Source organism: Myiozetetes cayanensis, unplaced genomic scaffold (assembly GCF_022539395.1).
Source record: "Myiozetetes cayanensis isolate MyiCay16 unplaced genomic scaffold, myiCay2020 scf47, whole genome shotgun sequence".
NCBI classification, from domain to species: domain Eukaryota; kingdom Metazoa; phylum Chordata; class Aves; order Passeriformes; family Tyrannidae; genus Myiozetetes; species Myiozetetes cayanensis.
Window position 1 is genome coordinate 67,141 of NW_026087709.1, and position 134,881 is coordinate 202,021.

General features: G+C 56.1%; 8 protein-coding genes across 23 annotated transcripts; 5 read left to right on the forward strand and 3 right to left on the reverse strand.

Moving 5' to 3' along the window:
• Window positions 1-5,613: 5,613 nt before the first annotated feature.
• On the reverse strand, window positions 5,614-16,890 carry RACGAP1 (Rac GTPase activating protein 1). The gene is made up of 17 exons (XM_050330989.1): window positions 16,820-16,890; window positions 12,420-12,508; window positions 11,693-11,895; window positions 11,220-11,356; window positions 10,951-11,020; window positions 10,696-10,749; window positions 10,223-10,300; window positions 9,991-10,108; window positions 9,722-9,849; window positions 9,227-9,391; window positions 8,757-8,852; window positions 8,363-8,561; window positions 7,995-8,100; window positions 7,617-7,749; window positions 7,093-7,228; window positions 6,756-6,864; window positions 5,614-6,503 (listed from the first exon to the last, which is right to left on the reverse strand). Exons 2-17 carry the CDS (start codon window positions 12,502-12,504, stop codon window positions 6,428-6,430), a joined length of 1,893 nt encoding a protein of 630 aa, XP_050186946.1. The 5' UTR covers window positions 12,505-12,508; window positions 16,820-16,890; the 3' UTR covers window positions 5,614-6,427.
• A 10,070-nt stretch (window positions 16,891-26,960) lies between these two features.
• On the forward strand, window positions 26,961-45,550 carry ASIC1 (acid sensing ion channel subunit 1). 4 transcript variants are annotated; one of them, XM_050331004.1, is made up of 13 exons: window positions 26,961-27,259; window positions 27,390-27,487; window positions 27,893-28,287; window positions 29,146-29,341; window positions 41,571-41,721; window positions 42,137-42,264; window positions 42,442-42,592; window positions 42,678-42,734; window positions 42,814-42,967; window positions 43,053-43,144; window positions 43,378-43,457; window positions 43,576-43,680; window positions 43,919-45,550. In XM_050331004.1, the coding sequence occupies exons 3-13, from the start codon at window positions 27,923-27,925 to the stop codon at window positions 44,021-44,023; spliced, it is 1,584 nt and encodes a 527-aa protein (XP_050186961.1). In that variant the 5' UTR covers window positions 26,961-27,259; window positions 27,390-27,487; window positions 27,893-27,922; the 3' UTR covers window positions 44,024-45,550. The 4 variants fall into 4 exon arrangements, with proteins under 4 accessions (XP_050186961.1, XP_050186960.1, XP_050186962.1 ...); XM_050331003.1 differs by having other exon boundaries at window positions 26,961-27,487; XM_050331005.1 differs by lacking the exon at window positions 27,390-27,487.
• A 1,208-nt stretch (window positions 45,551-46,758) lies between these two features.
• SMARCD1 (SWI/SNF related, matrix associated, actin dependent regulator of chromatin, subfamily d, member 1) lies at window positions 46,759-53,220 on the forward strand. Its single transcript, XM_050331024.1, has 13 exons — window positions 46,759-46,923; window positions 46,999-47,186; window positions 47,745-47,787; window positions 47,877-47,999; window positions 48,248-48,370; window positions 48,871-48,987; window positions 49,319-49,420; window positions 49,665-49,826; window positions 49,922-50,019; window positions 50,479-50,614; window positions 50,950-51,072; window positions 51,304-51,405; window positions 51,566-53,220. Exons 1-13 carry the CDS (start codon window positions 46,759-46,761, stop codon window positions 51,617-51,619), a joined length of 1,536 nt encoding a protein of 511 aa, XP_050186981.1. The 3' UTR covers window positions 51,620-53,220.
• Window positions 53,221-54,361: 1,141 nt separating this feature from the next.
• GPD1 (glycerol-3-phosphate dehydrogenase 1) lies at window positions 54,362-58,841 on the forward strand. Its single transcript, XM_050331023.1, has 8 exons — window positions 54,362-54,435; window positions 54,564-54,741; window positions 55,108-55,248; window positions 55,656-55,794; window positions 56,616-56,728; window positions 57,016-57,249; window positions 57,486-57,592; window positions 57,839-58,841. Exons 1-8 carry the CDS (start codon window positions 54,395-54,397, stop codon window positions 57,933-57,935), a joined length of 1,050 nt encoding a protein of 349 aa, XP_050186980.1. The 5' UTR covers window positions 54,362-54,394; the 3' UTR covers window positions 57,936-58,841.
• Window positions 58,842-61,058: 2,217 nt separating this feature from the next.
• LOC126648243 (cytochrome c oxidase assembly protein COX14) lies at window positions 61,059-62,510 on the forward strand. Its single transcript, XM_050331013.1, has 2 exons — window positions 61,059-61,103; window positions 61,965-62,510. The coding sequence occupies exon 2, from the start codon at window positions 61,973-61,975 to the stop codon at window positions 62,132-62,134; it is 162 nt and encodes a 53-aa protein (XP_050186970.1). The 5' UTR covers window positions 61,059-61,103; window positions 61,965-61,972; the 3' UTR covers window positions 62,135-62,510.
• A 208-nt stretch (window positions 62,511-62,718) lies between these two features.
• On the reverse strand, window positions 62,719-79,585 carry CERS5 (ceramide synthase 5). 5 transcript variants are annotated; one of them, XM_050331012.1, is made up of 11 exons: window positions 79,389-79,579; window positions 75,179-75,284; window positions 73,171-73,301; window positions 72,226-72,283; window positions 71,615-71,665; window positions 70,950-71,042; window positions 69,627-69,755; window positions 68,956-69,062; window positions 66,476-66,632; window positions 65,550-65,579; window positions 62,719-63,980 (listed from the first exon to the last, which is right to left on the reverse strand). In XM_050331012.1, exons 1-11 carry the CDS (start codon window positions 79,577-79,579, stop codon window positions 63,828-63,830), a joined length of 1,206 nt encoding a protein of 401 aa, XP_050186969.1. In that variant the 3' UTR covers window positions 62,719-63,827. The 5 variants fall into 5 exon arrangements, 4 of the variants coding, with proteins under 4 accessions (XP_050186969.1, XP_050186965.1, XP_050186966.1 ...); XM_050331008.1 differs by lacking the exon at window positions 65,550-65,579 and adding an exon at window positions 72,609-72,636 and having other exon boundaries at window positions 79,389-79,408; XM_050331009.1 differs by lacking the exon at window positions 65,550-65,579 and having other exon boundaries at window positions 79,389-79,585.
• A 3,324-nt stretch (window positions 79,586-82,909) lies between these two features.
• On the reverse strand, window positions 82,910-104,463 carry LIMA1 (LIM domain and actin binding 1). Of its 5 annotated transcripts, none has more exons than XM_050331026.1 (11): window positions 104,348-104,463; window positions 100,908-101,043; window positions 98,792-98,837; window positions 96,468-96,845; window positions 92,674-92,785; window positions 92,226-92,386; window positions 90,257-90,361; window positions 88,032-88,089; window positions 87,625-87,737; window positions 84,813-84,946; window positions 82,910-84,437 (listed from the first exon to the last, which is right to left on the reverse strand). In XM_050331026.1, the coding sequence occupies exons 2-11, from the start codon at window positions 101,024-101,026 to the stop codon at window positions 83,426-83,428; spliced, it is 2,238 nt and encodes a 745-aa protein (XP_050186983.1). In that variant the 5' UTR covers window positions 101,027-101,043; window positions 104,348-104,463; the 3' UTR covers window positions 82,910-83,425. The 5 variants fall into 5 exon arrangements, with proteins under 5 accessions (XP_050186983.1, XP_050186984.1, XP_050186986.1 ...); XM_050331027.1 differs by having other exon boundaries at window positions 104,395-104,460; XM_050331029.1 differs by lacking the exon at window positions 104,348-104,463 and adding an exon at window positions 104,263-104,336 and having other exon boundaries at window positions 92,674-92,782.
• An 8,149-nt stretch (window positions 104,464-112,612) lies between these two features.
• Window positions 112,613-134,073, forward strand: LARP4 (La ribonucleoprotein 4). 5 transcript variants are annotated; one of them, XM_050330986.1, is made up of 16 exons: window positions 112,613-112,741; window positions 117,807-117,954; window positions 119,057-119,215; window positions 119,523-119,598; window positions 119,791-119,927; window positions 120,183-120,286; window positions 121,271-121,381; window positions 121,756-121,809; window positions 122,428-122,637; window positions 123,083-123,186; window positions 125,779-126,003; window positions 126,659-126,707; window positions 126,911-127,069; window positions 127,628-127,749; window positions 128,603-128,771; window positions 128,924-134,073. In XM_050330986.1, the coding sequence occupies exons 1-16, from the start codon at window positions 112,724-112,726 to the stop codon at window positions 129,260-129,262; spliced, it is 2,184 nt and encodes a 727-aa protein (XP_050186943.1). In that variant the 5' UTR covers window positions 112,613-112,723; the 3' UTR covers window positions 129,263-134,073. The 5 variants fall into 5 exon arrangements, with proteins under 5 accessions (XP_050186943.1, XP_050186944.1, XP_050186941.1 ...); XM_050330987.1 differs by having other exon boundaries at window positions 112,709-112,741; window positions 117,810-117,954; XM_050330984.1 differs by lacking the exon at window positions 112,613-112,741 and adding an exon at window positions 113,492-117,592.
• The last annotated feature ends 808 nt before the right edge of the window (window positions 134,074-134,881 follow it).

Consider the following 134,881-nt stretch of genomic DNA (forward strand, 5'->3'; position numbering starts at 1 on the left):
AAACCACCATAAATCCAACAAAACAGGAAGAATATGGCTGGGAAATGAGAAACAGCTGCGAAGAGGAGGGATGAGATGTCCTACAGGGAGGCCTTGACTTCCAAACCTGCAGGCAAAGGCACGAGAAATTCCCCGAGCCCTGCCTGGCCTGGGGGAAGGCGGCTCTGGCCACGGCAGGGAGGTGGAACGGGACGATCCCGAAGTCCCCTCCAACCCAAACCACTCCGTGGCTTGTTCCACTCTCCCAGAGGAGTCCAGAGGTGGAAAGGCCTTCCTTTCCCAGGGGAGTGTGACTTTCTCTGAGGGGCCAGGCAGAGTGGCACTGGCACTGGAGGGGACCGTGCCTGGCCTCCAATTTTGTGGCTCCTCATCGCTTTTCCCCCCTGGCCCCAACAGCAGCTGCAGATTAATGTCGGGACAGAGCTCTGGGAGGGCACTCAGCTCATCCCCCTGCCTGGGATCCACCTGCCAGGGCATCAGCTGGCCAGGTAAACCCTCGTGTTTACCTGCAAACCCTCTCTCCATGCAGGTGTGCCCTGCAGGGGGAACGTTCCTGGGGTCACCCACCCCGCTCTCGCTCTTCCCCCCTTCGCTCTCGTGGCTTCCTGTTTGCCCCGGGGAGTTTGGGGTGAGAACAGCCCTGGTTGGGTCTGTTTTGATGCTGCAGGGTGAGGGAGGGGGGGGGAGGCTGTGGTTTTGGCAGCTGCTGGCACCAGGTTCCCCCCTCTGCAGGCAGGTGCTGCTCCCGCGACCGCGCCGGGCTGAGCCGGGAGGAGGAGGAGGAGGAGGAGGAGGAGATTGGGGAGCTCAGATCTCACATCAAGGTGCTCATCTGCAGGGGAAGGAGCTCCCAACCGAAGTGCTGCTCGCCCTGTGGTCAGCCCAGCCCTCCCTGAGCCCCAAACCCTGCTCTGGGGATGCACCTGCTGCTGCTGCTGCTGCTGAACCGCCCGGCCCTGGTTCTGCTCCTCGGCAAAACACGGGGCTGGGGGGGGAAGGGGAGACTCCCCAGGCATGTCCCAGGCTCCCCATGCTCCCCACTCCTCCAGGATGACAGGGGCTGCCAGTGGGCCCCGGGGAAAGGGCACTGCAGTGGTGGAATCCCGGGATCGGTGAGGCTGGGAAAGCCCTCCGGGATCACCGAGCCCACCCTGTGCCCCAGCCCTGCCCTGTCCCCCAGCCCAGAGCGCTGAGTGCCACGGCCAGGCCTTCCTTGGACACCTCCAGGGGTTGGGGGGACTCCACCACCTGCCTGGGCAGCCCCTGAGCACCCTTTCCATGAGGAAATTGTTCCTCAGAGCCCTCAGTTCAGCCCAGGCAAAGCTCACCGAGGCTGTGCCTCCTGCCCAACCCTGTGTCCTGCTTTGGGTCTCTAAGCCCAGAGGATTTTCCTGCAGGGAAAGGAGAGCTGGGACAGTGGCACAGCCCTGGGGCAACTCTGGCTCTGGGAGAATTCATCTGAAACCCAGAACTTCTTTTCCATGCCCAATTTGCAGGAGCCAGGAGGGATTTAACCCCTTGTTTTGACGCTCCATCTCAATCCCACGTGGAGGCAGGAGAGGGAAAATGTGGGCAGAGAGTCTGAGTCCCTGTGCAAACCCCCCAGTCAGGAGAAGAAGTTTGATTTGCTGAGGCCAGGGGTAGCAAAGAGCTTGGACAGGAATCTGCACTAAACCTTTGACACACAAGACATTTCCCTTTCAGGCCAAGGCAAACAAAGGAAGGAAGTGTCTGGGACTTTTAAAGCGACCTAGTGGAGACAGGTAAGGGCAGATAAGGGCTGAAGGAAGAGTGGGTTGGGCAGGGGAAGTATCTCGTTTTGCAGATTTGGTGGAGTCCTCAGACCTCTGCGAGCCAGGGGAGGTGAAGCTGCCCCAGGGAAGGGCTTTTTGCAGAGGGAGAAACGGGCCCAGAGTGCTGAGTGAGGGGTTTCTGCTCATCCTCCGCCTTTTTTTCCACGCACTTTGCAGAGTCCTCTGTGCCTGAGGCTGGCAGGACCTCCCTGCTCACCCACTGATCACCACCAGGCTCTGGGAATCCTCCTGCCAAGCGGTGCTGGGCTCAGGTGCTCGGGCATTCCAGACTGTTCCTGGCAGATCCCACCATCCCTCAGCTTTCCTTTGGGGTGGAAGAGCCTTTGCCCCCTTCCAGCGCTCAGATCCCTCAAAAAACGAGCAGCTCGAGCTGGTCCTGCCCTGCAGAAGGGAGAAAACCCCTGTGTGATGGAGGGATTGAGGAAAATCACATCATTATGAAAAAAAGGCACTGGAAACGGGACCAGCCAGCAGTTTTTAGTGGGATATCACTTGGGATGCCAGCACATCCTGCACCATCTCAGCTGCTGAGAGACCCCGGGCATCCTCCCCCCACACAGCCTTTCCCAAAATAACATCCCTGATTCCTCATCCCTGTGAAAAAACCAAAAAGGATGGAGGGAAGATTGTCCCAGATTTAAAATGCCAGGGTTAGCCTGGCCTGGGCAGGGTTCATTTTCCTCTCAGGGTTTCTGTTCCTCCTTGGAGTTACCTGTGTGGTGACTCCACAGGTCCCCTACCCCAACATCCCTCCTGGATCATTTTGCCCTTTGACCCCAGCTCTTCCCACCCTCCCCAAAATTGCTCCAGTTTCTTTTTTAACCCTTTTTCTCCCTCAAGACTGCAGCACAGCAGGGCTCAGCCAGGGCACAGTGGAGGGGGAGGCCCTGGGTGACCCACAGGAGGGGTGGAAGGTGGTTTGTGACTCACAGATCCCCCCCTTGGCAACCTGGTCTCACTTTTTGGGGTGTTTTGAGTGCTTTTAAATAAAACCCACCCATGGACAAGGTTTCTCTGGGCAGTTCTGAGGTTCCCAAGCCCTCCTGGTGCTCCTGACCGGGGTTGTGCTGCTCTCCCTGCCCCACACCAGCCCCTTTGGGTGCTCTGGAGCTTCCCAGCCCCGCTGAGCAGCGAAAGGCTCGGGGTTTATCGTCCCATCAGAGCAGTTGGGAGACAGTTGAGTGTCTCTCTGGGCACTGATAGGGGGGGAAGGCTTTGCTCTGGCAGATAAAGGGGCCCCTCCCTGAGGAGCCAGGAGAGGCCGTTGGGTATCAGAGGGTCCCCCAGACACGCCCTGAGCACGTGTGGGGTGCTGGGGCCTCACGTAGGCACGGGGCAGTTAACTGAACCCTCGCTATCATCCGCCTCCCTCTCCCTGGGATTGCTTCTCCTGCTGATCAAGCCCTTGCAGAGACCTCCTTGGCTCACCAGGCTGTAAACAAGACAGTCAGATGCTCGTGGGGTTTTTTTTTGGAGGTGGATTTGTTCAGGGCAGGCGAGCACTTCAGGAAGGTGTTTCAGCCTAAGATTTTTTTTTTTTTTTTGAAAGGCTCAACAGTTGCTTTTTCTGCCTGAGCAGCTGCCCAGCTCTGGCTGCAGGTTATGGGAGAGCTTCACAAGCATCCCTGGGAGGTTCTGGGGAACCAGGAGTGTCTGGAGTGCAGCTCTTCCCTGCCAGCTCCAGGTAGAGCTCCCTGAGTCAGCCCAGGGCAGAAATCCCATCTGGTGGTTCAGTGTCACCCCACGCTCAGGTATCAGCAAAACAGAACGCCCAGATTACCTTTATCCAGGGGAGTCAGTGGCTCCAGTTCCCAGGAAGAATCAGGGAGCGTCTGAAAACGAGGAGGGCGAATATTTGAGGTGAGGCAGGGACTGCTTTTGCAGTTCACAGTTTCCGAGTCTATTATATAAAAACTTATTTCATTTTGAACTCCGTTTTCATTTTAAACTCCCCCGAGTTTCCTGGGCCCCTCTCAGCTCCATTCAGAGGGGGATGAATGCCCTCCCCAGGCATCTCACGCTCTCTTGAGTCCTGCCCCGTTTCCCCTCCATGTTTACACCCGCTCCTCCAAATACAGATTTTTTTTAATTTATTATCTCATCCAAATCAAGGGGGCGGGGACTGGAACACTGTTTAAAAAAAAAAAAATCCAGAAATCCAAAAAGCGGCTCAAAAGCATCACTGCCGCTTGCGGGCTGGGGAGGGAAGGGCGGTGCAAGCCCTGTGTCATCCGCGGGGATCCTCTGCCCTCTGCTGGAACCCGGCCCTGCAGCACCAACAGCCCTTTTCCCCAGGAATTATCGCAGCCTCCGGGTCTCAGGTGCAGTCGGGAGGGCCACCCTGGGCACTCCACGGGCAGCAAGAGCTTCCTTTGTTGGCACCTTTTTTTTTCCTGGGAAGGATCTTCCCCTCGTTCCCTTTTAGACCCCTGTTTGCCTCTCCTGAGCAGCTCAGTTTGGGCTCGTGAAGATGATTTATCCCTACAGACCATGTCAAGTCTCCACTCCATGGATTATCCCTGGATCATCTCAGTGGAAGGGGAGTGGATTCTTTTCCAAGGCCTGGAGGGGTTAAAAAGACCCAACCTGGTCCGAGCCCTTCCCGTTCCTTGGTGGGGACTTTACAACTCACAAGTGTTTTTTTCCCAGCTCTGGGCCAATAAAGCAGGATTTCCTTTCAATCAGCTCGTCCTTCGATCAGCTTCATTTGATGTTTTGAAGTCAAGGACTGTTTCCAAGCCATCAACAAAATATTTGTTTGGTTTGGTTTTTTTCCCCCCCCTCTCGGCCTCTCTTTCGCTTTTCCTTCCCCCCCTGGTTTTATCTCCCACAACACCAAGCCCTGCCTGCACTTCCCCTCTGGCTGCTGGTTGGCAGTTTGCTCACTTGCTGTTATTTTTGACTCCCATCCAAGCTTTGTATGATATTAATAGCTGTTTCACAGAACCGGAATCGTCCTCAAACCAGCCCTAATTTTAGCAGGAGAAGGAGCCAAGAACCTCTGCCGAGCCCTGGGGGACTGGAGCTGGGAATTTCTCCTCCCCCCAGCTCTGCCCCCAAAGCCCAGGGAGCCAAAACACCCCAACCCAACTCCCTCAGCCCCATCCCGTGAGCCAAAAGGCACAGAGAGATGCTGAAAGAAGGTGCTGACATGAGGATTCAAGAATCAGACATTGTTGGGTGCCTGATTAATGCCTCAGTGTAATCAAGGCAGAGCAATCACTCATTGTTCATCCAGCAGTGCTAACAACTAATGGCCAAATTACTCTTTTTCTATTAAAGGTTGTCAGTAATGGGAAAAAATAAACAGGGAAGATGAAAGCATCTGCCCCACTCCTCCAGTGATAAATTCTCCTCCCCCCCTTTGGCTGCTGCAGTGACTCATCAGCATCCTGAGGGGGGAAAACAGCCATGGGTTGTTTCTTCTTTGCTGGGAGGAATAGGATTTAAGGCTGATGGTTCTTCTCCTTCTCTGTTTAGAGTCCATTTGGGGCTGGTTTTTTTATTTAAACATATTTTGTACTCCAGGAAAGAGAAACACCCCAGGCCACCACACCCACCCTCCCCAGGCTATTCCAGCTCCTGGCACAAGATTGGGGACCAAACCTGCTGTTCTCCTTCCTCCTCTGGACTCAGGACCACAGGCCATGATCCTGCCCCCAGCCAAGGCTGCCAGGTCCCTCAGCCCCAGGGGCAGGAGCTCCTCAGGACACACCCCGGGCCCTGCAGCACCACAACCCCCCTTGTCTGGGGTAAAACTGCCCAGCACAAACTAAAAAACAGAGCCAGAGAACAGAGCTGTGGGTCATCAGGAATTTACTGCACTGCACAGTCAGGACAGTTTTACCAGAGCTCAATAAAAAGTCACTTTGGAAACTCCTGTGTGTTCCAGGTCTTTTCACACAGCCCTGGGCAAGGTCACAGGTCCCCAGGGGGGAAAGAAGGGACTGCCAGTCCCACTGCTCCCTCTCCTCCCCATCCCCAGCCCTAATCCATCGAGGCTGCCCAGGAATCCTTTGGGTTTGCATCTCCACACTCCTCCAAAAACTTCCCCACTTGTGAACAAAGTGTAGGAAAGGTTCCTTTGGAGAAGCCTCAGCCCCTGGGGAGCTTCACTGAGGAAGAGAGGCTTTTGCCCACCAGACCGATCCAACACTGCCATCCTCAGGATTCCAGCTGCACAACCGGCCAGGTGGGAATTGCAGACTGTGCTGATGGAAAAGCCTGGAGTCCTGACAAAGTTTGGGGCAGTGCTGTGCCAAGAACATCCCGTGGAGCCTTAAAAAAACCCCACCCAGCTCAAAATTGCTTCACACGGGGAGCAAACCAGGTGTTAGTGAAAGTGTCAGTCAGTTCCTCTAGAGCTTTAATGATTAAACACTGAACAAACCCTGCTCATTACGGCCTCCACCAGCTCTGCATTCAGCACAGCATCAGGGAATAAAAATACATTGCACAATAAAATCCCAATAAGAAGTCTCAGTTAAGCTGAAAGATAAAAGAAGGCAAAACATCTGAGTACATAAAACTGCCGGGGAGGGGCCACGGGGACAACCTGCACTTGTTGGACTTGTTGGTGTGCAAATGCCAGGACGAGACCAGCTCCCAGGTCCTCACTTCAGCATGGGAGAGGCAAAGAAGTTCCCCTGATGCCCAAGCTGGGTGGTTGACTTGCTTTTGCTCCCAAACCTGAGCCAAGAGAAACAAAGAAAAGCCAGTTTGGAAGCTGGGATAGAGGTCCACTGCTGTCCCTTTGCTAGGGGACATTCACCCAGGTTTTACCCACCCCCCAAAAACCACGTGTCCATCAACCATCACTCAGCTATTGCTGCCACAGCACTGCTTCAGGGAGGGTTCTGCTCCCACAGCTGGGCCCACAAGTCTATTTTCAGTCCTCCTTGAGCTGCCCTGCAGTCACTCCAACAACCCCCTGGCACTGACCTGGGAGTGGTTTTGCTGAAGGTGGACCGGACCCTCTGGGACAGGGAGCTGGACGATGGAGTCTTGGAGAGCTTCTGCTCCGGGGTGGTGAGGGGTCCCAGGATGCTCACTGCCAAGAGAGAGGCACCAAAGTGAGCGCTGTGGGCACAGCTGAAGCTTCCACTGCCGTGCAGGGAACGACCAGACATTCCCCAGGGTCTGTCAGAAACACCAGACAGATCTGGTGTTTGCTTTTCCCTCTTGCTCCGTAAGGCAAGCAGGAAGGGCTGGCTCTGACAGCCTCCCAGACACCTTGGATTGAGGGTTATTTTAATAACAGAGCAGAACCCAGGGCTACCTTGAACCTCAGGTGTCTGGGGGGTGGAGTAGGCATTGACATTCTCGATGACATGTGCTGGGTCGATGTTTTCCTGCTCCACCATCATCAGCTGGCTCCAGTAGTCCATGGGCAGCAGCAGAAGTCGCTCCACGACCTACAGAGACACCTGTGAGCTGCTGATCACAGAGATCACCTCGTTCCATCCCCTGCCATGGGCAGGGACACCTTCCACTGAGCCCAGCTTGCTCCAGCCTGGCCTGGGACACTTCCAGGGATGGGGCAGCCACAGCTTCTCTGCCCAGCCTGTGCCAGGGCATCCCCACCTTCACAGGGAAGATGTTTTTCCCCCATATCCCACCTAACCCTGCCCTCTGTCAGTCTGAAGCCATTCCCCCTTGCCCTGTCATCACATGCTCTTGCAGGAAGCCCCTCTGCAGTGCCAGGAGCCAGCACACAGCTCTGACAGCAGCCAAGCATCTCCTCAGCTCCCTCTGGCAACTGGAGTTCTTTAAAGGGGCTGATTTCACCCAAACTGGCCCTACCTTGGGCTGCCTCTTGGTGTCCTGCAGGAGGGTCACGGGGTCAGGATCAGGGACCGCGTGGGCGACGATTGTGGGGCCGAACACTTTGGCCAAGTTGGAGATGTCCATTTTAGTATCAGGGCTCTGGGCCACCCTGTGTGAAAAGGAAAGAAGAAAGAATGTAGCTCTCCCCCTTCACTTATCATTACAACTCCCTCATCCCACACACACTTCAGCCTCTGAATGAGGGGTTTTTTTCCCAGAGTGAAGATTTTAAATGCTCTCAAGGGCCAATTAGGGAAAGCAACATCCCCCTCTGAGAATCACAGAGTGGTTTGGGGTGGGAGGGACCTCGAAGATCACCTGGGTGATCCAACCCCCCTGCCCAGCACAACAGACCTCTGCAGGTGGACCATGAGGAAAGCCAAGGTGTCCCTGTTGGCCTGGGGAAGTTCTCCAACCGCTTGGTACATAGCAGCAACACTGTTATCCTCATCTGGGATTTCTAGGGGGGGGGGAAGAAAAAAAAAAATAAACCCAACATTTAGACCTCAGAAAGTGGTCCAAGAAGCTGCAATATTCCCCTCACAGCCACAGCTACCCCAAGAAACGAGGCAGCCAGAAAATTCCCCACACCACTGTAAGAATTTTGTACCCTGCCCACCTAAAACTCTGTGGAGGGCTCCACAGAGCACCAAGACCCGCTGGCTAAACCCACAGCCACCAAAAAGCCAGAGAGCTGGAGGTGCCCCAGGGCAGCTGCTCACCCGCAGCTTCCATGAAAACCTTGTTTAACCGGAAGGTGAGAAGGGGCTCCTTGAGGCTGCGCAGGAAGTCCTTGAGGAGGCCGCAGATGGCGTGGATATCGTCCACCTTGCTGAGCAGGGGGATGCTCTTCGCTCTGAGGAACTTCTCCTTCAGCTCCCTCACGGTCTTGTCGCAGCCAGAGACGCGGTAAAGGCCGGTCTGTGGGCACAAAGAGGCGGGAGATCCACTGATGTTCTGCCACCCCCACCTCCTCTCCACACCTGAGCGCTGCTGTTGCTCCCTCAGTCACCCGTGATCCACGCCATAAATAAGGGATTTGGGGGTTAACAACTTGCTTCCCTAACACCGCAACCCGTTCCATTAGCGCCGTTTCACACCTCATTTTCCTTTTACCTCATGCAGCCCTCGTTGCTCGATCTCATTAACACAGTGCACGATGATGGAAGGGATCATTGGAGGAGTGGAAGGGACAAAATCCATCAAGGTCCCCTAAGAGGCAGAAGGAAAAATAGGGAGAGAGACATTCAGTCATCGAGACACGGAAAATACTCTCTCAGGGATTCACGGCGAGATCTACGCTTTGGAAGCAAGAATTGTTTCTTCTTCATCAGCCCGGAGAAGAACAACACTGCATCCATCAGCACAAGGCTGCAGAGCCTGCCTGGAGCTGCCACCTTGCCCACTCAACGCCCTCCTCGCATCACACCCCTACACCCCCTCCCTGGTTATGGAACGATGCATCACCGAGCTCATCTGCACGTTACTGTGCAGCTCTGAGCAACGGGGGGAGGCAGAGCGAGCCCCAAACCCCAGCCAACATCAGCCTGCTTGGGGTGGTGCCCTCCAGACCCACCCAAACCCACCTCTCCAATCCTGACCGGAGTTCCTGCCAGGGTCGGGATGCAGGGAAGGGGGCAGCGGTCGCGGCACTCGGGGTGAGCGACCACGCGGCAGTCCCGGCACTTCAGGGAGATCTTCCCAAACTTCACCCTCTTTCCACACGGGACACACGATTCTGGCTTGATAACCTGATGGTCCAGAGCACACAGATGGCAGAGATTAGTGCGGTGTGGTAACTCAGCAGGAGTTAAACTGGGTAATGTGTTCCCTGAGCTGTGCAGGTGACTGGTACAGGTCATGTTGACCTGAGACATAATCACAAAATCAGAATAGCCTGAGTTGGAAGGGACCCACAAGGATTCAAGTGCAACCCCTGGCCCTGCACAGACACCCCAACAATCCCACCATGTCCCTGAGAGCAACCTGACCCTGCCCTGGCACAGCTCCCAGCCTCTTGTCACACACATTTCTAGATGGAGGGAGATGCTTTTTCGGGGTCCTCCTGCCTCCAGACCCACCGTTTTGGAAACAAAGTCGTGCAGCCTCACACCCCCGTGCTGGGGGGTGCTGGAGCCGTCAGTGTCCGACTTGGATTCCAGCTGCTTGCTGCCTATGCTGGACTCGCTGTTCCAGGCCTGCAAAGGACCTGGAAGACACAAAGAGGGAGAGGTTGGCTCACTGGGATCACCCTCTGCCCCCAGAAGCACGGGAATTATAAACCATAAGCAGCTTGCAAGGTCCTGGATGGCCCCCGGCGCCGGGATTGGGGCAGGGATGTGACACCTACCGCTCTTCCTCCGGCTCCTGCGAGGAAAAGGCACAGTCTGGATGGTGGAAATGGCTTCAATGGGGCCACCATCGTTGGGGACCATCAGAGTCGTCTTTGCAACGATGGATTCATTGGCCTGTGGTGACAAACACGCTGTTGGTGACGGGAATAGAGACGGGACACGGGAGTTTCCAGTGGCCCTGCAAAGAGGGAGGCTGAGAACACCCAAACCCAGCTGGGACCACCATACCTGGTCTGCTGTGTTGCTGATGGACCTGGATTTCTTCTGAGGACCTGGTGGGCCTTCAGTGAACTGCCTGGAGGAGCGCTGAAAAGAGACAGTTCCTTCTGGTTTAGGAAGCAGCAATGCTGTTAACTTGGTGTTATACTGGCCCCGGATAATTAGAAGGACTGAACACTTAATGAACCTGTGGTGTGTGCAGACAAGCCCTTCAGCGGCACCCTGTCTTTCATGGCAACCTTGAGGCTGCCATGAGGAATCAGGAGGCCTCAAAAACGCTGCTTTTTTAAAGTGATTTTCCTAGCCAGCTTTATAATTGAGCTCAGAAAAAAAGAAGAAACCCAACCTAAGAAAGGAGAAGCAATAAAATAAGACAACAAACTACACACACACAAAAGAGAGCAACTGAGGTGACAGATGGTGGCATTGTGGCTGCCAGGGCGAACAATGGGAACTATTTGACGGGGAACAATTGAACTTACCCGCTTCTCCCTCCTCTTCAGCCTGACAGCTTTCACCACGGAGGAGTCCCAGTCCTGGGGGAAATACACAGCACTGGGTGAAGGTAAACACCACACAGATACCACTGGCCAGGGGTTTTTAGCCAACAGCACACTGGGGAAAGGCAAACCAGCTGAACACCCTGGTAATCTAAACACAAAGGGGCCTCTGGAGATCAACCCCCTCCCCTCAGGCTCTCCAGGGGAGGAGAACTTCAGAACGTGGAGTGACATTACCAGTGAGTCATCGGTCTTGTCGAAGCTGATGTCTGACAGAATTGAGCCAGATTCGTCTATTGTAGACAGCCTGAAAACCAAAAATTAGAAGGAAATTTGTATCGCTTTGGCTTTCAGTCAGCCGTGGTTCCAGAACAATCTCGGTGACTCAGAAGAGTCGTATTTCAAACCGGAACGAAAAGCAAAGCTGTTGACAAGGGCGCTGGATGTGGCACAGAGGTTGGATTGACACCTGACACTGCAGACAAAACGCTGGGTTTTTTTCCTACCTTTTGCTTCCTGAGCCCCCCACAGAAACCTTTGGCCTGTTGAGGAAGGCGAGGACAGACTTCTGCTCCTCGCTGAGCTGGATGCTGCCCGAAGCATCGCACATGAGCAGCTCCCTGATCAGCTGGATCTGCCGCTCCTGTAAGCACAGATACCATCAGCAGCTGGATCAACTGTGTCTAATTACTGCGAGACCCCATCTGATGCATTTCAGATAGTGGAGATAAGCTCTCAGAGCTCCTGTCAATAGATTGCAAATGGCTCAGACAGGTAATGGCAGCTCAGACAGGTAATGGCAGCTCAGCTCCAGGAGCAGCCACTCTCCTTTCCCAGATCAAAGCTGATTCCTTGCTGGTTTGTTTTTTTTTTTTCCCCTCCCCCTGATTGCCAGCCCTTATTTCCTGTTGATCAGTGCAGTTTAACCACCCTGTCCCCACACTCTCAGAGCCGAGGGGGTAACAGGGGAACTACTCACCAGCTTCTCGCAGTCCATCTCAGCTCTTTGCCTCCGTTTGATCTCCACATCCACTTGGTTGCGGGCGTGTTTGAGCTTCACGTCCAGGGCGCTGCGCTCGGCCTCCGTTTTCATCAGCAGGTCTTTGTACCTGCCCAGCTCGTGCTCCGTTTTCTGCCATTTCCTCCGATACTCCTCGAAGTTCTTGGCCAGCTGAATGAACTCTGAGGGGGAGAACAGGCCCAGCTTTAGGGGGCACAGCAGCTCCTCTGTTCACACAGAATCCCAGGATCCCTGAGGCTGGAAAAGCCCTCCAAGATAGAGAACAGCCTGTCCCCACCTTGTCACCCAGCCCAGAGCGCCACATCCAGTCATTTCTCGGACACCTGCAGGGACAGGGACTCCACCACCTCCCTCCCAGTGCCTGACCACCCTTTCCATGAGGAAATTCCTCCTGATGTCCTGGACCTCCACAACCCGCTCCTGACCGAGGAGAGGAGAACCCCCCAGCCCTTGGGCAAACCCACCCACACCAGAGACGTCCGTGGGCAATTCCATTTTGCAGACCCAGCCCTTCCTGGCAGCAGAGGAGCTGGAACACGAGACCCCTGCACAAACCCAGGGTGCTACAAGCAGAACACGGCCCAGACAAAAGTTCCACCCAGGGCTTTGCTCTCCTCAGCAACGAAAAGACCCAAATCTGACCGGTTTGAGCATCCCCAGCGGGTTCCTCGGGGACACAACTCACGGTATTCGCTTCCCTCGCTCAGGACCTCGGCCTGGCGCATCAGCTGCTCGTACAGACCCCGCAGGTTCACCATGGCAGTCTCCATCCCCCTGCCAAAAAAAACCACGGCTAAACAAACAGCCCTCCCAACACAAAACGCATCCCCAGCCCAAGGGAGAGCCTCAGAACCGCTGATTTTAATGTTTTTGGCGAGTTTTGGAAGCTGCACAAACAGAAAGAGTCGTTAAAAGCTATGTTTTGTGGAGATATATGCATTTAATTTTTTTTTTTCATAGGGAATGAAGATGCACAGCCCTCCATGATTTATGGATAACAGAGCCAGAGAGAGGCAGATCTGCCCACCTCAATGCTTCCAAAATCCACCAGTACAGCCCAGAGGCTCAGAACCCAAGGGATGAGGGATCCCAAACCCTTTCCCCTCTGGGAGGTTGCAGAACACAACCCATGCCCTGTCTACAAATAACTTGGCACTATTTAGGCCACACAAAACGCTGAAAACTTGCAGGTTTTTTAAAAGACAAAAATAGGAGCAGCATTCTGGGGAATTTTAATACAGTTTTAAATTTAGCTGCATTTTAAGTTACAGCTCCTCCCGCAAATAGCTGTTAAAATTCAGCCAGTCAGCACATTTCCCCTCGAAAAACAGCAGCAACAACGGCACAAACAGAGGCAGCGAAGGGGAAAGTTTCCAGCTCAGCAAGACAGAAATGACTTCCCTAATGCAAGAGATGGCTGGGGCACTCAGGGCAGCCCGAGATGGGAAACGAGCACCGGGAGCCGGTGCTGGAAAAGGTTGGGAGAGGAGCCAGGAGGGAACGCCACACACCAGGCCAGCACAGAAGGCTCCGAGGTGCCTGATTTCGCAGGCACAGACACCTCGGCGCTTTCTGTGTGAAGTGTGGGCTGCGAGGTGTGGGAAAGCTCTGCCCTTGTGGGCCCTGAGAGCACCGGGAGGGGGATCCTGGGCGGGGTCCGGGATTGGGGACCCGCCGGGTCCCCTCAGTCCTTCCGCACACTCACCTGAGCCACTGGTTCCTCTCAGCCCCTCCCGGTTCCCCTCAGCCCCCTCAGGATCCTCTCGGTTCTCCTCAGCCCCTCCCGGTTCCCCTCAGACCCTCCCGGTTCCCTTCAGATCCCGCCTGTTCCCCTCAGACCCTCCCGGTTCCCTTCACATCCCGCCTGTTCCCTTCAGACCCTCCCGGTTCCCTTCAGATCCTCCCGGTTCCCTTCAGATCCCGCCTGTTCCCTTCAGACCCTCCCGGTTCCCTTCAGACCCTCCCGGTTCCCTTCAGATCCCGCTTGTTCCCCTCAGACCCTCCCGGTTCCCTTCAGATCCAGCCTGTTCCCTTCAGACCCTCCCGGTTCCCTTCAGATCCCGCCTGTTCCCCTCAGACCCTCCCGGTTCCCCTCAGCTCCTCCCGGTTCCCTTCAGATCCAGCCTGTTCCCTTCAGACCCTCCCGGTTCCCTTCAGATCCCGCCTGTTCCCTTCAGACCCTCCCGGTTCCCCTCAGCCCCTCCCGGTTCCCCTCAGCCCCTCCCGGTTCCCCTCAGCCCCCCCGGTCCCCTCAGCCCCGTCCCCGCCGCCTCACCCGGGCCGCGGCTCCGCCGCTCCCGCTCCGGCCCGGGCCGCGCGCGCCGCCCCAACCGCCCGCCCCGCGCTCCGGTTTGAATCCCCCGCCGCCAGCCAATCCCCGCGGGCCCCGGCGCCATCCCGGCCTCTCACTGGCCGCGCTCGCTGCGCTGCTGAAGCCAAGCGGCCGCCATGTCTGCTGAGGGCGCGGCGGAGGGGAACGCTGGGCCCCGAGGCGTCCCCGGGATGAAGCCGGCAGGGCGCCATCTTTGCTGCTGGTGGCCGGAGCACCCACGCGTTGCTCGGCAACAGCGCGGGCCGGGGACGCCAAGAGGGCCCAGGGCCCCCAAAACCCTCCTGGGCTCCTTCTGGGGGTCCCTCCGCAAACACTGGGGCTCTTTTGGGCTGTTTGGGGGGTTAAACACTGTCCTCAGGCCGAGCCCTGTTGTTATTTTAAGCAAAGCCTGGTTCTGTGCAGGGCTGGATGCAGCCCAGGACTGTTGAACATCCCCCTGAGGCTGTTTGTTAAGTGTTGTCACTTGGAGAAATTCGACGGAACTTTTGTCCTTAAACATTGATTTGAGTACCAGCCGGTCCCCACGCCAAGGGCAAAACCCACTTCAAACCACACAAGTCCCCCCCCTACACAGGCTCTTAATATGCAAAGGGATCAACCCCAAACCCAACAGCTACACAAAGGGAATTCACATAATCACGAAATAACAACCCGCCATAATCTTTTAAATCTGAAACAAAACAGCGGGTAATTGAAGAATGGATATTAGCAATTAGAAAGCGGAACTAAATGCTCAAAACTGCGAGGTGGAGAAGGGAGTTCATAAAGCAGATTGCTCTCATCATCCAGCTGCTTTGTTGGAACTGCTTTATTTGGGGTGTATATGGTTTGTTTTAACTTAATCAATAATAATTAATTCATAGTAGATTGTAAAAAGCCTCGAGATCTTTGGGAGAATAAACATTAATGAGGCTTCCTTGAGGAAGAGGGATAAAATTATCTACATTTTATGGGGGAACAGAGGCCCTGAAGAGACACAGCTCATCCTCCAAGTCAATGGCCAAGCAAGGGAAAGGGCGTTGACCTTGATATTTGACCTCATGGCACTGAAAATCCCCCAAAAGCCTCGTTTGCTACAGAAGTTGGAGGCTGATAGTGATACCTGGCTTTGCCACGAGCCTCTTGTGCATTCCCAGCCCTTCCTGCACCCCCATTTCTGCTGAGGTTCAGCTGTTTCGGTGTCAGCCCGGGGCCTCCTGCAGCTCCTGCCTGTAATTAAATCTTCGCAGCTGAGATGTCTCCATTGGCAGATCGTATTTATAGGCAGGCGAGTTGTTTTAGTGCCGTTCCGAAGAGCTGAGGAGGCTTCTGCTCGTGAGCAAACCCTGTTCTCTTTCAAATTGTCATCTGCAATCTCGTGCCGATAAAAGAGGCACATTATTTTAGAGACGATTGCCCCCGCGGTGACTGCAGTGAGCTGCTGCGTTAGGTGCTGGGGTTGTGCTACACAAATTAGATTTTCTTCCACATGTGTGTCCTCCCAAGCCCTCCCCCTGAGTCGTGGTGGGAAGCATCAAGGGCAGCACCCCAAAAAAAAGCTTCTGAGAACCCTCCTCAAACCCATCCCTAAAACCTTGGCGGGGTTTTCCTTCCACGGGAAATCAGGTGGTGGGAGCAGAGAGGTCAGGAGCACCTTCCAGACAGAGCTTTGTTCCGAGGCAGAAGAAAGGCAGGAGGGCTGAGGGGCCTTTTTCAGGAGCTGCTTTATTGCAAAGTAATTATATTCCCTTTTGTTTGTGTCAGGAAGGGAGGGAGAAGCCTTGAAATGTCTCATCTGGGAAGCCGTTAATAGAATTTATGCTAATTTGATGATTCCGGCGATTGCTGGCGGAAGCACTTCACATTTTCAGGCAGCAGAAATTCTCCTCCAGCTCCTCCTGCAGCCTCACTTGGTTGGTCTTCTCGGCCTGCTCTCCTCCTCCAGCCACCACACCCCCTTTGCTGGGCAGCACTGGGGACACCCCAGTTGGATTTTTGCCGTTCCCATTCCGATGGGCAACACTGGTGACCCCAGGCCTGGATTTTTTTGGGGGGAGGATGGAGAGAACCCTACCCTGTGTGAGCAAAAAGCCCTGCAAAACCAAACCTCTCCCTGCCAACCCCATCCTCTGGTGAAGCTCCTCGAGCAGCAATCGCTGTGCCCAGCTCCCGTAATTAACTCTGGAATTGGAAACCCATTTGTGCAGCTTTGTGCTCAGGGGAAACCTTTATTAAGTTCCTTTTAATCCAAAACCAGTTAGAGCACGATGGTCTTCATAAACAGTCATTCAAAAAAGACAAAAAAAAAAAAAGAAAAAAAAAAGAGGGAAAAAGCAAGTGGAACTAGAAACTGTAAGACAACAACCTTTCTCCAGGGGGAAAAAAAAATCGAGAAAAAATTATCTGAGGTACATTTCTCTTGATGCATTAATACAGCACGGGTGTTAAAAAGGAATTATTCAGCAGTGTGAGGAAAAAAATCCATCAGGCTGAGCAGGGAGGGCAGCCGAGGTTTAGCCTGAGGAAGATGGACATTTTAGGGGAATTAATTTCCAATTTCTCAGGGCTGGCCCGAGCCAGAGGCATCAGGATCATCTGCTGGGTGGGAGCTGTGGGGACTCAGCCACCGCTCAGCGGGGCAAAGGATGGCCAGAGCACCGTCCTTGGGGTCTGTGAGGAGGGAAATGAGGAGCCTGTGGGGTCTGTGGGGGCTGAAGGGGTTGTGTCGGTGCCACCGGGCCAGCGACAAACCAGGCTGATCCGCGATCTCCCACCTGTGCGAACCCAGGACAATTCCTCCTTGGAGAAAGGTCCGTCCCCTCTGCTCCTCGCAGTGAAACGGTGCGCTCATGTCAGCAGAGAAGCCACGGCCTTACCCTGAACTCCTTAAAAAACAAAGGGAGTCTCTATTGCCTTCATCTGGCTTTTAATGAATGACCTCTTGTCGCCGGGAGCTGCGTGCGGTGACAAAGGACCTTTGTGGGCTGATATTTATGATTTCATTTAAGGCAGGGAGTTAGCCGAGGGAGAGGGCCGGAAAATGAGAGCTGGGCTGATGGTTCTCGCTTCAAACTCGAGGGATCTTTATCTAGTTTTTGTATTAATACAGTTGTCATCTCTTAAATATTTGAGCGACTTCGCAGCCGGCAACGCTCCCACACCGGAGGGACGCGCGGGGAACGAGCCCACATCGTCCTCCTCTGGACCCGAACACGGGATTAGGGGGAAGGGTTTGCACATTCCCAGAGTTCCCCCCCAAAATTGCCCACACACCCAGCGTGCTGTGAAAGCCCCCAGCCCCCTCACGGGGGGTCCCCGACGCCCCTCTCGACTCGCCAGCACTGATAAATTTGTGCCTTTTCCCTCGGCGGGCCTCGGTGGCGGATTAAGCAGCTGGGAGTCGGGAGTGAGAGCGTGTCCCCTCTCCTTTGCCATGCAAACAGAGAAAATTAATCTTCCAGCTTCCTCTGATATTTGGGCTGAATTACAAGCTGGGAGCGGAGATAAAGCGCGGGCGGAGGAAGGCGCAGGTACAGCGGCGAGAGGGCTGCTGGCACAGGCCTTTGTCCGTGCAGATAACGCTCTCTCCTCCTGGAGTCATGCATAATTCACCAGCGCTGCCTCCCTCGTTCTGGTCAGCCCTCCCTCTGCTTCCCCTGCTCTTCCCCTCCAGCAGCTGGAGGTGCTTGTCCAACAAACACGCTCGGCACACGCGAGCGCCCACAGACGTGGCAGCAACAAGAGAACCTCAGGCCTTGTGGGGGTGTGGGTAAGGGGGAGTTGTCCCCTCTGCCTGAAGGCTGAGGGAGCTTGGGGACAACGCTCTGGCGGGCAACAACCGGCACTGGGATGGGCCACCCGCTCACAACTCGGCGATTCCCGATTCCCGACACCCGCCCGGCCGCTTCCCCTCCTGCAAAGGGCCTGAGGGAAGGGTGATTTGATATGCCCATCACATCCCAGCCCTGCCAACCACGCTATCTCCCTAAATCCCTCCTCGTTATACTCGGGTAGGGGTTACATCCTGCGGGATCCCAGCCCCGGCATTAACAGGCACCGGCTGCGCTTGATGTGGCCGCTCATCCTGTGCCACACAGGGAGGGAGAGCCAGGGAGGTTTTCCACAGCCACCAAGGGCTTCTTTCCCAGAGCAAAGCAGGAATAATCCCCCCCGGTCACCCTCAGCCAAGCAGTGAACACAGACACCTGCTTAATGATTTTTGCTTTGTAAACGAAAGCAGTGCCATGAGTTTAATAACCACTGCTCGGGAGTAATTGGGGCGATTATTGTATGGCCCTGGGGGGAAAATTGCAGCTTGTTATCTCCAGGGAGTAGAATTAGGATCCAGCAGATAATCAGGCCGTTATTTGTTGCACTTTAGATGACATTTCTTATGGATTTAGAAGCGATAGTGATCAAACTGTGTTGTCAGAGCCACTGCCAAACTGGGGAGTCCAGAGACCTGGAAGCCAAGCAGCACCTGAGTCTGCCTGGGCCAGTTGCTCTTCCAGCAGGAATAACAGACTTATGTGCCACATGGAGCTCAGAGGAGTCCAGATCTGAGCATCACCCACCCTCCCTGCTTTAATTTGATCTTCTCCTGAGGGAGAGACGCCACTCAGGATGCCGCATGAGAGGATGCAGAGGGGGGGTATCAGCCCTCAACACGCCACCAGCCAGATCTATACTCAGTGATTAGGTTTCTTGAGATCTTCCCTCCTCTGTTTCTCCCTCCCCAGCCCAATCGATGGCCTCTGCCTGTCCCCCAGCCTCCAGCAGCCCTGAATTTGAAGGTTTGGGCAGGAGCTGCAGCAGCAGGACTGTTGTCTGCTTGGTCCCACGGGCACCAGCAGCTCCCTGTGCCACGATTGCTCCCCGTGCCCATCCCACACCTGAGCTCCCATCAGCTCCATGAGACATTTGTGCACCCTCAATAAACAGCAGCTTTCAGCCCCTCCAGGGTTTTTTTTGGGGGGGGGGCCAAACCCAGCAAACCTGGGTGTGGTGGGTGGGCAAGACACAGCACGGCCCCCCAGCCCCAGCCCTTCTGCTGACACGCCAGGCTGTGCTCACCCAGCCGGGCCACAGGGGTGCAAAGAGGGGTTTTTGGCAAGGCTGAGCCCAGCCAGAGCCTCTGGCACCGTCTCTTCTGCAGGTTGGCTGCACAGGAGTGTCCCCAAATCCTGCTCTGGGCTCTGGTCCCGGGGCTGGGCTCACGGATGGCACGGCAGAGCCGAGGATCCTGCCAGGCCCCAGGGAGGGCCGAGCCAAGGCAGCTCCACGATCGATCCCGGATCGATGACAGCTCAAGGCCTGGAAATGACGGCGCCTTCTGCGAGTCCTCAGTTCCCCCCCAGGGCTGGAGGCTCGGGCAGAGCTTTAGCAATAATCCCAGGCAGGAGCAGGGACGGGAAGGGCCTCCTGCAGCAGGTGGGTTGTTTAACAAATTGGACACATAACGAGACAAAAGGCACAGGGGAAGGAGATCTGGCTGGACTGGACCTTTATCTGTGGCACGTTGGCAGCCAAATCTTTGTGCAATATTTATCAAGGGTGAGCGGACAGGAGAATTGGCAGTCGATGCATAAGTGAGGAATTAAAGCCGCTGCCATCCTTATCTCCCTGGCAGAGAGAGGAGGGGAGGGGTGGGAGGGAGCTTCGAGCCAGCCCAGGGCTATCGAGTTTGAAACCGTTTGTGGATTTAACGAGTCCAAACTTTATTAGCTCAGCTGATGGGGAGCAGAGCAGAAGCACCAAGAGGGCAAAGCAGCACATCCACATCCTCCGGCTGCCAGAGCCAAGCACGCTGCCTTCCAGGCAGGAATTTCCATTGGAAATGTCCCTGATCAGGCACTGCGTGGCTGGGGGACGCAGCAGAGCCGGCCCAGAGGCACCAGGTAAGGGGCCAGTGGCCTTTCAAGCTCAGTTAAAATTCACTTTTAAACCGAGGTGTTCAGGAGCTGCTGCACTTTCTCAGCAGTGAGACAAAGGCAGGAGATTCTTTGCCCTCGGGATATTCACATTTTCCACGGTCGGAGCCGCAGCTCCTGTGGAGAGCAGACACTGCTCGGCACTTCCAGCCGCCCTGTGAATGTGGCCCGTGAGACACGGCAGGAAAACCCCGGGGGAAGGGCTGGATACAACCTCCAGAGCTGCAGAGCTCCATCAGTCCACCCAGGGGCTTTTGAGCCGCCCCCAGGGAGGGCAGCTCAGCTCCCACAGGGGCCAGAGGAGTCCCCGGGCCCCTCCAGCTCCCACAGCTGGGGATGGAGAGAGAAGGGCTGCTCCATCCTCACTACCCCCTGGGGATCCCCGGCGCTCACACAGCGCTGTAATTAACTCCATTATTAGCTTTGCTTTTGCTGAGGCTGCACCTTCGAGATGGGCTCCATCTGCTCCTTGCACGGGCCTGGCTGCAGAGGGAGGGGACAAACCCCTCCTCTGCGAGAAATGAGATGCTTTTGCCACCGGGGGACAACGGCAGGGCCGTGCTGGGGGGGCAGCACCAGCCCCCCGACAAGGGCTGCGAACCCAGGCTGCCCAAATCCCCCCACAGCCCTTCCACCACACCCCAAACTCTGCCAACCAACCTCCCCCCCCACCAGCCCCCCCAGCCCTGGCTCGGCTTCACGACGCCGTTTTTGGGGGATTTGCATCTCTCTGTTTAATTTCTCTTCAAGGCAAACAGGAGCGCGGGGAGCCAAGCGGGAGATGCTGGCCCCGCTGCGTGTCAGGAGGCTGCCGGGAAGGGGACGTGATGCTCCCGGTGCCCGGAGCGCCACATCCCTCCCTGCACCGCGCAATCCCTGCCGAAGAAACGGGACGCGAGCACCGGGGAGCCACGGCAGCGCAGCAATTCCCAGCCACGGCCCCTTTCCAGGCAGGCTCCCCCCACTCCCCCTCTCCTGGCCCTGCTGTGGTTGCCATAAATCCTCCCCAGGTTATTCCAGCGGCTGTCACGGAGCCGCGGCAGCAAATCTGAGCTTTGGAGAGCCGAGCACACGCGGCGCTCGCGGGTCCCCCAGCACCCATCTGCACCGCCTTTGTCTCCGCAGCCTTGCCGAGCTCTGCCTCTCCTCCTCCTCCTCCTCCTCCTCCTCCTCCTCCCTGCTGCAAAGACGCGCATTTAGTTGCAACATCGCTTTAATTTGTTTGCCAGCTTTCGGGGATGGAGAGGCTCCTGCTCCCACCGGTGCCGTTTGGAGCATCTCGGCTGCCTTAACCCTTCGGCTCCCGCACCCTCCGGAGCGGCTTTGCGGGCCCGGGACACTCGGGCTGCCTCCTCCAGCCCGGCCCCCGCAGCGCCCGGGGCCGGGGGCTGCCCTGACCTGGTGCTTCCCGACCGGGGGGATCCATTTCCCCTCCCAGTCTTCCCGTAATGAGATGAGTTTTGTTGTGTCCACAGCCGGTGTCAGAGGGAATAAAGGGAGATGTGAGCCAGACGTGGCAGTGACAAGGACACGGGGACAGGCGGCTGCCAGCAGAGCCGGGGCACAGGAACGGTGTGGGATGGGCTGGGAGAAGGGCTGGATCCGCACTCAGGGTGTTCCTGGTGTCCTGTGCCACACTGGGCACATCCCTGAGCACACACACATGCAGTGCTGGCTCCTGCTCGTGGCCTGGGGCTGCTGCAAAGGGCCCTTTGGACACGGCTGTGGGAACACCAGCACGACCCAGCCAGGCATCTCCACTCAGGAAGCTCCAGAGCAGCTTCCAAGGTGGATGTCAGAGCGGGAAGGGAGCACAGAGCCAGGAGGGATGGCCTTGGGCAGCGCTGCAGCCACAGAGATCCCTGCTTGGCCCTGCATCCTGTGGGATGAGTTGGTTTGCTCTCTGCCCCACACTTCCAGCTCCAGGCCCCATCCACCCTGGGCATCTTCAGCCCCTCCACTCCAGGGCAGCATTCCCAGGGCTGTGTGTCCCAGGAGAGGCTTTTTCTGGGCACTGGGTGGAACAAGTTGGGGGTGGCAGGAGCCAGCGTGGGGGAAGCGATCCGAGGAGCCACTGGTTTTGCGCTGCCTCCTGCTAATTGCTCCAGCTAATGAACCCACACGCCCATCTTGGTGATTTTCCACAGGGTTTCCATCCACCCTCGGCTGCCGTCCACAACTCTGGAAAGACGCGGCCGATCGATCACGAGATTCCGGGGTGGAAAAGGAGGGGAAACAGCCCTGAAGGGGCTGTAAGAAACCCCTCAGCCCCAGAGCAGGAGAAGGGGACCCAGATCCGAGGGTGACAAGCAGCCAGGAGGAGGAATTCCCAGCTATCCAGACCCGGGCGCGCAGTGTTGGTTCAACACAGACGCAGCTGGAGAGGAGCTGTACCTGCCCTCCCACGGGATCCAGTCCCCAGGGAGTTTGTCTCCTGGCTCTCAGGGATGGTTCCTCCTGCTAAAACGCCCCAGGAGAGCCCGAGCCACCTCTCCCATCCCGTCTCCAGGTCCCCCACACCAGCGCCACAAGGTGCCAGGTTGTTAAGCAGTTCAACCTCCCCTTTCATCCCCAGCGCGGTTCTGGAAGGTTTAAATAGAAAGATATCAAAATAAAAGATAATTGTTGAGAAAGATGAATAGGGGGGAGGAGAAAAAAAAACATCAGCACGGAGGAACTCTTGTCTAATTTCTCACCCACGCAGAGCACAACGATATTAGTGCCTTCAACTCTGGTTTGTAAAAGCTTTCATGGCTTTATTACCAGCTCCCCGAACAGCTTGTCCTTTTAATAAGCCAAGGCCTCCAGATAGCAGATCTGCCCATGGGAGATCCCATCAGGACGTGGTTAATCCAGGCAGAAATAGCACAGAGCATCCTCACACTCACCTGACGAAGGAAGCCCCCGTCTGAGGCAGGAAAAGGTTAAAAAACACCCCAAAAGGCGGGTGGAGGGGGGGAGGGAGGGAGAGGGGAACCTCCTCGGTGGCGCTGCTGGGTGTCCCGGCCTTCCCCCGGCAGCCCCGCTCTCCACAGCCGCCGGCTCTGGCCACGGAGGCCTTTAATTATCCAAACTGCTGCCCCTCACGAAATTAAATGCTGCCGAGGATGACTCAGTGTTTAATGGACTGGCTGCTCCTCGCGCCGGGAGAGCCAAGCGGGAGCGCGGCACAACACGGCATCAATCAGGCGGAGACGCCGCGCTCGGGGGGGAGAAGGGACCCAGGCAGCAAACTGCTGGGCTCAGGCCGTGGTGTTTGCACTCAGGACAGGCCCCCACGGGTGAATCCTGCCGGCAGCAGCTCCGGGTGCTGCGGCCAGACCCTCCAGCCAGGCTGGCCGAGAGCCTCGGCCGCTCAGGGTGAGGGGGTTGCGCCGGATCTCGAAACCCCAGGGGCTCCCCGAGCTGCCTGCGCTGCGCTCTCGGGGTTTGGACAGGGTGGTTTCCTCTGGAAGGGTGTCAGCAGTGATCAGGTGTGATTTGAAAGGCAGGCAGGTGCAGGAAGATGCGATGCAAAGCTTGTCTCTGCCTTCTCTCGCCCACCCTGGGAAGGAAACGCTCTCCGGGCCGGCCCAAGCCAGCATGGCAAGCAGCAGCTCTGCTAATGGCCTCGTTAGTCTCACCAAGATGCTGAGGCTTTGCCTTCCAGCGGATAATTAACGCTGTGCTGGCGAATCAGGAAGCCCTGGACCTCTACCAGGATCCGTGTGGGGCTGCTCTTGGTTCAGGGCTGGAGCAAAGCAGCTCCTGGAGGAGCAGCACCTCGATAACAGCAAGTTATCCACTGGCCCTGTTTTCTCCTTGGAAAGTGTTGTCCAGCCCTGGCACAGGGGAGCCACCATCCCTGGAGGGATTTAATAGACATGCAGATGTGACACCTGGGGACGTGGTGGCCTTGGCAGAGCACTTGGACTTGATGATCTTGGAGGTCTTTTCCGACCTGAAGGGTTCTATGGGGATGCAACAGTCCCTAAGGCTGGAGCTGCCCCACCAGCACTTGTAAAAAAGTTCAAATAAAGCCCCAGGGTGCCTCATTTGAATACAATTTACTGTTGCTAATGATGCTAATGGTTATTTCCCCAAGCTAGGAAATATTTGGCCCCAAAACGGGCTCCTGGATGCAATTTCAGCCGAGCAATCTGTAATGCCGGAGCTGATGGAAGCAATTTGCAACCCATTAGCAGAGATCGGCTGTGAAGATATTTCACACATCACTCAGCCCAGGTTGGGGATGGAATTTTTTCCCCCTTCCTCAGAATTTTTTGGCGTGGATAGGGTGGCAGAGGGGGCTGTGGGGCCAGACACCACTCCAGCCTTGAAAACCCTCAACATTAAGGGTGAGAGCTGGGCCAGGTTCCCAGCACGGGGTGAGCACAGCCCGGGCCTCCACATGAGCAGTGAACACCCTGTGGCCACAGCAGCTTTGCCACGTGCCACACTGGTGACCTCTTCATTAAATATCACACCCTAAATGCACAAATAAAGCCTTGGGTGGCAGGGCCAGTCACCCCCTGGTGCTCCAGGACAGGACACAGCGGTGCCCAAGCATCTCCAGCACCCTCAGGACTTGATAGACCCTTCTGAATTAAATTGCCTTCTGGACAGCGGTGGGTGCAGATAAAGAAGCAATTTGCAGGCCAGGGCTGCCTCCACGGAGGGAGCAACAGCAGGGCACAGTCCCAAAAAAGCAGGGAAAATCATCTCTTCCCCAGTCCTTGCAAACCCAGCCTTGCCCTGGGGATGCTCTTCCAAGAAGCAGGACGGGAGCTGGTTTCGGTAACTGGGGTGTGGTGGAGCGGGGACAAAACGCTGCTGGGAAGGTGAGAAAGGAGCCCCAGGGCTTGAGTTTTCCCTTGGCCCAAGCTCCCGAGGCTCCCTGGTGCCTGCCTGTCTGCTGGAGCCCGCCGGGAGCCTCAGCTCTGCAGCACCTTCCCTTAATTACTTTTTTCACGCTAATTGGATCTGAGGGGAGCCCTGAGTGCTGAATCCGTGCTTGTGAGCACCCGTTCTGTACAGCAGGATTCACCCACGGCCACACACCCCACACCCACCACAGGGGTCCCAGCCCACTCCCCCTTCAGTGTCCTGCTGCTCCCAGTTCTCACCTGGAGCCAACTGTTACCTCCTCACCCATCCCACGGCCCTCAGCTGGTTCCGCTGCCTCTCCCGGCAGGAATTAACACAACCCTCACGTGGTTTCCCCAAAAAATAACGCGGAAATGCTCCCAGTCCCCACGCTCCACTCGACTCCAAGGATGCAGCTGCTTTCTCCCTGGCCGGGGGCCAGAGGCAGGGAAGTTTCCTCCGGCCTCTCGCCTCCTCCCCGGCGCCTGCAGGAAAGAATCCTGGCGTTTCGGGGCCCCAGCAGCTCCCTGAGACCCCCAGGAAACACGTCCTCCCTCCAAGGTGGCTCAGGGATGCAGAAGAGCCTCTTCCCTGGGGTTTCCTGTGCGCTGGAAATCAAGGACTCACAAGAACATCCACGTGCATCCATCCGCTCGGGCCTGAAACCCCATCCCTCCCTGTGCCCAGCCTGCGCTGCCGGTGGATTTACTGTCAATAAAACCGCTGCAGAGAGTGACTCCTCATCTGGAAGAAGAGAAGGAGGGGGGAACAACCCCTTTCTAAATGTCCTTATCCCTTATCCCGGCAGCACATCCCTCTCCAGGCTCCGTCGGGAGCGCTGATGGAGGGACAGCTCTGGGCAGGCCGGGCAAGGAGCGGTGCTGGAGCGACTGCAGAGCGGGGTGGGAAGGCAAAGGCAGAGCTGGTGCCAACTGGAAAGGCTCACTCCACTCTCCCGACCTCGCAGCCACGTCCCCGAGCACTGGCAGGGTCGTCCCTGTGTCCAGCGAGGGGGGGGTTGTCCCTGTTTTCCATCTCTATCCCCCCTGGATATCCCTGAGCAGGTCCCACTGCAAAACCCTGGGTTCCTGCTCAGGCAAGGGAGAGAGGATGCTCCAGAAAAGGACCCAACCGAGCGTGTCCAAGCCCTGAGTGGGGACAGGGTGCGTGTGCCTGACCCTGCCGTGTCCCAGACTGCCAGCGCTCCTGCTCGCCGCGGTTCAGGCGGGGACAGCGCGCTGGGAAGGCACCTCTGGGCAGGGACACAGCTTGCCATGACAACCCTGGGGTCTGGCTGTCCCTTCCCAACATCACTCTGGTGAAGGACGTCGAAACATCCTTTTCCATCTGACTGCAGCCACCTCACTGGGAGCGGTGGGCGGGCGCCTCTGCCACTGCTGGGGGCTGTGACGGGGTCTGGGCTCGGGTGAGGAGGGCACCCCGCTCCCCGGGGCAGTCACGGGGTGCAGCTGGAGGGGGGAGAAGGGTGGGAGATGTGCTGGCACCGGGGGGAAGCTGGGCAGGGCTGTGCAACCTCTGCCCCGGGGAGGAGCAGAGCACCCTGCACCCAGCGCCTCCCGCCCCGGGAGCGCCCCAGGGAACATGGAATGAGGATGCTGGGAGAGGGGAGGCACATCCTGAGTGGGGCAGGAGCCCAGAGCCCCCGGGAGGGTCTGTCCCTGTCGTGACAGGCATCGTGACAGAGACCACACCAGCAGAGCAGGGCTGAGCACAGCGAGGCACCCCGAGCAGGTGGCCAGAAAGGGCTGGAAGGTGCCCGCCATCCACCCCCTCCCAAAAAGGACCAACCCGAGGGTGTCCAGGGACCTGCCCCAGGGCTGGGGTCACCACGGGTGAAGCCTGGAGGGCAGGAGAGGCCGTGGCCTGGGAGAGACGGGTCAGGGCCGCATGGGGGGGCCGGGAGGGGCTCCGGCAGAGCGAGGAGCCGGAGCATCACTGGCAGGCGCTGGGGGATGGGATCGGCACACGCACACACACACATTACCCACATGCACACGGCAGCAGCACCAACAGCCCCTGCCAGAGCCTGCAATCGCTGGAGCGCCCCGCTCCTGCGCCTCTCCCTCCTCCTCCTCCTCCTTCTCCTCCTCCTCCTCCTCCACCTCCTCCTTCTCCTCCTCCTCCTCCTCGCTGCCCACCGGCCTGCGGCACCTCTCCGCGGCCTCCGGCCCCACCAGCGCACAGACAATGACTTCATGCGGATTATGCATCTGAAGAAATCACCAGCTCCCAGATAGCCACAGGGGGAGGTATCCATGTGTTTGGCAGGGAAGCAGCCTCCTGCTCGCCTCCCTTCTCCTCCTCTCCTCTCCTCGCACCCGGCAGCTGCCTCCTCTCCGGCGATGGTCGCCCGCGGTCCCCCCGCGCGGTGCTGAGCGAGGGCCCCGGCGCATCCCCCGCTCCCACGCTTGCACCAAGGTACCGCCGAGGCTATTTTTATTCCCCACCACCACCCCCCGGGCTTCTTTTCCGGTTCACCCGCCGCTGCCGGGCTCGGTGCCTCGGCACCCTCCGTGCCCGCACGTCTCCCGCTCCCCGTTTTTCCCAGCCGGCGGCGAGAGGCTCATCCCAAATCCCGGCCCCCCCCCATCGCAGCGGCAGCGCAGCCAGCCCAGCTCCGGCCACGGCCGCCGGCCCCGCTCCCAGGTTTGCAGCCCCCGATTCCTTCATCGTGTTTGTCGATGCGACGGTGCCATTTGGGGGAGGCGGAGGGGGAGCGGGGAGAGGGGCGCTGTGGGGGGGTTGGGTGAGGGTGGGAGATGAGGTGGGGGCTGGAGGGCTGCCCGGTCCTGCCGTGGGATGGGGAGGGCAGAGAGGAGGTGGGATGGGAGGGGGGAGTGCAAGAGGCTGCATGCAAATAAATACATATACACGTATGTGTGTGTGTGTTTCTCTGTGTCTGCGTGGGCTGGGGGGGCAGAGCAGGGCACGGCAAAGCGTTGCCCCACGCGGGGGTTGCCCCCCTGCCCCGGGGAGGGGGAGGGTGCCGTGGGCTGGGGACGAGGCCGCCGCGACCCCACCGAGCACCCACGGGGCTCCCTTTCCCGGCAGAGTGGCCACCCCGGGGCGCTGGCACGGACCATGATGGACCTGAAAGTGGACGAGGAGGAGGTGGACAGCGGGCAACCGGTGAGCATCCAGGCCTTCGCCAGCAGCTCCACCCTGCACGGGCTCTCGCACATCTTCTCGTACGAGCGGCTCTCGCTGAAGCGCGTGGTGTGGGCGCTCTGCTTCCTGGGCTCCCTGGCCCTGCTCGCCCTGGTCTGCACCAACCGCATCCAGTACTATTTCCTGTACCCCCACGTCACCAAGCTGGACGAGGTGGCGGCCACCAGGCTCACCTTCCCCGCCGTCACCTTCTGCAACCTCAACGAGTTCCGCTTCAGCCGCGTGACCAAGAACGACCTGTACCACGCCGGGGAGCTGCTGGCCCTGCTCAACAACAGGTGGGTGCCGCTGCTGGGAGGTGACAGGGCAGGCAGGTCACACCACACGTGGCCCCAGCCACCACCACACCGGGCCAGTCCCACTCTGTCCCCAGGGTGCAGCACGTGCAGCAGGGCCAGGGCCATCCTGGGATGCCTCTGGGGGATGATCCATCACACCCGGCTGCAGCACCACGGCCTGGGTGCCATCACACCTGGCTCCAGCGCCATGCCTGGGTGTCTGGCACGTGCAGCGAGGCTGGGGATGGCAGCTGGTGAAGCCACCGAGCATCACCCACGCCCTGGGAGGGGAGACTGGTGCCATTCCCCGGGGTTCTGTGGGGGAAGAGTTCAGGAGAGCCCCTCACCCACCCTCCCCAGCCTGTCCCCATGGCTGTAGTGGCTGCCAAGCCGCTGCCACGAGCCTGGTGCCCACAGCAAGGTGCACTCCTTGCCTGTGCTGATGCCAAGGGGCTTCACTGCTGCCCCCACTCGTGCCCCAGGGAGGGGTTTGCAGCCATCACACCAGGGATGAGACCCTGCACACTCAGCACGTGTCACGCCTCCCCAGGATGCCACCAAAGGGCAGGTGGCTGCGTGGCCTCAGCCAGGGCTGGTGCTGCAGGACCAGCTCTGGGGCAGGTGGGATGGGTTTGGAACGTGGTCACTGCCCAGCTTCTCCTCCTGTCACCTCTCACGTGCCCCCCGGGCCACTTTGTGCTGCTGAGTGCTCCGGGAATGCCACGTACAAAGTGGGACTGTGCCGAGTCCACGCCGGAGTCGGGGCAGACGCAGCTCCGGCGAATCCCAGACGGCTTTTGCCAGCGGGAGCCGCCGCCCCAGCCAGGCCTGAGCCTCCCCCCCGCTCTCTCCCCCAAGATACGAGATCCCAGACATCCAGACGGCCGACGAGAAGCAGCTGGAAATCCTGCAGGACAAGGCGAACTTCCGCAACTTCAAGCCCAAACCTTTCAACATGCTGGAGTTTTACGACCGGGCCGGCCACGACATCCGGGAGATGCTGCTGTCCTGCTTCTTCCGCGGGGAGCAGTGCACCCCCGAAGACTTCAAAGTGGTGAGTGCCCCCCCGTGGGCCTTTCCCCCCACGCCAGGAGGGTGTTTGTCCACCTGTAGCCGCTCCTGCCTCCTCCCGGCTGGGAAAGGACCGGCAGCGTCTTCCCTCGCCGGGGTTTGGAGGTCTGGGTTGTCCCCAGCGGCACGTGCTGCTCCGTGTGGCCTCACGGGGTGTTCCCACGTGGGCAGAGCCGCCCGGGATCGCCTGGGCTCCGCAGAGCAGGGCTGTGGGAAGTGCCGTGGGGAGGTTGGAAAAGCGGGGAGAGCGTGGATGGATGGGTGGCTGGCAGGGAGCCGAGGGAGCCCCGCGATCCCTCGGGAACGCAGGTCCCTGGTGGCACAGGCTGTGCCCTGACACAGAGGTTGGTCTGGCCCGGGTGCAGAGCACAATGACGCCTTTATCCCCCTGGCTGCCTCTCCCTGTCCAGCTGGGAACGAGACAGTGCCGGACTCTTTGGGGGCTGCCGTGCCCGCTCCTCTGTGGGTCGTGGTTCGTGGTGTGTCTGCACTGCTCGGGGTCCCCGTCCTCATCACCAGCCCGGGGGTGTCCCACTCGTGTCCCCCGCGCCGAGCACGGCCGGGTGTCCGCGGAGCCGCCGCCGGGTCCCGGCACAATTCGGGTGGTTTGAGCGCCCTGCGTGGAATTCCGCGGTTTTCCCCCCAGGAGCAGGTCCCTCCTGTCGGCCATCAGGCGGTGGATTTGTTAAATGGAGGCAATTCACAGCCCAGAGGGGGCTGGACCCCCTCCAGCAGGGCCAGGGAGCGGGGCCAGCTCCTGCCCGTGCGTGGCCACCGCCTGCTCCCCACCCCGGGCTCTTCCCGAGGCACAGTCGTGTTCCCTGCACTGAAACCCCCCCAGGGACCCTCATCCCAGCTCCCCACCTTCCCCTGCCGGGCTCCAAACCCCTGCCTGGCTCCCAAACCCCTGCCTGGCTCCAAACCCCTTCCTGGCTCCAAACCCCTGCCTCCCGCCTCCCCTCCAGCCGGCAGAAGCCGAACAGGCTCACAGCTGGTTTGTTATTCCTGCCTGGATTATTCCTTGCGAGCAGGTTGGGATGATTTAATGGATTTGATTAGAGAAAGCTGGCTCTGTGCTGCATCTCTGTTGCTCTCTGGATTCCCCTGGCAGCCTGGCACGGGCAGGGCTGGGCCTGGTGGGGCTGGGGTGGTGCTGCCCGTGCACGGGGTCCGCTGCCCCAGAGGCTTTTAGGGGGGTTGTTTGTGAATTCCTGCGGCCTCCCTGCTCCCTCCTCCCAGCTGGGACTGGGCTGAGCCAGGCTTGGGGTTGCCCTGGGCCTGGTGGCACCCCCAGGGTGCCCTCCAAAGCACCCACCCTGGGGGGCTCTGGGCTGGTCTCAGCACCACTGGGCAGCCAGGGAAGGGTCTCCAGCAAGCAGGGCTCATGCTGGGTGTCCTGGGGAAGCCCATCCTGGGATGATCCGGGCTTTTCCAACCCCTCCTCTCATCCTGTGCCGTCACCAGCCATGTCGGGGGGTCCCAGCACTGCTCATCCCCCTCATCTCCAGCCAGGGCTCCCCAACACCCCTGTGCAGGGTGCAGGGATGCTCCACTGGAGCTGACCAGGCTCAGACTCATCCCTCACGGGGGATTGGACCCTCTAAGAAGCCCCAGGGGAAATATGTGCCCACCCCAGCTCTGTCCTGACCCTTCACAGCCCCTCCAGCACCGAGGAGGTGTCTGGTGTCCCCCCAAGCTCCCCTCCTGCAGCCAGGAGGACGCACAGGGGGGTGCAGCGATCTCCACTCCCCAGCCCCAAAATCCCTGCACGGCCTTAGAGCCTGGAGAGGCAAACACGAGGCCGAGGGGCAAGTCCTGACCCCCCTCAGGACACGGCCTGAGATGTCCCTGTGACCAGGACTGTGGCCAGAGCCTCACACCTGCAGGGATGGGGCGGGCAGGGGACAGACACCCAGTTCCCTTCTGTGGGGTGGGACAGGCAGGGACAGGCAGTTCCCCTTCGCAGGGAAGGGGACTCGCCCTCGCCGTCTCCTCCGTGTCGGGGCTGCGCTCCCTGGCCCTCATTAGCAGCACAGATCAGTGTTTCACACTTGCTGCTTCATTATTTATGAGCTGGAGGCCTCTCTCCACTGCGGGCTCCCAGCTTGAGCTTCCCCTCCCTCCTCGCGCCGGGAAGTTCCCCTGGAGCTCATCCCCGTGGATCTGCACCTCACCCAGTGAGGGAAAGGCCCCAGAGCCCCGGCTCTGGACTCCAAACCCCAGGAGTTTTCTCTTCACCCCAGGGAAAGAGGAGAAACCCAGAGGATGAGCTTCCTCTCCCTGCCCTGCTGAGGGGCATTGTGTGAAAAAAGGCTCAGGGAGGTGCCCTGTGCTGGTGAAGCCCCTTTTAGGGGGTCAGTCAGCCAGGTGGGACACGAGCAGCTGTGCCTGGCGTGGCACAATGTGCACCTGCAGCTTTTCCTTCTCACACCCCGTGAGCTCATCCCGTCCCAGCTCCCCTTCCCCGTCCTGCTCCAGGGCACGGGGGCCGAGCCAGAGCCCTGGGGAGCGAGCACGGGACAGCCTGGAGGAGCTGCAGAGGATTGAGACCTCTGGACTGTTTCCATGAGGCTCCAGGGCTGAGCTGGCGCTAGGGAGAATCGAGTTTGACGTGGAGATCGTGTCGCTGCCTTTCGCATTGGATTCTGCATCCTCGGCCCTGGGAATGCCGAGTGCACGGAGGGGGAGCGAGGCAGGGAGCAGGAAGGGTCTGCAGCAGTCCCAGCAAATCCCAACCTCCTCTCCTCCGTCCTCCCATCTCTGGAGCAATGCAGGAGCTGCTGTGATGGAGAATGGATCTGGCAACATGTCACTGTACCCCACAGCGCCCCACTGCTCCCTGCTGAGCCTCCCCACCTCCCTTCTCCCCCTGCTGCGCCTTGGCGAGCCCCACCGGGCACCACCAGCTCCTGCTGCGCCCCTCAGACCCTCCCAAACCCCAGCATGTGCCCCCTGCGCCCCCAAACCCTCCCTGCACCCCCGAGCTCCCTGCTCAGCCCTCCTCGCTCCAGCCGGGGGGTGTTGGGGCTCAGCTCGTGCCCTCCCAGGAACGCCATAACTTCGCTCCCTGAAACAGAACCCCTGAGCCAGAACAGAGCAGACAGAACCCAACCTGCCCCGCTAGTGGGTGCTGGGGTGTCCTGCAGCCCCCGTGGGAGCTCGGAGGGACGGCTGCAGCGCTCGGGCTGCCGCTCTCGGGGTGCCCAAGCGGGGGTGCTGCCGGTGCCCCGCTCTGCCTCGCCCCTCAGCCCCACAGCATGCAGGCCCCAGCCCCCTCTGGGGGACCCCCTATCCAGCCCCCAACCCCCCGTGGCCCCGCACGGCCCCGTGGCTGTCACAGGGCCGGGAGCCCCGTGGCGAGCGGAGCTCCCCTGCGGCGCAGCGTTAGTGGATAATCACGGAGCCGGAGCGAGGAGCATCTCCAACGCAGCTGGAGAGACCAGGCACGGGAATTACTGATACCCAGACATTTCCTGGAGCTTTTGACAGTTAATAAACAAACCGCATGGGTCCATCTGGCTCTGGAAAAACAACTTGGGGACAGCGTGTGGGCGGCAGGGATGGGCCACCGGTCCCGGACAGCGCCGGCCCGCTGTGGGGCCGGTCCCCAGCGCCATTCCAGGATCCAGCCATTCCCTCCACGGTCCCAGAAGGAGCCAGAGCGTTTACAAATTCTGTAAGACAATCCGAGTGATTTATGTAAATCACTTTTTAAAGCTGCACACGGGCTCCTAAATAACTTATAAGCGCTGGAAAGAGCTCGCCCGGATCCGTTCCCTCGGAGCGGGGATTCACCGCGGGCGTCCTCACCTGCATCTCCGGGCTCAGCCCCCACCTGGGGCTCTCTCCACGGCTGAGCAGCAGCAGAGTCTGACCCCAGAGGTTGCGTCATTTTCCAGACGAGCGGAGCGAACCCAGCGGGAGCCGGGGCTGCCCGGGGAGAGCTGATGGGAGGTGACGGAGCAGCGGAGCGGCCGCGCACGGGACCGTTTGCCGGCGGTGACTCGGCTCTCCCGGGGAGGGCAGCGGGTCAGGAGCGCCCCTGTCTCTGTTGTCTCATCCTCAGCTCGGAGGTTTTCGAGGATCACCGTATTTCGCTCGAAGCAAATCATCCGGAAAACAGCCGTGAGCGGCTCGGCCCCGATGCTGGCACTGCTGCCTCCCCGCCCCAGCTTCGCCCAGGGCTTCCCCAGGCACCAGGATTTGGGATCAAAGCAGGGCCTTTGCTCACCCCACACTGATGGGAACGTGGAGGCAGGAACTCCTGCTGGAAGACAGTTGCATCTCCCGTTCCCTCCGCAGCGGGACAGGGACGCTGCGAGGGAGCTGAGCCCACCACGGCCTTGGCCAAATCCAGGGAGAGGAGGGTCAGGAAGAAGCAGGATGAGGGCACCGGTGCTGGGCACGGCACAGCGAGAGGCTGGCACGTGCCTGTGCCTCACCACTGCCTCATTAGAGCCCTGAGCGGCGCAGGTGAATCATCCATCGAACCTCTGAGCCGCGCTGGGATTAGGGAAGGAGGGAGGCACACCCAGAGGGGTCACACACACCCCCTAAAGCTCTGTGCACACCCAGAGGGGTCTCACACACCCCCAAAGCTCTGTGCACACCCAGAGGGGTCACACACACACACACAGAGCTCTGTGCACACCCAGAGGGGTCACACACACCCCCAAAGCTCTGTGCACACCCAGAGGGGTCACACACATGCAGAGAGAGCTCTGTGCATACCCAGAGGTGTCTCTCACACACACACAGAGCTCTGTGCACACCCAGAGGTGTCTCTCACACACACACACAGAGCTCTGTGCACACCCAGAGGGGTCACACACACACACAGAGCTCTTTGCACACCCAGAGGTGTCTCTCACACACACACACAGAGCTCTGTGCACACCCAGAGGGGTCCCGCCCTGCCGGAGGCACCGCGCACACCCGAAGGTGCCACGCCAAGAGCTTGGAGCGGCTCAGCTGCACCTCAGGCCACTCCTGCTCCTCTTGCCATGCCTTTGCACATAAAGGCTCATTAACAAATGAATTATTAATGATTATTAATAAGCTGTAATGGCATTTGTGGCTGCTGGAAGAGATGAAGAGGCTTTCCAGGGGTATCCGGCTGCAACAGAGGCGAGGATGTCACAGCTGAGGGTGGTGTGTGAGGGTGTGTCCCAAGGGATCCACAGGCTGGAAGTGCAGCCCTGGACTACACCAGCATATGGGGGGTTCCAAATTGCTCCTCCTCAACCTCCCCTTGCTGTTTATCCCAGCCCCAGGCCGAGCACAGCGAGGAGCTGTTTGGGGATTCCAAAGGATCTGCCCAGGAACTTCCTGGTGCCATTTTCCCCTCTCTGCCCCTGATATCAAGTGGGGAGAAGCCGGGGCAGAGGGCGCAGGTCCCCCAAGCCTGTGGAGCCACAGATCTCCCCAGGGAGCCCAGGAAATGAACTGTCTCGTGGCCTTTTGCCTCGGTTTAATTTCTCTGGCTGTTTACAGCCGCCTCTGGGTTATTGCCTGTGGAGCTTGGCCTGGGCTCTCCGCAATCCCTGCTACAACCGGGGCTCCAGGAGCTCCTCACCAGCTCTTATTTCTTTATACATCCCCCACAACTGGATATTATAGCCAATTCTTTTTGTTCTGGTTTGGTTTTGGGGTTTTTTCTTCTGCTGTGTGGAGGGTTTGGTGCGTTTGCATCCCAGGGATGGAGCTGGGGCAGGGTGTTCCCACCCTCCCTCCGGCTTACCAGGGATTTCAAACCCCCTGCTCCTTGTTCCCCCAGCAGCAAAGACACAGGGACATCCATCCAGGGGCTGCCACCCATGCCAGGGCTGCGAGACTCCCCTGCCTGGAGCAGGCTGGCTTGGAAAAGCGTGATGCGGCGCCGGAGCGAGCGAAGGCAGCGAGGGAAAAACCAGGCTGGAATTCCGTGTTCGTTCCGCCCTCCGGCTCGGATCCACCTGCCACGGGGCTGTCTGAGCTGCCGTGAAGGATGTCAGGAAAAATTGCGGCCTGCTTACGGGTGACTCGTGGCACGGAGAGGCGTCGGGATAAACGGCCGTGGGAATAATCCCATCCGCCCGGGAATTGGCGGCAGCCTCGTCAGCGGCGTCCTCCCAGAGTCCCGGTGACCCCTCCGTGGCACAAAGGGACAGCGCCAGCGGGTGAATGAGCTCTCAGCAGAACAAACTGGTTCAGTTACGGGAGTGTAAATAGATGCCGAGGAGGAGGAGGAGGAGGATGAGGCAGCTGCGGGGCCGTCCCAGACCTGGATCCAGGATTGCTCCATGGTCCACGGAGCTGCTGGAGGTCCTGGCAGAGCCCCCCCCAGCAGGACCCTGAGGTTGAAGGTGGCCCCAGTGCTCAGGGAAGCAGCACCAGCACCTGGCCGGGACGTGCTCACCCAGGGGAGCATGGAGAGATTAATGGAGTTTAAATGGAAGCGTTTGGAGAGGAGATAAGGCTCATCTGATAGGAAATCATATGGAACAACGGGAGCCAGGGAGGCCCCGGCTCCGTAATGAAGTCCACTTAGTGCATTACTCACCATAATGTGCTTTTTATTAAAGTCCTGTGCTGCAGGGGCTGAGTCTGCATCCAGGGCAGGGTGGCACAGGAACCTGGAGCAGGATGGCACAGGAACCTGGAGCAGGATGGCACAGGGGCCTGGAACAGGATGGCACAGGGGCCTTGGAGCAGGATGGCACAGGGGCCTGGAGAAGGATGGCACAGGGACCTGGAACAGGATGGCACAGGGACCTGGAGCAGGATGGCACAGGAACCTGGAACAGGATGGCACAGGGGCCTGGAGAAGGATGGCACAGGGACCTGGAGAAGGATGGCACAGGGACCTGGAGAAGGATGGCACAGGGGCCTTGGAGCACCTGCCCCCGCCACCAAAAGCAGCCGGGAAGCGCCGCGCCGGCCCAAAAAGACACCTTGGGTTTCCTGTTTCCCACCCCCTCCTTGATCCAGGGACGCAGCTCCCTCATCCCGCAGCGCCGCGGCATCACCAGTCCCCACAGCCGGGGCTGTCGGGCCCGCAGGGACGGGGTGGAGAGGAGGCGGAGGTGGGGAATAATACAGAGGAAAAACTCCTTTTTAATCGTCAATTTTTCTGCATTAGAATGTGACATGCTAATCCACTGTGAAGCGTCTAATCTGGGGGGATAAAGGGCTGGATAACACAAGCTGCGCCCGGCTTGGCCGGCGGAGCGAGCGCAGGCAAGGTGGCAGCATCTGATAAGGGGAGCGGGATTAGTCCCGGCAGAGATCCCGGGCAATCCCACCTCGCTCGGCTGCCCCTGCCCTGCCCCTCGCCAGGGACAGGGCGGGATCTGCAGCCCGGGAGCCGTCCCAGAGGCGGCTCATCCCGCCCGGAGCGGCGGTGGCATCGCCGCAGGTGCCTCCACCACCATCTTGGCAGCTCCGGGAGCTGCAGAGCACATCCACGGGCCAGAGCACGTGGGAAAACCACGCTCTTTGTCCCTTTCCATCCGCACGCCCGGCTGCGTGGTGGGAGCGGGACAGCCTGGCTGCGGGGCGCCCGCCTGCCCCAAATATCCATTCCCCACCCGCTGCTCCGGGACCGCGTCCTCCTCTCATCCCCTGCCCACCAGGCAGTCCGACCCCCGGGCACCCGCGGGGCTGTCGCGGGCAGCTCGGGCGGTCTTTGGCAGGGCCGGGCAGTGCCCGTCACGGAGCCGAGCGGGCTCAGCTCCCCGGGCGCTTTCTGCGACAGCCTCCCCGGGGCTCGCAGACCCGGGATAACAGAGCTCGCAATGTTGTTTTCTCCTCGCCTCCTCGGGGATTGGTTTATCTCTATGAATAACTCCATCCCGGCTTTGATCTCCTCTGCCATTAAAGCGTGACAGGCTGTGAAATGTGCTGTTGCTGCCGTCAAATCCCCCTCCCGCTCATCCATCCCCCCCGCCGCCGCCTCCTCCGTGCTGCTCCCCCGCTCCGGGGAACCTCCTTTCCCGGGCCCGTGAGGGGATGCGGAGCGGGGAGTGGGGCCGGACCGCCCCGGGGCAGCGGCCAAACGCTGCTCAGGAGCCGGGAAAAACCCATCCCTCTCCCCAATCCCTCTCCTTCTTCCCGCTGCGGCAGGAGGAGCATCCCCGGGCCCGGCGGCGGGTCGGGCGTGGCGGCCCCGTCCCCGCCACGGGGGCTGATGTCACGGCTAATTATAACATCCCCCGTCCCTCGCCCCCGCCAAAGCTTTACCTGAGAGAGGGTAAAAATAACTCCCGGCGAGGGAGGAGCTGGAACGAGCCCAAAGACTCCTCCAGATATCTCCAAAACTCGCACAAACCGGGACGGCACCCCCCCTGCCTGCGGCGTGGGGACACGGCCGCGCTTTGTCCCCGGCTGCGGGGTCAGGACGCGCTCCCCTTGGCGCCGGTGCTGGCTGGGAGTGTCGCCGGTCACCTTCACCCCTCTCGGGTGTCGGGGTTGGGACAGGTGGTGTAACCGGAGCCGGGCCGAGCTCGTCCCCCCGCCCTGGCGCTCCCCGAGAGCTGTTTAAGCCGAGCGAGGCAGGTTAATGGCCCCGGTCGATGATGGAACGTTTTCATTACAGCATATCTCTCTCTCTCTCCCTCTCTCTCTCTCTCTCCCTGCTGCAATCGCTCCCAAGAAGACACATTAAACCTCCCCGTGCCAAGGGGTGGGATCAGCCCCTCGCTCACACCAGGCAGCAGCACTCGCCTGTCCGTGCCCTGACAGGGCTGAAATAAACCCCCTCAGCCTGCCATTCCATTTCCCTTCTCCTCCTCCTCCTGCAGCCGCGGCACAGACACTCTGTCCCAGAGCTGGGGAGCTCCAGAAACCCCACCCCAGCTCCTCCCTGCTCCTCCCTGCCAAGAGCATCCTCCTGCACTGCTCGGTGTGGGATCAGCCCAGCTCGCTCCCAACCTGGTCCTGCAGGGCTGAGCCAGCCCAGGGATCCCATCCCAGGAGAATCCCTGATGCCTTTAGAGCCCAGCCCTGCCCATGGGGCAGCTGCAGCTCATCCCCACCCAAGGGTTGTGACCTGGCCCCCATGTCCTGGTGGCTCCCAGCCACCCAATCCTCCTCCCTGGCCCCCTTTCCCGGGAGGAGTTTCCAGCTCAGACTCTCTGAGTTGCTCCCAGAAGGGCTGACCTTGCTCTCGGCTCGATGAAATTTCATCCCATGGTTCTGGCTCTCGTCCCCAAGGTCACCCAACCCTTTCTCCCAGGTCCCCAGGCTCTGTGGGATCTGGCAGCATCCCTCCTACACAAGGGCCCTGTTGGGAATATGGGGCTTAGGGACCCCCAGGAAGGGGCTGTCACACCCTCAGTCACCCCTGGCAGGGTCCCCATGCGTGTCCTGCCCGTTCTGTCACCGTCACCAGCTCGGGAATGGCAGATAACTGTGCTGGTACCAGACCAGATCTGTACCCAGCTCCTGACTGATTTGTTCACCCAGTTTGTTGTGTCCACCTGCGCTGGGATGCGCTCAGGGCTCCCAAACCTCGTGGTGTGTGCAGGGAAGGAGGTGCAGCAGCCAAACCGGGGGTTTGGGGTGAGTTTATCCCACCCAGGCATGAGCCAGAACCTCCTGTGCAGCCCCTGCACCTCCCAGCTCTGCTGGATTTCGATGCTCCCCTTCCCCCTGGGCCAGTGCTGGCGGCTGCAGGTCCAGGCTGGGGCTGGAGGTGGTTCTGTGGTCTCTGGATGCTTTTACAAAGTGCTGAGTGCAGGAGAACAGCAAACCACAAGCTGCTGCAGGGAGGAGACGCCGGAGCTCCCGGCAACCAGGCTGGATGGAGGCTCCATCCCAGCACCCTGCAAAGGGGCTGCTCCCTGGGATCCCCGTCCTGGCCACTGCCTCCATCCCACCACCCTGCACCAGGGATGCTCTCCAGGATTCCCAGTCCAGCTGATGGAGAAGCACAAGGCCTGGATGCCATTCCCTGAGGGAAGAGGTGGCTCCCTGTGCCCAGCTGGGATCCAAAGCATGATATGGCATAACCCGGCACTGGCTGGGCTCTGCAGGAGGAGTCACGGCTGGAACAGCACCCAAATCCTGCCAAAACCATCCCTGCTTGGAGGAGGATGACCCTCACACCGCTTGGAATGTCGGATTTGCTGGATGTTCGCTGCATGGAGGAAGATGAGCCCACAGGGATGGGCCCTGCCCGGGCAGGATGAGCACTGTGAGACCCCTTGGGGACCCCTCCATCCTTCTGCCCTCCTGGCACCACCCAGGCAGGTGGGCTCTGCAGCAGCACAATGCCACAGACATTTTGGGAAAACCTCTGGCTCCTGCTGCCCTGAGGAGGAGCTCCCAGAGCCTGGCATATGGCGGCTCCGGAGACAGCCTGGGAGCCAGCAGGGAGGACTGGCTGGAGCAGCCACTCGGGCTGCCAGGGCCGGGCCACGCAGGGAGGGTGGAGGACACGGCGTGGGGACACAGCACACCGGGGACCTGCCCACCCCCCCACATTCCCTGGGCCTGGCAGCCCCTCGGGCAGCACCAGGAGCTCCCAAAGTGCTCCTGGAGCCGGTGGTGCCTCTGCTCCGTCCTGGCAGCCGCAGGCGGCCGGTCCTGGGGGACGTGGGGAGCCCGCAGAACCGCCCCTCGCTCCTCCTCCCCTGCTCCTGCTCCTCTTATACCCTCCTCTCTCCGTCCCCTCTGAGCATCCCTCTGCTCCTCTCCCTCACTCCCGCTCGCCTCTCGCTGCTTTTCCCTTCTCCATTTCTCCTCCCTGAACTTGCCCCTTCGTTCTTCCGTCCTTCCCTGCCCCTCTCACCCACACCCTGAGGAACTGCCTGAACACTGAAGACCCCCAGGCTGTGGCTGGACAGGGGCCAGGACCCCCCCTCTCCAGAGCCGGGCCCTCCCCGCTGCATCGGGGCCCCCCAGAGCGGACAATGCCTCTCCAGATATTCTGCACCATCTCCTTCTCCAGCGAGGAAGGGCCAGGAGACGCCGCGGCCACCGGGGAGGGAGAAGACGGAGCAGACGAGTTCCTGTACGGGCAGGAGGAGGACGAAGAGGAGGAGGAGGAGGAGGACGCGGGGGCAGCCACGGACTTCGTGGCCTTTGCCAGCAGCTGCACCTTGCACGGGCTGAGCCACATCTTCGTGGAGGGCAGCCTGGGCGCCCGGCAGGCGCTCTGGGCGCTGGCCTTCCTGCTCTCCCTCTCCGCCTTCCTCTACCAGGTGGCCGACCGCATCGCCTACTACCTGGAGTACCACCACGTCACGCTGCTCAGCGAGGAGGAGAGCCCCGAGATGACCTTCCCCGCCGTCACCTTCTGCAACATCAACCGCGTGCGGGTCTCGCAGCTCAGCCGCGAGGATCTGCTCTACCTGGCCCCGCTGGTCGACTACGAGCCCGGCACGGAGCTGGGCTTCGCCCCGGCCCGGCCCGGCCCCTGGGAGGAGGGGGGGGAGGAGGAGGAGGACGAACCCCTCAATCTGTTGGGGTTTTTTAACCGCACTTGCCACCAGCTGGAGGACATGCTGCTGAGCTGCCGCTACCGCGGCCAGCGCTGCGGCCCCGCCGACTTCGCGCCGGTGAGTAGCCCCGGGGCGGCCCCGCGGCTCCGGCAGGCACCGTGTGGGACCGGGCACGGCAGGGGATGCTGCCCTTGGAGCACCGTGTGGGACCGGGCACGGCAGGGGATGCTGCCCTTGGAGCTGATATTTCAGCCCCGCCCTGGAGCTGGGATGGCTCTGGGACACAGAGAGCGGCCCCAGGGCACCCCTGTCCCGGTGGCATCGCTGCCCGTGGGGCACCGTGTGGTCTGAGCCCGCTGCCCTCACGTGCCCCACACTGCAGTTGAGGCGAGAGCTGGAAGGGCTGAGGAAGGACAGGGGGATCCGGAATCCTGTCCATCCCTGTCCCCTGCAGGGATGGAGGAGGGTTTGGAGGAGGCGCCGGTGCAGGTGGAGGGCTGAGTGTCTCACCCCGGGGAGCCAGGGCAGTCCTGGGCTCTGTGGGGCTGAGGGGCTGCAGATCTGCTGTGTCCCCTCAGGGTCCATCCCTGAGCCTGGGTGGAATGTCTCTTCCTCCACCTGGGCTAAGACAGGCAGTTCCAACACCAAGAGGTCCCGTGGCTCAGGAGCCTGGGCTGGACTGTGCCCAGGCTGGGCATGGCTGTGTCCTGGGGCTGGTGACGCCCTCCTGGCTCCGTGCTGTGGCTCCATGGAGGAGCCTCAGCCTCAGCCCCCTGTCCTGTCCCACAGGTCTTCACCCGCTACGGGAAGTGCTACACCTTCAACGCAGGGCAGGACGGGAAGCCCCGGCTCATCACCATGAAGGGGGGCACTGGCAACGGCCTGGAGATCATGCTGGACATTCAGCAGGACGAGTATCTGCCAGTGTGGGGGGAAACAGGTAACCCACAGCCCCAGCAGGTCACCTGGGGTGCTCCCCAGCCCCTTCCCGGCTCCCCAGCCCACAGGTCCACGTCCCTGAGGCTGCCTCCTCTTCCCTCCTTCCATTTCTCACCACCACAGGTCCTTTCTTTCCCTCTCCCTTTCCCTCCTTGTCTTTGCTCTTCGCCATGGCAACTCCCCATGGTTTAGACACTCAGTCATCCCTTGTTTATAAATAGAGGCAAACACCTCCCTGCCACACTCCTGGCGAGGAGCAGGACGGTCAGGGGCGGAGGGGGCAAGGACGTGGTGCAGCAAACAGGTGGACAGATGGATGGACACATGGGGGAATGAACTGGCCCAGGGAGAGTGAGGGAGGCAGAAGTTTTGGTGCCTTTCAGTGCCCAGCTCATCCCGCCCTCTCTCCACCGCAGACGAGACCTCGTTTGAAGCCGGGATCAAGGTGCAGATCCACAGCCAGGACGAGCCCCCCCTGATCGACCAGCTGGGCTTCGGGGTGGCCCCTGGCTTCCAGACCTTCGTGTCCTGCCAGGAGCAGCGGGTAGGGCCTGGGGGGGTCTGGGGTTCTCCCTCCTGAGGTGGAGCCTCCTCCCCGTGTCCCCTGTTGGGTGGAGAGGGGACCCAGCCCTGGGGTCTGACGCCAAGAGGGTCATCCCCTCCCCACCTTGGAGGCCTGGGGGGCTTCTCTCCTCACTCCTGGCTTCTGCCCCCCCTCCAGCTCATCTACCTTCCCCCTCCCTGGGGCGACTGCAAGGCCGTGGCGGGCGACCTGGAGTTCTACGACAGCTACAGCATCACGGCGTGTCGGATCGACTGCGAGACGCGGTACCTGGTGGAGAACTGCAACTGCCGCATGGTCCACATGCCAGGTGAGCCCCCCACCAGGGCCACTCCCGCCGGCTCAGCCCGCCGGGGGTGCCCCCAGCCTGGAAAACCCGCTCTGTGTCCCCGCAGGAGACGCCCCTTATTGCACCCCGGAGCAGTACAAGGAGTGCGCCGACCCCGCCCTAGGTGAGGCTGCCCGGCCCCGCACGCGGAGCTGCGGGTGTTGGGTGTCCCCAGCTCTCCACGGCCCTCTCTCCCTGCCCAGATTTCCTGGTGGAGAAGGACAACGAGTACTGCATCTGCGAGATGCCCTGCAACATGACCCGCTACGGCAAAGAGCTCTCCATGGTCAAGATCCCCAGCAAGGCCTCGGCCAAGTACCTGGCCAAGAAGTACAACAAGTCGGAGCAGTACATCGGGTAACGCGCCGTGGCCGTGGCAGAGGGGTGGCATCTGCTGCCTCCACCCCGAGCCTCAGCCCGGTGCCACTTGTGTCCTGCACAGGGAGAACATCCTGGTGCTGGACATCTTCTTCGAAGCCCTGAACTACGAGACGATCGAGCAGAAGAAGGCCTACGAGGTGGCGGGTCTGCTGGGTGAGTGCTGGGGGCTGTGTGGCAGCCCCTGGACAGTGGTCCCCAACGAGGTGGCCTCACGTTGGCCCCCTCACCACGGCCCTGTCCCTCGAGGCACTGGGGTGAGCCGATGGTGTGGATGCGGAGCCGCTGCCACAGCCGGGCACCGTGACGAGTTCTGCCCTTTCCCCGCTCCCTCTGCCACCAGGATTGAGGCCCAGGAGCCACCCTGATGGCTTCCCTCTCCTCCACAGGTGACATTGGGGGGCAGATGGGGCTGTTCATCGGGGCCAGCATCCTCACAGTGCTGGAGCTGTTCGACTACGCCTACGAGGTGAGCGTCTCCCCCACACCCCGCCCTGCCGAGGGGCCCGGATCGCCCCGGGGCACCGTGTGGGACGTGGGGAAGGGCCACCCCCGAGCCTCAGGGTGCTGAAAAGTGTCCCTGGCAGGTGATCAAGCACCGGTTGTGCCGGAGGGGCAAGTGCCGCAAGAACCACAAGAGGAACAACACGGACAAGGGCGTCGCGCTGAGCATGGACGACGTGAAGCGCCACGTGAGTGCCGGGGACGCCACGGGGGTTGCTGGGCCCGCCTGCGGCTCGGGGGCTGCCTGGGAGGTGCCCCTGGGTGAGGGGGTCACCGTTTTGGGGCTGCCCGTGGGATGGGAGGTGCCAGCTCGAGGAGCACTTGGGAAAGGAGCAGAGGGACCGGGGGTGCTGTGGGGGGCTGGGACTCGGTCTGTGCGGGGATCTGGGTGAAAGCAGCGGCCCCAACGTCCCGTTTGACCCGCAGAACCCCTGCGAAAGCATACGGGGGCACCCGGCAGGGATGACGTACGCAGCCAACATCCTACCTCACCACCCGGCCCGGGGCACCTTCGAGGACTTCACCTGCTAACCGACGTCTGGATGTACAGCCTGAGCTACCAAAGCCCCTGCGCGGGCAGAGCTGCCCTCCCCCCTGCCAGCGCCAGCGGAGGGACACACCACGGGGGCCCCCCGCTCCTCGGCACGGAGGGACGCGGACACGAGCGGCGGCCTCGCATTTCGGGGCAGGCAGCCGGGATTGGGGCGATGCCCCCACGCCCGCCCCGCTCGCTCAGAGACTCCAGGGCGCTCCGGCCCGGCGGGGACGACACACACGCACAGGGGCCGGGGCAGGGCCAGCCCCGGCTCCCCCCACCCCAAACCCCCCGGCTCCCCTCGGCCTTTTTAACGACGAACCCAGAAGCCAAGAAGAAGCAGCCGTTGGGCCGCAGTCTCCATCCACAGCCCTGTCCGTCTGTCCATCCTCGTCTCCATGCCCAGCCCACTCCCAGCGCCTCGCCCGCCGCTTGCCGGGACCCCCCCATCATTCTCGGATCGTGGAGGGGCCCCAGGGCGTGGTTGGGGGTCCCTGGAGAGCCTCAGTGTCCCCTGGGACCGTCACCCCCCTGGGCTCTCCCGGTCGCTCCACGAGCACCACAACGCGGCATCTCCCCCTGTCCAGAACATCTTCCTCGGCCCCCGACAGCAGCTGCCCCCCCGGGGATTTTTGGGGTGCCAGGGGCCTCGCTGCCCCTCCCTGGCATGCACAGCCCTGCCCTGGGGGGGTCTGGGGGTCTCTGCTTCCCCCCACAGCGCCCTCATTCACTCCAGGGTCTGCATTCGGCCCCCCCAGCCCCCACACACCAGGCCAGAGCCCTCGCCGGGCCCAAGTGCTTCTTATCTTTAAGAGCTTTTTTTGCAATAAGTCTTTTTTAGTAATTTTTTTTTTTTTTTTATTTCCAAGCTGCCGTTTTAGGTTTTTATTCCTGCCATATTTTTTTTTATTTTTTTTTTTTAATTCTTATGCTTTGCTTCCTGACCAAAATTGGGGAACTGGGGGTCAGTCCTTTCTGCCTGTCCAGCGATCGCCCAAAGACGACGGGGTCGGCCACATCCATAAATTTTCTTATGGATTTTTCCTAGTGTTTCCTAGTGGCATTTCGTTTATTTATTTGCTTTCCCTCCTTCCCTTCTTTCCCCTTCAAGCTGTTAAAGATGGGGCTGGGGTTTGACCTTGAGGCTCACCTGTTGAAGAAAACGCTCTTTTGTTATTATGCCATCCGCATTTTATATTTCTTATATATAATATATATGACTATATATATATGTGTACATATATATATAAATATCTATATGCATCATGCCAGTGTAGATACCCATCCAAGTAGCGTTTAGGCCTTGTTCTTGTGCCATTTTCTTCCTAATTTTTTTTTTTCTTTTTTCTTTTCTGTTACTGATCTCTGAATGCCTTCAAGTGTAAAAAAAGTGTGGAATTCTCTCCGGTATCTGTACTATGTACACACATTTTCATAGGAAGCACAATAAGATGACAGATGCATTGTACATCAATACCTGCTACTCTTAACGACGATATAAAGAATGATATAAATGACATAAACCCCACCAGGCCGAGCCTTTCTCTTGCTGAGCTGCTGGAAGAGCTCCCCGAGGAGGGACAGGAGGGGGGACAGGCTCATCCCAGGACATTCCTGGAGGCAGAGCTGGAATCCTGGAGCCAAGAGAAAATGAGAGGGGAGAATAAAGCTTTGGGTTGGGCTTCAGTGCCCGAGGGATCTGGGCACCTCAGGGAGCTCCAGCACTGCCCCAGGTCCCTCCAGGGTTTGGGACCCACCTGGGATGCAGCAGCTGGAATTTCACCTGGGCTGACCCCGGCAGAGCACAGACCCCCACACAAACACGCTGAGCGGCCTCAAAATCCCCAGCTGCAAAGAGCAAAAGTAACAACAGACCAGTCCAAACCCCGAGGCATCCAAAAAGGCCCCGAGGACCCCGTGGAGACCGAACAATAGGCAGTGGGAGTGGGCAGGGAACACCGAAATGCCAAGCCCTGCCAGTCCCTTGGCTCTGCTCTCGTCCCTGTGGCTCCTGGAAATGGCAGAGGAGTGTTTTGCATTTCAAGTAGGACAGACCCCACTCTGATCCTTCCTGGGTTAATGCTGACTGGGTTTGTGTCCCTCCTCCCTCTGAGCACGGGGGAGTGCTCCAGGGAATGGGAACTTAATGTTAATACTTGCAGAAAGTGGCCTTTCCCTTTCAGATGGAGCTGTCTGTGGGACTCCTGAGGGAGACGGGAATGGGGGAGACGGGCATGGGGGAGACGGGCATGGGGGAGAGGGGAATCCTTCTCCTGGTGCTGCGTTTGTGCCTCCTTAAGCTCGATCCTGAAATGCTGAGAGATGTCACTGCCATGTCTGGACGTTGGAGCCCTTCATCCCTCAGGGACAGACCCTGAGCCCCCAATCCCACCCCTCCCAGAGCCTGTTCCCATCCCAAATCCCTCTGGGTCCTGTGCGCCCAAACTCAAACCCTTGTTCCCACCCCAAAACCTCCAGGACCAACACACCCCCAATTCCCACCCCTCAGAGATCCTGTTCCCATCCCAAATCCCGCAAGACCAATCCCTCCTATCCCCCAATCCCCCCCAAATTCCCAATCCCCCCCTTCCAAACTCCGCTCGGTCCTCCCGCGCGGTCCTCCCGCCGCCAGGGGGCGCCGGCGGCTGCGGCGGGAGGGCGAGGGGCGGTCCCTCCCCGCGTGCCCGCGCGCGGGGCCGCTTCCGGCCGCGCTCCCTTTGTGCGGGACAAGATGGCGGCGCGGGCCGGGTTCCAGGCGGGGCCCGCGGGCGGCGGCGGCTCCGGAGCCGCCCCGGGGGCCGCGCTGGGCCCGGGCGCGCCGGGCGGGGCGGTTCGCATGGGCCCGGCGCCGGGGCAGGGCCTGTACCGCTCGCCGCTGCCCGGAGCCGCCTACCCGGTGAGGCGGGGGCGGCGCGGGGCGGGGCGCGGGGCCGGGCGCGGCGGGCGCTGACCGGGTGTGTTCTCTCCGCAGCGCCCCGGGATGTTACCGGGAGGCCGCCTGGCGCCGCAGGGCCCGGCCATGGGCCCGCCGGGCTACGGCGGGAGCCCCGCGGTGCGGCCCGCGCTGGCGCAGGCCGGGCTGGACCAGGCCCGCAAGCGGCCGGCGCCGCAGCAGCTCCAGCAGGTGCAGCCGCAGGCGGTGCCCAACCGCAACCACAAGTAAGGGACGGGGGGAAACGGGGCGTGCGAGGACATCCCGGAGCGCTGGGAGCATCCCCCGGGCAGCGGGAGCATCCCGGGGCAGCCGGGATATCCCGGGACATCCCGGAGCGTTCTTGGGACAGAGGGGACAGATGTGGGCACAGGGGACATCCCGAGGCGTCCCCGGGCAGCAGGGACATCCCTGGGCATCCTGGGACCGTCCTGGGGCAGTGGGGACATCCTGGGGCTACTGGGTACTTGACCCCAGGCGTGATGGGCATCCCTGGGCATCGGATGTAACTCCCTTCCCAAGGGATGTAACCCCCTTCCCAAGGGATGTAACTCCCTTCCCAAGGGATGTAACCCCCTTCCCAAGGGATGTAACCCCCTTCCCAAGGGATGTAACCCCCTTCCCAAGGGATGTAACTCCCTTTCCAAGTGCACAGAGGGATGAAGAATGCAGTTAGTGCTGCAGGGTAACTGGAGGGCCCCTGGTCAGTCAGCGCTGTGCAGGTTTGGGAATTCCAGATCCATTCCCGTTTTCCCACCTGTTCGTGCCTCTTTCCCCCCTGGCAGCGCCAAGAAGAAGAAGATGGCAGACAAAATCCTCCCTCAGCGGGTGAGTGGGACCCAGGCGGAGAGGGCAGGGGAGCCTGGGGCACTCTGGGGAGCTGCTTGATGGGAATTTCCACCCTTGCCTGGCTGCAGATCCGGGAGCTGGTGCCCGAATCCCAGGCCTACATGGACCTGCTGGCCTTCGAGAGGAAGCTGGACCAGACCATCATGAGGAAGCGCCTGGACATCCAGGAGGCCCTGAAACGCCCCATCAAGGTAGAGGGGAGTGCAGGGCAAACACCCAGGGCAGCAGGAGGGCTCTGAAGGGTCGTGTCCTGCCTGGAATGTCGGGAATGTGCGCTCTGGACACAGCCAGGGAGCGGGACCGGCCCTGCCTGCCCAGGGAGAGGGGGGGATGCGAGGCAGGCAGAAACACTTGAGCTGAGTTTTAGCGAGGCCTGAGCAGGAGAATGAGCCCTGGGAAGGGAGGGTTCGCGCTGATCCCGATGTTTTTCCTCCCGCAGCAAAAGCGGAAGCTGCGCATTTTTATCTCCAACACCTTCAACCCGGCCAAGTCGGACGCGGAGGACGGCGAGGGGACCGTGGCCTCCTGGGAGCTCCGGGTGGAAGGAAGGCTGCTGGAAGATGTAAGTGGGGGAACACCCAACCTCTGAGGAGTCAGTGGGGCTGGAATTGGCGCTGAAAACCAGTTTCTGAGTGTCTGGGGGCGCAGCTGGGGCTTGATGTTCCTCCTTCGTCTCTGTTTCCCCAAGGAGTCTGGTGGTGACGAGACCGAGAGCCCAGCCTGGAGACCGATGGGTATCCCCACGGCAGGACACGAGTGGTCCAAAGTTCTTAGAGCTGTGGGAATCACTGGTGAGAGCAGCTCAGTGGCACTCGTGTCCCCAAAGCTGTGAGAAGCAGGGCCCTGGCATTGTACGTACCCGCTGAGGGGTCTGACTCCCACCAGCTCATCTTTTAACTCCAGCCTCTCCCTTTTTTTTTCTGACTTGGAGACTTGATTTTTTTCGAGCACATGTTGGTGGATTCAGGTGTTGAGGACTCACAGGAGCTGTCGTGCACGGTGGCTGTGCTTGAGTGCTGAGACCTGCTGTGCTAACCCTCTTCCTCCCTGTGTTGCTTGCAGTCTGCTCTGTCCAAATACGATGCCACCAAGCAGAAAAGAAAGTTCTCGTCCTTCTTTAAATCTCTGGTCATTGAGCTTGATAAAGACCTGTATGGCCCTGACAATCACCTAGTAGAGGTGAGCTGCTTTTTGCTGTGTTACCTCTGGAAGTGGGTTTGGTGTTTCAGCCGGTGGGGTTTGTGTAGCACCTGTGACCTGGGAGGTGGGGGATTCCTGGGAGCCAGGAGCTCTTTGGATTCTCACTTGAGCTTTTCCTCTCACCTGCTGAGGGTCTGAATAAACGTTATTAACTCTCGTTTCAAGCTGTAAGAGGGAAGAGTCTGAGCTCTCTCTGGGTTGGGTGTGGATTAATGGCCAAGCTTTTGGGCGCCCAGCAGCAGGAGCAGAGGGGGTGCAGAGGGAGGCACCACGTGTGGGGGGTGTTTCTAAGCTCCCTCTCCCGTTGCAGTGGCACAGGACTGCCACGACTCAGGAGACAGACGGCTTCCAGGTGAAGAGGCCGGGGGACGTGAACGTGCGCTGCACCGTCCTGCTGATGCTGGATTACCAGGTGAGACAGGGGGAGAAAATTCCTCCCTGGAAGCCTGGGGAGGCCCTGAGGTTGCCCAGAGGAGCTGTGGCTGGAAGTGTTGGAGCAGCCTGGTGTAGCGGAAGGTGCCAAGGGTGGGACTGGGTGGGCTTTAAGGTCCCTTCCGACCCAAACCGTTCCATGATCCCATGCTGGGAGCAGCAGTGCTGGGGCTGCACCAGTGCCTGGCACCACCTCACCCCTCCCCACTGTGCTCCTTGTGCAGCCTCCCCAGTTCAAGCTGGACCCCCGCCTGGCTCGGCTGCTGGGGATCCACACGCAGACCCGGCCCGTCATCATCCAGGCCCTCTGGCAGTACATCAAGACCCACAAGCTGCAGGACCCCCACGAGCGGGAGTTCGTCATCTGTGACAAGTACCTGCAGCAGGTGAGGGAGCCCTGGAGCAGCCCCTGGCCCAGCTGCCCTGTGGTGGCTGCCCCGAGGTCCCCCCAGCCCTCCCTCACCGCCCGTCTGTGCCGCAGATATTTGAGTCCCAGCGCATGAAGTTCTCCGAGATCCCACAGAGGCTCCACGCGCTGCTGATGCCCCCAGAACCCATCATCATCAACCACGTGATCAGGTGAGGCTGCTCCACGGGAATTCCCGTGCCCAGGAAGGAGAGGGGGAAGGGCTGGGTGGGGAAGGACCACAGGAGGACGATGTGACATGGTCCCACATTACCTGTCACCTGTTTGTTACCACATCCTCTCTTACCACATCCCTCTTTTCCAAAGGCTTTCCCACATCCCTGCTGTCCTTTGCCACGGACAGAGACCAGCTTGGAGCAATCACTCCTAGTACTGCAAAGCCACCAGTGGAGCTTTGCTGCTGCTGGGACTGAGGCTGACGCTGGCAGGGCTTGTCCCTGTCCCTGCCTGCAGCCCATGTGCTGCAGCATCCCAGAGGAGCTGCGTTTGCTCCTTGAGCTGCTTCCATTTGAGCTGCTCCCAGATTTTGCCCTTTTTTCTTGACCTACAAACTGATTTTGGCTTCTTCCTCGAGCTACTGCCTGATTTTGCCTTCTCGTGGATGTCCCCAGTGTTGACCCAAATGACCAGAAGAAAACGGCCTGCTATGACATTGATGTGGAGGTGGATGACACCTTGAAAACCCAGATGAATTCCTTTCTGCTCTCCACAGCCAGTCAACAGGAAATTGCTGCTCTGGATAACAAGGTAGGAAAAAGCTTCTTCAGGTCTGCTGTCCTTGTAGCTGGGCAGGGATGTGTGTCTGCAGCAGGTGAACCTGGACAGGACAGGAGTGCTTGGAAGCTGGAGTGGGGTGAGCTGTGCTCACAAACGGGTGGCTGCACCTGGAAGGGCAATTTCTAAAGCAGAAGGGTGCGTGGGAAAATTGGGTAACATTTAGGGCAGGAAATTGGGAACTGAAGGTCCTGGCAGGTGTAAGCCAGCCAGGGAGCGCACAAATTCGCCTTCCTGTGTTGTGCCTCTTGATGTTTGTGACCTTTTCCCCCGTTCAGCAGTTCCACTCCTGTGTTTGTCTCCTTCAGATCCACGAAACAATCGAGACCATCAACCAGCTGAAGACGCAGCGCGAGTTCATGCTGAGCTTCGCCCGAGACCCTCAGGGCTTCATCAACGACTGGCTCCAGTCCCAGTGCCGGGACTTGAAGGTAAGAGCCTTGCCTTGTGTGGAAGGTGGATCCAGTCACACGCTTCCCTCATTACAGCGAGCTCCCACAGAGAGAAGGAGGCAATTTCCTGCTCGGAAAGCGCGGCTGGAATTGGAGTCAAGCACAAGAACGTGACCTGAGAGTGCTCTGAGAGGAAAGGGGAGGGTTTGCTCAGTGCAGCCAGAGCTTTTGCGCTCCCTGAGCTGCTGATGTGTCCTTTGCGCTCTGCAGACAATGACTGATGTCGTTGGGAACCCCGAGGAGGAGCGGAGAGCCGAGTTCTACTTCCAGCCGTGGGCGCAGGAAGCCGTGTGCCGGTACTTCTACTCCAAGGTGAGTGTCCCCCAGCAGGGGCCCCTCTCCCTGCCCGTCACTCCTCAGGGCACCCTCTCCCAGGGGGAGGGTCCCAGTTGGAGCTCAGCCTGTCCCAGCTGGGTGCTGTGGTGCTGCCCCAGCCCGGTGTGTCACAGCCACAACTCTGCTTCCCCTGCAGGTGCAGCAGAGACGGCAGGAACTGGAGCAGGCCCTGGGCATCCGGAACACATAGGCTGCCCTGCTCCTCCCCAGCACCTCGGCTGTTTGTGGAGGCAGAGCTCGCTGTTCCAGCTCGCAGGATCCCACTCCAGCAGCCAGGCCCCTGTTACTCCTCCTGGCATTGTCCCTGCTGGGGCAAGTCCAGGACAGCTGGGCTCTCGTGGGGTGTGACGAGCAGACAGGCTCCACCGAGCACACATTTCTACCTGGTTCTCTCCCTGACTGTTGCCTTGCCAGCCCCAAGGCTTCCTCGAGCCTCCCCGTGACTCCGCACTGCCCGTAGCGTCCCCCGTAGCCAGAGTGACCTGGAGCCTCCTCCCAGCCCCTTCCCCCCCAGCCAGCACCTGGCTGTGGCACTCTGGGAGCCTGGCTCTGCTCTAAGGTGTGGCTGGGCTCTGCCCTGCCACGTTTTACAGCCCGTGCCAGGCGCTGTCGTGGGCAGGACGCCGTGAGCTGACATACCTCCCTGCCCTGACCCCCTCCTCGGAGGGTGCTGCTGCACTGGGCTGCCCCACAGCTCACTCCCCTGCCTGAGGAAGTTAGTGGACTGTGTAGAGAATTTGCTTCTTCCCCTCTCCCTTTTTTTCCCCTGTCTGTTCCCTTCGCGTTCTGTGACGGACTGTCCTGGGCTGGGATCACAGGGAGGCGAGGTGTTGGCTTCCTGCAGGGATTTGGAAGCTTGGAGTGATGCAGCTCCTCTGCCCTTCAGACACCTACACCTGGGTTCCAGCGTGGCTGCTTGTTTTCCCTGGAGCAGGGAGAGGGGATGCAGCAGCTGCCTGGAACGGTGCCTGGACACAGTGTTGTAGGCTCATTCCTTTGGCACAGCTGTCCTGTGTCACTTGCTGTGGGGACCAGAGGCTCCTTCGTGTGGATGCGAGGGTGGCACAGGACAGTCCTTGGGAATGGACATTTTTTCCAAGCATATGTGAGTTAGCAGGTGTTTCCGTGCCGAAGCTCCTGTGGTTTTTAGTCAAGTTTTAGGTCATGGGGCTGCCATAGGGCCCAGCATGGTTCAGGAATGTACAAATAGATTTTTCTCTACTGTGGGGAGTAGCAGCCCCGATGCCTCTTCATGGAACGAATTACTGGTGGTAATTCATTAGGAGCGTGAAATGGCTCCTCTTCACCCCAATCCCGGTGTTCCTGCTCGGGACTACAATGCAAATGGACTCGAAAGTCGGTCTGACTCTTGGAAGAGCTGCAGGATCACGTTTCTGCCGAGCCCTCCCAGCCCACCCCAGCGGTGTGGCTGAGGGGGCTGCCGTGAGCTGGAGCGCCTGGGTGGCCCTACTGCTCCCTGTGTCTGTGTAACTACATGTCTGTGAGTAATAGACTCTCGACTTGCCCTCTCCTTTGCCCTTCTGAAGCGCTCCCCTGTGGTACTGGGGTGAAGGTCTTGGTGCTGGAGAAGCAGCCCCTGACTCCTCAGGGTACCCCCACGTGAGGGATGCCGAGTCCTGCGTAGGCGAACGTAGCTGTTGCAGAGTAACTGCTTTTCTTAACTGAATATTACGGTTTTTTTCCATGGACCAAATCTCTTTTTTTTTTTTTTTTTTGTACTGTATCCTTGTAGGCGTCACCCAGTTTTAATAAAAGACTCCTGTGAAGGAAGCTCTCCTCCTCCTTCGTGCTGACAGCTCGCTCCCTTCCCAGGGGGGATGACACTCCAGGGAAGGGACAGGATTATCTCCACTTTCTTCCTTTTTTTCTTCTTGTCAAAGCCAGCAGGGTTAAGTGACTGGAGAGAAAATGTTCTTCATATTTTGGCCTTTTATAGCGAGCCCTCCATAGAGGGATCTCCCGGCTTGCACACTCTGTTAAGCACTTTGCAGAGTGCTTTTGTGGTAAACAAAGTAACCTGAGCAAAACTGGAAATCCAGTGGCCAAGGCAAATAAATCCTGCACTGCCCAGTGCCTGCTCTGCTGGGCTGGGGCAGCCTCTTACAGGCCCCGGGGGAGGCAAGGCAGAGTTTGGAGGAAAGTGTATTAAAGTTTACATGCAAGGGTTTAAAATTATGCAGAAGGAGAATTCTTCTCTTTGCCCTGGTTGTTTATAGAGCTGAAAATGCCTCGCAGCGAACCTGGGAGCCCCTGGGGCAAGAGAAGGCTCCTCTCTTGAGGAAAACGCTGCTGCCTCAGGCTGTGTTTGAGGCAGGAGCCAAGTCCTGGGGCTGCAGCAGGTGGTGCTTACTCCTTACTTGGGGGGAAAATGGCACTTTTAGGGAGACAGAATGAAGTGCTTTTATGCAGAAAACGAGGGAGAGGCTTGGCAGGCCCAACTCGAAGACCTCCTCAGGGTCTGCAGCTCCTCCCAAGGGGCAGCTCCCATCTCTGCCCTCTGTGAGCAGGGACAGGACCCAGGGAAGGGCTGGAGCCGTGTCATGGGGGGCTAGGGGTATCTCAGGGAAGGGTTCTTCCCCCAGAGGGTGGCCGGGCACTGACCAGGCTCCCCAGGGCAGTGGGCACGGCCCCAAGGCTGCCAGAGCTCCAGGAGCGTTGGGACAGGGTGGGATTGTTGTGGCGTCCGTGCAGGGCCAGGACTGGATTCTGATCCTTGCGGGTCCCTTCCAAGTCGGGATATTCCATGAGTCTGGCTCTGCAGGGACCTGCCCCGCTCCCGGGCCGCACTTTGCCCCCCGCCGCAGCCCCCGGAGCGGAGCCCCGGCCATGCCCGGTGCCCCCGGGGCGAGGCGGGGCTGGGGGCGGGCCGGGGCCGCCCCTGCTCCGGGCGCCCTTGAAATAGCGGCGGCGGGTCGGGCTCCCTGAGCGCCTCGTCCCCGGCACCATGGGCGGCAAGAAGGTTTGCGTCGTGGGCTCCGGCAACTGGTGAGCGCCGGGCACGCGTGTCCCCTCGCCCTCCTCCCCGCTGCTCTCCCCCCGCGGTGACCCTGGGCTGGCCGCGGTGCCCTGGGCTCTCCCCCCACGGTGCCCACGGCCCCGCTGTGCCCACGCAGGGGCTCGGCCATCGCCAAGATCGCCGGCGCCAACGCGGCGAGGCTGAGCGGCTTCGAGAGCCAGGTGAACATGTGGGTGCTGCAGGAGGAGGTGGGCGGCCGGCAGCTCACCGACATCATCAACACCGAGCACGAGAACGTCAAGTACCTGCCCGGCCGCAAGCTGCCCCCCAACGTGGTGAGTTGGGGGGCAGAGCTGGGCTCTGGGCAGAGCTGATGGCTCTAGGGGGGCCGCTGGGGTGTGAGGGAGGGGATGCACCGGGGTTGTGGGGGGTTCTCCTACACCCTCCTGCTGACCTTGATCCGCGTTTGGATGAGCTGCAGCCCTGGCTGCTCTCGCTGCCCACCTTTGTCCCCCCCTCTGGCATCCCACGGGCTTGGCTGCAGGCCATGTGGCTGCCTCCGAGCTGGCACCGTCCCGCTCTGCCTCAGCCCTTCTCCAGCCCCTGGGCCCTGCCAGCCCTGGCGGGGACCTCGGTGCGGTGGCATCGGGCCCGTCCTTACCTGCCCAGTCCCCGACAAACGGCCACAACTCCCCGTGCAGGTGGCAGAGCCAGACCTGCTCAAAGCCTGCGCGGGGGCCGACGTGCTCCTGTTCGTGGTGCCCCACCAGTTCATCGGCCAAGTGTGTGACCAGCTCAAGGGCCACGTGAAGAAAGAGGCCGTGGGGATGTCGCTCATCAAGGTGGGAGCAGGAGCAGCGCTCGCCGGGCCGAGGCGGGGAGGAGCTGGAAGCAGCCTGGCTCGGAGGGGCTGCCATGGGAATCCTGGGATTTCGGAGCAGAAACGGGCTCTGGGGTGATGGGGATTGTGGGGAGAGTGGAGGCAGAGTCTTCGTGGGGCTTTGGAGGTGCTGGTGGGGAAGGGTGAGAGCATGTGGGGGGTGTGTGAGGAGCAGGGCTCAGCTCAGCCTGTCGGGATCACAGTCGGAGCATCACAGCACAGGGGATGGTGGGATTTGTGGCCAGGAGGGGCTCATGTCTCGTTGAGAAGGCGGTGATCACTCAAAGGTTGGACTCAGTGATCTCAGGGGTCTTTTCCAGCCTCGTTGATTCTGTGGTTCTGTGACCTCTGTCCCCGGTTGTCGCGCAGGGCGTGGATGAAGGGCCGGATGGGCTGAGGCTGATCTCGGACATCATCCACGAGAAGCTGGGAATAGAGATGACCGTGCTCATGGGGGCCAATCTTGCCAATGAGGTGGCAGATGACAAGTTCTGTGAAACCACCATTGGTAAGGAGCCCTTGTCCCTCCTCGTTGTCCCAGCCTTCCTTTGGGATGAGGGGCAAAGTGGGGAGCACAGAGCAGCTCAAACTGCTGGCCCTTGTCCTTGGGAAGGCAGGAGACTCCCTAGGAGCTGGCTGAGCTCATTCCCAGGGTTTATGATGGGATCACTCATTTCATTAACGACATGCCTGGCAGAAGTTAAAGGGGTGGGCACCATGAGGCACTTGAGGAATAAGTTCCATCCTTCATCTCCTTGGGCTTCACGGGATGCTCACCTGGATCTCACAGTATTGTCAGCCAGGGCTGCTTGGAAGTTGAGGCTGTTCCAACACCCTCCACACTGTTGGGAACCGTGCACGGAGCCAAAACCAACACAACAGCTTGCTGGGTTAGAGGTTGTGGGATTCAAAGTGTCTGTGTTTTGTTAAACAACAGCCAACACGCTGGGCAGGAGGCTGGGGAGGTGGAACAGAGCCCACAGTGCCTGTGAACACATGGGACCCCCGCAGCAACGGGGAGGCCAGCAGGCTCCAACCCCAAATTTGCAGCCTTTGAAGATGCCTCTAACCTACTGGGCAGGTCATTTCTGTCTTGCTCGATGAAGCAGCAGGGATTGTCCCTGTCCCCTGGGAGTGCCAAGGCTGAAAGTTTCTTATCTGTCAGGCCATGTGTGCCTGGCTCTTTGTGGACCTGCAAATGTTTAGCCACGTCCATCGGTTGGGCAATAGGTTCCTCTCCCTGGATGAGCTGCAGGGGAGAGCACGGTCCTACCTCAGGGTCTCCCCATCTTCCTCCTCCTCCTCCTCCTCCTCCCTTTGTCTCCTCAGGCTGCAAGAACATGAAGCACGGGCAGATGCTGAAGGAGCTGATGCAGACACCCAACTTCCGTGTGTCGGTGGTGCAGGAAGCCGACACCGTGGAGATCTGCGGAGCTCTCAAGGTGGGTGTGCAGGGCTCGGTCAGCAGAGCCTGGGGGTCTGCAGGGCTCTGCAGGGAGCTCTGGGGAGGAGGCTGACGGGTGACTGGACCCCACTGTGGCTCGCTGAGACCTCTGAGGCAAAGGCCAGACTTTGGAGGGACCTGTCCCGTTCAGCTGCCTGGAGGGATGATGGGCACTGGCACGGGCAGGAGCCTGTGCTCAGGACCCCACACGAGACGAATCGTGGGCGCAGCAAAGCCCTGAGCTCCGCTGGGAACAGATCCCTCCACGTCCCCGTGGTTTTCCAGAACGTGGTGGCCGTGGGAGCTGGTTTCTGCGACGGGCTGGGCTACGGCGACAACACCAAGGCTGCCGTGATCCGCCTGGGGCTGATGGAGATGATTGGCTTTGCCAAACTCTTCTGCAAGGGCCCCGTCTCCCCCTCCACCTTCCTGGAGAGCTGTGGGGTCGCCGACCTCATCACCACCTGCTACGGGGGCCGCAACCGCAAGGTGGCCGAGGCTTTCACCAAGACAGGGAAGGTGAGCGGGGCTGGGAGTTGAAGGGGGGGGTGTGGAGCTGTGCCAGGGGAGGGTTAGGCTGGATATCAGGAAAAGGTTCTTCCCCAGAGGGTGGTGGGGCACTGAACAGGCTCCCCAGGGCAGTGGGCACGGCCCCAGGGCTGCCAGAGCTCCGGGAGGGTTTGGACAACGCCCTGAGGGACAGGGTGGGATTGTGGGGGTTGCAGGCCCAGCTCCTCACTGCTGGGTTGTTTCAGTCCATCGAGCAGCTGGAGCAGGAGATGCTGAATGGGCAGAAGGTGCAGGGCCCCCCGACGTCTGCTGAGCTGCATCGGATCCTCAAGAGCAAGAACGCAGTGGAGAAGTGAGTGCTGGGATCTGCTGGGGGTGGGATGAGGCTGCAACTCTGTCCTGCAGCAGCAGGGGAAACCCCCCCCTTGGTGTCTCAGCTGTTCAGGGCAATCCGTGCACTGCCCACATCACACCAGCTGGGCAGGATTCCTGCTGGATGGGGCCCAGTGCCACTGTCCCACCTGCTCCTGCTTGTCAGGACAGCAGTCGAGGTGCTCTGACCCTGCCAGCTGCGGTGTCTTTGTCCGTCTGCCCGCAGGTTCCCCCTCTTCACCGCTGTGTATCAGATCTGCTACGAGGGCAGGCCTGTCACTGACTTCATCAAGTGTCTCCAGAACCACCCCGAGCACATGTAAGGTGCTCTGCCTGCCAGGCCACCGGCCCTGCTGAGACGCGCAGAGAGCTCCTGCCCGCGGCACCCCCATCTGCTGCCACGGCTTCCTACGGAGTCCGGCTCTCCTGGGAGCCTCGGCAGGCTGCTGGAAGGGCAGAGGTTCCCCTCCCCAGCCCTGGGCACTGCCAGCCTGAGCCTGGCACAGAGGTACCTGCTGACCTCCCTCTCTCTGTGAAGGGCTCGTTTAGTTTCTGCTGCTCTCTGAGGTCTGCCCTGAGCGGGACGGAGCATCTTCCTCCTTCTACTCCCTCCTGCTGTGATGGATTCAGCTCTGGGAAGGACTCTGTTGGGATTGATACGGGCTGGGAGGACAAACAGTGCCCCAGGTCCTCCCTCTCAGCCCCGTGGGGCCACTCTGGGTGACACCAGCCCTTCCCTGCCTGCTGCTGCTGCTGTTTTTGGCTTCCCTGCCTGGTGGAGAGGGCACAGTCCCCTGCCAGGCTCCACCTGCTGAGCGAAGCCCCTCAGCACTCCCAGAGAGTGCTGAGAATCTTCTTTGTAAGCAGCACCAGCACAGACATGGCCTTCCTTCCACTCTGCCATGTGCTGCTTCCCGAGCCGTCCCCAGCTGCTCCTGCTGCCCCCGTGCTCCAGAGGGACACTTTGGAGCTTGTTTGTTTAGAGCTTTTGCTCTCACAGTTACGCCTGGCCCCTGCCCCAGGGAACTCCCCTGTTGTCACAGGTTTGCCTGGGCTAATTCCATGCCCAGTGACTTCTCTCCCTGTCCCAGTTTGTCCTCTGGGGCTTGGCACTGCAGGGACCAACTGCCCCCAAGCCTTTGTGACCCCTGCCTTGTACCTGCAGAGCCAGGGGGTGGGTACAGGGCACCTGGGTCCTGTTGCTGTTAAATAAATGACCCACAGCCACACTTTGCCCTCTCTGGCTCTCTTCAGCCTGTGCTTCAGCCTTCTCTGTGCTTCCTCGTGTGACTGTCCTGGAGCTGAGGAGCAGATCCCACGCTTTCCCTGCGTGGGGATGCTGCAAACTGCCTGCTGGCACAGGGACAGGAACGGGCACGTGGTCCACGACAGGGACAGGACAGGACTGGGCCTGGGAAACTTGCCCCTTGTCCAGGCAGGTGCCACGTGTCCCTCTGCTCCCCTCGAGCTGGCCGTGTTTGCTCAAGGCCAGCGTGTCCAGCGGTCACTGATCCTGCCTGGGCTGGAATGCTGGGATTCTGGAATGCTGCAGGGCTCCCCGTGCCCTCCATTCCCAGAGCCCTGGGGTCTCTGACAAGCACTGTGCTTTTAAAATGACAGTGAACATGGCGAGGAGAGGGGAGATGCTCTCCCCGTTCTCTCCGACGACGCTGGGCTGGTGCCTGCTGGACGTGCCGAGCGCTCAGAACAGGGCACTGCCCGTTCCCTCCTCGCTCTGCACCCTCCCGTGCTGCCCCAGAAACAGCAAGAATGTCCCTGCAGGTCCCTGTTTATGTCACACAGTGTCCCACTTGCTTTGTCTCAGCAGCGGTTCCAGGATTAAAGTTTGGCCGCGGGGCCGCGGCGGGTCGGGCGTTGAGCCGGGTCCAGAGTCCTCACCTGGGGCCTGCAGGAGCCGGGCCAGGACCCCACTGTGCCCCACACGCTCCGGGCCTCCTCCCCTCCTCTGATGTCTTGGCTTCACACGCCGTGGGGTTTTTATTCATCTCTTCTCAGCTGCTCTGCCCAGCCTCGCCTCGGCCCTGGGTGTCTCTAAAGGTGCCTCGTACCGAGTGACCTTTGCAGGGCTCCGAGCCCTGCGCTCGGCGTCTTGCGAGGGGAATTTAATCTGCTGGCGCCGCACTTGTTTCTGTGCCTTTTATTAGCCACGTTTGCTCACCAGGCGCTCCGCGACCTTTAAATTCAGCGGAGCTGTCGTACGGAGGGAGCTCCGAGGAGTTTAATTGAGCTTGGAGGGAGGATAAAGGAAGTCCAGCGTGTTCCTGCAGGGCTGGCACGACTTGGAGTTCCCTTTGTCTTCGAGTGCTTTCAGGAGCCCGAGTGTTTGGACATGAGGCTCGTGCAGGAAAGGATCCCTGAGCTCTGCTCCCAAACTGCTGTCAGCCCCTGCCTGGAGCTGCGGCAGGATCCAGCAGGGATCTGCGTTTAGCTGGGAAGCTCCTTGGAGGTGGAAATGCTTTGTGCATCCCCCTCATGTGGTTTTCTTTGACTCTGCCAGTGCCAGAGTCCCTGCAGAGTCTCACCTGGGGGGACCAGCACATGGATCTCTTGCTTTCAGACTACCCCACACTGGAGCTGGGAGTTCCTGAGCTATAAAAAGTCTTCCCTTTGCCATTTGGAATTATGTTCTGCAGGCTCAGCACATCCCGGCGCCTCAGCCCGGGGAGCCGGGAAGGATGAGGAGAGGGGGGACAGGGTGACTGTGGCGGCCTCGGAGCTCCAGGGAGCCCTGGATGGAGCAGGGCTGGGACAGTGGAGTTCAAACGCTGGGAAGGGGCTGCAGGAGGGGAGTTTGGGGGGTTTTGGGGGAAGGAGGCTCAGGGCTGGGGGCACACCAGGGACCCCGGGCGGGCACTGGGACCCTTGGGGAGGCACCAGGGCCCTTGGGAGAGCCCTGGGGTCATTGGGATGGCACTGGGATCACTGGGATGGCACTGGGATCACTGGGATGGCGCTGGGATCACTGGGATGGCACTGGGATCATTGGGATGGCGCTGGGACCCTCAGGATGTCAACTGGAGCCCTTGGGAAGGCACCAGGGCGCAGGGGAAGGCACTGGGACCCTCAGGACATCACTGGGGTTCTTGGGGTGGCACCAGGGCTCCCAGGCAAGCACTGGGACCCTCGGGATAACACCGGGCCCCTCAGGATGGCACCGGGACCCCCGGGATGGCACTGCGCCTCCAAGCCCCGGGGCTGCAGGGATCGTGGGAGGTGAGGGGGGGCAGACAGCCTCGGCTCCGTCCCGGACTGTGCCCTGAGGGCTCCCCGTGCCCTCAGGATAGACCCGTGTGGGCAGCGCCGGGAGCGCTGAGGGGGCGGCGATGGCGGCGGCGCCTGAGGGGGGATGAGGGGGAGGGACCGCCAGGGGGCGCCAACGGGCGCCGCGCGGGACTCCCGGCGCGGGCGGCGCCACGTGACGTTCGGGGCACGTGACACCGGCGGGGGCACGTGACACGGAGCGGGAGCGCGTGAGTCGGGATGGGATTGGGATTGGGATGGGATTGGGATTGGGATGGGACACGGAGGGACGGGACGGGAAAGGCGCTGGTCAGGGTGTTGGTCACCGACCTGAGCGGGTTTCTGGGGACGATGCGGGACCCGTGGGCGGGGAGCGGCTGATCCACCTGAAGGCTGGAGAACTGGGCGGAGAGGAGCCGAGCGAGGCGTTAGAATTCATTAGGATAACCTAGTGAGGTTCCAGCGGGGTCCTGCACCCGGGGGGAGGAGCAACCCCAAAGCACCAGCACGGGTTGGGGGTGGACACGGGGGTCAAGGTGACAATGAGCCAGCAGCGTGACCCGGGGCCAGGAAGGACAGTGGGATCCTGGGGTGCATCGGGAAGAGCGTTGCCAGCAGGCCAGGAAGGGATCCTGCCCCTCTGCTCAGCCCTGGGGAGGCACACCTGGAGTGCCATGTCCAGTTCTGGGCTCCTCTGGAGAGGAAGGACGTGAGGGAGCTGGGCTTGGTTAGTCTGGAGAAGAGAGGACTGAGAGGGGGCCTCATCAATGTGTAAAAATATTTCCCAAGTGTCAGGATGGTGCCAGGCTCTTCCCAGTGGTGCTCAGCCACAGGACGAGGAGCAGTGGCCATAAACCAAACCACAGGGAGTTCCACCTCCACACGAGGAAGAACTTCCCTTGGAGGGTGGCAGAGCACTGGAACAGCTGCCCAGGGAGGGCTTGGAGTGTTCCCCCCTCTCTGGAGCCATTCCAAACCCCCCTGATGTGTTCCCGTGTTACCTGCTCGGGGTGACCCTGCCCGGGCAGGGGCTGGGCCTGGGCGGTCTCCGGAGGTCCCTGGGGGCTCTGTGACGCTGTGGTTCCCCCCAGGCACGGCCATGGTGTCGGGCAAGCAGCTGGCAGACTTTGGCTACAAGGCGTTCTCGGGCTCCATGATGCTGCTGACGCTCTACGGGGGGTACCTGTGCAGCGTCCGCGTCCACCGCCTGCTCCAGCGGCGCCGGGAGCGCCAGGAGAGCGCGCCTGGCCCCCAGAGCTGAGCCTGCTCCGGCACTGGGAGCTGGGACCGGCCTGGGACTGGCCTCACACCCAGCCCTGAGAGCTGGGACCAGCCTGGGACCAGCCCCACGCCCAGCCCTGGGAGCTGGGACCAGCCTGGGACCGGCCCCACACCCAGCCCTGGGAGCTGGGACCGGCCCCATGCCCGGAACTGGGACCTCAGCCGGGACTGGGACCGGCCCCAGGAGCTGAGCCAGGACTGGGACTTGTCCTGTGCCCGGCCTGGGACTGATCCCATGAACTGAGCCTGGCCTGGGACTGGGACCAGCCCCATGCCCAGCCCTGGGACCTAAACCAGGACTGGGACTGACTGGGGGGGCAGCAGGAACCACCCTGTTACCCCCTCCCCAGGATGGGAGGAGGTGGAGCTCAATAAAACCCCTGTGAAAAGCAGCCAGCTGGGGTGCTGTGTTTGTGGTGTCCCCCAAAGCAGGGAATCACGGGCTGGGATGGGTTGGGAGGGACCTTAAATGTCACCCAGTTCCATGGGCAGAGGGGCACCTTCCACTGGTCCGTCACCTCTTCCCTGTTCTTCCAAGCTCGGCCTGAAACACCTCACCCCAAGTTTCTGAAGCAACTTTTAATCGGAGATAAAGAGTAAACAACAGTATAAAATGGTAACAAGTCGAGAAAGTTTCCAAAATTCTGCTCCTGATTGACCGTTCCATTGCCCCCAAGTACCATTGAGTTAAAAAAAAAAAAAAAAAAAAAAAAAAAGAGAGAAGCAGAGCCCACTCTGTGGCTGGTCTTCCAGCCCCGGGTCCCTCCACAGCTGCGGCATCAGAGCAGCAACATTCACTTCTGTCTCGGGGTACAGGACCAAAACATGTCATTTTTTTGGAGGGTTAAAACCCAGCCCACCAGTTCTGATCCTCCCTCCGATCCCAGCGTAGCCAGCTGGATCCAGTAGGTCTAGAAAAAAGTCTTCGAAACCACAATTTGCAAAAGGAAAAAAAAAAAAAAAAAACAAAACCAATTTAAAAGGCCTGGATTGTGCTGGTTGTCTCAGGGGCAATAAACCACCCCCCTCCCTCCCCCCCTCCTTGCAGAAGGCTTTGGTCAAGACTTCAGAGGGGTTTGCAGCACCAAAAGAGGCAGCAGACGCTGGGCTGGTCCCTGGTGACAGCGGAGATGAGCAGCTGGGACCCCCCAGCACCCCAGGGCGGCGGTTCTGGGGCAGCACAGTTCAAAGCTCGGCTGGGAGAAGAGTCTGAGCCTCAGCCAGGGCAGTCTGGACGTGGAACCTGCGTTCTCCCCTGCTCTGAAGCGGCTCCTGGAGTGCGTCGAGAGGTGCTGAACCAGCCTGGCCCAAACCTGCCGTGCCTCGAGGTGATCCCAGTGAAAACCAGTCTGTCACAAACAACGACACCTCTGCGAGTATCAACAGCAACTCAGGGCTTTGGGGTGGGATTGCTGGGGAGTTTTTTTTTTTGTACTTTTGAAGTACAGAATGGCTCGAGGTGGAATCCACAGTGTTTGTTTTCGTCCCTCCTGCTGCCCAAACAAAGCCTCTCGGACTGGTCAGGGTTGTGCCCGTTTCGGGTTTGCTGGAGGTTTCTGGGGAAGGGTTTTTTTTTGGTTTTTTTTGATTAAAGATCACTTGGGAATGTGGAGCTCAACACAACTAGATATTGAAAGAGAAGTCCGTGCTCGCTCAAGGCCAGCCCAGGGCCTTTACTCCTCTCCTGTCCACTGGCCGCCGGCCACGTGGCCGTTGAGGCGGTTGGAGCCGTTGCTGGAAGTGCTGAAAACTCCTTTTGTGCTGTTGGAAGTCACATCCTCCTCCTCAGAGCTGCTCTCCACGTCGCTGCGGTCATCCTTGGACACCTGAGAGGCGGCCGGTGGGGGAGTGGGAGAGGGAGGAGGGGGGGAGTTGGAAAAGGCACAGAAAGCAGCAGTTAGAGGGCTGTGCCCACAGGGTGAACCAGCTCCAGTCACACCTGCCTCCTACATTTGGGCCTGGGTCAGTTCAGGCTCCCAAGGAGGATCCTGTCATCACGTTAGGAGCAAGACAGACACACTGAAAGCGACAATCTGGGGGGGTGAGTTCCATTTTCCAGACACTCTGTGCATCTGTGAAAAGCCCTCTGCTCCCTCTGCTCTCACCAGAGCAGAGGACACTACAGATCTGGGGGTGTCCTCGTCTTCCAGGAGCTCCACTCGAGATGGGTGAAAGGGCATTTTTCCTAAACAGCCTGTTTTGACTCAGAAACTTCCCATGCCATAATCACCAGTGGGCACAATGACCAAAAGCCAGCGATGTATCAGTGTGAGAGAGAACATTTTGTCCCACAGGGAGTGGCTCTGCCTGCTGTAAAAATTAACCAGCTGCATTTATCACATCACTGCTCGCACCACCGAGTGCCTCCCCAGTTCCACAGCCTGTGCTTCACCCAGGAGGTCCCACTGAGGAGCCTGCTCGGAGAGCAGGATGGAGAACAAAGGCAGTGTCTGATCCAGCAACGCCGCTGGGAACGGGAGGAGCCTCATCCCAGAGCTCCAGACCTGCCAGCAGAGTTGTTGTGCCTTAGCTCAGAGCCTGGCTGCAAACCCAGCTCAGTTGGATCTGCGTGTGTGGGAATCTGAAAACCTTTCCAGGAGGGCTTTGGTGCCACAGGAGGGCCCTATTCCAGCCCTGTGGAGCCAGAAGGGAAAGGGAAGAGCCCACAAACCCGGCCCTGACTGCAAACACGCACCAGGGAGGTGGCAGGTGCCAGAGGCAAAACCTCCCCAGGCCCCTGCTGTGCTCCTGCCTCTGCAGCCAGCAGCCCCCACGTGCTCCATGTGCCAGCACTCTGGCTCACAGCTTTCCAAGGATTCCAGGATTTCACTCTCTGCCCCCTCTGAGTCAGGGTTAGGGCCCTGCAGCAGCAGGAAGTGGTTGAACTCCAGGGAAGCTCTGGCAGCAAGCCAGGTGAAGTTAATGATCTCCAGGAGCCTGCTGGATGTCCTGGCTTCTGCCCCTTGCCAGAACTTTTGCTATCTGTCCCCAATCTCCTGCTATGTTGGAAGTTCAAAGGGTCACTGGAAGGAAGCAGAAATCCCTTGGATTTTTTCCCATTACTGGGGGATCAGGGACTGTCTTACTCCTTTTCACAGAAAGGAGCAGTTTCCTCCTGTCCTCTGCCCCTCAGGGCGGTGCTGAGGAGGAGCCAAGACAGAAATCTGAGTGTGTGTAAAAGCAGAAAGTGAAGGTCATGCAGGCAGGTGACAGCAGGTAAGATCAGACCCCAGGACACTGCTCTGCCCTTTGGAAAAACCTGCATTTTGGCACTTTGTCAGGAGCAGGGAGAGAAGGAGAAGGCACCAAAGCCCCAAGACCTGGAGCTCTGCTTTTGTCCTGGCCTCGACACAGAGGTGTTTCAGTGAACAAAGAGAACCACAGGTCACACTTACATGCAAAGGGTGGAACTGTCCAGCTCCAATCTGGCACAGAGAAAAGGAGAAAAGAATGAAGAAGACAGAGCTTAGAGTCCTTTCTCTGGCTAGGTCACCTGGACAGGAGAGAACCAAGGAAAAGGAAAAGGTGTAGAACTCAGGATACAGAAACAGCTCCAGAGACAGAAAATCAGGCATTTGCAGCTGTGGGGAACAGATGAAGAGCTCAGAGTCCCAAAACCTGCCTTCCCCCACAGTCCCTGCCAGAGGCAACCAAGACAGAAACATTTCTGAAGGTCACATTCCCTCTGTGCTAAAGTCAAACACAAAATAACGTAGAGCCACGAGAGAAACTCGGCTCAGAACACCAACATCTGACTGGAAAAAGCATCTGTCCTGCTAATTCAGCTTCTGCTCCTTCACAGAATCATAGAATGGCTTGGGTTGGAACAGGCCTTAAGGATCATCCAGTTCCAACCTTCCACTCAGGTGCTCCTGGCCTTGAACTGGATGATCTCAAAGTCCAACCCAGGCCATCCTGTGATTCTTTGTCAACCAGCAAACCCCTCTGCGCTCCTGAGAGCCCTTTCCCTCCACGCTGGAGTGCCTGTGCTGACAGGTGAAGATGCACAAACCCTCAGCACGTCCCCAGGACCAGCTGAAGTTGGAAAGTTGGAAAACATCCTGTGTGTTCATCCTGTAGTTCAAAAACAAAAAAAAGAGCCTGACACCACCCTGAACTCCAGAGCACCCAACGAGTCCATCACCACCATTACTATTAAAACATCTGAGCAGGCCCAGGACACAGGAAGCCTCCCTGCCCCTGAACACACCTGGGAACTGCAGAGCCACCAAGCTAAAAAAAAACCCACCCAGTTTCTCAGGATTTCCTTGTCAGGGCTCGTGGGAAAGAGGACCCCCCCCAAGGCCACCCCCAGGCTCACCTTGCCCCGCACCAGGGCCTTGGAGGCCGTGCGGACGATGAGGTAAGACCAGATGATGTGCAGGACCTGCAGGGTCACCAGGAGCCCGTTGAAGAGCCACCAGGAAGGGTAAGGACCGATCAGCTCCCAGCTTTCGAACAGGGTCGTGTTCAGAATCCTAAGAGAGAGCCAGGAACAGGTTTCAGATCGGCTGTGGGGTGACAGTTGTGCCGGTCTGGGGGGTGCCAGGGCCAGATGCACAGCAGTTTGTGTCTCACTGAGCATCTGCTGCTTTTGCTCCTGCCAGAGTCAGGAGACGAGATTGAAGCTAATTAGAAACATTGGAGCAACAAACAGAAGATGTGAAATGTGCTGCAGTTGGGTTCCACGCAGGGATCTGCTGCCAATTTCCTTCTCCAAGGCACGAGCATTTATTTATAACAACCTCGCAGGAAGTGATGTCAGGCTGCTCTGGTCACCAAAACAACTGTTAACACGTCCCTGCCCGGGCTGTCCTCACCCTTGCATCAAAAATCATGTGGGCACAGGCCCAGGGCAGGGACTGTCCCCCTGTGCTGGCCCTGCTGAGGCCCCTCGAGGGCTGGGCCCAGTTCTGGGCCCTCAACAGGAGAGACTGAGCGGCTGGAGAGTGTCCAGAGCTGGGGAAGGGGCTGGAGAGCTGAGGGAGCTGGGGGGGCTCAGCCTGGAGAAAAGGAGGCTCAGGGGGGACCTTCTTGCTCTCCACAACTCCCTGATGGGGTTGGAGCCGGGTGGGGTCGGGCTCTGCTCCCAGGGAACGAGGGACAGGACAAGAGGAAACGCCTCAAGCTGTGCCAGGGGAGGGTCAGGCTGGACTTCAGGGAAAATTTCTTCATGGAAGGGGTTGTTGGGCCTTGGCAGGGGCTGCCCAGGGAGGTTTGGAGTCCCCACTCCTGGAGGTGTCCAAGGAAGGCCTGGCCGTGGCACTCAGTGCTCTGGGCTGGGGGACAAGGTGGGCACATCGGACACAGGGTGGGCTCAGTGATCCTGGAGGGCTTTTCCAGCCTCAGGGATCCTGGGATTCTGTGATCAGAAAGGAGTTCTGTTCCCAGTAGGCCTCGCTCCCTCCCTCCCTGGGTGCTCCTCTCTTCCCTCAGAGTTTTCCAGATTCCTCCTGCCAGGCTGGAAGCCTCGGAACTGCTTTATGGCCCAAGCTTTGTGTTTCTTTCATTACTGTTTTGCTGTTCCTGTTGCTGGGAGTTATTGCCAGTCCTTAAGTAATTTAATAAACACTTTGGATTTTATGGTGCAGAGAGAGGTATGGAGAGACCTTTAACAACATCATTAATTTCACACAGGCTTTTAACGTTCTACCAGCAAAGCAAAACGAGCCTTTCTCAAACAGGCACCCAAAAATGCCCCAAAAGGCAGCTCCAGAAAATATTTAACTCATAGCAGGTTTATGAAAAGCAATTCCAGAGATCTGTTCATGTTTCATATCACTGATCAGGGGTGGGAATGCACGTGGAGTGAAACAGCCCGGGGTCTGCAGGGTTGTTGCTGTTTCCAGATTCCTCCAGAGAGCTGAGGAATGACATTACAGCCAGTGGAAAACACATTAAAGATTTACAGGATGCTGAGCACTGGCGTGAGGGGAGAGCATCCCCTCGTGACAGGCAGGAGCTGCAAAAACAACCCCAACTCTCTCGTCTGTCTGTCCCTGGAAGGAGCTTACAAGGAAATAAGAATTAAAGCTCTTCCTCATCCAGGCTCCTTTGGTGCATTTACTGGAAAATAAGCCAGAGCTTTAGCTGATCCTAAAGTGAAAGGAGGGTTTCTGCCCACCAGGCACCCAAAGGGAATGGGAATGTCAGCTGTCCATGGCCCAGGGAATGAATACACGCAGTAAAAACGTGTAACCAGATTTCCACCACGAGCAATAAACGGACAACAGCTCGTTAAACACGAGCACCTCACCGAGCCTGACCTGCTGAGGTGAGAGGGAATCTCATTACAGGATGATTCTCTCTAAGCCATTTATCCAGGGTTTTACCTCTCAAGAAACCTCAGGCCTATTTCAGGCTCTGAGCAGTCACGACACAAGGACAGGACACGAGTGCCATAAAAATGAGAAACTGCAGTGATGACTAAGCCAGATCCCAATGAAAATTACCTCAAGAGGCTGAGCCTCGCTGGTAATTATTTCTCAAACTCCTTAAGAGAAGCAAAGAACCCTCCAAGCCTCTCAGAGCAGATTCTGGCTGACTCTGCTCCAGCTAATGAGCTCTGTCACTGCTGCTCAGGAGAGGGACTGGGATTCTGGTCCCTTCTCCCACTCCCTCAGCTGACTGGGGAGAGGTTTTCTCATGTTCCTACTTGAACCTCCTGCCCTGGGCAGCACCTTGGGGGCCTCTGCAGCTTCAGAGGGACAGGCTGGAATGCTTGGGGGAGGAGTCTGAAAAACAGAGGCTGGGAGGACTGGGAGAACAAACAGGACCTCCCAGCTCCAGGTGCTCACTCACCAGAAAGGGTAAATGCCCAACCGTGTCACGATGAACACGACCCCGAAGAGCATGAAGAAAGCATCACACACGCGTTGGTACTTGGCATAGTTGGCCAGTTTTGCAGCCTAAAAGAGATGAGAAACACAGCAATATTATTCCCTTTGTGCACTCCTGTAATTACCAGGCTGGAGAGCTTCGAGAAACTCTCAGTCACGTTTGCACAGTTTGGAACAATTAGGGATTATTATTATGAATTATTATGTATGATGCTATGGGGAGAGACTATTTCCAAGGGCCTGGAGGGACAGGCAAAGGGGAATGGCTTCCCACTGGCAGAGGGCAGGGTTAGGTGGATATATTGGGAAGGAATTCCTCCCTGCTGAGGGTGGGGAGACCCCGGAATGGATTTCCCAGAGAAGCTGTGGTCCCCCCATCCCTGGGAGTGTCCAGTGCCAGGCTGGATGGGGCCTGGTGGAACTGGACGACCTCTGAAGGTTCCTCCCACCCCAAACCACTCCAGTGATCCTCAACACTGAGGCAGGCAGGGGGAAGAGCTGACAGGGCAGGAGCAGCAGCACAGATTTTGCGGTGCACTGAACGCTATTTATGAGGAAAAAGGGGTTATGTCAGCCTGTCCCCCCCGGGATCACAGCAGCTCTCTGGATGCAGGGGATTGACAGGAACCTCACCTCCAAAAGGAAATCTGAGGCATCGTGGAGGCACAGCACCAGGGTTCCAACCCGCACCATGTTGTTCATGTAAGAGAAGGTGATGAGTCCGATGGTGGCCAAGTGATGGACGAACATGATCAGGAAGTCCTGGAAACAGGGAGGGGAAGAAAAAAAAATAACAACAAAAACATAAAAACTCTCTGGCTGTCAAACAGATCCAAAGGTCTGGGACAGAGCCACCAAACTGGGGTGACAGGATTGCTGGGCTCTGACTCCACCTCGTCACACGTCCTGCCAGAGAGGTCTCCCAGCTTTGGTGCTCCTGGAGCCAGAGCTCTGCAGGTACAGGGAGCCCACACCCAGCTCTGCGCCTGCAGAGCCCTCTGAAGTGACTGACAGGACACCATATGGCCCCTATTTTTGGCTCTTGGCACAGATTTCAGTGCTGCTACTGCTGCCAGTGATCAACCCCTGCCAGGGCAGAGCAGGCACAGAACACCAGATAAACCCAGCAGGAAGAGCGAGGCCTCTTCATTACAAAAAACGTTTACAACGCACAATATCCAGTTCAGCCCCCGGGTACAACCCTCCCGTGGCCCTGGACCTCCCCCTGCTGCAGTGGGGAATGTGATCCGCTCATTAAAGTCAAAATTAAACATTATAAACACCACCCCAGAGGTTGTTCATCACTCCCTGTCTGGCAGCTCCACCGTATCCCGTAGGGGCCTCACCTGCCAATATTTCAGCACTGAAAAAAAAATCACAGGCAATCTTAGGGGTTGGTTTGGTGTTTTTTTTTTTTTTTTTTGAACAGCCAAGGCAAGAGTTGGGATAATTTGCTGCTTTGCAGCTCGTGGAACAGCAGCAATAAACCACTGATTTACTGGGAGCTGCTCCCCAGCAGCAACACTGAGCCAAATCCCGGAGCAGAATCAGACCCGAGCAGCTCGTCACCTGCTCCACACACAGAGTGAAAAATCACTCTCAGAAACCCCATTTATTATTAGTGCTTGCCATTCCCTCAGCAGCTTCAGCAGGGTCCTGCTTTGGGCAGCTCGTTTCCTTGCAAGCCTTCCAGTTAAATCTATTTTTTTTTAGGCAGTGGTTTTTGTTAACTTTTGATTGGGAGGCACTGAGTGATTCTGCTCCTTCCCCTGGAAGGTGAGAGGGACTCAAGGCTGCAGGTCAGGCTTGTTTCTCCCTTTCTCCCAGGGCTGGGTAGTGATTACAGGAGGAGGAGCTTTGTTCACGTTTTTTGTTCCCCCTATTTGTTGTTATCATCATTACTGTTAATTCTTATTTGAGCTGTTAAGTGGTTAATGCAATTTTGGTTCATCTCACCTTCCGTTTAATGTCTGTAAACTGAGAAAACATGAGGGACCAGTAGAAGGCCAGCTCCAAGATATAGTAATAATAAAGCCTGGATGTTAGAGGCTGGAACGCAGAGACAGCACAGTTAGAAAGGCAAAACACTTTAAAATTTACATCAAAATCGCTTTTTTTCCCCTTCCTCCTTCCCCATCCCACTCTGCCCCTCCAGAATTGCTGAGGCACAAGTTAAATGATTAAGGTTTAGTAACAACAAAGCTTAAGCAGCAGAGGTCTTGCTCCAGGCTCACTCACACAACCACACTTGTGTGTCTGAGCTTTATTCCAAAGGAGTAAAATTCCCCTGTCAATATTTACAGCTCCTGCTGAAGCCTCTTGGAGTAGGAAAACCAGGCTCTGGAACAGACTGGTTGGCCTCTGCACAACCAATAAATAAATTACCACGATGATTTTATCCCTTTTTTTTTGCCTTCCCCACACTTTTAATAATCTCAGCAGCCAGTAAACATAAAATGAATGAGCCAGTTGTAACTGAGGAAACTCTGCTGATGCCAAACCTAACCAGAATGTAAAGACATAAAGGGTAAATGCCAGAGCTTTGATCCAGTGCATTAACAAAAATAAAACCTGCCACTGTGCCCAAAAAGTTGGAATTTAGGAAGGGTTTCCCCTCATACCTGGAAAGGGTAGTTGTACCAGCACTGTCGTGTGTCCCAAAACCAGGGGGCCTGAAGGGAAAGGGAAGTTATTATAGAAATAAGCTTTATAAAACCCCAGCTTTTAACTCCCCACCACCTAAAGACACTGTTTCACTGACATTTAATCTTGATTCTGCCATTCCAGCTAAATTTATTGTATTAAAACCTTCTTTTTTTGCAGTCAAATGGGAGTTGTACTGCAGTGGAAATTCCAAGAATAATCATTCAGCTCTAATAACAATAAAGACCCAAAGAGATGAACCAGTGTCCCTTCAAGAGGGAGAGGAGGAAAAAAAGAAGCAACTCCCCACAGCAAAAAAAAAACCACACCCAGTTTTGTCCCATTCTGGGGCAACAGGAAAAATAATTTTCTATTATTTCCATAAATGACAGATCTGTACAGAAGCTTCCCTGCAGAGGAGAAAACCAGGGAACACAAAGATCACCATTAAATCCCCCTCCTTCTAAGCCAGGGGAAAGCACCAAAGAAGAGACAAAATTTAGGGGGGGAAAAACCCCTAAATTTTGGCAGGACAGAGAGAACCCAGCTGCAGCCACACAGAGCAGGGGAGGGTGACAGACCAACTCACCGTCCAGAGAAACCTGATTCCATAAAAAAATATACTTAAATAAAATGTAAATCTCCACCTGGAAAGAAAAAAGAAGCAAAAAATAAACTTAGGACAGAGGAGCAGCTTCTGGTTCACAACTGTCACAAAAACACAGTGAGGTAATCGTGGCAAACCCCAATCCTGACACCTCAAAAGCTTTCACTCACCTTCATTCCTAAACATTTCAGGTAAGATAAACCCATTTAAGAGTTTTGACTCCACACATGAGTCTGCATCAACAGGCAGGTTTGAAGCTCAGGGTGAACATGCATCATTCATATGCTTTTATAGACAGCAAGATAACAACAAGCAAGGTCATTGTTATCCAGAGCTATCCTACTATATTTATTTGTCCCTCTTACCTTGTGGCTTTAAGCAGACAAAACCACACTGGGGGGAAGAATTAAGGAGAAGAAAGTTACTGGAAAGGAACCAGCACAGGAGAAACGAGCCAGGAAAAAAAAAAATATTCAGGTGCTACTCCACTACCAGAGGTAACTGCAGGAGCTCAGGGAGGAACAGAGAACAAAGAACGAGAAGCAAAGGAAGCCAAGAAGTGGCTGTAACAAAGTCTGTACATTGTGTAAGCCAGAAGGTCACTGTGTCTGGGAACAAACACCTCGACTGTGCGGGCAGCAGGCCCCTTTTTCAGGAGCTTTCCACTCCATTTGGGCACGTGCAGACACACAGGGTGCACACCCAGGTGCCCCGTGGCACGAGGGACATGGCCCACTGCCCGAAGCTGCTCCCTGCTGACGGGGCTGACCCCTGTGCACGAGTTCTGCTGCCCCTCAGGCACAGCCACCCAGAATTTCGGGATTTTAAGAAGCCCTTTCTCTGCCTGCAGGAGAATTTCGGCCCTGGTTTGGACGAGCAGCTGCCCAGGGGTGGGTTAGAGGAGGGGGGAGCCTCTCCCAGACGTACATGCTCTCACAAAATTTCGTGAGGGTGGTGGGTTTGTCCTGGTTCCTCCGGTGCCGGAACCAGCGCTGGATCTTCCGCACGTCCCAGTCCAGCTGCTTGGACAAGCCTTCCAACCGTTTTGCATCTGGAGACTGAAGGAGAAACGAAAACAAGGGGTCACTCCTCCCACCTCCCAGCCCGCCTTCAGGCCTGCCCTGGGACAGGAATGATGCACAGGCAAACAGAAAACACGCCAGGAGGGGACTGAAGAAGAGCCTGAAAGCAGGAACCCCCTGCCACAAATGTCCACTCAGGTTCAACCTTCATAAGCCACTAATTACTTAATTATTCAGCCCATGGGTTTGGTTGAACAGTTTCCTCACCTATTTCATCCTGTCAAAGGATGCCTTTGTTCCGTGCCTTAATCTGGGGGGAGGAGCTGTTAAAAGTGTCCTGTCCTACCTGTTAAAGCTGCACATCAATTCAAACAGCCCAAAGCTGAAGTAGAGGTGTAAAGGGGTTGCTCCTCGCAGCAAGGACAGGGAAACTTTAAAGCAAGAGCTGGTTCAGCAGAGCAGATGTTTGTGCATTCTAAAGGGCATCGTAGAAATTGGGTTATTTCTGTTATTGAGGTTTATAAACGGAAATAAATCTGAGGACTGAAAGAGTTGTGTGATAAAGAACACATCCCTGTTCTCTGGCTGGGAGTTTGTCTGAATGAAGACAAATGGGTTTATCAAAGGCAAAAAGTGAACCAAACCTGGTAACTCCCTCTGCAATGGGCCCAGGGGTGAGATAATTCAAGAGCAGTGTCCTTTCAACAAGCTCTGCCAGGGAGCTCTTACCACTGGCAGCTGATAAACACATTTCACTGCTTGAGTTACACACAAACCCCAAAAACTATGCAGGGTGCTGATTTAACACAAAGTCACCAGTCTGTCCAGCTCAAAGTCACCTGTAATTTGAATTTCAGTGCTGAGAGCTGTGTCCCACCAGTCCCTCCCAACCAGACCCCTCAGCACTTTACTGGGATTTAATGGTCGGGGCTGACACTGCACTGGAAGGGAATTTGTCTCCAAGGAGGATTCCAGAGCAGCAGTGCAATCCTTCCCCAGCCCAGCTCTCCAAACCCAGCAGCAGCCACAGCTCAGATAAATTCTGCACAGCCTGTGACCTCCTGGGCTTTCTCAACATTCATTTCAAGGGCACCCCCTGCATTAAAGTCCTCCCCACAAACAGCACCAGATCCTGGGGAGTTTTCAGCTCACTGCAAACGCCTCAGAACTTTAATGTTCCCACAGGGCGACTTTTAGGGAGGTTTTTAGAGAATTCCCCTTTATCTGCTCCAGGAGATGAGGATCAGCATCCCCAAATCTCAACATCAAGCCTTCCATTCCCCTTATCTTTAATGGAAATCTCTCTCACTGCCTGCAAGGACTTCACCGTCAATATTGAGCAAAATATTCAGCAAATAAATATTGAATAAAAACTCTGGAGTGATGGAGCCCTGAGAGCTTCAGGGAAGGAGGAAGGCACCTCCTGCCCTTCATCTGACTGAACACTTCCCTCAATAACCCACCTGCACTGAGAGCTGCTGCCCAATCCCACAGTAAATGGCACAAATAAGGGGAAGGCATTCACAATAAACCCAATAAAACCAGCAAAGGCACAAAGTTCAAGGAAAAGAGAAGCTCTCCCCCAGCAAAAGTGGAAGATACTGGGAGATCTCTTGTTAAACCAAGGATCACCACCTCTCACAGGAGTTAGAACCAAAGGAAGCAGCTCAGACCTGTCTGTAAAGGGGAACATTTTTATTCAAGAGCAGATTTTTCTGGGCACAAAACCACGGCTGAGCCATCAAGGGAATTAACTCTGACAGAGGCAAAGCCAAGCCAGAAGGAGCCCACTGGTGAATGCACAGGGGGAGATGTTTCCCTCACACCAGAGGAGTGGAAGCAAAAAGCCCCCCCCTGCCCCATTCCTTCCTTGCAGGGCCTCCACTCCCAGCAGGATTTGGACCGTGGCTCACCTTGGTGATGGATGTAAACACTTTCTCTAGGATTGCATTGGGCTGGGCTCTGTGAGGTCCACTGTCCTGGATGCCAAGGTTTATGGCACATGGCTTGGCAATAAACCTGCAAGAGTTCACAAGGAAGAACTGCATTAAAAAAACAACATTTTTATTTCCCTCCTCTGCCTGAATCACAAAATCCCAGATCTGTCCCCAGCTGCAGAACCTGGGGGGGGAAAAAGCTTCTGGAATCTCCACTTGCTCTGCTTCAAGGAACTTCCCACGTGAAGTAATTTCTTTTCTTAGTCCTCCTGGTAACTGCAGGCAGCACATTCTGTGCACATCAGAGGGAAGAATTAAATCTCAGTGTCCTTGGCCTGCAAGGATCCAAGTGTGTTCTTCAGGGGGGTTCTCATTCCTCAGCTGCCCAAACTCAACCTCCCATCCCCTACCTGGCTGCCCCTCCTGTCAGGAGAGTGCTCAGGTCCCCTCTGAGCCCCCCCAGGAGTTCTCCAGCCCCTTCCCCAGCATCCACTCCCTTCTCTAGACAACGCTGAGCTTCATTCCAACAGTCACAGCTTTAAAAAAAAAAATAAAATAATTAAAAAAACAAAGAAGGAAGGAGTGATTTCCTCCGAGCTCGGCTCCAAGGGCTCCCGGCTTCCGCCCCAACCCGGACCACCAGCCAGAGCCTGTGTCCTGATGTTATGAAACAGCTGGCAAGACCCCCCCAAAAATGTACAGCAACAACAAAAAAAGGTATATAAACCCCAAATCTTTCTGCTCTGCTGTCCTGCAGGATGTATCACCCCAGCAGCACAGAGGTTCATATGTGCAGTCACAGGACGACAAAGAGTTTGAGTTCATCTTCTGGGACGTGGTGCTTAATAGCTCTATTTGAAAAAAAACAAAACAAAAAACCAACAAAAAACCCCCCTTAACCTGGCCTGAAAATACTCAGTTTGTGCCAGTTGCCTCCTGTCAGAGAGGAAACCTGAAAAAAATCTAAAAATCTGCACATTCACAGACTCGTGGAAGAGCTGGGGTTTGAAGGGACCTCTGGACAGCATCTGCTCCAACCCCCTGCCAAGGCAGAGGCACCCAGAGCAGGTGACAAAGAGCAGATCAGGAACCTACAGACATTCCCAGGTGCACAGAAAGCAGACACTGGAAGCGGGAGGTGGTGCCAGTCACAGAAAACGGGAAGGAAAAGGGATGGCACGGTGGATTTCCTCACTTTTCAGGAAGTCTGGCCCAGTCATAAGGGAGCGTCTCTAATTCCTCAATTCATGGTCCATGCAAGTGCCACCTGTCCTTCCACAGGGGCTCCTGAGGGAGGGGATTCACCTGGGCAAAGGGGCACAGCCAGCTCACACTCCTGATTCCAGGCACGGTCCATGTGCCTGGAGCATTGCAGGTGGGAATGGTCAGTCCTGTGCTCAGTCAGGACAATCCCAAGCTATCCAGGGATTTAGGTGTCCACCAAGGACTTAAAGCCTCTGTGGCATTTCAGCTTTTTGGCCCCAGAACAGGTTTCCAGGTTTTTCTGCAGCGGATCCTGCACCGAGAAGGTTCTGCACAGCGAGGAGAAAAAAAAGGGGAAAAACATTTCCTAGGGGGCAGAATTCCCATTCTTGGGGATATCCAAAAGGAACAGCACAAGACCACGAGCGACGTGAGCTGCCTGAAGGTTGGCCTTGCCTCGAGGAGGAGATTGGATGAGCTGACCTTGAAAGGTCCCCTTTTAATCTAAATGATTTTACGATTCTATGAAATCTCAACGGCAGCAAACCCGGCCCAAGGTCAGCTTGCTGCCACACCCCCCAGGAGGACATTCCCATCCCAGGAACACCTCCATGACACCTTCACGGCCAGGGACCAGCTCACACCTGAGCCTGCCCAGCCCCTTTTTCACACCAGTTGTTTCAGACTGATTTTAAAACCCCCACCGAATTCCAAGCCCGCAGACTCGCAGGTAACAAGCAGTTCATGCCTCACAAAAAGGCAACCTCTGTCTTTTATGGAACATTCCAGTTTGGCTGTGACCGCCTGTTAGAGCTCTGAAGGGAAGAATGATCTCCAAACAGTGAGATTTATCAAATATTCACTCAGTTCCTACACCTGTACTCTCTCAGTTTTGCTGTGTGAAGATTAAAGCACCTCATCCCACAGCTGTCCCTAATTTTCCGCGCAGACCCGATGAAGTAACAGCTAAAATCACGTTTTCTCCCCCGGAGCACAAGCTGCAGATCATTCCTCAGGCCTGTCCGGTGACACCCACACATCTGGTACCAAAGGGCATCTCCAAACACAGCCAGGTTTTTGGAGGCATCTGGAACTCGCTGTCTCCTTGTGCTTGTCCTGGGACAAGAAATAACTCAAAGGCATAACCAAGGATAAAAAACATAACCCCCAAATTTCTGGGCAGAAGTTCTACCCAGAAATCCTCTCTGCCACTGAGTCAGGACTTCACCTTTCTCTGCAAGTCCTGCTTCACCTCTGCAGTCACAAACTGCCCACAGACAGCCGAACCAATGATTATTTCACCAATAAAGCTCCATTTACAGGAGAATCCACTGTGCTACAAGTATTGTGGCCCAAAGCACTTCCTCACACTGAGGAGCTACAGCAGGAGGAGAGGGAGAAGATGCAGCTAAACCAAAAGAGCTGCACGGGTCTATAATTCAAATTCTGAGTCATCGAGCCCAGCTGCCAAATGTGTGTCGAGGAAGGCATCTGACACAATCAGAGCCTGAACTGGGATCAATGCACCACAGGGGCTCGCTGAGACAGAGCTGGACTTTTATGACACGCTCAAAGTGGCCGGAGGAGTTTATTCAAAAAGAAGGGCTTTTAAAATAAACACCCTGGAAACGGCCTGGGATGTTGCTGCCACGATCTGATCGCACTCTGGGACACCACTGAGACGCTGCTGAGAACGGGAACAACTCCCTCAGGAGCCAGACCAAGGGCTCTGGGCTCTGCTGGGCACGAACAGGACTTAATTTGGCACCTGACCCTTCCCTAAATCAGCACCAAAACCGAATTTCACAAACCAGGGAGGACTTCATCAGGGCAAAGCAACTGCTCCCTGGTGTGGAAGGATGGACACTGAATCCCTCCCAGGGAGAACAGAACCTTCTGCACCTCTTCCCCAGGCTGACACCTGCACTAAGGCTTGGAAAGCGAGGGGACCTTCCCACAAAATCCCTCTGCAGGGGTATTGTTGTGTCTCACAACCTCCTTGTTGCCTTCCTGGGTCCTCTGCACTGGTTTTCAGAAGCCTTTTTTCCCCCCTAAGGTCAGAAAGAGAAGTAGGAGAAAGGAAGAGCCCCTCCAGTTTCTCTCCAGCTCCGTTTTCCTCCCTCTTTGCCATCTTTTCACTTCACCCCAACCACCTCCTTACTTCTGGCAGCTCAGGAAGATTCACACTTCGCACACAGAGCCCACGGGATCAAAACCAACCCAATTCCCACTCGTTTCAGTCCTGCAGCCCTTTTCACGCTGAGAAACATTAATAGAATCACACCTCTCCCCGAGCCACCCCCGCCGTTCCAAGGCAGAAATTCACGGTTAAATCGATGCTTAACGAACCTCCCGACCAGGGATACGAGGTGTCTCGGGCCCGCTTCACCTAACGGGCTTCCCAATTAAGCCGCTTTGCTAATTAGCGCCTCTGTCACCCACACAGCTCCACGTGGGGCCGCGAGGGATGCCCAGCGCGGATCAAGCCCTGCCCCGGGGGGTGAGTTAATCTCGTGGTTGCGGATGCTGAGGCGAACGGGGAATCCCGAATTACACCTGTTAGCGTGCAGATAAGGCGATCTGCGCCCACATCCAGCGCGCCCGAGGTGCGGGAGGGCCACAGAGTTGTTTAATAACACAGCGGGGCCACGCGAACCAGCCCTGTTTCCTCCTCCAGGAGCTCGGGGAAAGTACAATAAAACCCACAAGGAAGCCGAGCGCGGAGCGGCTCCCTCAGTCGCGGCTGGGCAGAGGGAATAAAAGCGAATAAAAGCGAGTTTTTACATGAAACACGGCGCTTTCCCCCGCGCTGCCTCAGCACCGGAGGGGCCCCTCAGACCCCGCTCCCACAGGAGCCCCCGGGGCTCCTCCATGTCGCGACACACCCGAGCGGCGCGACAGCTCCCCGAGGGTTACCCGACGTCCCTTCGGCACTCAGGGGAGCCACCCCCGGACCCCCCCGCCCGGCGGCCCCCGCGCTCACCTCTCGAAGAGCAGCCGCACGGCGAAGATGCCGAGCGCCAGCGGGAAGGCGGACAGGACGTGCGCGGCCCGCGGGTACTGCAGCCCGCCGCCCGGCTCGCCCGCCAGGTCCGCCCACGTCACGTTGTGCGGGAGCCAGAACCGCTCGTTCCAGAACCAGGCCCGCAGCGCCGCCGCCGCGGCCGCCGCCATCTTCCGCCGCCTCCGCCTCCTCCTCCTCCTCCTCCTCCTCCTCCTCCTCCCGCCGCCGCGCTCCGGCCGCCGCCACAGCCACAGGGGCGGGGCCTCACCAGGACACGCCCCATCCGCGCCCCGCTCCGCCAATCCCGGCGCAGCCACGGGCCCCGAGGGAGGGGCCAGGGGGAGACCGCGCCCCCTCCGCCACCGGCTCCGCCAATCCGATGCGAGCCCCTCTTCTCTCGCCGCGCCACTGCCCGGCCCGCAGGGGGCGGGGCGGAGGAGGCCGCGCCCCTCGTGGCGCCGTCAGCCAATCCGGGGCGCGCCACACTAAGGAGTGGGCGCGGCTTGGCTAAACCGCGCCCCCCCGCCTCAAACAAGCCGCGGCCCTTATCTCGTCGTCCCAGCGCCTGCCACAGCTCACGGGGGGCGGCACCACAGCCCGTACGAGGTGGGGCTTGCAGAGACGATCCCTCTCATCACCCCCACTCATCCACGCCTCTCATCGCCTCGCCACAGCTCGCGGGGGGCGGGACGCTGGGACCGGGCCCCGCCCAGCACGGCATGTGGTGCTGCGTCCTGTGGGCGGGGCTTTATTTTCTGACCACGCCTCCCCCCGCGCGCGGACCGTTATCCCGGCGCAGGCGCAGTGCGGCGCCCCCGCGTTTCCCGCCTCTGCGCACGGCCCCGCGCGCGCGCGCTCCTGAGGGAGGGGCGCGAGCGCCTTCCCGCCCTCGCCTGAGGGGACGGAGCCGGCGCGCGACGGAGCGGCACAAAACGCGGAAATACCGGGGTAAAAAACCACGGAGTGACATAAAACACGGGATTACGGGGGCGCAGAACCACGGAGTGACATAAAACACGGAAATACGGGGATGGAAAACCATGGGGTGACATAAAACGGAAATACGGGGGTAAAAAACCATGGAGTGATATAAAACACGGAAATAAGGGGTCACAGAACCCCAGAGTGACATAAACCACAGTTACACTGTGACAGAACCGGAGCGACACAATGATATAAAATACAGAATCACAGGGGGTGGAACTGGATGGTCCTTCATGTCCCTTCCAACCCAAACTTTGCGTGATTCTGTGATTTAATTCCTCAGGCGGGCTCACAGCCTAGGCAGGGAAGGGCCCAGAGCAGCCTCCTGTGTGAAGTGTTTATGGCAAGAGCCCAGGGATTAGTTTTACTGACATTAACAGAGAGGTGGTTTAACGTTTACAGCGACACAAACACTGGCTGGCAAAGTTTAACGTATCCCTTTTAGCTTGTGGCGAGGTTCTCAGCCTCTCCACAGAGGTGGTTCGACATCAGCCACCTCACACACGGCGCCAAGCGATCCATCCTTCATTTAATGGCTCTTCTGGCACCTGTCCAGTCAGAGAGCAAATTAAACGGCCCATTAAGCACTCAAATACTACCATAACTAATAGATTCAAGGGTAGAGTAATTCATGATCTGCTCACTTCTCTTTTTTTTTTTTTTTTCAATCAATGGTTAAAGCAGTACCACCTGCGCTGATTTCTCTTTGAAGATGTTCAGTGGGTCTGAGCGGCCAGGTGAGGGTCCTGGTACCTCAAAGACTCGCAGATGCCTCAGATTTAACTAGAAATAACGATTCTGTGATTAAAGTCTCTGCTAAGTGCAGCCAGTGTTGCTTCGGTATCACGTAACCGGGGAGACACTGTAAAATCCAATCGCGTTTCCTAAGAAACAAGCAGTTGGCATATTCCATAAATCCCGAGTCCACAACAAATGCCCTTCCCTCCCTTTTCAAACAGCACAGCTTCCAATCAGAAAGATCTCCAACTTGCTTAGTCATTTAGGGAAATCTGACACCAAATGGAAGAGAGAAAGGTGACAGAAAGCAGCCCAGGACTGCACATCAGCTTTTTGACGTGCTCGGTCTGTGCGAGTCAAGCCTTACTGCTCCCTTAAAAAGGAAGGACGATGAGCAGGAGGTTGTGGAGCTGCCAGTACCTCCCAGCTGGGCAGCAGGGCTGCTTTTCCCTTCCCCATATCCTTGTCGTACACACGAGCAGCTTCTCAGGGCGCTGCAGGACTTTCACTGCATCTCTTCTGGCTCTTATCCCCACCTATCCTGACCAAACCCACCTCAGGCTCATGAAGCAGCTGATAGGAAAAAAAAGCCCTCAGTTGTCCTCAGCTGCCCTCGAGGGCCACCTGGAGCCAGAAGTGGAAGTGAAAAATCCCTGAATGTTCCTTATTCCTTCTGCCCATCCTGTTCTAATCCCTCTTCTACATTCTCTTGAATTCGAGAGCAGAGGACTGCCTGTTTGACAGTCTCAGGGAAAACACAGACACACAGTGTCACCTAGTGGCACCAGCATCATCCTGGGCTGCTTTCCAGTGAGAACACTGCAATTCCAGTAGGAATGTGCCATGGGGAAAGGCTGGAGAATTGGGATTGCTCAGCCTGCAGAAGGGAAGGCTTTGGGGTCACCTCATTGTGGCCTCCCAGGACCTGAAGGGAACCTGCAGGAAAGGTGGAGAGGGACCATTTCCAAGGGCCTGGAGTGCCAGGACAAGGGGGAAGGGCTTCAAACTTCCAGGATGATTCTGTGATTCCCATGGTCCTTTCAAAACGAGGCAGGCTTCAATTTTAATGTAAATGACTGAACTTTATTGAAGGGTTTGTCGGTAGCAGAACTGTTAAGAAAGCAGAATATTTTACACCTCAAGTATAGTTAAGAGCTAATTCTCTTGAGAGTACAGTACAAATAAAAGCTAATACAAAAGGGCCTCCTCCTCTCCCCCCACCCCCATTCAAGGTTTTATTATTTGTAAAATAAACAAAGTCAAGTTTAAAAACGTTCTAAGCTTCAATGCTGGCAGTCAGAAAGTGTCACTGGCTGATTCCAGAGATTTTTTTTGCAATGCAGCACGATCTCACAGCTGTAAGGAAAAGATTTATGGCAGCTTGATACAAGTAGGATTTCAGAGTTGTCAAAAGGCCTTAAAAATTCTTATCTGCAGTTTCAAATGGTGAGGAGGAACTCCAAGTAAAAAAAAAAACCAAAAAAAGACAACAAAATCAAACCAAACAAAAAACTCCACTTCAAATGCGTATAAAATGCAGAAGTAATGCCCTGCAGGCTGCTCAAAAGTGTTCACTTGTCCTCAAAGAGACCTGGCAGCCAGCACAGCTCCTGGGAAAGCACTAAAATACACGTGGTCCAGCAACGGGCACCATTCCAGTTGTGCAGGGACTCCTCACCCATCACATTTGGGACACAAATTCACATTGCACTCGGTTCCAGATGCTTTCGCTGTTGGACGCTACGCACAGAAATGGTTTTATTATTAATTAAAAAAAAAAAAAAAAAAAAAAAAAAAAAAAGCCCAGTTGTGCCCTTTCCATGTATTAAAGTGCATTAAGTGACCATTTTTAAAGCAGGCCAGAAAGTCCCTTTGAAGTTGGTCCCTAAGCACTGCAGTAGCATTTGTAGTGGTACAAGTGGTGTGTTCCAGAGGGCCTGTCCCAGACCACCACGGCGGAATTCCACACGTGGTTAGTGGAATTCCATGAATTCTTACTGGAACACGTATTTGAGCTCAAAGGGATAAGACAGTGGAGCCCAGGACAGCCCTGTTGTCGTGCTGAGGACAGACATTACCTGCTGACGCTGTCCCACAGCCACACACTCGTTCCCATGGCCCCAGAGAGACTCTCTGCAGGCTTCCAGAGTTTCCTAGTTGAGATAATTTGGACGTGGATTCCCTTAACGTGCAGTGTAGCATCACTTCATGGAGGAGAGCTGTTTGTTAAAGCTAAAAACACCCATTTCCAAAGGCCCAGCACCTCGCAGCAAGTTTTCTAGGAAAAGGCCAATTTATTCTTCATCATCATCATCCTCATCTTCATAGTAACGATTCCTTTTGATCTGCTCTTCCACGGACAGGTCCTCCACGTCGTCGCCCTCCCAAAACCCCACGTCTTGGGATTTGCGGTTCTGGTTCGGGGACGCCTCCTTAGCGGTCACGACGCTGCCCAGGCTGGAACGTTTGGGAGAGTTCGGCTCGAGGAGTTCTTCGTTTGGCATTTCCAGCTCTTCCGCAGGGTGTTCCTCCTCGTCTGTCTCTGCACCCACCTGGCCATTCTCCACCACGCCGTGCTCTGCTGTTCTGACACCACACCATTCCTGCTCTTCCTCTGCTTTTCTCTCCTCGGGGTTCTGGACGTTCCTCTGCTCAGCCTTCTTTTCCTTTTGCTTTTTCTCCGCCACGACCTCTCTCTCCGGTTCCTCCCCCTTTTTCAGGGCGTCCCTCTCGGCCTTGGGAGGAGAGGGTGAGTTCTCTGCTTTGTGGCCCTTCACAGACACCGTTCTAAACGAGGCCGCCACCGTGAAGGGGCGACTCCGCTCCTTCAGCGAGGAAGATCTTCTCAGCTTCTTGAGATCCAGGTCCACGTCCTCCTGCACGTCTGGCTTGGAAACCTCCTCCTCTGGGGGCCACTTGGGTTTGAGTACTTTGATGCCCTCCTCTAAGGCACTTCCTTGGACGCTCTGGTCAGAGGGAGGGGGCCAGGCGATCCTGAGCTTTTTCGTTTCCGCTGGTCTCTCTTCTCTTTCAGGCACAGCTGAAGCTTTTGCTTCCATAGTCGCTGCCAGAACCCCCACTTTTGCAATCGGGGCATCCTCCACTCCGGGGCTCTGCGGAGCCTCTGCTGTGTTCACCCCAGGGACGGTTTTCTCCGGGGATTCCTCACATTCCGCTTTGCCTGCCCACAATTCCTTGTGCTGTTTGTGCCCAAAGCCCTCGTCGTAGTTGCCCTTGGATTTGAAGAGCTGGTTGAAGTGGGGTTTGCAGTAGATGTTGCCCCGCAGCGACGCGTACGTCCCGAGGCTGGGCAGGAAACACAGAGTCAAACGTTAGAGCTCACCAGCACAGGCCTCTGCTTCAGCTGTGTTACTGAAGAGATTCAATCCCACCCTTCCAACACGTTCAGAACACGCTCACAGCCCTCGGGGTTTGCATTCCCTATGGCTCTGTCCAAGGATTCGGGAGGAAGTTGGACGTGCTATTTCCCACCCCCACCCCCTAAAATTACAGTAAGGGTTTAAAAACTGCATCAAAGTGCAAACACCACAGGCAGAACTGGCAGAGTGTTACCACTCCTGTGATGGCTGCACTGTGGTGGCCTCCAGCCCGAGCAGCACCTTCCTCAGCTGTGAGGGGAAAACACTTCCCAGGCGCTTCCAGAGGGAGCAGGGCGGGTACCTGAGCTTGCTGTTGCAGTAGGAACAGCGGAAGCAGCTGATGTGAAACACCTGCTGGTTGGCAAAGAGCCTTTCCATGGGGTACACGGTCTTCTGGCACCCAACACAGGTTTCCTTCATTGGCAACTGGAATTTCTGCAGGAGGGAGAGAAAGTCCGTGAGCTGGAAAACGCATCAGGTGCCGGGGACTCGGCCTGGGTTCCCCCACGGCCTCCCCAGCCCTCCCGAGCTGCAGCCTGGGGTGCAGTGGGCTCTGGTGGGCAACGAGGGAGGAAGAGGCCACGACAGACCCACGGGACTGCTGTGGCTTGACAGAGAGCCAGGATTTCACCCCAGTGAGTTCTACAACTCCACTTGAGCAACAGCCGGGAGAGAACAATGAAAATACCAGAATTGAGCCAGTTCCCAAAAAGCTGTGCAACCTCTTCCTGCAACCTCAGCTTCTCTTGGTAGGAAAATGATGAAACATTCGATTCCAGTCAGTATGAGACTTACCAAAAGAATAAAAATAGTGCAGAAAAGCTGAATCCTGGAATGGTTTGGGTTGGAAGGGACCTTGGTGATCATCCAGTTCCAACCCCCCTGCTGTGGGCAGGGACACCTTCCACTAGAAGAGCTGAAATAGCCTCAAAAGGTGGAGGGTGGGAGAGGAAAGGAGTGAAAGAGGCTGCTCAACTGTTTGAAATAATCCACTTGTGCTAAATCTTTCCTCTCCGAGAGGAGGAAACAGTCTCAGCACCAACACAGCAGCAGGAAACACTCCTGACTTCACTCGTAAACAATTCCAGCTCAGTCCCAAAGAAACCACACTCGGGTTTTGGGGCTCACGGCCCCCAAACTTGCTGAAGGCTCGAAGTGAGCAGAGCTTTGAGGTTAAACAGCCAAAATTCTGATGTGCTCACTGAGTTCCCCTGAGGGTTCAGTGCAAGGGTAAACTCTGACAGTGAGGAGTCGAGTGTCACTGCTGTGATTTTGGGTTTGTTTTCCAACAGCATCAAGGAAGCAAAGAACATTGTCCAGGAGAAAAGGTCTCTGGATGCCATTTGCTCCTCTTGGAAACCATTAACCCTGGCCAAGGGGGAAGATGCTTTGCAGGAAAAATTAAACACCAGAGTTGAAAGACTGGCAGTTTGAGGCTGCACGTTGATTACAACTAATTTAGGGGAGGCTCCACTCCCTGCACAGACACACTCATAGTGGGGCTTTCCTCTGACAAAGAATTACCTCCTACAAACTTACAAAAACCTTTAAGGGAAAATCTGGTGGCTAAAGACAAAAAAACAGGAAGGTCACAGGAAGGCATAATCACAGCAATTTATTTATAACAGTCTAGAAACAATGGTTAGGAATGAAAGTTACGGTACGAGGGGGCAGATTGCTGAAGACAGAGCCAGCCATAAAGTTCGGTGCCAATTTAATTCCATTTTAAATGGTATTTCAGGGCTTTAAGGCATTGCCTGAGGTTGCAGTAGATTAAAGTTCTGATTGCAACAGCTTGGCCTAACAAAATTCTCCCTGAAGGCTTCGTTTGCCACCATGGCCTGGGGTTTTGCACCCTGATGGAGGGCCCTGGCACGTCCTCCTGCAATCACACCCCCACCCAAGGAGAGGAACTTACTTGCACACAATGGGCCCTATGTCTGTGGAGAGGCGTTTTTGGGGTGTGAAGAGACAGGAATTCCTTTCCAGGATGCTACAAAAAGGAGCTACAGGAGGAAGGTGAGGCCCAATAAATATGAAAAAAAAAAAGCCTCAAGAGAAAGCTGAGAGTTGAGCTCACATTAGGAGGGAAGCAGAAGGCAGGAGGAGAGGTTAGGAACCGAGAACAGGAGACAGAAGCTGGAAGAGACAAATAGGAACCTTAGATGAATAAACAGCAGCTGGGTTTCTATCTCACAGTGCAGCATCTAAAGCAGTAACAAGGCAAAAGGCTAAAAATGGCTCTAATAATATAAAGAGAGCAGAGGGGACCAGGACATGCAGGTTCTGTGCAACGGGCTGAGATCACACAACTCCTCCAGGCAGCTCCAGTTCCCCAGCCTGGCATTCCCCACCCCAGCACGCTGGGAAGCCACATCTCCCTGATCTCTGAGGTCAGTGCTGTTCCTCCCAAAGATGGGGAAAACAACAAAAGCCCAGTTGTTTCCTCAGGAGTGAGCCAGGAAGTCTGTGGCAGCCCAGGGAACCGGCATCCCAACTCCAGACACAGCCCATGTGACGGGGAACCGCAGCGTGATCAGAGCGGCCAGCGCTGCCATTTGTTGTCTGATCAGATTAACAAACACATTCCTGTCCCAAACTTCTCCATCTGCCTTATCGCTCCCCCGAAGAAACTGGAACATCAAAGACCCCTCAGAAAGCCAAGCCTGACCTTCCCAGAGCCAGGCACAACAGCCCTTACTGTCGAGTCGCTCCCAGTTGCAGCCCCCTGGGGCGCTGATGGAAGGGGAGGGTGCAAAGCCACAACTCCCAGCGGGCTGAAGGCTCTGAAGATCCTTCCCAGCAGCTCAGGGCCCATCTCTGGGAGCACTGACAAGCCCTGCCACCACCCCCCTTTGCTCAGCCCCTTCTCCCACACAGTGAAGAGAAGCAGAGTCTGCCAGGGGGGCTGTGGAACAGCAACAAGCGACTCCCAACCCAGGAGGAAAACACCCTTTCGAGGTGTTTTCCATCCTGAATTAAAGTTCCCTCACAAGCACAGTTACCCATCCAGTTACTGCCAGACCTCTGTGCCCACAGTGAGGCTTTTCCAGCATTAAACAGGGTGGTTTGAACCCCCCCTCCCAGTGTCTGAGACTAAAGAGCTGCGTTACCTTCACGGCTTTGGGTGGGGAGGTCTCTGCCTGGCCAGCCCTGGCACTGGGGCTCTGCTGCTTTGAGCTGACAGCTCTCTGAGCTTCTGCCTCGCTCTCCGAGTTCTGTCCAGCTGAGGGAGCAGAGGAGGGAGAAAAGGCAATTACAGTGGGCTTTAAACCAGGGGCAGCTTGTGCTCACCAGGCCCACCAGAGCATTAGTCTGGGTTAAAAGGTGAGGAAGCTACACTGAAAAGGGTTCAATCAGAGCAAACAGGAGTTACAAATGTCTTAAAATTACAACTGCAAGAAAACTTCTGAACGTGAGAGAAATTCTCTCTCTCACAGGACAGTTTGTGTTAGTGAACCATTTGATGGGGCTGAGCTGAAGCATCTTCCACCCCCTCTCTCTTGAGCTGTGTGCTCACCATGGCCATCCTCCAGCACACCAGAGTGCAGAGCCAAGCTGTTCCCATCTACAGAAACCTGCAAGAGAAGGAGACAGTGAGCACCTCCGGCCTCTTGAGGTCTGAACAACCCCCAAATCCAGCACATTTCCTGGAAATCTCACGGCTCCCTCCGACCTCTGACCAATCTATGACATTTAAACACTCAGCAGAGACCTGTGCTTTTGGAAAAAATTAATAACGGTTTAGAAAAGGAACAGCTGAATTCTAAGAAAGTTTTGTAGAACTGGACATCTGCTGTTCCCAGGCTGGGACAGACATCCTTCATCCCCCTTTGGAAACAAACTCACATTAAAAAAAAAAAAAAAAATAAAAACACCTTTTAGAAGAGTTGGATCTAAAGAGGTTTCAGACACTAAACAGACTCACAGAATTGCTCAGGTTGGAAAAGACCTTTAAGATCATCGAGAGCACCCCTGAACCAAACATGTTACAGGTAAAGCTCTTGATGTATAGTTCTTTATTAAACTTGGCACTATTGCTATTAAATCAAATAGTTTTAAGTAGCTACGCTGAGGACCTAAAGCACCGTAACAAGATTAACTGCAAATCATCACTAATTCACTCTAATGATTGAAAAGTCCATTGCAAGCAACTGAAATTTGCAAATTACCGAGTTAACAGGGAAGGCAAATGACATCTATTAACATACTCTGGGGCTGCTGGGAAGAAAAAAGCAGCGCTGTAACCCAGAGTGGTGGGCAGATAATTCACCTGGGACAGGTGAATGAGAGGTCATTGAGGGGCTGGGATGGTCACACTCAGGATCTGTCACGGGGGCAGCGTGAAAAGTGAGGGGGCAGCTGAGGAGTGTCCTTTGTTTCCTTCTCATCCCCACTCCTGACAGTAACGACCAGCAGCTTTAATTAGGCTCATTTCCAGAGTTCATTGTCCCCTTCCAAAGGACAATCCTGGCTCCCAGTGTCCCCTTCAGGTCCTCCCTGCACCCGGACACCTCCACAGGCACTTCAAACCTTCCATTCTACAGGGGAAAGGGGGGGCAGAGACTCTGATTTAATTCTGATTTAACAGGTGCTCTCTCAATTAACTCACCTCTGAGCACGGAGCAGCCTCAGCAGTTGGAGCCAAGGCCGCTCAGCTGTCAGGGAGGAACAGCTGAGAGCCAGGATTTGGCCCCTTGCCCAAGGAAGGCTGGAAAGCTCTAAAAGCCCTCCTGGCATTAGGCTGCCACGTGTTCAGCCTGGCTGCCATACACAGTACCCCAATTATTATTCAGCTGCTTTTATCCCGTCTGCCCTCCCCAGTTCAGGGCACAAATGCTCGGGGCCAATTCACAGAGTCTCAGTTTACAGCTGAAGCTCAAAACCAGGAGCAAACCCAAGCTGCCATTCTCAGTTACCTTAAAACTGAGCCACTTAAATGCAGGAGAAACAGTGACAAAGTCGTGTCACACAAAGCTCCTCCTGCTTTGTTTGGGTTTCTTTCTGGTGTGGATTCTTTTTGTTTATTATTAAATAAAAAAATAAATCACAAGACAAAACCTACCAAAAACTACCAACAAAACAAATACCTGGCTGTGAACCATCTTTTCACAGTGAGGGAACAGAACACAAAAAAAACTTTAGGTGGTTTCATCAGAGTCAACAATAAAGCCAAAATCCCTACCAGAACAAATGAGAAAAACCACAGAAGCATCAAGGGATTTGGCCACAGGGAATAGTTTGGGTTGGAAGGGACCTTAAAGATCATCCAGTTCCACTCCCTGCCATGGGCAGGGACACCTTCCACTAGTCCAGGCTGCTCCAACCTGGCCTGGGACACTTCCAGGGATGGGGCAGCCACAGCTTCTCTGGGCACCCTGTGCCAGGGCATCCCCACCCTCCCAGGGAGGAATTTCTTTACTGAAAAATACCCAAAAGGATGAGATTGAAGGGCTCTGCTGCACTGCAGACATGTCACAGCTGAGGAGACAGAGAAACTCTCCAAGAAAACATCTCTAGACATTCTCTTTCACAGAGAATCACTGGCCTATAACACAGAAACAGTCTAAAAAAAAATGATTGAAAATAAATATTAAAAATCAGGAATTCTGCAGGATTGTAACTCATCTGGACCAGCTGCTTCTGGATGGCCTGTGGAATGTGGAACCAGCATATCAGCTGTGCTTCCACAACTATTTCCACTGGCACTGAAGCCCCTGATCTCCACCAACACGGACATCTTACCTTCTCCCCATCCTGACAGGAACTGGAGTCCTCACTTGGTGCCACACTCTCCTTCTGCCCAGATCTGTAATTCTTGAGTTCATTCTCACTGGCTTGAATCTCACTCTATAGGATAAAGCACTGGAATGGTGACAGGTTCTTCTCCCCTTGGGAAAACACTTGCTTCTTATTTTTCTCGAAGTGTTTTAAGAAAAACCCTGGTTTTCTAGTATTTAAGGTGATAGTTAAGGGAAGGGCCATAAAAATCCACAGATACTTGGGAAGTGACACATCCCAATGAGGGGAAAGGATTGGGCTGCAGGATTTTGCTGTGCCCCTTGGAGGGCACACCAGTGTTGTCCTTAACAACCCTTCCAAATTCCTCTTTAAAACCAGCTCTTAAAATCCCCTGCCCAGTCCACACCTCCCTCTTCCAGAAATGTTAACTTTTCCCTGGGAATGGCAAGTGTTTCCAGACAAGCACTACCTAAAGCACGGGGTAGCTGCCAAATAAGACTTGACATGAAAGCACATCCCACTTCTGCTCCAGTTCAAGTCAAAACCCTTCGTGTTTGTTCTTGGCAGACCCGATTGAAGATTTTCACAGAAGAACCTTTCAGACTTCAAGAGAGATAAAATCCAGTGAAACCTCGTGTTTCCTGCCTTGCCACAGGACACAAGATCAGCGGGAGCCTCGTGCCTTTCACGAGGCATCTCCTGCGTGACACGAGAGAGGAGCAGCCACCTGCCAGCACCAGCACCTCGCTGGGATTGGGAACAATCTGCACGGAACCAGCCACATCCAAGAGGTATGTAAGGGAGTGCTGGAATTTTAATGCTGCCTAGACCTCCAGCTCTGCTGTCCAGCACCTCTCCCTGCCCTCCCTGCACCTCTTGCAGTGCACAGAACTGCTTTTTCCTCACCATCAGTTTGAATCCAGGCCTAATTCCACCACAGTGCCCTAAAACAGAGGGGAGAGGGGCAGCACAGACACCACACTTCCATTCCTGGACAGCCCTGGGTGCTTTCCCAGCTGGGCAGGAGAAGATCCAGGGTTAGGGCAGCTGTTGGAGCACTGGCACTGCCAGCACTGGCCTCAGGAATCCTTCTTTGCTCTGCTTTACTCGGCCCTTGTCCACGTGCCAGGCCAACACGGGAAGGGATTCCTCCCAGGGGGCATCCTGAGAGCATCAGGATGGACTGGCACCAAACCCAGAGCTCTGGGGGGCTGCAGACAGGAGCCTCAGGAGAAGTGGCAGATCTCCTTGCCTTTGGGATGGAATTTAGGTGGCCCAGGCACCACCCTGAGCCCCAGCCTGGAAAAGGCCTCAGCAAATGAACCCAGGCAAGGCACGGGACACAGGAGTCAGCAATTAGGTTAATCAGATTTGCTGCACTGGCTGCAAGGACTTTCCATTCATGCAGGGACATTTTTTACTGGGCTCCCCTCCCACAGCTGGAGAATCAGAGCCACAGGCAGATGAAATTCAGGAATCATTGTAGCTAAGGCTCTGGCCCTCCACAAAGACCCCTGGGAAGCAGACCATCCTCCCAGGGAGAACCTTCCCTTTGGGAACTGCCAGGGCAAGTTTCCTAACTTTAAAAAGGCCTCTGTGTATCACCCTGGTTCATAAAAGTAATACTGGAGCAATAGAAGTTCCCATCATTCAGCAAAAGTATCAGAAACTTCCAGCAAAGGTACCTAAAGCAGTTTCTAAGAAAAGCTGAGGTTCCTGAAACCTCCTCAGCTGCAACACTTCATTAACTGGGAAACTTTCAACATTATTCCAGGAAGATGCAAATATACTTATTTCTTCCTGCAGGCAACTCTTGATCCCATGGGCACAGAGTTAGTTTCAAAAGAAGAAAAAAAAAAACCAGAAAAAAAGATGGCATTTGTCCTCAAGCAGCCTGGTTTCCATAAGATCTTCCTTCCAGTCTCATCCTGGGACAAGAATTCCCTTCCAGCCAAGCCAAAAGCAGACTTACCATGGGAGTGAGGGCTGAGGAGCTGCCCTGCTTGGACACAGCTGCCTGGTACTTGGCCAGCCTGTCCTTTATGGATGTCTCTGTCAAACGAGGCACGTCCAGGCTCCTCCTGCTCTCTGCCTTGTCCAAGCTCAGGCCTGGGATGGTCTCTACAAAATGCCCTGGTGAAAAAAAAAAACAAAAACACATGAATAATGGGCAGTTTTCAGGCTGCACTTCCTTCTGTTTTTTAGGAAGGGCAGAAGTTATTTCCCAGAGTCCCTGAGGCTGGAAAAGCCCCCCAGGACCCTCGAGCCCAATCTGTGCCTGATTCCCACCCAGTCCCCCAGCCCAGAGCACCGAGTGCCACACCCAGGGAACCTTCCCCTGTACTGTATCCAGCAAATTTACTTTATAAACTAAAACAATCCACCCCCCAGACCCAAGGCCAGCCCGGAGTTCCCCTGACCTGCCGGGCCGTGGCTCCTCTCGGCCTGTCCCGCGTCGCAGTCCTCGGAGGAGCCGCTGTTCTCCGACACCCTCCTGCCCACCGCCGTCCTGCGGGGCTCCCTGGGCACCTGCTGGGGACAGAGCCACCCCTCAGCTGCCAGGGCTTGCCAGGGGTAATCCCTTAAGAGGCCCAGGTGTCACTTGCAAATCTGCTTTGCCGGAACAAACAAGCGGAGCAGGCGACGTCTTATTTAACCAACACAAAGTTTGATCACAGAGTACCTGACCCCTCCGTCACCTGGGGAACACTTTTCCTGGACAGGTCACCTGGTGGCCTCTCTGACAGCTCTTCCTGGTTGGAAAGCAGCAGCGAGACCGGGTTTTCAGGTGGTTCCCACTGCATGCACAGACCTGGGTCTGGATTTTTGGAACTCGCACCGTTTCTGTTGCTCAAGGTCGTTTTAGGGAGATCTAAAAACCAGGTGAAGGACGAAAGGAGAAGCCATCCAAAATCTGCACCGATTTTCAGCCACAGAAAAAGCAATTCAGGGTATTGGAATAAACGTTATCTCAAGTTCCACGGTTTGATTTGGACAGTTCATGCATTTGGTACCAAATAATTCCCTAATTAGGTCTGATAAGGCTGAAGCTTAAGCAGGAGAGCTAAATAGTAGAGATAAATATTCTCAGATCTCCAGGATAATCACTCCCTGCCAGGCTGCAGAGCTGGACAGGGTGTCCTGCAGCACCACACAGATGCTCTGGCTGCCTCAAGCAGATTTTTTGCTTATTTGTTGAGACCAACTCCCCAAAATCTGAATCTCAATAAAAGAAACCGTGAACAGAAGTTTCCACAGCTTTGATAAAAGCTCAGAGCACAGAGTTCAGTTGGACTCCACCAAGGTGGGGCTGTTTTCACAGCTGAAAGTCAACCCATAAAATCCTAGAAGGTGCTGGATCTTTTTGTTGCCTCCCCAGGAAGAGTTAAATCACAGTTGGAAATTCAGACTGAGGCTGATGCAGGGGAAAAGGCAGGTTTGGCAAGATGCTCCAACCACATATTCTCCCCCCGCTCCACTTCCAGTGAGTTTCATATTTGCTGCTCACCAAACTGAAGGAAATTCCAAAGTTTATTTTAACACTGCACTGCAAGATAATCACTGGGAAAAAAAAAAAAATCAGGCTGCTTTCCATGCAAACAGCAGCTTCACCAGGAAAGGAAAACGCAGCTGGAAAAAAACCTCTTTTTCCATTAGGATGGGAAATAGTTTCTATTTCTGTGGTTTAGGGCTTTGGTAACTTTTCTTACTGGAAAAGAGCTTTAGCTCTGACAAGTCTTTTCCTTCCATTGATAGGCTCGGGCTGGGAGTGCCTGCACTTGTAAGGACTTGCAGATTCCTCATGAAGAGTGAAAACTCTTAAATGATCCCTATTCAGCCAGGGTTCCCTTCCCTGTCACCCCGAGTCCAGGCTTCTTGCAGCTCACAAATTTGAGTGCAGGAGGAAAAGTTCAGCTGAAGAGTGAGCTCAGGAGTGCTCCAACTGCATCAGCTCCTCCTCCTCCTGCCCTTGCCCACCTCACACCTTGCCCACCCTTTGTTAGAGGTCAGGGGTATTTGAATAAACCTCCAAATATTCAGTAAATCTATAAATACATGTAGGTTTTATATCAGTTTTAATGTTGGGGATGAAAAAAGCAGAGTAAAAGGAAAAAGAAGCTCAACAGAGGGAAGATGAGGGACTTTCCCCATCCCAATCCATGGACTGACCAACTGCAGGGGCTTCCACCAGCCCCAGCCAGGCTGAACTGCAGGCTGCCGTGCCTGCCCCTAATGGGATCAGAGCAGTCTGTTCCCATGAAAAGGCAATAAAGGAAGATCTGCCACCTATCTATTGCAGAGGGCAGAGCAAGAGCTGAGTGAAGAAAGGAACAAAAGAGGGAGGTTCTGCTTATAAACCTGAAAACGAGAGTAGGTTTGTTTAGAGTGGGAGATGGAATCAGGAAATCCCAGGCTCTAATCTGGGTTCCTGCCCCAGAACCTGCCCAGTGACCAGGAAAAGTCCATTTACTGCTGCAGTCACACGGTGCTGCTTAGCCCACACAGATGTTTTGTCGGCAGAGCTCTGACAGCATTTACACCTGGAGTAAATTCCAAGGAAAACCGCCATCCCTCAGCTGAGCTCAGGAATCACAAAGGCATTTCCCACCGAAACCATTCCACGGAGCCCTGCTCAGGAAAAGCCCCAGGGAAGAAGTGAAGAGGCCACTGCAGAGCTGCAGTTGGGCCACACTCACACCAGGGCTGTGGTGGCTTCCACTCCACTGACCCAGATCTGTGTGCCCGCAGTGCCAGCTCCCCTCACTGCCCAGGACATGACATCACCCTCCTGCCCTCAGATCAATTCCCAGAACCAGGAATCCCGCTCCAAAACACCCCTTCCCCCTCACAGCCCTCAGCATCACAACCCTCCGTGCCTTCTCCCTTGTAAAATTAAAGAGTAACAGATTAACTTGGAACAGGAATTTTGAACCCAGCCTGACCAGTTCCATCCCTCCTGGATGGCGATTGCTGTGTTTTAGCTGGTTCCTGACAACGTCTGAACTACCAAACTTGACGAACCATCGGCTTCACATTCGCTCAGCTCCAACAGAGTTTATTCCCCAGGGCTGAGATGGAGTTACTGGAAGCCCATCTGCAGAATTCCAGTGGAATCCTGAGTGATGAATCCTTCGTTGAGAGTTCAGGGAAGGGCTATGGGGACATCGCCCTCCCCACGCGGGACAGGGTGGGCAGCTCTCACATCATGACAAAAGACTCCAAAAATTTCGAGTTGTGAAACCACCCCACAAGAGACCCCAAACCTCGCTCCAACGCCGACTCGCTCCCTCTGAGCCCGGAATTGTTGCCTGTTGGAAACAATTTTGCCCAAAATGTGTTTGTTTTACTCAGCGCTTCAAGAAAAACCACCCGCAGCAGAACAAAGCCAGAAGGACGGGGAAAACTATGAGAAAACTGGAAAATCCACCAGCATCGAGGCCTCGGGACCGTGTTTCAAGTCCCCAGCATATGCAACTCATTTTGGAGTTGAGCAATTCCCCCCCCCGGGGACACTCGGAGTCCGCAGGCGGGATCAGATTTCATGAGCAGTTGGAGGAAAAATGCGAGCCCTGAGCATTTGCAAGTCAAAACTAGTGAGGGCAGGAGCTGCTCTGGCCATCTCGGCGAGGGATTTTTTTGTTTTTAGATAAGAAACATTTGTTAAGATCTAGAGATGAGGGAAGAGCGAGGAGAAGATGGGAGTGTTTCACAATACATATTTATATATATATATATGTGTGTGTGTAACTCATGGTGATCCAGATATCAAAACCTCTCACTCAGATCACACATTCACTGAGATCAGTTACTTCTTCTTTCATATATATATAAAAAATACATAAATATATATATACATACATATTTTTACACAATTGGTGCTCGTGTAACTCATCGCAGTCTTTCACGCAAGGCAGAAACAACCCCAGCTTCATAAATCCCATTTTTTCCCTTCAACCGAGCGCTTCCACGAGCAAAACCGTTCCACCCCAACCTGCCCCAGCTCCGAGCATCCCGCACGGACTCGGGAGGCTGGGGGTGAAGCTGTTTTACCCCCACGGTGCGAGTTATTAACACCACGGCGCTTCCCCCGCAGACAATGCACGCGGTATCTGCAGGGCCAGCAGCCGGAGCCACTCCCTCCCGGGATTTTCCTGATTGCCCTCCAGAGGCAGCAGCTCCAGCGGCTCCGGGATTCGCGAGCAGCGACCCTTACCTTGGGCTGGGGGGGCTCGCCCTTCTCGAACATCATCTTGAGCTTGCTCAGGGGGACGTTGTACTTCTCGATCCTGCCCAGCGGCTCCGCGCCCTCGCCGGCCTCGGGCTTCTCCGCTTCCCTGGGCTGTCTCACGCAGTTTTCCATGTTGCCACCCTCCGGGCAGTGGATTCTGGGCTTGGAGCCGTCAGCGGGGGCAGCCCCAGCGCCCCGGGATGGGGAAGGAGCGCGGCCGGTCCCGACCTTGTGCCGAAGCTCAGCGCAGCCGCCCCGCAGCGATTCCCTCCCGGACTCCGCTCCCGGCGCCGGATTCTCCCACTTCTTCTTCAGCACGCTCAGATTGCCCCTGGTGAAGTGAGGGGGCAGGTTTTCCGCGTTCTGCAAGGGACAAGGAGTTAAGTTCCGAGCTCTGCCGAGCGCTCCCTTCCCGTGCGGGGGAAAGCGAGGGCTCCGCTCCGCTCCCGCTCCCGGCCAGCTGTGAACAGTTCCAGCTGTGCCACATGGAGACACATCCAGGACAGGGAAGGAAGGAGGGGGGAGAGGAGAAAAGTCAGGAAGTGAGCAAACAGGATGGCCTTATAAGGCAAAAGGGAGTCAAACCCGAGGGGTTAAATTCCACACAAAAGGCTTGAATCCACATATGAAGGAAATGGGACCCGAATCCACACGAGGAGGGAACGGGACACGAGCGGCCACAGGGGAGGGCCCAGTGCTGCAGTGTCTTCAACAATCACCAGCCCTTCCCAAAGCTACAGATTAGTTCTCAGAAACCACTCGATCCCTGGAGTTTTGTATTTCTGCTCCCAGGTAACAGCAGCACTGGAATCACAAGGGATCTGAGCGGGATTTCACAGCCCCCCAGCCCAAGGCTCCAGCCAAGTCCCCACAACAAACATCCTCCCGCTCCTCTTCCGAAAGAACCAGCGGTTTGTTGGGGATTTTTCTTCTGTTCTGCTCAGCCCACTGAAAGCTCTGACAGGGACAGGCACAGGAGTGACAAACACACCTCACCCCCTCCAGGGAGCACCTGGAGCAGCGTCACCTCCCATCCAAGTGCTTCCCAGGCCAGTTCTGCTCCAAGCAGTTCCCCCTCCCCAGAGCAGCAGCCCAGCCCCTCTTGGGTTCATCCAAATCCAGTACCTGCCACCATTGCATGATTCCTGCCTCTCCCTTACGGACACCACTCCAAACTCATTGCAAGTGGAGCAGGGCTGCAGGGCTTACAGGAATTAACTGGGATTAGCAGCTATATTGGGATTTAAGTCTCTCACCCTATTACTCTTCTGGTCACATTTTGAACACTGCTTTGCAAACTGACTTGAATCCACCTACACTTCCCAAAAAAAAAAAAAAAAAAACCAGCGTGTTTGCTGACTGTATTGAAAGGAAAGTACTGAAATGATAAGGGAAGTGTTGTAATGGAACAGAAATACTGAAAATTGCACAGCAGGTTTCCATGGGAACACCTCTGGAGTCCCTGCACACTTCCTAACACGAGTCCCTCCTGCTTGGGATTTGCCTGTTCCCTGATGACAGGGAGACTGACAGACACCAGCACAAGCAGCGAAGGAAATTTAAGACCCCAAAGTAATTTTTTTAGAATGCTTCTTTTATGCCACCTGTATCCCAAACAGCAAAAAGAGTGACTCCCCAAGAACTAAGGAAATTAAAGCAGTGACTTTCCAAACAGATCCTGAAAATACTGGCAGTCCTTTCAAATAGGAATTACCCTGAGGGCCTGCTTGGGCAGAGCCCTGCAACCTCCCTGCCTGGTGTGCCAGCCAAGGTTCCCTGACCCCGGGACACCAAGTGCAAGGGAGGGAATGTGAGGCTGTAACGGGGCCAAAAAGGCTGGTGCCGCCTCATCCAGGGCCACTTCCAGCCCTGGAAGCCACTTCAGAGCAGATCCTGCAGCTCTCCAAGACACACACGCATTTTAGAGAGGCTGGAGGCGTCTTTTGAGCACTTTCCAGTTTAGTTAAGGAGGGAAGAGGCACCACACAAGTGCCTCCAGCTAAGAACAGGAGGTGGGTGTTCATGGCTTGTGGTTAACTCAGTTTGCCTTTTGCTCAGGAGTGAACTGGTGATTCAACAGAGCTTTGGGCCAGAAGCTTCATCTCCTTTCCTTCCCTCCACACTGGGAGAAGGTGTGGAGAATGAGGCAAGAGCAAACACTGTGCCCGAGCCAAGTTCTCTGCAGGACACATGGCAGCAACCTGGATATTCCCAAAATCACCTCTCACAGCAACGTTCATGCAGCTGACCCATCCTGACTGCAGGCTCTGCTTACCCCCAAGGAAACAAATACTCATACAAACACTTACACTTCTTTTCTTCTCTGCAGTGGCTTCTTCAGCAGCTTTCTGATACCTTTGAGAGGGAGAAAAAAACAAACAAAAAATGACTTTTTGACTAGACTGAACACTCTTGAAAAGGCAGCTGGCATTTTTTTTTTCCCCCCAGCAAGGATCTCACTCCCCAGATCTATCAACTAAAACCAGAGGCTGGACAAACAGCAGCAAACAACACAAAGCCAAGTGACAGACGCATTTTCAGTCATCCAGCTCACAGTAATAACACCCATTAATATTTCTCACTCCCTAAGCACTCTGATTCCCAAATAGAGACAGTTTACCTTGGAATAGCTGTATTGTTTCCGCCACCCAGCTGTCTGCTGTGCCCCCTTTGCAGGAATAACTCAGCTCTTTATCCAGCAGCTGCTGAACCAGAACAAATTCCAGCTTGGCATAGGCCAAAAAACCTCCCTGAGTGCCAGTTGATTTTACTCTGTGGGCTGGAAGCTGCCCCCATTCAGCAGTTGCCTCCTGAGCAGCTGAGCCAGGGTGGCAGCAGGAAGGGTAATCACAGCCCTCCCAAGATAAGCCACCCTGGATCATGAATCAAAGTCCCTTAAGGAGCTCTGGGGAACTCCCTGCAGTCTGAAGGGGGAGGAAATCCCTCCACACTCCTCACTGCACCACGCAGGGGGACTGCCCTTGGTGTCTGCACCGTGAAAATTAGGGACAAATTTTGTCATTTTTAGCGAGGGCTCTACTCTCCAGGGAGAAGGAACATCACCCAGCCTCTCTGCCTGGGCAAAGGGTGTTCCTGTTTTCCTTATCTGTGGAATTCTGCTTTTGATACAGCTGTGAGTGCGCTACAGGCTGCTGCCTCCCCTCCAAACACCCACCCACGTCTCTGCACCACAAAGGGTCCAAAATTTGAACAGGACGCGCTGGGAAAGCGTTGCTGGGGAAAGAGGGATCAACACTGGGAGAGGCAACACAGAGGGACACAGGGATTTAGTCAAGCACCACCTGGAAAACACAGGAGGATTGAGGAGTGCCAGCCCTCGCTCTGGGAGCCAGCCCAGCCCAGGGCACTGTTTGAACCCCTCCTTGGTGCTGTTTGTCTGCCTGTGACCTCACAAAAATGATTGTGTGGGGATGGGGAAAAAAAAAAAAAGGCAAAAAGAAATGTTTTCACACACAAATATTTGGGTAAGAGCGTTTAGAAAAGTGACACTCCTCCCTGCAGGTGTCGGGGCAGCAGAGCCAGGGAGCAGGACCCTGTTTTTCCAAGGAACTGACACTGCCTGTGTAGGGGGAACAGTCCTTGATTAGGGAATAGCAGTTTGGATTACTTCCAGTAAGCCCTTTTCAGGGGATTATCAACATTTAGCAAGATGACCAGGTCCTGTAATCAAGCTCCAGCGAGTGAATAAATTACCTTAACGAGGCAGTGACAGCAAAGAGCTTCTCCCTGGGCCAGAGACCCACAGAGGAGCTCAGAGCTGTGGATGTGCAATTATCCCTCTTTGTATTACAGAGTTTCCCCCACACTCAAGACCCAAATATTCCTAAACTTTGCTCCATTATGAATGCAAGATCCCAGGAGACTCAGTTGGCCCAAATCCCATTGGAAGTCCCAGCTGCATCCTATATAATTCCTTAAGGAAATAAAAGCTTTTCCAGGAAACATATGCAGGTTCCCACCCCTCAGTTCTCTCAGTGTGCACAATATTTATGGTTTAACACTTCATCCATCTCTCAGAGGAAAGGCAAGGGAGTATTCCTCTTCCACCCAAGTCAGGGGAGGGTTAGGTTGGATATTGGGAAAAGGTTCCTCCCCCAGAGGGTGGCTGGGCAGTGGGCACAGCTTCCCACATTCCAGTGCTCTGCCCCTCAACTCCAAATTGCAATTGGTGGCGTGACAGGAAATGATCTGCTCTACCTTCCAACAGCAGAAAGAAGGTATTCCAGTTCTGGCTGCTGAAACAAGGCAATGTCAGCAGGGAGAGCAACCTTTGCCCAGCACATCCTAAACCAGAAACTTCAGTGCCTCCAGCTCTGGGGTATTTTGAAGCAGCAAAGCAACTGTGAGCGCAGCAGCCCCTGCCCAAAGGGCCCAGCTGTCCCCTCCCAGCCCCACAGCACTCACTTGGAGAACCTCTCGGCCAGGGCCGAGGACTTGTTCCTGTTGACCAGGGACAGCTCCTTGGCGGTGATTTTCAGAGACTGGGAGGCCCATTGCCTTCTGCTGAACGGGGAAGGCTCCATCTTCTCTCCCCAGATCCCTGCCAGGAGGAAGGAACGGTGTCAGCAACAGGAAGGGTGAGCAGGGAAGAAGCTTCACAGAGCGATTTGTTCCCGTCCCCCCTCAGGTGCTCCCAGTGCCACCTGTCCTGACCCCACGGGATCCCCTCCATCAACTGCCTTAAAAAAGGGCAGCAGATGACAATTATGATTCCCTCTGCAGATGCCACTGAGGTGGTGCCCTGATAAAGCCTCCGGTCACATCGGAGGGGGTGAGAGGGGCCGGAGGATTCTGGAGGGACGCTCATGTTTCCCACACACACACAGGAGCTCCAGGAAGCCCCAGTGTGCCCTCAGACCAAACCTGCTGGCATTTATGTAAGAGAGCTCGAGTTATGAAACTAAGAGGATGTAATTCCTGTGCAAACATTTGTCATTCACTCCTGCTTCGCTCTCGGTTTCCTCTGTGAGCGCAGACGAGGCTCGTGCTCGTGTTCACCCTCCTGTCACAACAGTGACCATAATGGCACCTAAATAACACCAGTTACCTCAAGAACAGCTCTCACCACCTCCCCCACCCTGCTGGAAACGGGATTTTGTCCAGCTTTTCACCACACCAGATTTATTTTTTTACACGCTCGGTTCTCTTTTGTGGAGGAGGAAAGGAGGGGAGATTAATTTAAAGAGCTCTCTGATAAGACAAAAATAAAGCCTGTAGGGAAACGCCTTTCCTTTTTTTTTCCTCTTTTCTTTTCTCCCTGGTCCCATGTCACACAATGCCCGTGGCAAGGGCACGAACTGACCCTGCAATGCCAACTGCTGGGGCTGAGCTCTCCCTTGCATTTTCCATTAATTCCTTTAAGGGATTTGCACAGTCACAGAACTCTGGATCCAGTCTGGGTCCAGCTCTGAGCCCAGCTCTGCTGGGCAACTGGTAAAGGGAAACACCTTCAGGCAACAGTGGATCAAAGGGAGGAATGAGACATTCCCGAAATCCTCACAGGTATGGAATGCACCTGCTCAGAAATGACTTGGGATTCTGCAATGCCTCAGGCCAGGAGAATTCACCTGCATGGGCAGAGCCCTCAGTTCCCAGGGCTGGAATGGGAGCCCTGGGGCTGGCACTGGGAATGGAGAAGCCTGTCCAGTGCTGGAATGAGAGCCCTGGGAGCAGAGGAGCCTCTCCAGGCTGGAATGGGAGTGGAGGAGCCTCTCCAGGCTGTAATGGGAGCCCTGGGAGCGGAGCAGCCTCTCCAGCCCTGCTCCTGCCCAGAGACAGAGCAGGCAGCAGGTGAACAAGGGCTGTCCTGGGGATGCACTCAGGAAGAACAGGCCTTTCTCTCACATTCCATGAGTCCCCTGATGTCCTGGAGAGAACAGCGTGGCCGTGCCAGGACATGCTTTCCCCAGGCAGTGATTCTGATGGAGCTCTCATGTGCAGGTCGAACCACGGGAGGCAAACAAGTGGCGCTGGTTTTGTGGGGATGTTGAAACACCCTGAAAACACTTATCAACCTTGCCTTTCCAGGTGCAGCCACCTGGAAGGCACCCAGAGCCCCTTCCAGTCAGCAAGAGAACCTCAGACTGCAGTTGCTTTCTGAAATTCCTGCTTTTTTGAGCACATTTTGCCTCAGCAAGTCACCCCAGTCCGTCCCCCTGTGCACCTCTGTCCCGGCTGCGCTGAGAGGAGGATGCTCTGCATTTGTCTGCCCTTTGACAGCTGCACAAATCACCACCCACAAAGACAAGGGGGCTCATTTCCCTCTTCTCCCCCTTCACAAAAATCACACTGCCTGCACAAATGAACCAGTATTCCCGTGACTGCAGCCTCGGTGCCCAGAACACACACACAGAGACCACAGACAGAGCCTGAAAAAAATCCTACAGGAAGAATTCTGCCCGCACCAAAACCCAGTGCTGAATGAGCCGCGCCACGCCACAGCCTGAACTTTGTTTTATGACTAATCTGGAGCCAAAGGGAGCTCACCTGAGGCCCCCCTGCAGTTTTAAATGGCCTTTCACAAGCACAGTCGGCCGTGCCCGGGAAACAGGAGCGGGGCATTCACGGGAGCTCCCTTGGCACAGGGAACAGGTGCCCATTGACACACGGAAGGACAGTTCAGTGAAACGCTGGGAAACAAAACCGAGGGCAATTGTTCAGAAAATAACCCTGCTTTGGATGCCTGAGCATCCCCAGTGCAGCTCCAGCCATCCCAGCCCGGGGCTGCATCTCCTCCCCCCTTGGGTTTTTGTGTTTCCCTGCCATTTCCTCCATCACAGCCACGGGTACATTGAGCCAATCAGGCCTGTTTTGGCAAAAATCTCTTTGTAAAGGCAGCACCTGCTGCTGGGACCTTCAAATGAAAAGAGAAGCAGCATATCTGGAATCTCAGTTGCTAGAAATGACACAAAACAGAGCCCTGAGATGCCTTGAAACTTGTGCTCCCACATTTTTTTTACGCCATTCCACATTCTTAGGGTCTTCTCACTCATTTTACAGTTTTGGTGTGTTCAAGCATCCCTGGGCTTTCTCTGCTGCTCCTTCTGAGTGATTTATTCCGAGTGACTTCAGGAAACACACATTAAAATTTCAACAAGACCGTGAGCATTCTGCAACGGAGACGGGACACGTGGGAGGTGGCACCGAGCACAGACGAGATGGAGGAGGGGACAGGGATGCCAGAGGTGTGCCAGATGTTAGGGGAGGCAAGGACTGTGATTTAGCCACCTTAAAGCACCAAACCCACCCCCCACATACAACTTCCATAAAAATCCCTCTCTGTCTGGAAAGATTCCCGAGAGAAAAACTCCTTATTGAACACTCGCCCGAGGTGGAAGTGGGTGATTCATCACAGGAAAGGGGACACCCCACGGGCCAGCCCCGAGCAGCTCGGGCACGAACGCGCCGCCAGCCAGAGGTGGGGGCACGACCCCCACCTCTCTGCCCCCTGGACGAGCCCCCAGACCCCCTTTTCCCGACGGTAACCGGCGCCGAGCCCGGCGGGGCGGCAGGAGGAGCCCGGAGGGGGGACTCGGGTCCAGCCCGGACCCTCCTGCGGGACCGGGACCAGCTCCGGGCGGACCCCCCGCCCCTGTCCCGCTGTCGGGAGGGGGGTCCCGGCCGTCCTGCCCCCCACCCCACCGGGGGAGTCTCAGAGCACCTGTCCCAGCCATACGGAGGAACCCCAGCACACCTTCCCCAGCCCAGCCCCGGCGTTCCCAACGCACCCGTCCCGGGCGAACCGGCAGTCCCAGCGCACCTTTCCCAGCCGAACCGAGGTGTGTGTGGGGAGGGGCGGTCTCGCTGCACCTTTCCCAGCTATACAGGGAGGGGTCCCCACTCACCTTTCCCAGCTATATGGAGGGGTAGGGGGGAGGAGTTCCCAACGCACCTGTCGCGACCGAACCGGCGACTGTCCCGCCTCAGCCGCCGCGGCGCCGGGCAGCCCTATGGCCACGCCCCCTCCCGCATGGCCACGCCCATGGCCACGCCCCTTCACCGGGGTCTGCCCCCGCCCGTTTCCCGCCCTCGGGCGGCTCTGAGGGGGCCGTGAGGGGAGGGGGGGGCGGCTCTGAGGGGCCATGAGGAGATAGGGGGGGTCTGAGGGTTCCTCATCACAGACATGCTCCAGTCCCTTCATCGTCCTCACAGCCTCCCGCTGGACCTGTCCCTCCCGTCCTGAGGAGCCCAGAACTGGACACAGATTCCAGAGGTGCCTCCCCAGGGCTGAGGGTACCCCAGCTTAAATCACACACTCCCCCCCCACTCCCATACACAGGTGGGCTGGGGGTCACAGGTGCTTCCTAAGCCTGGCGAAGCGAAGGTCTCGGAGTTGGTGCTTGTCAGACCCTCAAAGCCCTTCCATGGCTCCCGAGGCCTGAGGGAAGCTGTGCCCGCTCCAGGTTCAGAATCTCCCACAGCCTCGGTTTGTTTGGGAAACAACGAAAAGGGGGTTGTTTGAAAACAAGATAAGGGAGGGTTCAGCAGCCAGAGGTGGCACTTGGCATTCCTGAGATATGGAATATCCCCGTGTTGTGTTCCCTGAGTGGGATGTGAGTGCTGCTCCCAGCCAGCCCTGCGGCTCCTCCAGGGGTTTATCCCAGCAGTTCTGTCAGGAACAGCTTTAGGCGTCTGTTTCTTTCTCTTTCCTTGTTATTTTCCCCAATGTGTCAAGTACCAAATTCCTGAGTTAAAAAAAAACAAACTGTGTGTGCCCAGTGCTCCTGCCCCGTCTCCCACTGTTGGATGTGGACACTGTCCCCACAGCTCACTTTGGGCTGTCCCAAGTTAATGGGACATATATATTTGTGCCTTGTCCTGTGCCTGTGGAGCAGCTCAGGATCTGCTGGCCATTAAGACAGGAAGTGACTAATTAAATTAATATGTTGGTGTTACTTTTATGGCAGTCTCAGCACTGACATGTGAAACCCAGTCACTGCAGGAAATTTCCTGGAGTCCAGGACCCATGTACTGTGAATGACAGGCTCCAAGGCTCCAACAGCGGCACAGGGATGGGATCCTGGTGGGCTGGAGGCAGGTCCAGGTGATGCAGATGGTGCTGGAGCGTGTCAGATAAACCTGGATGTGCTGCTGTTGAACTTGGGACTTGTACAGGAACTCACCTGTTTATCTGGGCTGGGTGACCAGGACAGTTCCAGCTGGATTCCTGTCCCTGCTCACAGAGAGCTGCCACTCAGGAGGAGCTGCAGACCCCAACAAGTGTCCCCTCAGTCTCCTCTCCAGCTGAACAAGCCAAGTTCAGCTCCTGCTGCTGCCCAATTCCCTCTCCTGAGCATCCCAGAGGTGTTAAGGGAGAGTCTGAGCCCTTTCAGAGGCCATTGATGACCCTGTGGGTGTGAATTCGTGTGCTCCTGTTGTAACTCGACATTGTCCCCATGGCCTTCTGTGGCACCAGGTTCCAGACTGAGCAGTTGAGAGCAGAACTGCGCTCCAGTGCTCTGAGGATTTTGGGCTTTGGCCTCACTTCAGTGTCCTCCCGTTGCCTTTTCTGGCTGCCCCAGCACCAGGAGCCAGTGGCTTTAGAGAGCTGGCAGTGACAATGCTGTGATCTCATTCCCCAGTTGCAGCTGAGAGCTCTGAGCTCTGATCTCATTCCCCAGTTGCAGCTGAGGGCTCTGAGCTCAGCACTGATCTAAAATGGGTTTTCTGGTGCTTTGGTGAGAGGTTTTGCACTGCTGGTGTAAAAGGGGATGAGTCAATGAGATAAAAACACCCTGTTCTGGGGAAATAACCTCGGGGTGATTACTAATGTGTTGGTGGTGCTTTCCAGGGATGGCATCTTTCCTGGAGTCAGCCTTGGAGCTGCAGGATGGAGCCAGGCTGGTAGGTTTATACCAGAGGGGAGAATCCAGAGAAGCATTTTCTGTCTTCACTCCTCCCTTTTCAGTGTTTCATCCGGGTCTGGCTCTGGGTGTTGCAGCATTTCCCAAGGCGCTGGCACGCTCTGACTCCCAGTGTTGGGGCTCCTCAGCTTCCCACAGCCCAGGCCCAGCACCAGCAGACAGGGTGAGGCAGCAGCTGAAGAAACCCCTGGCCCATGCTCGGACACCCTCATGGTGTTTTTTTGGTTTTGAGGTCTCCACCCAAGCAGTGAACTCCACGTGACCCCTCCCAACAGCACTACTGGTTTGTTTAATCAGCGATTAAACTGGAATTTTGCTTCCATTTCCAAACATACTCTGTCAGCCCCTGCGTTCCCTGTTTTTGTTTTGTGACAAAGCCAAGGCAACAGGAAAACACCATCCTGAGGCTCCTGGGGCAGCTTTGCTGAGGTGGCACTGCCCACCTGGGTCAGGTTGGTGACTTCAGGGCTGAGGAGTAGAAGCTTTGAGCCCCATGAAAAGCAGCTGCTCCAGAAAAGGAGCTCCACCACCTCCCTGGGCAGCCCCTTCCATGAGGAAATTCTTCCTGATGTCCCACCTGACCCTCCCCTGGCACAGCTCAGTGACTGTCCCAGTGTCTCTGTTGGGTCCTGCAGCCCTTTCTAAGCTCTCATCCAGTTCAGGACTCCAGGATTGTGTCTTCCAGCGGCATCAGGAGATCCTTCTCTGGCCCTTTCCATGCAGTTTGGATATCCTGAAGCATTTTGTATCCTCAGCAAGCATGGAAACTTCATCACTGCCTCTTTTTGCAGCTCCTTGGTGCCTGTGCTGTACAGTTTGGGGCTGGGCACGGGTAGAGCTTTATGATGGAGGTGATTTTCAGAGCAAAAGCTGCTGTTATTCCGTGATGAACAAATCCCAGGCTCTCTCCAGCACAGCCACGCCGTTTCCAAGCCGTTCCAACAGGACAGCCTGAGCTCTTCCCTCTCTGCCTGCAGGTAACTTTAGCCAGGTGAGTGCTCACTGTGACTCTTTCATTCCCAGACAGTCAGAGCTGCTGCTTCTTGGATTACAGAACCCATTCTCCCCCAGCCCTCAGGGACTGGGAGGGATATTGGATCCCCCTGCTGAACAAGGTGATGGATTCCTTCCCTTTGTACCCGTGTCAGGTTATTGCAGAGGCCACGAAGAGAAGGGAAGGACGGATTCCCTGCAGGATGTGTCTTCCCTGGGGACAGAGGCAGAACTGCTGGGCCCTTTCCTGACAGCTCCTGGCTGGAGCTCCGGCCTGTGGAGCAGGAAACCCAGGGTTCCTGGTCCTCTGACAAGGGAGTGTTTCACAGCCACTCATGCAGTGTTTTTGGATCTTCCTAATTAGCCCTTGGAAGGTGACTCTGGCAGCGTTGGGAATTCAGGAAGCACCATCCCCGTTTTACAAGGGTGAAGTGAGGAACAGGAATCCAGCCTGACTGTTGAGTAACCAGAGCTGGCACTGAAGTCCTGGGGTCCTGCCCTCCCCCTGGGGCACTGTGTGCTCCTCCTTAGCCAAGACAGCCCTGCATGGATTTAAATACCCCTGGGAAGAGGAATGAGAGATGCAGAAGGAGGGAAGAGCAGGAAGGCTGGTCACTCTGCTCAGAGAGTCGATAACAGCATCTCCCAAACAACCCAGGAGCTTTCCTTTGCTGATGGTGTGGGTCTGCCCCGAGCTGGTGTGCCCAGGGCAGGGCAGGGCTGGCCAGATGAACTCATTAATGCCATTCCCTTTATCCACCTCTTTCCTGGGGCTTATCAAATGTCACGGGGCCCTTTGGACTTCTTTTGCCTTTTGACTTTCTTGCCTCTGGGGCACAAATGCAGCCCTGAGGGACCGTCAGCAGCACAGCTCCTGCAAAGCAGGATGTCCCTGCCTTCTGCTGGTGTCTCCCAGGCCTTTTGCTAGGCTGGAGACTCCAGTGGAGTTAAACATTAACGTCCTGCCCAGCTCCAGCTGTCCAAGGTCCAGCAGGGAGCCACGCTGAGTCAGCCTGGCAGCTGCATTTCCTGCTCCCGCTCTCTCCCAGTGATTCACCCGCTGCCAGGGAGTCTTGACCTGGATGGAGCACTGGGAAGGTGGCACAGGGACACTTCAGCTCTCCTGCACGTGCCACTGGAGGTCAGCTCCTGATGGCTGCACACCCCAGTGGGTTTCCTGGCTGGAATAAGGTGCAGCAAGGTACCAAAACACCCACCTGAGCTGCAGAAAAGGGTTCCACGTCCCGTGGCAGGCCCAGGCTGATGCCCCACAGCAGGTCCTCGCTCCTCCCAGGCAGCTGTGAATCCATGTGAGCCTGTTATTGTCCTGGATTATTTGTTCATTTTTTTTATTGGATTATTTTGATTTGATGAAATAAAAAAGGTAAACCCTTTTCCCCGGCGCGGTGCGAAGGACACGGTGCTGCAGCAGGAGGGCAGGAGGCAGATGGGAAGAGCTGGTTTATTTGGTGTTATTGCCACAGTTTCCACAGCCCAGCACTGCCAAGGCTTTGGGTGTAGCCAGAGCCTGCCACGGGAGATGGATTGTTCAGGGCTGGCTGCCCCTGGAGCTGCAGCTCCGTGGGTTTGCTCGGCATGTTGGGCTCAGCCCCCACGATGGCTCTGAGCTGCCTGAGGCTTCCTGAGGCTCCTCTCCCACACTGCTGGGGCTCAGCTTTGCCTGCAGAGCCACTCAGCCACTTCAGCGTCGATGGAAGGCTGTGAAAACACGACGGCACAATCTCTGCTGAGCTCAGGCCCAGAAGCAGAGCCAAGAGTCTCCCTGGCTCTGGATAAAACTTTGCTGTGGTTACAGGCGGCCTGGGATCATGTGATGGCAGCTGATCTCTCCAGCCTCCAGCATTCCTGCTTCAGGCCTCTCCTGCTGCACAAAAACACGTCGAGAGTTCCAAACAGCATCTCTTTGCTCGGGTAATTGTTTATTGACAGCAGAATTATCAGCCAAGTGTTGTTGAGGAAACTCCTCTGCTTGTGTTTCCCAGCCAGCCAGGCCTTTTCCCAGCCCTCTTCCCAGCCTGCCAGCCCTGCCACAAACCTTGAGCATCCTCAGTTAAAGGGATTTCCAGACAGACACAGCTTCTCCCTCCAGCCCCAGGGCACACTCTGGCCTGCTCAGCACAACCGATTCCTCAAGGTTGGGTTCTCATCCCAGGGAATTAAGGGGGGAATCAGGTCTAAACTGGATCTGAGCCCCTTGGAGATGCGCTGACAGAGAAATGTGTGCCTTGAAAGGACTTGAAAAGGAGCTCTAGGGAGGGAGGAGGGCAGGAATGTGTCAGTCGGTGCCTCTCTGAAATCTCTCCCCTGGATTTTCTGGGACCTCCTTCCTGCAGGACGAGGCAGGGTAAGGACAGAGCCAGCCCTGCCACAGGGTCGGTCCTCCAGAGAGATGAAAGGGAAGTGGTTTGGTGGCCAAATGAAAGTCGTGGCTTTAAAGAAGAATTGAAGCCAGATGTTTCCACCCGCCCGCTGAGCCCTTTTGTGATGGAGCCACCGAGGAGGCCCTGGCAGAGCCCCGTGGTGGGAACACCCTGTAATCCCAAAGGCTCCTCCGTGCTGCCGGAGGCTCCCTGGCTGTCTGGGAGGAGGGAGCCAGAGCTGGGGCACAGACAGTGCTGCCAGCTCAGTATTTATTCCCTGTCTCGGAATATTTGCTCCTCGCTGATAGCAGGGCTGTGGTGACCAAATTTAGCACCTTTGGACAAGACACCGGGGCCAAGAGGCGGTGGAGCCGTGTTTGGCATCGGCTCTGCAGGCACAGGGCATGGATGGAGCAGAGGTGAAACACCAGGAAAAGGGAAAATGCCTCCTCGTTTCAGCACACCCGGGGAGGGAGCAGCGCTTCCCACTGCGAGGAAGCGCCCAGACCTCGGGGCTGGCGGGCAGGAGGTCCCAGCTCACACCCAGGAGTCATCAATCTCTGCCAGCACGGCCGCCCCGGGCTGCTGACAGTTCCTGCTGCTCCTGCACCCTCTGCCTCATGGTTACAACATTCACTCCTGGCCTCCTCCAGCCGAGTTCCCGGTGCCCTCGGCGCTACCCCGAGGTGGAGTTTCCTCTCGTGAAGTCAGCGGGTGCCAAAAACGTCCTGTGCTGGTGGCTCCGAGGGCTGGGAAAGGCTCTGCTCGCTGTTCAGGTGGCCCTGTCACAGTCCTTGTCTTTCTCCTGCCCCACCCCACGTGCTGGGATGTTCCTGGGATGCTCCTGGTCCAGAGGAGCGGGGGAGATGTCCCCTGAATCCAGCTGGATCACTGTCTCCTCCTGGGGAATGAGGGATGAGTCCAGCAGTTGCACCCTAAGCAAGGGAAAGTCAACAGGGCGAGCAGAGGGAGGCTGGGGACAGGAAATCCCAGTTTTTACTGGCACCAGCTCACATCAGATAATTCGACCTTTAACAGGGAATAAATCCCTCTGCAGTCTCCTTTCAGGGAGCTGGGTGAGGGCCTGCTGTAGGAAAGGAGCTTCCTGCCGTGCCCTCTCCCCCTGGGACTCTCATTCCGGTGTGTCCATCGGTTCTCCGGAGCACTTTGAGCAGGAGGAGCTCTTGCTCCTGCCGGGATTCCAAACCCGCCCCTCCCCAGCTGAGCGTTCCAATGGAAGGGGCAGAACCAAGGGCTGGGAAAGGCTCTAATCCGAGCATTAGTGATAATTTACCTCCCAGCAAAGCCTGGGGTCGGGAGTGCTGGGCTCCTGCAGGGTATCAGGTGCTCGGCAGGTCTGAAACTGGGGCTCAGAACCGTTCCGTGCCGCGACTCCTCCGTCCCTTCAGGGGCTCTGCTTGAGAACACTGGAAATTAAGGAGCAGCTTTGGAGCTCGGGATATCTCTGGGCCAGGGGGATGCTGACCTGCCCCTGCCTCCCGGGGGGTGTGAGGATTAACGAGCTAATGGTTGCAAAGGGCTTTGGAGATGACAAGTGCTCAGCTGGATGGGCTCTGCTGGGGGAAGGGGGTGAGGAGGAGGAAGAGGTTCTCAGTTCCACGCTGGAACTACGAGGTCTCCCTAAATCAGAGACTCATGGAATATCCTGAGCTGGTTTGAGGCCGGGCAGCCCCTGGCAGAGAGAAGGTTCCAGAGCGGATTCTGCAGTCCCATTTATCCTGCTCCAGGTTATTTATTTGATTTCTACTCCTCCAATTTCCTTTTCTTTCACTCCTCCGTGTCCCGGAGCTGCTGCCTGTGGAACACCACAGAACCTGCCAGCTGGGCTGCGTTTCCCAGGCAGCTTGTGCTGCCTGTCTAATCTCCTCAATGGACCCTGATTATTCCCTGGCTCTGACTTATCCACCTGGATCTGCCCGGGCCTAATTGCAGGTGATGGTGTCGGTGGGGTCACTTCCAGAGCAGCGATCCCGGGGATCCCAGGGCTGGAAACTCCATCCTCCACCCACACCAGAATGGTTTGTTACAGAACAGCTTCTCCATCACCCAAAATAACAAGATTCCTCTCAGTGCTCTGTGACAAATTCTGTGGATCTTTCCCCCTGAGGCAAAGTTGTTTCAGGGTGTGTTTTCCTGCCAGGAATCCCCTCAGAGCACAGCCAGGGTGTAGGGCAGGATTAGGTGCTCGGGGCTTTCCGCGGGTGAGGTTTGGCCCTTGCTCAGCCCCGCGTGATGCCCGAGCTCAGGTGTGTCCAACCTGCAGTGGGAGCATGACCCGTGCAAGGCACAGGATGGATCCTTGGGGCTCCAGGGGGCTCAGCCAAGCCTTTCCCGCGAAGAACCAGGGCCTGGCTTCACCAGGACCCTTCCCATGGGTTCCTACCCCGTCTATACCGGGGCTGTCGGGAGGAAATCCCGATCCTGGGACATTCCCACCGGCGGGAGGGGAGCGGCTCGGGAAGGTGGGGGGTGTCACGGGCCACGTGCGCGGCGGGGTCTCTGCGGAGTCTGGTCTGGGGTGTGTCTGTGTATGAAAAATGGGAAAATAAAAGTACTTTGGGTCCCATAATTAAAAAAACACAAACCAACCAAATCACAACAAAACCCCCAAAAAAACCCCAAAACCCGACAATTCCGCCCCCCCCGCCACGCGCCTCCGGACCCGCCCATTTCCCCCCTGGCGCGGAGGGGGGGCCGCTTCCCGCGCGCGGCGCCGCAGCCGCCGCGCCCCCTGGCGGAGCGCGGCGGGAACCTCACCGCTCCCCCCCCCCGGCGGGCGGGGAATGGTTCGCGCCGGCCGTGCCCCGGACGCGCTCGCAGCGGGCGGAAGAGGCGGCGGGGCGGGCCGGGCCGGGCCGGGCGGCGCGGCCGGAGGCGGAGCCCGCGTGTCCCGCCGTGTCCCGATCGCCGCTCCGGCCAGCGCGGGGCGAGCAGCGCGGGGCCCGCCGGCCGCGGCGGCGCGATGCTGCTCTTCGTGGAGGTGAGGCGGAGGCGGCGGCGGCGCGGGGCCATGTGGCGCGGGAGGAGGAGGAGGAGGCGGCGGGGAGGCCGCGCACGCCGCGCCGGGGGAGGGGACGGGGCTGACACAGCAGATCCGGGCGCGGCGGGCTTGGGGGGGTGAGGGGGCGCTCTGGAAGGTTCCGGGAGCGCGGGAGGCGCCGCCGTGACCTTCGGGGGCCGCCGCGGCCCGGCCGTGAAGGTGACGCGGGACACGCGGGGCCTCCCCGGGGCCTCCCCGGCCCGGCCCTCCGCGGCGCGGGCGGCCCCGCCGCGCAGGGCCCGAGCGCGGCGCCTCGTTAATTGCGCTAATTAAACCCCCCGGGGGTGGTTGGCGGCGGGGGAAGGGGCGGCCGCGCCGCTGGCGGGGCCCGGTGGGACGCGGAGCGCGGCCCGGCCCGGCCCTGGAGGTCACCGGGGAGGGCGGGCGCGGTGTCCCCGGAGGCCCCGGGACGGGGCTGCGGCGCCTCGAGGCCTCTCACGGGCTCGGCGAGGCCGTTCCAGCCTTCGCCGGACGGCCGAGGCTTGGCCGCTGGAAACTTTGCACCGAGTTTTGTCCCGAAACGTGCGCGGAGCCGAGAGCTGCGGGCTCGGGGGGTGGGGATTGAGGGGACCGAGGGGGCCGGGGGAGCTGCGCTGGGTCTGTCGGGGGGTTCCAGCTCAGGGGGTCCCTGTTTGGGGGGGGTTCTGCCTGGGTGGGCTGCTCGGGGGTTCTCGGGGGTGGTGGTGCTGGTGGGCTCTTAACACGAAACACCGACACGTGCTCTGCGGTTCGGACCCTCTGCATAAAAAAGGCTCGGGAAACACCTCCCCTCTCTCTTAAGCGAAGGCACCGCGGAAGGATCGCCATCCTCAGCTCTGAGCTGGAAGTTCCGTGGCTTCACCCGAGAGGGATAAAAGTTGTCGTGAGGACGGTGACGGGTCTCGAGGATCTGGGTTTGCAGCGTTTGGCTGGAAGAGGAACTGCTCGGGCTGGGGGGAGCCACGAGCCCAGGCTGAGCGTGGTGAGAGGGCCCTGGAGCACACGAGGCAGGTTCTGGAAGGGAGCAGTGGAGCTGGAGCCCATCAGCCAGGGGAGCACATGGCTGGTGGTGATGTTGTGGCTGAGCTCAGAGGGAGCTGGAGCACATCCCCACCTCGGGGCGTCCCCCTGAAAGCACAAACTCCGCTTTGGTTGCTCTGTCTGATCTCCTTTCTCTGGTAGTGTTGGGAGTTTCAGTGAGCTTCGTTCTGGAGGCCTCAGTAATTTCAGTTTTGAGTTCATGGAGACCATCTGGGCTTTCTGAAGGTGCCTTTTCCCTGGCAGGACAGGGGCTGGAGCTCAGGGCTGGGTGTCCTGGGACCCTGCAATTGGATGCTCAGGAGCAAACAGCAGCTTTAGCTCAGGATCTTTGGGGGTGCCTGGAAAACAAGGCCCAGGACAGGACAGTGGTGGAGGCCTCGAGGTTTCCAGGGGGATTGAGTGTTTTGCTGTAGGTGTTTGGTTTGGACCCACCTGAAGTGTGGTCATGGTGACTGAGTGGAGCCTTTCACAGGATGCACAGGGGGCTGGAATTGGGTTTTCCTGTAAGGTGTTTTATCTCCAAACCTGCTGCAGTGAGGGCCCTGTGAGGCCTGTGCTGTGTCACACGCTGATGTTTGTTTCTCCCTCACAGCCAGGACCTGTGTGCTGTTCACAGTCAATAATTCGGTGCATTAGGAATATTATTAAATGCACTGGGGGAAAATGGGATTGGTAGTGGCTGCTGGGGGCTCTGCTCAGGTGGGCTCATGCTCCTGATCCCATCTGTCTGTAGTCTGTTGGGGAAATGGAAGGCTGTGTGTTCCAGGGGGGTGAAAGGCTGGAAATCCAGGGCTGTGCAAGCTTCCCTGGCTTCCCTCTGGCTGAGCAGCCCCCCCAAACTGCCCCTGCTCACACCCCTCTGCCACAGGTACCCCCTCATGCAGCCCCCCTGGGTAGGGGGCACCCGTCCCAGCCCCTGGAGAACCCGGTGGGAGCGACACTCCCGTGAGCATTGGAGTTAATGTGGCTTTGAGAGTTCCCTGGGACATTCAGAGCACAGAACTGTTACCTGAGACCTGCTGGCAGCTCCCAGGGAGCTTCTCCTTGTGCAGCCCCACAGCCTGGCTGAGCTCTGGGCGGGTGACAGGTGACTCCCCTCGGGGGGGTGACAGGTACCTGTGCTCTGTGAGGTGACAGGTGACTCCCCCCTGAGGAGGTGACAGTGCCTGCTGTCTGAGGAGGTGCCAGCAGCCCACAGCGTGTCTGAGCCCCCCACAGGGGTGTTCCCTCGTGCCTCTCCCCCAGCCAGCACAAGGTTTCTCTCCCGCCGCCTCCCGTGGCTTTGCTGACCTTGGGGTTTTTCCATCTGCTTGCGTTTCCACTTCTGGAAAAGGTTTAGTTTCTCCCCCTCGCAAGTTTTGTTAAATTCTCTTCTGGATTTTTTCAGCTTTTAGTTCTCTGTCTGCTCTGGGAAATGTGTCACGAGCCCAGGGTTAAGATTTTGGTTGCAGGATAATTTGAGTTAATATTAAAATTGAATGCTTTAAACCTCTGAGCGCTTGCATTTTTGTTGGCTTAATTGACTCTGGTTAAATATAATTTAGATGTAATTACAATAAGAAAAATATCCTCTGCCATCCTTTCAGAATGAGAATTGGCTTCAATAGCCCATTTTTTTTGGGGGGGGGAATTGCTGGAGGAAGATCTTTGATCCACGTTTGCTGAAAGAGGGGAGGCTGTGCCGAGGGCAGCTTTGTCAGCTCGTGGATCCCAGCGAGTGTTCCCAACCTTTGTCACTCTGTAAAGCTTTAACCTCGTCATGAAAGTTCCCGATAGCAGCTGGGAGGATCGTGCTGCAGCCAATCCCACAGGCCAGGGCTCTGGAGCCTCAGTTAAACAAGCAAGGGGTGATATTTTGGCCTTCTCCTCTGAAGAGCCGCTCCTGGGGCCCGGCACAGTGAACTTCCCAAAAGCTGATGTGAATTAGGGGACTTTTTACCCTCTCCAGGCCTTGGGGTTTTGCTGCTGAGAGGGTTGAGAGCGGGGCTGGGCTGTGCAGAGCTGTGTTCCACCTCACTGAGGGTTTCCAGCCCGGGGGAAGTGGCCCATGCTCTGTTCCAGGTGTGAGTCCCAGCCATTGTTCAGGGGCCACCCATCCCTTACCAGCCCCAATCTGCTTGGTTTCTGAGCCCTTCTCACCTGAGATTTCAGTTGGGGTACCACTTATGCCTTTGGTGATGTCCTAAGGTGAGGAGCATCATCTGCCATGCCCAGAGCTGCTTTTAGTCCTGATCACCTCCAGGAGTGCAGTAACTGCCCCCAAAAGTGTTTCAGTTTCACTTTATCACAGCTATTCCTTCAAATTACTTTCAGGCTGAGCTCAGTGCTTCCCTCAGAGATGGAGGTAGCGAGGCAGAAGTTTATTTTTAGGGAAGAATGAATCATCTCCTGGTTGTGTCTTGTCTCATTTTGCTTTGATGAGAAGTAAAGTCAGAGAACTGGGACCTGCTGGGTCTGGGTCCCTGGGTCCACGTGGATGGGTGATGCTGTGTCCCAGCAGCTGAGCAGGGTGGAGTGTGGAGGTGCTGAGCTGCAGGGACAGAGCCTGGGGGTGCAGCAGGTTCCTGGGACTTCCCTCTCAGGTTGTTTTGTTGGGGAACTGCTCTGAGGGGAAGGCTTGCTGTGTGAATTCGTTGTGTGTTGAGGGGTTTGAGTCTCAGAGCTTTGCAGGAGTCGTGGCCCTTGTTTTGCTTCTCTCGTGGTTGTCTTGAACCTCTCCTGTGCTTGGAGGCTTCTCCTTACCGGCCTGGGGCTTGTCCTTGCAGCAAACAGCTTTGGCACGAGGTGTGACCTTGGCAGAGGAATTATCTCTAAAGCTTTTGCAACTGCTTCCTTATCCTTGTGCTTTGTGCTTGAGGCCTGGTAGCGAGCCACTCCTTAACTTCAGAACCCAGGCTCTGAAATATCCAAGTTCCTTATCTGGGGGTTTGTGGATGTGAGCTGGATTAATGGCTTTCACCTTTTAAAGTCCAGCAGGGGTGAAGTGGAGCATCGTGCAGTGGCTGGAGGAGCTGTATTAGCGGCTTGTGGGGTGTTTGAATGTCCTGGGGGGAGAATTTCTGATAAAGGGTGGCTTTATTGTCTGCATGGAAGGAGCCAAAGCCACTGCCACGTTCCTCCTGTGTGCTGGATTGTCGGGCTCCTCACCCAAATACCCGTGAGCAGCTCTGGGAAAGGGACCTTGGAGGGCTCCATCTTGTGCTGTGGGAGGGAGCATTTCTCTGTGTCAGCTTCCAGGCTGGAATCCAGCAGTTCCTCTTGTCTGTCCCATTTCCAACCCTCTCCCTCTGATGGTGGTCCCTGCTGCCCCATCCCAAGGCGAGGAGATCCCTTTCTCCCCCCCAGCAGGCTGGGATGGTGTGTAAGTTTGTCTTGGCGCTTCCAAATCTCCTTGGCTACAAGTTCAGGGAAATGATTTGTGTCTGTTGACGTGTGCAAGGTGTAGGGAATTCCTGGGGGAACGGGGCAGGGCCCAGGTAAGTTCAGGAGGAATCCCTGGCACAGCTCAGGTGGTGCTTGGTTAGTAGAGATGTCACTAATTCCTTGAGTTATACAGTTTCTGCTCCTTGACATATGTTTTTTTACCTTCCTTTCTAGGAAGGGGTCTGGAGGAGGGAAAATTTCCCTTTCTGGTGAAAGGGGACTGGAGCATTATGACAGTCAAGTCTTTAAAAGCTTATGAGTTCCCAGAGTCCTGGCCGGTAGCCGCTGCCTCCGCTGATGTTGTCGGATGTCAATAGAGAGAGGTTGAAGGCAACACTTCTAATGGAGGTAGAAACGAAATACTTGGAAAACACCAAGGATTTTCCTGTTTTGATTAATGAAAAAAAAAAAATCACATAGGTGCTTTAATAGCTGGGTAGACAAACTTGAGATGTGGAACTCTAGAGACAATCACTAAATTCTCCTGTATTTGTCTGGCTTGGCTTCTGGGTGGGGCTCGCCCGGCTTGTTTTCACCCACACAGGTGTTCTGGTCTCTCCAGCAGGTGACATCGAAGGGGGCTGGCTTGAACCCCAACGCCAAAGTGTGGCAAGAAGTCCCCCAGGGGAGTGGTGAGGCCGTGCCCCCCTCAAATGGCACCGAGCACACGTGGCAGGAGACGGCGGCGGCCCCGGGCACTCCGGCCGAGGGTGAGATGTTGGGACACGTCCCGTGCTGGGGGACACTCGGGGCGTGTTCGGCCTCCCTGGCTCTTGTCCTGGAGGTTCTCAGTGCTGAGGGAGCAAAAAGTGTGCAGTAAATGTGAGGAGGCAGCAGGGGGTTTGCAGAGGTGATGGGTCTCACCGGTGGGCTTTGGTTTGGGGGGTCAAGGAGGTGTCAGAGCTCCACTGGGACGGGACACTTGGGCAGGGATCAGGATCCAGGGGGCCCAGTGATGACCCTGTAACGCGCTAAGAGGGAGCAAGGGTGCCAGATGTGTGGAAATGTCGCTGCACTTTGGCACCCGGGGACCCTGTGAACGGGAAAATGAGGTCTGAGGGCCACCTGCAGTCCTGGGGAGCACCGAGGGGCTGCTGAGAGCTGCTTGTGCTGCAGTTCAGAGTGCCCAGTGTCCACAGTTTGCTGCCCTCCCTTCAGCCTCTTCCATCTCAGCTGCTTCCATCCTGACCACACGGGCAGTGTCACCCAGAGCTGAGCGCTCTGGTTTGGCTCAGACTCGACCCCAGGGGTAGCTGAGGTGACTCAAAAGCGCTGCAGAGGAGGCAGAAGATTCCCTGCAAAACAGTTCAGTCAAAGTTAGGGATAAAGAAGGGAGGATTCAGCTGGTGTGGCCCTGTCAAAGGTTTCTGGTAAGTCAGCAGAAGCGAGGAGCGTTTGTGCTTTGCCCGACAGAAGCTCGTTTGTCTCTTCATAACAAAGTGAAGCAATCCTGGCAGTGTAAGCGATTTTTCGCCCCTTGTTTTCAGGAACCTCGCTTAAATATTTTAAATTTCACGTAGAAAGACTGGTTTTTAGATCCTCTCCCACTCTGGGGATCAGTGTCAGGATCCTTTATTTACTTTTATTTACTTATCCCCGAGGGCCTGGTGCAAACCAGAAGACCCTTCTGAAATTGGAGAACTAGAAAGTCCTCTCCAATACAAAGTCCAAGAAATACAGACTGACTCGAGACGCTCTCAGTTGCAGCAGGTTTTGGGTATTTGTTTTAGTGTTGGTAGCCAAGGTTTTTCCCGTGGGGAGTGTCCTGGAGCTCACGGGGGTTTCCCTGCTGCTGCTGTGTCCCTCTGGCAGGTAACCTAGAGCTCTCAGAGGACAGCTGCAAGCAGTATGAAGTGATGTATTCCCCGTCCTGCGAAGCCACAAGGAACGGCACAGGAGCCGATGAAGCCTCTGCGAACGGGATTGTCCTGGCCACCGAAGACCTGGGATACCAAATCTATGAAGTGTCTGGTGAGTGCTCGGGTTCAGCCGCTGCTGTCGGTGTCTGTAACCCCCTGGAGCTCGCTGCAGCTGTGATGTGACCGAGGAGGAATCCTGGCATGGCCATGGGTGCCCAGGAGGCTCCAGCACTCGGCCGAGCAGGCGCACACGGTGGGGTCGGAGCCGTGTTGAGAGCTCGTAGTTCTTGGAGCACCTCAGATGGGCTTTTCCTCCTGGTCCTACCCAGAGGGACTCATCCTTTTCCTGGGCAATGAGACGTGTCCTTGGTTTTGTGGATGTGGAACTGGGATCTGACAGGGGGTGTGGTCCCTTCCAGGTGACGGCCCCTCCGCCGTGTCCACAGAGGACATCAGGGAATGCTTGAGGAAACAACTTGAATTCTGCTTCTCCCGGTAGGTGCAGCGTGGTATAAACCCTTTACTAAAATGATCTGCTGGGATCTGTTCCAGGAGACAGAGTTTGAGGGTGTTTTGGCTGTGAGTGGAGTTGGGGAGTATTTAAATCTGTAGTGATCCTGGTTTTTTGAGTCTTCTGGGAGTCAAGTTCAGGATTTTTTATGAAATCACCACTTTATGTCTTTTTAGCGAGAATCTTTCCAAGGATCTCTACTTGATGTCTCAGATGGACAGCGATCAGTTTGTTCCAATATGGACAATTGCCAACATGGAAGGGATTAAGAAGCTGACAACGGATATGGACCTTATTCTTGAAGTTTTGAGATGTGAGTCTGGGGGTTTGGGGGTCTGCATCAGCAGGACAAAGAATCCTGTTGGGCTTCAGGGAGGTGGTTCAGTCTCTGAGCTGGTTGTGGCTTCTTGTGCTGGAACAGGGTGACAGGACCCTCACTCTGCAGACGTGGCTGAGTAAGAGGCTGTTCCAGACTCCTGAATTCCCCTTCTTTGTTCCAAGTTCCATAACAGAGCCTGTTCCTGCCGAGATGTGCGCGGTGTCCCACTTTTTCCCTTTGAATTTTCAGCTTCTCCTATGGTACAAGTGGATGAGAGAGGGGAGAAAGTCAGACCAAACCACAAGCGGTGCATTATCATCCTCCGTGAGATCCCTGAGACAACACCCATAGAGGTAAACACGGGGAGAGGAGGGAAATAAAGCTTGGTGTTTTTGAGAGGTATCTTCAACAGGGCTTCAAACAGCACCAGGAAAAGGTCAGCTGGTGTTTCATGTGATTAAACAGGGATATTTTTCTTGTGAACCACATCAGTCATTTTTTTCCGCCCGGGTGCGTTGTCAAAACAGCCAAAACAAAAATTTACTGCCATTGTGCCTTCCCAATATTTACTACTATATTTAAACCTTCTTAAGTAAACTCCTTTTTTTTTTCTTTTCCACCAAAGCTGAGCTAGCCTGGCTTTTCTGGAAGGAAGTTTGAACTGGTTTCTTTTCAGATCCAAAAATAAATCAGTCCAGGGCACAGCTTGGAATTCAGGCTGAATTTTTGTCACAGCAGTAACTTTACTTGAAGTCAGACGGTTGTTTTGGCAGCAAGAAATGTTACTAAACATTTCTCATTCATTGTGCCCCAGCGTGAGCTGAGCTCATTATGTTCAGAGGAGGGAGGATAATAAAATTCCTCCTGATACTTGGCGAACAGAATGATTTAGCTCTTTGTTTTTTTAAAGTTGTAACACAGGGTGTTTGTCTACCAGCATTTTTAATGAGTTCTTTTAATGCAAACACCGAACAGCTGCTTGTCCCCCTCTTTCCAATCTGATTATTGCAAAGATATTAAAAAAAACCCTCTCAGGTTGCCTTGACTGGAATGGAATCATTCTTGTCTCTGTGACTCTCCTGATTTTAAGCAGCACTGTTTCCTATGGAAGTATCACCAGTTCTACACAGGTCTTGATTTTCTTACCGTGTGATCCTGCTGTGATTTACCTGGGGACCCTGGGAGGCCTGGGGTGGGGTTTGTGGGTTGAGATGAGGGGGTGCCTGGGAAGCCTCTCAGAGGAATAAAAGAACATCCCCGGTCACGGGAGGGAGGAGCTGGAGAGCGAACTCAGCATCTCCTCAGTGCCCTGAACTGCCCTGGGTTTGTCTCCCCAGGAGGTGAAGGCCCTGTTTAAGAACGAGAACTGCCCCAAGGTGATCAGCTGTGAGTTTGCTCACAACAACAACTGGTACGTCACATTCCAGTCCGACACAGACGCGCAGCAGGTAAGGCCTCCTCCAACCCCAACATCCCAGTGCTCAATCCTTCCCCTGCTCGAGGGGAGTGCACATGTGCTTCCTGTAGCTGAGAGAAATATTTATGTACTGATTCCCCCTTCTGTTGTTCTAAGAGATTGCTGGCAAATTCTGATCAATAAGGCTGAAGTTGAGAGGTTATTCCCTTGTCTTGCCTCAGCACTCAGTGACCACAGCTGGCACTGGAACCCTGAATTTTAAGTGTTAATGAATTTATCTGGGCTAACAGGGAAGCACATTGCTGCACATTCGTGTTAAATCATGGAATACCCTTTGGGAAGTAAAATTTTATCAAGATATTCTAATGTTGATCTTTTTTTTTTTTTCTTTTTTTGTATCTGCAGGCGTTTAAATACCTAAGGGAAGAAGTGAAAACCTTTCAGGGCAAGCCAGTAATGGTGAGGCTGCTTTATTTAGCTGGGGTTTCTGTTGGAATTGTGCTGTTTCTGTTTGGATGCTGGGGATCATTTTTGAGGGGGTGGGATCAGGGAATTAGCAGTGGGCTGGCCCTTAACTCTTGCTCTGAAGGCTGGAAACATGAATGAGGTCATGGGTAGCTCTGACAAATCACAGTTCAGTGGCTGCTGGTTACTCACAGCGCTGCTCCCAGAGGGGCTGAAACACATTCCTGTGCCGTCTTCCCTTCTCCACTTTGCCCAGAATCTGGGTCTGCAGAGCTCAGGAGAGGGATTCCTGCCCCTGTGAGCCTTGAGCTGGCTGCAGCACAAGAGCAGGCTGGAGCAGAGCCGCCTGTGCTGTGAGAGGAGCTGCCACCACTGGAGTCTGGACAGCCCTTGCTGCACTTTTATCCTCAGCTTGACAGATTTTATGGTTCAGGCACCGTGTGTCCTTCCCCCTGTCGCTGTGTGAGGGTGTGATCCGGGCTGACTTCTACCAGTTTTCAGTCAGGAGCAGCAACCAGCCTTCCCATCCCTGCTGTTTCAACTCAGTGGGCAGGAAAGGTTCCGTGTTGTGCCTCTCTGGGCTGAGGAGGGCCGTGCTGTGCTGTCTTGCAGGCCAGGATAAAAGCCATCAACACGTTCTTCGCTAAGAACGGTTACCGGGTGGTGGACTCCAGCGTGTACCCCCAGCCCGTGCAGACCCAGGCCCAGTTTGCCTCCCCCCTGTTCATGCAGCCTGTATATAGCCCTCAGCAGTACTCCATCTACAGCATCGTGCCTCAGACCTGGTCTCCAAATCCTGCACCTTACTTTGAGACACCACTGGTGAGTCGAGCAGGGGAGCAGCCCAGGGATGGGTTGGTTCATCATCAGGAGGCTGAGGGGGTTTGTTCCAGCTGTAGAGTGCCCTGGTTTCCTGGTCAGACCTCTCTCTTTTATGGCATTTGTGTTGTGGACCTGATAAAGCAAGACAGGCTCTCAGTCTCGCCGCTGTCTGCCATTTATTTCTGGGGGCATCCGGTGTGAAATTCTGTTTTCCAGCACCTGGTGCTGCTGGAAGGGTCTGTAGCTTTTCCAGGAGCGGGGGAACTCTGCTGAAGCAGGTTCAGGCTGTTAACCAGGGGGGTTTGGTTTGTCTGGAGCAGCGAGTTCACACCACAGGAGATGCTGCTGCAGCCCAGTGTGAAATCACAACCTGCTGATGCTCCTCGTAAATCTGCAAACGTTTTCCTTTGCAGCTCAGCCACTGAGAGTGTTCTGTCTCTTGCAGGCCCCCTTTCCCAATGGTGGATTTGTGAATGGCTTTAATACACCAGGATCATATAAAACAAATGCTGCTTCCCTGAGTATAGGTCGCCCGTTCCATAGGAATCGGTAAGACAGCTCTTGGAAAAACTTACACTGCTGACATCCTCAGGTGTTCCTTGTGTGTCACATGCAGGGCCTGCTGGTGGGACCAGGCTGTTTATTTCACTTATCAAACGTGTGTGATGCTTTTTCAACTTGATTTGAAAAAAAATCATGGTGGCAACTTAAAATCCTAAAAAAAAAAAATAAAAAAAAATTAAAATAATGGACACACGTGCTGGAGAGAGCAAAGGTAACTCCTTTAAAAGCCTCAGAGGAATTTCTGCAGACAAATAAATAACTTCCTCTTAAGTTAATACTTGTAATTATGTTTGTTCTACGCAGATTATGAACTCCAGCAGCACTAACATAAGCCTTTCCTGCTGGGATCAGCCTTGCAGAGCCCTTGGGTTCCTGCAGTGGGAGTCGCATGCCCTGAGCTCTGCTGTCTGTTCCTGTAATTTATTTGCTTTATCCCCATCTTTCCTGAGAGCTGTGAGGACTCAGCTCGGATATAAACACCGGGGAGGAGGAAACACTTTGTCTTGCTGGAGCGCTCTGGGAATACAATGGAGCAGTAACCTGGGGGTGGGAATTGTTTGTGTGCAGCTCGGAGAGGGGCCACGGGAATTGCTTTTCATGGTGTTGGAGGAATCAGTTGACAACTGCCGGGGCTGTGAGTGGGTCTGTGGTGCAGCCCAGGTCGGGGGCTCTTGGCAGAAGGGGAACTTTAGGATTTGCCCTGCGGTGACCCAGCAGAGTCTGGACTGTGGGACTGGGAGGGCGACTCCTCTTGCTCCAGTTGCAGCTGCTCAGCTCCCATCTTTACAAAGGTGGTTTGGCTCTTTTGTTGTTTTTTTTTGCCTTAAGTTGTGCCCAAACTAAAGTCTGTAAAACTCAATAGCAGCTTCAGGGTGGGACTGTGCAGGTTCTGGCCCAGTGATGATCAAGTATCGCGCTAAGAGAGAACAGGTCACGGTCGGGCTCTGGGCAGCCTTGCTCCTGCTCTTCCTTCCTCTGCTCTTCCTTCCTCCTGCTCTCTCCACATCATCTCTCCTTCTCTCTGCTTTTTTTTTTTTTTCCTTTCCCCTCCTTTATCTTTCCTCATCTTTCCTGCTTTGCTCTTCTGCCCAGACAAGACTGCGGCCTTCTCGATGACGGGTAAGATTATGAGATCTGAGGGCTGGACAAGCACTTGGGGATCTGCCATTTTGAGAGCAACTTGAGCAAAATGGAAGGATTCAGTTAACTTCCCTCCTCCTCTTCTTCGTGGGCTCTGCTGATGGAAAACTTGAACTTTATTGTGGGCCTTAAAACTGGTTCTTGGTGCTTCTCAAAACTGTGAAATGTGAATTAATCTCTGGTCTGCAGAAGAGCTCGTTCAGAGGGGTTCATTCAGCTACTGCTTTTGGGTTTCTGTGCTGGCCCATTAAGCCTGATTTGTCTCGTCCTGCAGGCAGTTAATAGTTAAGTGTTGGGTTTTTCTCCATAGCTAAACATTTGTTTAAGCCACTTGTATTTATTTTGCCCTGATTTGTTGCAACATCACGGTGGGAAAGGGAGATGGAGGAGTCAGGTTTGGACTGGCAATAGGAGAGTTTCTTCTGATTGCACAGAATGTTATAATGAGACTGTTTAAAAACAATAAGTGTGCAAAATCCTCCTGCTGTCCTTAAATTAGGAGGTGTGCAGAGTTGACCAGAGGGGAGAGAGACAGTTTGAGTTCTTTATCTCTATTTCTGCAGCTGGTTGGTGCTGCTGGAAAAGGCAGGAGTGGAAAACAGTCCAAGGCACCCAAATGCTGCCTCAGAAAACTGTTCCATGTCGTGCTGGGGCAGAGTTTTTCTGCAGAATTGTGCATTTAGGACCCTGTGCCTGAACTTGGCAGCAGCACTGAGCGTGCAAAGCTGTGTCTGTGCTCAAGGGAACTGCAGCTTTAATGCTGAACAATCAATAACAGGGCGAAATGTCTGGGGATTGGGAACTGCAGAGTCAGTGCTGGGGGTTTGGGAATGGGAACAGCAGGGCTGGGCCTGGCTCTGCCTGGAGGGGGGCTCAGCTGCCCTGGCCTGATCTCCCGTGTTCAGTCACCATCTACTCCTGCCCTCATCTCTCAGTTCAGTTTGTTCACCTGTGGCCAGATCTGTTCCTTGGGCTCAGCTCATTTCTCCAGGCCCCTTTCCAGTGCCCTGTGCCTGTGCTGCAGGCCCAGACAAAGCAAAAATCCCTCTTTGGGTTTGGATTCGTTGTTTTGGGTTTTTTTTCCCCCCTTTGGTGTCTGTTGGGCAACGATCTCAATATTTCCTGTAAATGGCAACATTTGGAGAGGAGGCTGCAGGAAAACCATAGCGGGAGGAACAGGTGGAGGTGGGGAAAGCAAATATCTTTATTCCTCATGAATGTACATAGGGAAGAACTTCTGAGCTGTGGTACTTCCTGACCCTCTTGGCCCCGAGGTGAGCTCAGCTGGTCAGAGCAGGGTGCTGATAACACCAAGGCTGAGCCATCGACCCCTGCGTGAGCCCCTTCCAGCTCAGAATGTGGCGTGGGCCGTGGGTGGGGGTCTCTGTGTGGGGGTTCTGCAGCCTGGGGGTCCCTTAGGATGTCGTGTCTCCGCAGGGTGAAGCCCCATTTCCGCTCCTCCAGCGGCTCGGAGCACGCGGAGGGGCCGCCCGCCCTCGGGGCCGTGCCCGGGGGGGACCCGGGCAGAGCCAGCTCCAGGAATTTCGTGATGGAGAGACACAGCAGCCCCTTAGCTGGGCACCAAGACCAAGGCTACTCCCAGAAGGATTCTCCCACGGCACAGCTGGAGCAGAACGGGGATTACGGCGTCGGCAGGGGCAGGTAACGAGCTGGGGCCTGTCTGCTGTCGTCAACCACGGGCACAAAACGGCATTTCTGGAAAGGCCAACCTCGAGAAAACTGGCACTGAACTAAACCAGGAGGGATAAAAGCTGACCTGGGAGCAGGAATAGCTTCCTGCTTGAGTCTCCACCTGCTATTTACTCTGGCAGTAAGATAGTGAGGGCTCTTAATTTTAAAATCACGGGTTTGTCCCCAGAATTAAACCAGTTGCTGAGGTGAAGTTGGCAGCTGCGTTGCTGTAAATAATAAGCAAATCCTCAGCTGGGAATTTGGTGCTCTGCAATATTTTAAGATTAGGTGGTTTTATCTTTGCTCTGTTAATTCAGGGTTAAGACACTGAAAAGACACTGGACACTAAAAGAAGTGTCCAGGGCAGATTGGTGAGAAGTCAGACTAATAAATTGGTTACTGTAGAATTACAGCTGTCCCTGTGCTTGGTGACACGATGCTCATCCCTGGGGCTGAGAGGGAGAAGTAGTTCCTGTATTTGCTCTGTTCCAAGAGCGTCAGAGCCTTGACCCCTCCTGAGATTGGAATCCCAGGGCTGTGTCTGGGGGTTCAGTGAATCCCCTACCCAAGTTCCCTCGTGCAGAGCAGGGTCAAGGCACTGACTGAGGGTTTCTTGCCTTCCAAGGAGGAACGTGTTCCGAGGCAGGAGGAGACGGGACGACGACCGGCTTTCAGTAAGTTCCCCTTCCCTTATTGCAGGGACTTGCTCAAAGGGGGCAGTGGGTTGGCTCTGCAGTTACTGAAGGAGTGGCAGAGCCCTTAAACCCTGGGATTAAATTGGGGGTTAACAGTTTTTCTAGGAGTTTCCCTGGCCACGTGCTCGGGGCTTTTCCTGCTCGGTGTCACGGCTCTGCTAACGGGTGTTTTCCCTCTCTAGAGACCTCAGCCTTCAGCAGAAACAAAGACTCAGACACCAAAGTTTGACTTGCTTGCATCAAATTTCCCACCTTTGCCTGGCAGCACAGTGAAAATCCCAGGGGAGCCTGTGCTGGAGAGCAGGATGTCCGACATCGTTAAAGGAGTCTGCAAAGAGAAGGTGCCCAGTCCCATCTCCCTCACACACACAGGAGCATCCCTGGGCTGGGGCTCCCTTTTTCCCTGCTAAAGAGTCAGTTTGTCAGAGCCACACACTGGAATGCTTTAATCCCAAGCTTCATGCTGTGTCTGATCCCAGAACAGTGCCTTTTTCCTGGCTTTTTGTGGGAATGCAGCCCAAGCTCTGGCGCTTCTGCTGTTGTAAGCTGGGTGATGTTCAGGAATACAGCAGGGAAATGAGGAGTGGTGGCTGTTGGAGTAGGAGCAGTGTGGTGGAGCGTGGGCATGGGATCTTTCCAGATGAGTCTGTTCTCTGGGCTGGTGGGACTAAGCACTGATAATTGGGATGATCCAGCCCTGTTTCTCCTTTCCTACACTGTGTGGTTTGCCCGTAGGAAGGGAGGGGTTGCTTTAGAGGGGACGCTCCCAAAGGAGTCAAATTAACACAACCAGGACTTGAGCAGCCTTTGGGAACATCCCACTTCTCAGCTGCCCTGCAGTGAGTGGCGTGCTGAGGAGCAGTTTAAGCCCATCTGCCCTGTTTGTGCTCTGTGTCCAGGAAGGCAAAGACTCGCTGCCCACGTGCCCGGCTCCGGCTCCCGAGGAACAGACGCCGAGCGCTGCCCAACCGCCCGCCAGCAGCGCCAGCTCCCCGAGCCAGAGCGAGCCTGTGCTGCTGAGGTGTGCAGAGAACCTGGCAATCCAGGGAACCACTCCATATCCTGAGCTGGGAGGGACCCCCAGGGACTGAGTCCAGCTCCTGGCCCTGCACGAGACACCCCAACAATCCCACCCTGTCCAAACGCTCCTGGAGCTCTGGCAGCCTTGGGGCTGTGCCCACTGCCCTGGGGAGCCTGTTCAGTGCCCAAACACCCTCTGGGGGAAGAACCTTTCCCTAAAATCCAACCTGAGCCTGCCCTGGCACAGCTCCAGCCCTTCCCTGGGTCCTGTCCCTGCTCACAGAGAGCAGAGCTTGGAGCTGCCCCTCAGGAGGAGCTGCAGACCCTGAGGAGTCTCCCCTCAGTCTCCTCCAGCTGAACAACCCCAGTGCCCTCAGCTGCTCCTCCAGACCCTTCCCCATCCCTGTGTCCCTCCTTTGGACCCTCTAAAGCAGCAGCTTTAGACCTTTTTTACCTCGTGGTGCCCAAACTGCCCCCAGGACTGAGGTGAGGCCGCCCCAGCTCAGAGCAGAGCGGGACAATCCCCTCCCTGCCCTGCCCAGCGATGCTGGGCCTGGTGCCCCCCAGGGCATGGGGACCCTTTGTGCTGCCAGGGCACTGCTGACTCATTTGCCTGTTTTAGCAGTGTCTCAGAGCAGTGTCCAGCACGGTGGCAATCGTGTTTGTTGTTTCTCCATCTGTGGTTGGCAGCTTCTCCAGAGGCCACCAGATGGAAATAACAAATGGTGGCAGGAATGGCTGTGCCGTTCCATTCTGATGAAATGCAGCTGTGACTCCAGAGCAAGGGAATACTCTCTGAAATGTTCATTTCTGTGCCAGTGGGTTTTAATGTGAAGTCGTTGTTGCTTTCTCAGCACGGTCCAGCCGGAGAGCAAACCAGAAGAGGTGTCTGCTCCGAAGGACGTGGCCAGCCAGGCCTCCCCGCCAGCCTCCCTGTCCCCTGTCAGTGCAGCAAAGCCACCAAGGACAAGCTCCTCCTCACCTTCTGCTCAAGCAAGTGCAGCTCCTGCCCTGTCGACTCAGGTAAGGCCCAGAGCAGGAGCAGGGGGAGCTTCCTCACAGCACACCCTCTCTCTGCTCGCCCTCCCCGGTGTCGCTGCTGCGCCTTCGGGCCCCGGGCCGGGCTGGGAGGCGCTCCTGGCGCATCAACCTCGCTCTTCCCCTCGTTCCCAAAGGAGCCCCGCAAGCTCAGCTACGCCGAGGTTTGCCAGAAGCCCCCGAAGGAGCCGCCCGCGGCCGCCGTGCAGCCCCTGCGGGAGCACCGCGCCAACATCGTCGCCCCCGCCAAGGCCGAGGAGAACGGCTCGGCCGACAGGGCTGCCGAGAAGGCCCCCCCAGAGAAGGCTGAAGGTCGAGGGAAGGATTTCTCCGGGTTCCGCGGCAGCGGAGCCCCCAGGGGGGCCGCCGGGAAAATCAGGGAACAGAGGCGCCAGTTTGGACGCAGATCTTCGCCTCAGGGAGCCCCGCGGCGCGTCGGGAAGGAGCAGTTCGTGCCACCGCGGTCACCAAAGTAACGCTGGGCCAGCCAACGATCCTCTGTTTAGTTGGAGCTGTGGACTGAGGAGCAGCAGAGACTTGGGAGGAGGAGGAAGGATTCGGGAAGGGGAATTCTGAACTGTGGAGCGTGGCTGGCGTTGGAGGAGTTGTGGAGGGGGTCCCAAAATTCATCTCTTTAAGAAGCGATCTCACAAATGCTGGAGGATTCCAATCACTATAAATATAGAGATTATAATTTTTGTATTTTTTTTTTTTTTGGTTTTTAATTTGCAGAGGGTTTCCTGCTTGAAATCGGTTTTTGGGGCTTGTGAAAGTAAGCGTTTTGACAGAGCGAAAGGATCTGACTTGACGAAATTAACCTGTCCCTCGGCGTAGGAGGAAAAGGATAAGAGAATTATTATTTTTGAAAAGAAAAAAAAAAGATAATGAGCATTTCTGTAAAATTAGAACTTTTTTTTTTTTTTTTAACCTATTTAACATTTGGCTTGTGGGCTGGTGTGTGTGCCATGGACGGCCTTGCACTGCAGACCCTCTGCAGCGGCGTGAGCGGAGCGAGGGCAGCCAGAGCTGCCGTCATCCCTTAGTCACTGATGATGGAAACTGAATGTACTACTGTAGTAAACCTTGTGTTTCCAGCTTGAAGTAGAGTCTCTTGACCTTACTAATAATTCATTCAGCAAGCTTTTTAAAGTGTAATTTTTGCAGGATACTGGACTTGTAGATGAGAGAGGGGCGTGGACAGCAAAAAGCATCTTGGGAGACGCGACGGGAGGAGGCAGAAGGAGCACGTCAGAGTTTTTAATTTGCCCTTTTTTTCCTCGCCTCCTTTTGAGGGCAACTTCTTAGGTTTGGGGTTTTGTTTGTTTGCCTTTTTTTTTTTTTTTTTTCTTCTCCCTCTCTTGTTACTTTCTCTGATTTCTTTATTACAGACTTTAGTGCATTTTTCCTGAGGCAGGCCCAGTGTAGGACGGACAGGTGGCTCCACAGCACCTTGTGTGGCTGCACAGGTAAAAAGAGCCCGGAATTCCAGCTACAGGTGGGGAATTCTGGGCGCTCACCATCATCTCTGGGTGGCTGGCAGCAAAAACCAGGGCCGGGTTTTCTTTGTCCTGCCTCTGTAACGGGCTGTTGGCCTCCAGAAATCGGGGTTCTTACACCTGGGGAACTCGTTGTTTACAGCTCATGTAGTAGAGACTGACTTGTTGTGAGTGTTCAAAGTGGAACTAAAAGTGAAGAGTTGAAACCCCCCCCCCTCGTGTTCAGAGAAGCTACTGGAAAGGTGGCACCTTGCCAGCTGTGTGCTGACTGAATTTGCAACACTATTGTGCAGTAAGTGGTTAAGTTTGAGGGTGATTAATGACCGAAATAGGAACATTCAGCGCATTAATCTGCCAAAATCAGCATGCCAGGGTTCAGAGTTCTGTATAAAAGCGTTGGGGAAAAGTAGCTTCCAGCAGTAAGAATCACATCTTTATTTTTTTTCTCCTTTTTTTTTTTTTCTTGTTTTGTTTGTTTTTTTTTTTTTTTGTTTTAGTGAATAGCAAGTGTACAAATTTAAAGTCGTAAGTTGTGAACACTGGAAAACTCAATTGTGATATATTCCATAACCATCTTAGTAATATATGCTCGTGTTGCCATAGAATGAATGTAAGTGGCAGTTAAAATAACTGTGAAATTTTTCATCTTCTGAGTTCTTAGCCAGATAACCCTCGGCGACTTGGGCCTCAGTAGGAATTCTCTATCAACTGCTTGGGAGAACACTCATATCTTATTTTTATAAATATATATATAAAGCCAGAGTTGTCATTTCTCTAACTTATTATTCAGCTTGGCAATTGCTTTGAGTTGATTCATTAACACGATATAATGTATTTATGCAGTTAACTGTTCATTTCTACGCATGGGATTGTCAATAGAACCATAGAATAGGCTGAGTTGGAAGGGACCCGTCAGGATCATCGAGTCCAACTCCAGGACCCCCCCAAAATCCCACCATGTGCCTGAGAGCGTTGCCCAAAACGCTTCTTGAAGTCAAGACAGGCTTGGAGCTGTGACCACCTCCCTGGGGAGTCCGTTCCAGTGCCCACCCACCCTCTGGGGGAAGAAGCTTTTCCTGAGATCCCACCTAAAACCTCCCCCGACTCAGCTTCCTGCCCTTCCCTCCCATCCTCTGCTATGTATACATATATATATATCTATCTATCTAAAAACCAAAACCATTGTTCACTTTGAAACTACCTGTACTGGGTTTGGGAGGTTTGTTGTTTTGTTTTTTTTTTTTAATTAATTTTAATTAATGGTCACATCTACAGTTTAGGGATTCTCCCAGACCCTTCTCCCTTTGCTTGGGTGACGCTGCGCTGGTTGGAATGACAGGGAAGCTCGAAACATTTCGTGTGTCAAAAGCTCTGAAATGCCATGAAAATGCAGAGTTGGGTTCGTTCTCATGGCTTGTGAACTGTTCCTGCAGCCCAGCTGGAACGAAGTGAACCTGTGGGATGGTCACAGGCGGTTGGGGAGATGTGCCCTGATGGCTGTTGGCTGATCCAGGCGGGAGCTGTGTGGGAAGGGGCTGCTGCAGGTGTTGATCAGAACTCCCTGATCCATCTGCTGGAGGGACCTGGGGGTGCTGAGAGGACCTGGGTGGTGAAATGGTGACTCCTGCACTGATCAGGGGTGGGGAAAACCCAACCAGCCGCGGTTCAGCCCTGGTGTGGGATGGGGAAGGGATGCTCTGTGTGTCCTGGGAGTGCAGATCGTGGCTCTCGTGCCGTGGGTGCAAGTCAGGCAGTGACTGGGCTGTTCCCAGCATATCCCAGCTTCTCTCAGCTTGGGGTGCTGGGAATCGTTTATTTCGTCCCTGGGTGCAGGGATTTCACTTTCCCTTCCAGCTGTGGTTCGGGGTTTGGTTCTTTTCATCCTTTTCCAAGCAGGGGGAAGTTCCCAAGTCGACACAGAGGCTGTGACACCGCAGTGGGGTGGGAGTTGTGCACCAGGATTCAGGCACTGGCTCTTCCCTTCTCCTCCTCGGGCTGGGCTTGGGCAGGGCCTCGAGTGCCTCCCCACCAGTTTGGCTGTTGGGACAGACTGGGCAAACTGGGACAAAGCAAAGGTTTGGAGCCAGGCCCGCTGCTGGAGCAGCTCAGGGGTTGCACTGGAGCTGGATCGTGGCGTCAGCAGAGCTCAAACTGTCCCTGTCACACTTGAGGTGACAACTTGAGGTCCCTTCTGGGCAGTCCCTGGGGGGATGTAAAGGCAAATTGCCCTGCTCTGCTGGTCTCAAATTCCAGGAGGTGCAAATCCCACCTAAGGTGCAGTTTTAGGAGCTGGGACTTTGGTTTTCAGAGGTTTGGTAGCGGCAGAAACACCTCCCGGTTGAGTTTCTTTTCCCAGAAAAGATGGGGCCCCTCTCTTGTGCTTCTGCCGGGGAGCGAAAAGAGGAGGAATTCTTTGCATGTGATAGATTAAAAGTGCAAAAAAACGTTCTATTTCTTTGGATTTCTAACGTTGAGTTAGTTTTATAGTATCTTACATTCCTGCTCTCATTTTGTTTTTCGTTTTGTTTGGTTTTTGTTTTTTTTTTTTCCTAAATTAGCCTGGCACAGTTTTATGATGGTGCAGTTCTAGCTGTAGGTTTAAAAAAAAATAAAAAATATATAAAAAAATAATAAAATAAAGTAACCCACTTATTAACCAGAAGAGAAAGATGATACTGTGGCAGATCAGTAGCAAATAAGTGACTTAATCAATGCTTTACTGTAGTTAAATAGCTATGGCCTTACTTCTTTGTCGATAGCAGCTTAATTGTCTTGAAACTGTCCGCGATTTTTACTGTCCCCAGGTGGGTTCCCCTGGGCTGAGATATCTGGTATGTACAGATGATATTTTAAATTTGTAAAATGCACCCTTGTATTACAGACGATGCAACAGAAATGCACTTCGGGGGGAAACGGCTTCTGATGAGGTTTTTTTTTTTTTTTGTAAATCCTTGATTACTACAGATATGCAATAGAGGTGTTTTTTTTTGTTGTTGTTGTTTGTTTCTAATTTTGATATTTCCTTCTCAAACGTAAGATTGTTGCCATTAATCTGAATGATTTATCGTGCTTTTCTTTGCGTGTATATATTACATATAGTCTGAGCTTCCTTTTAGGATGGTACATAATTTTGGGTTGTTGTAGTATTTTAGTTGGCTCTTCTCTTAAGTGCCTTTAGCTCAGGCACTTCAAGAGGTTCATTGAGTCTGTTTTTAATGTACAGTTGGGAGGACTTGAAATGGAGTTAAAGCGACTTATTTCTGAAAAATAAAAAATAAAAAAAATCCATCTGCAAAACTAACCTGTAACAACTTTAAAGTTTTATATTTAAGAACCAGAGGTTTATTTTTATGGAGCTTCAGTTATGGATACAGTTTCCAGGAAAAAAAAAAAAGCAACTTCAAATGTAAACAGACTGTGCATAAATGGGTTTTGTTCTAATTTTTATAGAATACAAAATATTCAGATAATATATTGAGCTCGAGTTACTACAGACATCTTGTTCCTCCCGGATGAATCCAGCTTCCCCTTGGCATTGACGATCTCTCTTCAAAGTGGTAGGAAAGGAGAAAAAAAGCGACTTTATCTGGCTTTTAGACTGTCTGTTCTGGTTTATTCCTGTTGTCAAAACTGTCCAAAACGAAAATTAGTGTAAAGTAGGTTCATGCTTTAAATGTTCAAATGATAATACATGTATTTGTATTTGTTTTTGACATTGCCAAGGTGCTATGGGAAATTTGAAATAACAGTTAGAAAAATAAAGCTGATTTAAAGGAGAAAAACAAAACAAAACAAACCAAAAAAAACCACAAAAAACCCCCTAAAACCCAAATCCCTGAGCTCTTAGTGGTGTGTGTGGATGGGGGAATGGGGGGTACCCGGGAAGGGCTGAGGTTTCACCTGCCCCGCTGCACACCCAGGGATGGGATTGGGAATGGGAATGAGGAGTGGGAGCGGGGACTGGGAATGGGAACTGGGCTTGGGAGTGGCTCTGGGACCAGGAGAGGGAAGTGGGATGGGGGACTGGGAATGGGAACTGGGAGAGGGAACTAGGCTTGGGAGCGGCTCTGGGACCAGGAGAGGGAACTGGGATGGGGGACTGGGAATGGGAACCGGGAGAGGGAACTGGGCTTGGGAGCGGCTCTGGGACCAGGAGAAGGAAGTGGGATGGGGGACTGGGAATGGGAACCGGGAGAGGGAACGGGGCTTGGGAGCGGCTCTGGGACCAGGAGAGGGAACTCGGATGGGGGACTGGGAATGGGAATCGGGAGAGGGAACTGGGATGGGGGAGCGGGACTGGGAACCGGGAGAGGGAACTGGGATGGGAGAGCGGGAATGGGGACCGGGAGCAGCTCCACGAGCAGGAACGGGAAGCGGCTCCGGGACCGGTGACCTGGAGTGGGACCAGGGACCGAGGAGCAGGAATGGGGGGGATCGGGAGCCGCTCCGGGACCGGGAGCGTCTGCGGGCCGAGGGAGCAGGGGGCCCCGGGACGATCCCATATCCCGATCCCATATCCCGATCCCATATCGCGATCCCATATCCCGATCCCATATCGCGATCCCATATCGCGATCCCGCCGCCCGGGGGTGTCGCGCG

Excerpts from the sequence above, each read along its gene's own strand:
- RACGAP1 (XM_050330989.1), bottom strand. The coding sequence starts at position 12,504 with ATGGAGACTGCCATGGTGAACCTGCGGGGTCTGTACGAGCAGCTGATG. Across the intron at positions 11,021-11,219 it reads GGGGGCTCAGGAAGCAAAAG|GCTGTCTACAATAGACGAAT; the intron begins GTAGGAAAAAAA and ends TTTGGTTTTCAG. Across the intron at positions 8,101-8,362 it reads GGTTTTCATGGAAGCTGCGG|AAATCCCAGATGAGGATAAC; the intron begins GTGAGCAGCTGC and ends CCCCCCCCCTAG.
- ASIC1 (XM_050331002.1), top strand. The coding sequence starts at position 40,251 with ATGCCTCTCCAGATATTCTGCACCATCTCCTTCTCCAGCGAGGAAGGG. Across the intron at positions 40,899-41,570 it reads GCCCCGCCGACTTCGCGCCG|GTCTTCACCCGCTACGGGAA; the intron begins GTGAGTAGCCCC and ends CCTGTCCCACAG. Across the intron at positions 42,968-43,052 it reads AAGTCGGAGCAGTACATCGG|GGAGAACATCCTGGTGCTGG; the intron begins GTAACGCGCCGT and ends TGTCCTGCACAG.
- SMARCD1 (XM_050331024.1), top strand. The coding sequence starts at position 46,759 with ATGGCGGCGCGGGCCGGGTTCCAGGCGGGGCCCGCGGGCGGCGGCGGC. Across the intron at positions 50,020-50,478 it reads ATCATCAACCACGTGATCAG|TGTTGACCCAAATGACCAGA; the intron begins GTGAGGCTGCTC and ends GGATGTCCCCAG. Across the intron at positions 51,073-51,303 it reads CCCAGTGCCGGGACTTGAAG|ACAATGACTGATGTCGTTGG; the intron begins GTAAGAGCCTTG and ends TGCGCTCTGCAG.
- GPD1 (XM_050331023.1), top strand. The coding sequence starts at position 54,395 with ATGGGCGGCAAGAAGGTTTGCGTCGTGGGCTCCGGCAACTG. Across the intron at positions 55,249-55,655 it reads TGGGGATGTCGCTCATCAAG|GGCGTGGATGAAGGGCCGGA; the intron begins GTGGGAGCAGGA and ends GTTGTCGCGCAG. Across the intron at positions 57,593-57,838 it reads AGCAAGAACGCAGTGGAGAA|GTTCCCCCTCTTCACCGCTG; the intron begins GTGAGTGCTGGG and ends GTCTGCCCGCAG.
- LOC126648243 (XM_050331013.1), top strand. The coding sequence starts at position 61,973 with ATGGTGTCGGGCAAGCAGCTGGCAGACTTTGGCTACAAGGCGTTCTCG.
- CERS5 (XM_050331012.1), bottom strand. The coding sequence starts at position 79,579 with ATGGCGGCGGCCGCGGCGGCGGCGCTGCGGGCCTGGTTCTGGAACGAG. Across the intron at positions 65,580-66,475 it reads AGGCCCTGGTGCGGGGCAAG|ATTGGAGCTGGACAGTTCCA; the intron begins GTGAGCCTGGGG and ends TCTCTGTGCCAG. Across the intron at positions 63,981-65,549 it reads GACAGTTCCACCCTTTGCAT|GTGTCCAAGGATGACCGCAG; the intron begins GTAAGTGTGACC and ends GCCGCCTCTCAG.
- LIMA1 (XM_050331026.1), bottom strand. The coding sequence starts at position 101,026 with ATGGAGCCTTCCCCGTTCAGCAGAAGGCAATGGGCCTCCCAGTCTCTG. Across the intron at positions 98,838-100,907 it reads CTGGCCGAGAGGTTCTCCAA|GTATCAGAAAGCTGCTGAAG; the intron begins GTGAGTGCTGTG and ends TCCCTCTCAAAG. Across the intron at positions 87,738-88,031 it reads TGTGCTGGAGGATGGCCATG|CTGGACAGAACTCGGAGAGC; the intron begins GTGAGCACACAG and ends CTGCTCCCTCAG.
- LARP4 (XM_050330984.1), top strand. The coding sequence starts at position 117,542 with ATGTTGTCGGATGTCAATAGAGAGAGGTTGAAGGCAACACTTCTAATG. Across the intron at positions 119,216-119,522 it reads CCAAATCTATGAAGTGTCTG|GTGACGGCCCCTCCGCCGTG; the intron begins GTGAGTGCTCGG and ends GGTCCCTTCCAG. Across the intron at positions 121,382-121,755 it reads CCGACACAGACGCGCAGCAG|GCGTTTAAATACCTAAGGGA; the intron begins GTAAGGCCTCCT and ends TTGTATCTGCAG.